Source organism: Trachypithecus francoisi, unplaced genomic scaffold, assembly GCF_009764315.1.
Source record: "Trachypithecus francoisi isolate TF-2019V2 unplaced genomic scaffold, Tfra_2.0 Lachesis_group18, whole genome shotgun sequence".
Lineage (NCBI taxonomy): Eukaryota > Metazoa > Chordata > Mammalia > Primates > Cercopithecidae > Trachypithecus > Trachypithecus francoisi.
The window spans coordinates 58743750-58887928 of record NW_022681463.1 but is presented as its reverse complement, the minus strand read 5'-3'; the positions used below and the strand labels follow the sequence as shown (position 1 = coordinate 58887928).

The 144179-nt window shown below is 35.3% G+C and overlaps 1 pseudogene across 1 annotated transcript; it reads left to right on the top strand.

Moving 5' to 3' along the window:
- The first annotated feature begins 34967 nt into the window (after positions 1-34967).
- Positions 34968-36245, top strand: LOC117063721 (annotated as a pseudogene). Its single transcript, XR_004429046.1, has one exon. The product of XR_004429046.1 is annotated as a 60S ribosomal protein L3-like (transcript).
- Positions 36246-144179: the final 107934 nt, after the last annotated feature.

Genomic DNA, 144179 nt, shown 5'->3' with positions numbered 1-144179 from the left:
ATTTTGTATCTACCTAATTAAAGGATCAACTAATCATAATAGAGATGGTTTTTTAAAATCTAATTAAGTTTGCCCAAAGCCTTCTAAGAGAATTTATGATCCACAAAATATTTGTCTAGTAGCAAGCAATTTGGCAGCATTTCTAACTGTTTTGCAAAGATATTTTTACCCAAATGACTAAGAAATGTTTTATTTGGTACACTGCCCCATCCCTGTGGCCAGGTATAATAATCTCTGAAAATTTCATGGTTTAATCCTGTGTTCCGTTACAAAAAATCTCATTTTATAACTTATAACTTTAATTGCCTCAGAGTAATAATATTGAGCACAATATATATAAGTATACTATTATATAATGTATATACATGTATTAGTATATAAGACTATACTTTTGAAATTTCTATGTGTGTGTTTGTGTTTGTGTGTGAAGTTACTACTTTCTTTTTCAATCCCCAAAGTAGCTCCTTGGCATAGGTAGGTAGGATGGTAGGGACTATTATAACTCTGTATTTATGTATGAAAATATTAAGATTTTGAGAAGTGTCTTGATTTGCCCTAGATCACAGAAAATGTAAAGGCCAAACCACTAAAAAATAAACAGAAATCCATGTAAGCTCAGAATGGCTAATAAAATTCAATATAGGCCATTCTTGGAGGTTAGTGATTCTGTAAAAGCCTTTAAATGAAGTCTCTGAAATCTTAAATTAAAAAACTCTAGGTACTAACAGGACAAATCAAGGCAACTTCTACTTTGCTCTTCAGAATACATTTTGAAGTATGTTTTTCTACATATAATTATTTTTAATGTGTGTGTGTTTTGAATTATACAAATCATGGGCTAATTGAGCTAACATTAAATTCTAATCTAGATATCTTAAGTATCTCTACCAATTTCTCACAGTTTAATGATAAATCTGTATATGGTACTCCTTTTGGGTCTACTGATACCATCGTTAGTTTCTTATACAAGTCAAGAACCACAAAACTAGGCAGGACAGAGTAGAGCAGCCTACCTTGTAAGAAGAGATATTGAGAATGTCCAATTGATAACTAAAATAAGTTACTTTTAAATCAATTTAATCTGATTTGATTGGATAAAATATATAAAATTTCTGCCAGGTGCCACGGGGAGTAAACAATAAATAAAATATAATTGTTTCCATAAGTAAACTGTAATGCATAAGAAAGATAGCAAACGTAAGGTGAAATGAGTTAAGTAGAATAACAGGGTTTAAGAAATTCATGGAAGTTCTATGAAATAAAAAAAATCATTTCTTATTAAGGAAGTAGTTAGAGTTTAGGGTGGAATTTGAATTGTGCTAAAGGTTGTATGTAAAATTTTCCAAGAAAAAATGGATGATAAGAAATATTATAAATTAAGGGACTTTGAGTCAATGATTATTTTGAAGACCTCTAAACATGTTTTTATAACTTAATTTTACAATATGTGGAAGTTTGGTGAAACTTAAGCCTAGAGAGTTAATTTGGGAAAGAGGAAAAAGCTTTGAATATGATGCTAAGGAATTAAGATGTTTCAGCCAAGATTAGGGATTGAGAAAGGGTTGAGATTTGCAATGCCAACTCTGATTGATTGATAGTCACTGCACAGACTGTGCTGTTGAGAGGTCTTCTGAGCACCAGTGTGAGCTTAGTAATATGTCTGATCAGCAATCTCTTCCGAAAGAGGGATGGAGAAAGAATTTGCACCATGTCTAATCAATTAGTGTATTCAAAAGCCTGAATTAGGCAGGGGACAAGCATGAAATTGTTTTGTTTTCTCCCCATCGTTGCCTTTAACCATTCTGTATCAGTTTTCCCTTCCCTGCTCTTACAGACATCTAAGTAAGACTTAGAGCTTTCCAGTAACTTTCCATTATAAGAACTTTGAGATTTTGTTCTCATTCTGATTTTAAAAAAGAGAAAAGGAAGTGCTTATACACTGCTGTTGGGAATGTAAATTAGTTCAGCCCTTGTGTAAAACAGTTTGGAGACGTCTCAAAGAATTTAAAAGAGAACTACCATTCAACTGGGCAATTCCATTACTGGGTATATGCCCAAAGGAATACAAATTTTTCTACTATAAAGACACATGCACACATTTGTTTATTGTAGCACTACTCGCAATAGTAAAAACATGGAAATCAACCTAGATGCCCATCAATGATGGCCTGGTTAAAGAAAATGTGGTACATATACACCATGGGCTACTACATAGCTTTAAGAAAAGCATGACATTCTATCCTTTACAGCAACGTGAATGGAGCTGGAAGCCAATATCCTAAGCAAATTAACCCAGGAAGAGATAAATAAATGCCACATGCTCTCACTCGTAAGTGGGAGCTAAACATTGAGCACACATGGACATAAAGAAGGGAACAACAGACACTAGGGCCTACTTGAGGATAGAGGGTAGGAAGAAAGTAAGAAAAAACTATCAGGTACTATGCTTATTACCTAGGTTACAAAATAATGTGCACATCAGACCCCCGCGACAAGAAATTTACTCATGTACCAAAGTGGCGCATGTACCCCCCGTACCTAAAATAAAAGTTGGAAAGAAAAAAAAAAGTCAGTTCCGGTCAAAAATCACTAACTTTTTATGCAGCTCAACCTACTTCCACACGTTTTCTCTTCTCTGATGGTCAGTTCCTTTGAATTGTCTTGCCAAGATTGTTTAAGCCTGCTAACTTTTCTGGCCCACAGTTTTTGTTCCACAGAGGACGGACTTGCCACAATGAATACTGCCTGATGTAGCCTGTCCCAGTGCTGACCCTCTCTCCCCACAAATCTACTTTCTCTTAGGAACTTCTTTGCCCCCTTGCTTAAATAAGGGTAAATCTAGTATGCTGTCTACTGTTTTTTTTTTTTGTTTGAATTACTTTATAAGAAGCCCTTAAACAGGGATTTGGGGGCAAATAGATCATGGAGGAGGAAGGTATGGCAATGGATTGTGACACAGTGCAGGCAAGCAGCTCACAGGGGTGGTTTATCAAGCCAGTCGCTACTGTGGGCAATGAGCCATAGTCCCTCACACAGGGGATACTCTAGGAGCTAGTGGAAACCCTTACCTCAGACCTAGATGATGCCAGGGACATATGTGAATGTAGAGAGCAATTCCTTTCCATTATTGTTGAGCACAGTTCATTGCGAGGGTGTGTTCATTCCTAGATCCTTGTGATTGGCTGGCTACACAAGTGACAAAGCAAGGTAAGAGTAAGAAAAAGGTCTCAGACAAAGGAATGCAGGTGCTAGAAATAACACATTTAGTTGGTGCCCTCTAAAGTAATAATGGGAAAGGCATATGGATGAGGCACCAGCAACATCCGCTATACTGCTTGACCTCAAAGTCTATGAGGGACTCCCTTGGAGGCCCCTTTCCTTGGCTTGAGGAGTATTGCTCGTTAGGAAAGAGGAGAAGGCCCATAGAAAACTCCCCTAAATCAAATAGCTCCCAAAAATGTGGTCACTTCCAACAATTCTTTTCTTTGAATGTCTAGTCTTTTGCTCACATTGACTGATGAGGTGACAGGCACAGGATACTTTTGGCCAAATGTCATAATGAATTGAAGACTTGATTTCTAATGTGGGAAGTCCTTAGTATCTATAAAAATATGCACTTATGCCACAGCTTTCTGTAGTCCTCAAACATATTTACACATTTTTCGCTTACAGTTTTATCAAAATATGGTTTTCATTCCTATTCACAGTCAAATAATTTAGGTTCAAAAAAGTATTTCTGTTTCCAATAACTTATCTGCAGGGTTTCAAAATGGTAGATAAAATGAAAAGTAGAAGAAATACAGATCCAAGAATAGGGAAGACAAATCTTTGAAAACCTTAATATAAAAAATTTATTTATTGCTTGATATTTAACCAAAAGTGACACCAGGAAAAAAAACAAGTGCTCCAATGAATTTGATCTTGTATGTTTTTCTTCTTGTTTTGCAATAATTGTAATGCTTACAGTAACTTAAGTATGGAATTTAAAAATTATCCAGAATTATTTTCAATTTAAAAATGGAAATGATATCCAGGAGCTTTAACAACTTCAGTGTTCCAGCTTACCTAGAGAAATTTTAGTTAAATGTTTTATTTAACTTCTGTCAGCTGGGTATTTTTAAATATAACTCATACTTTTGTCCAACTCCTCTTTATTCAGTTCCTGATGTTATGTCTTATATGATTATCTCCCACGCTAAATTTTAAATTTCATTAAGGGCAAGGATTGTCTTTTTAATGTTAGATTATCAGCTTCCCAACCAACACCCTCAAATTCCAGTACTCACAAAATGCTTTGCATAAAAGCTCTCTCTTTATACATTACACTCAGCAAAAAATAAAAAATAACATCTGAAATTTTGAAATACCATTTGTAAAGGGATCTGTCTTAACATCCTCATTCCCTTTTGCCCTTGAAACATTTGTGAAACATACAGTAAAACAAGCAACTAATCATTATTAAATTGAAGGCTATTCATTATAATCATTCCAATGTAGACATTATACACTATTTTATATGCATGCCCTTGTAAGTGGGCTTAATTTTATGCTCTTAAAATGATTAAAAGAAAAAATACTTTGGCATATAAAAGTTCAGCTCCTTTCCTATCAATAATATATTTAATTGTGCTGATCCTAAAGGGAGATGATGGTGGCCAAAAATAGATGCTCTTTCTGGCACCTGTAACCTGCATTTAGCCCAATCAGGCCTATAATCCTGAGGGATTCCTAAAAAAAGAGGGAGAGCTTTCATTTAGCCTGATATATTTAATTTTCATCAATTTTTAAATCAAATACTAGTAACGTTTTTCATCAAATATTAGTAATTCTATTAAGGTTTTAAAATGCTCTAGAGTGTTTGAAATGATGTCCTACTTCAGTACCTTGTCTTGTGTGTGTGTGTGGTTTTTTTTTTCTTTTTTTTTCTTCTAACTAATCATTTTACTTTTGAAAGAATAATTTAGGACTCCATAAAAAAAATATATTGCAAAGAACCATGAGTAGAAATCAAAAACTCATAGGATGATCGGCTAAAAGCAGGAACTAGGCTGCTTAAAAAGAAATAATAGTAATTAATAATATAATAATAATAATAGAGCTAACACCATTGAATGGTATTCTGTTCTGGGGATTTTTTAAGTGCACGACATACAGTCTCTCACTAAATCTTCCAAACAAATTGATAATGCAGATTCTATAATTCTTTTCATTTTACAGGGGTATTAAGAGTCTCTGCAGCTCAGTAACTTGGCTGATGTCCCTCAGCTGGTGAGCAATAGAGCTGAGATTTCAGCCTAGGTGATGTGATGGCAGAGACTCTCTTCTAAAACAGACTGCTAGGCCGGGCGCGGTGGCTCAAGCCTGTAATCCCAGCACTTTGGGAGGCCGAGACGGGTGGATCACGAGGTCAGGAGATCGAGACCATCCTGGCTAACACGGTGAAACCCCGTCTCTACTAAAAAATACAAAAAACTAGCCGGGCGACGTGGCGGCGCCTGTAGTCCCAGCTGCTCGGGAGGCTGAGGCAGGAGAATGGCGTGAACCCGGGAGGCGGAGCTTGCAGTGAGCTGAGATCCGCCACTGCACTCCAGCCTGGGCGACAGAGCGAGACTCCGCCTCAAAAAAAAAAAAAAAAAAAAAAAAAAAAAAAAAAAAAAAAAAAAAACAGACTGCTAAATTATTTCAAAGAAAGACAGACGTGTTACTATAAAACTCTATGCTTGGATTTCTATTAGAAAAAAGTAAATATTGCATGTGTTTATTTTTAACAAATACAGTTTGTTGTGTAACAAGTATATTTTAATCCCATGATTGAAAATTAGATTGCCTATAATATTTGTCTTACTCGTTACTGAATTAAAATGTTTCTTTTCTTACTGTTAATTCAGGGATATAATCCCTCCATCTCTATGCCAGATTTGGCTCTTGGATTAATTCTACCAGCCCAAGGACTTCTAGTTTTATAAGGCAATAGCACCCAGCCTTAGAAATAATTTCCTCATTGGTAGTTTGCTGTGGCTACTTGCTAAAGAGACAACTGAACATTTGGATATTGCAAAGTTTTGGACCCTATATTATATCTCCAAGTTTCAAAGGACAATAAAAACACGAGGTTGGCGTATTAAGCATCCTCACATGCCTTGTTCTAGGAAAGTCATCTTGGAACCTACTAAGCGAGTCTCTGTTTCCTTTTTCTGTCCTCCACCTTGTTCCCTCCTTCTTGTTCTCCCTCCCTATCTACAACTCTGTTTCATTTCTTCCTTTCTAGCATCTAGATATCTTTTCTATTTATTTTCCTTCAGTATTATGGTTCAACAACACTTACTACTTTAAGAGGTGGAAGAATGAAACATATTTCGTTCCATCCCTCAAAAAAGAGATAAGTATAAATTTTAATACATGTATTTCTGCCCTTGATTGCTATAGTTCCATGAAAATTAGTCCATGGAATAGGAAAAAAAAAAAAAAGCTCTCTAATCTCAAAATGTTTATGTTATTTTCCAAACCTATGTGATACAAAAGGTTTTACACGTATTTGTGTTATATGTTCAAAGGTTTAAATGGTATCTAAAAGAGTACATGCAGTTAGAGGTAAAATTTGTCTAATACTGTATGGATCTGCTGTAGTTATGATGCATAATACAACATAATGGATTTAAAAATAGCAATTTCTTACCTCTCTTGGTTTCTGTAAGTCAGCAGTTCAGACAAGGCAACCAGGGACCCCTTATCTCTCCTCCATGATGATTAGGAGTCAGATGTCTGATGTGAAGCCCTGTGTGGGGCTGCAATCATTTGAGGACTCACATTTCTGGTGGTGTATGCTGGCTTGGGACCTTGGTTCTTCTCCATGATCACAGGCCTTCCAAGAGGCCTCTCTCTGTAGTTTCTCATAGCTTCTTTTCAGCATGGTGGCTGAGTGCAAAGATGAACATCCAGATGGGAACAGGAGGAACCACATTACCATGTGAGCTCTGGCCTCAGAAAGCACACAGCATCCTGTCCACCACGTGCTTGTGGGTGAGGCAGCCACAAGTCTCATCCAAGTTCACAGAAAGGGCAAATGGATTCCTCCTCTGGATGGGAAGCGGTCAAGGTTCCAGAGGAGCATGGGAGACCAGAAATATTGATGTGCAATTTTGAAAAATGCAATGTGTCCAAGAATTTTTTTATGTTCTTCATGTGTACATAAACTATACAAGCAACATGTTAACATTGTTTATCTTTTGTAGGTGGAATTCATGCTTTGAAATATATTTTATTTTTATTTTAGTATATACATTCAAAGATAATGACCATGAATTGCCTTTTTAATAAAGAGAAAGAAAAAAGAAAACGGCAGATGCTTCCTTCTCCTCTTTAAGCTACAGGAAAAGAAAAACAAGCAAACAAAGCTCAAGACCAAGAGGGAAGCTCTTGCAACAATTGAATGTCACTCTCTAATTTTTTCCTGTAATATCTTTGTATTGTACTGCTGCTAAAAACAGCATAAGTTTCCTTGTAACCATTGACCCAAAAGTTTCCAAAGCATCTGAGGTATTATTTCACACCTATCTACCTCCACCTCCATCTTTAGGGAAGGGAAGGAAGGCAGGTTCCAAATGCAGAAGATTCAGGAACTAAGCACAATATGTAAGCTTGACCTTGATCATTTCTATTGAGGTATCTCAGAAAAAAATTTTTAAACATTATGGAGAACAAATATATGCAAAAATATCAAAGACAATTGTACTAACCTACTTTTTCATTACTCCGAGTCATCTAATATCACTTTAAGTTTTTTTTTAAATTTTTGTTTATTGCTTTCAAAAGTTTTTTATTTTTATTTTTATTTTTATTTTCTTTTTTATTATACTTTAAGTTCTAGGGTACATGTGCATAACGTGCAGGTTTGTTACATATGTATACTTACGCCATGTTGGTGTGCTGCACCCATCAACTCATCAGCACTCATCAATTCATCATTTATATCATGTATAACTCTCCAATGCAATCCCTCCCTCCTCCCCCTCCCCATGATAGGCCCCAGTGTGTGATGTTCCCCTTCCAGAGTCCAAGTGATCTCATTGTTCAGTTCCCACCTATGAGTGAGAACATGCGGTGTTTGGTTTTCTCTTCTTGTTATAGTTTGCTAAGAATGATGGTTTCCAGCTGCATCCATATCCCTACAAAGGACGCAAACTCATCCTTTTTTATGGCTGCATAGTATTCCATGGTGTATATGTGCCACATTTTCTTAATCCAGTCTGTCACAGATGGACATTTGGGTTGATTCCAAGTCTTTGCTATTGTGAATAGTGCCGCAATAAACATACGTGTGCACGTGTCTTTGTAGTAGAATAATTTATAATCCTTTGGGTATATACCCAGTAGTGGGATGGCTGGGTCATATGGTACATTTAGTTCTAGATCTTTGAGGAATTGCCATACTGTTTTCCATAATGGTTGAACTAGTTTACAATCCCACCAACAGTGTAAAAGTGTTCCTATTTCTCCACATCCTCTCCAACACCTGTTGTTTCCTGACTTCTTAATGATTGCCATTCTAACTGGTGTGAGATGGTATCTCATTGTGTTTTGATTTGCATTTCTCTGATGGCGAGTGATGATGAGCATTTTTTCATGTGTCTGTTGGCTGCATGAATGTCTTCTTTTGAGAAATGTCTGTTCATATTCTTTCCCCACTTTTTGATGGGGTTGTTTGTTTTTTTCTTGTATATTTGTTTGAGTTCTTTGTAGATTCTGGATATTAGCCCTTTGTCAGATGAGTAGGTTGCAAAACTTTTCTCCCATTCTGTAGGTTGCCTGTTCACTCTGATGGTAGTTTCTTTTGCTGTGCAGAAGCTCTTTAGTTTAATTAGATCCCATTTGTCAATTATGGCTTTTGCTGCCATTGCTTTTGGTGTTTTAGCCATGAAGTCCTTGCCCATGCCTATGTCCTGAATGGTACTACCTAGATTTTCTTCTAGGGTTTTTATGGTATTAGGTCTATCATTTAAGTCTCTAATCCATCTTGAATTAATCTTCGTATAAGGGGTAAGGAAAGGATCCAGTTTCAGCTTTCTACTTATGGCTAGCCAATTTTCCCAGCACCATTTATTAAACAGGGAATCCTTTCCCCATTTCTTGTTTCTCTCAGGTTTGTCAAAGATCAGATGGCTGTAGATGTGTGGGATTATTTCTGAGGACTCTGTTCTGTTCCATTGGTCTATATCTCTGTTTTGGTACCAGTACCATGCTGTTTTGGTTACTGTAGCCTTGTAGTATAGTTTGAAGTCAGGTAGCATGACGCCTCTAGCTTTGTCCTTTTGACTCAGGATTGTCTTGGCAATGCAGGCTCTTTTTTGGTTCCATATGAACTTTAAAGCAGTTTTTTCCAGTTCTGTGAAGAAACTCATTGGTAGCTTGATGGGGATGGCATTGAATCTATAAATAACCTTGGGCAGTATGGCCATTTTCACGATATTGATTCTTCCTATCCATGAGCATGGTATGTTCTTCCATTTGTTTGTGTCCTCTTTGATTTCACTGAGCAGTGGTTTGTAGTTCTCCTTGAAGAGGTCCTTGACATCCCTTGTAAGTTGGATTCCGAGGTATTTTATACTCTTTGAAGCAATTGTGAATGGAAGTTCATTCATGATTTGGCTCTCTGCTTGTCTGTTACTGGTGTATAAGAATGCTGGTGATTTTTGCACATTAATTTTGTATCCTGAGACTTTGCTGAAGTTGCTTATCAGCTTAAGGAGATTTTGGGCTGGGATGATGGGGTTTTCTAAATATACAATCATGTAATCTGCAAACAGGGACAATTTGACTTCTTCTTTTCCTAACTGGATACCCTTGATTTCTTTCTCTTGCCTGATTGCCCTAGCCAGAACTTCCAACACTATGTTGAATAGGAGTGGTGAGAGAGGGCATCCCTGTCTTGTGCCAGTTTTCAAAGGGAATTTTTCCAGTTTTTGCCCATTCAGTATGATATTGGCTGTGGGTTTGTCATAAATAGCTCTTATTATTTTGAGGTACGTTCCATCAATACCGAATTTATTGAGTGTTTTTAGCATGAAGGGCTGTTGAATTTTGTCAAAAGCCTTTTCTGCATCTATTGAGATAATCATGTGGTTCTTGTCTTTGGTTCTGTTTATATGCTGGATTACGTTTATTGATTTGCGAATGTTGAACCAGCCTTGCATCCCAGGGATGAAGCCCACTTGATCATGGTGGATAAGCTTTTTGATGTGCTGCTGAATCCAGTTTGCCAGTATTTTATTGAGGATTTTTGCATCGATGTTCATCAGGGATATTGGTCTAAAATTCTCTTTTTTTGTTGTGTCTCTGCCAGGCTTTGGTATCAGGATGATGTTGGCCCCATAAAATGAGTTAGGGAGGATTCCCTCTTTTTCTATTGATTGGAATAGTTTCAGAAGGCATGGTACCAGCTCCTCCTTGTACCTCTGGTAGAGTTCAGCTGTGAATCCATCTGGTCCTGGACTTTTTTTGGTGGGTAGGCTATTAATTGTTGCCTCAATTTCAGAGCCTGTTATTGGTCTATTCAGGGATTCAGCTTCTTCCTGGTTTAGTCTTGGGAGAGTGTAAGTGTCCAGGAAATTATCCATTTCTTCTAGATTTTCTAGTTGATTTGCGTAGAGCGTTTATAGTATTCTCTGATGGTAGTTTGTATTTCTGTGGGGTCGGTGGTGATATCCCCTTTATCATTTTTATTGCATCTATTTGATTCCTCTCTCTTTTCTTCTTTATTAGTCTTGCTAGCGGTCTGTCAATTTTGTTGATCTTTTCAAAAAACCAACTCCTGGATTCATTGATTTTTTGGAGGGTTTTTTGTGTCTCTATCTCCTTCAGTTCTGCTCTGATCTTCATTATTTCTTGCCTTCTGCTAGCTTTTGAATGTGTTTGCTCTTGCCTCTCTAGTTCTTTTAATTGTGATGTTAGTGTGTCAATTTTAGATCTTTCCAGCTTTCTCTTGTGGGCATTTAGTGCTATAAATTTCCCTCTACACACTGCTTTAAATGTGTCCCAGAGATTCTGGTATGTTGTCTCTTTGTTCTCATTGGTTTCAAAGAACATCTTTATTTCTGCTTTCATTTCGTTATGTACCCAGTAGTCATTCAGGAGCAGGTTGTTCAGTTTCCATGTAGTTGAGCAGTTTTGATTGAGTTTCTTAGTCCTGAGTTCTAGTTTGATTGCACTGTGGTCTGAGAGAGAGTTTGTTATAATTTCTGTTCTTGTACATTTGCTGAGGAGTGCTTTAATTCCAATTATGTGGTCCATTTTGGAATAAGTGCGATGTGGTGCTGAGAAGAATGTATATTCTGTTGATTTGGGGTGGAGAGTTCTATAGATGTCTATTAGGTCTGCTTGGTGCAGAGATGAGTTCAATTCCTGGATATCCTTGTTAACTTTCTGTATCATTGATCTGTCTAATGTTGACAGTGGAGTGTTGAAGTCTCCCATTATTACTGTATGGGAGTCTAAGTCTCTTTGTAAGTCTCTAAGGACTTGCTTTATGAATCTGGGTGCTCCTGTTTTGGGTGCATAGATATTTAGGATAGTTAGCTCTTCCTGTTGAACTGATCCCTTTACCATTGTGTAATGGCCTTCTTTGTCTCTTTTGATCTTTGATGGTTTAAAGTCTGTTTTATCAGAGACTAGGATTGGAACCCCTGCTTTTTTTTGTTCTCCATTTGCTTGGTAGATCTTCCTCCATCCCTTTATTTTGAGCCTAGGTATGTCTCTGCATGTGAGATGGGTCTCCTGAATACAGCAGACTGATGGGTCCTGACTCTTTATCCAGTTTGCCAGTCTGTGTCTTTTAATTGGACCATTTAGTCCATTTACATTTAAGGTTAATATTTTTATGTGTGAACTTGATCTGTCATTATGATATTAACTGGTTATTTTTCTCGTTAGTTGATGCAGTTTCTTCCTAGCCTCGATGATCTTTACATTTTGGCATGTTTTTGCAATGGCTGGTACCGGTTGTTCCTTTCCATGTTTAGGGCTTCCTTCAGGGTCTCTTGAAGGCAGGCCTGGTGGTGACAAAATCTCTAAGCATTTGCTTATCTGTAAAGGATTTTATTTCTCCTTCACTTATGAAACTTAGTTTGGCTGGATATGAAATTCTGGGTTGAAAATTCTTTTCTTTAAGAACGTTGAACATTGGCCCCCACTCTCTTCTGGCTTGTAGAGTTTCTGCCGAGAGGTCTGCTGTTAGTCTGATGGGCTTCCCTTTGTGGGTAACCCGACCTTTCTCTCTGGCTGCCCTTAAGATTTTTTCCTTCATTTCAACTTTGGTGAATCTGGCAATTATGTGTCTTGGAGTTGCTCTTCTGGAGGAGTATCTTTGTGGCGTTCTCTGTATTTCCTGAATTTGAATGTTGGCCTGCCCTACTAGGTTGGGGAAGTTCTCCTGGATGATATCCTGAAGAGTGTTTTCCAACTTCGTTTCATTTTCCCCCTCACTTTCAGGCACCCCAATCAGACGTAGTTTTGGTCTTTTTACATAATTCCATACTTCTGGCAGGCTTTGTTCATTTCTTTTTCTTCTTTTTTCTTTTGGTTTCTCTTCTCGCTTCATTTCATTCATTTGATCCTCAATCACTGATACTCTTTCTTCCAGTTGATCGAGTCGGTTACTGAAGCTTGTGCATTTGTCACGTATTTCTTGTGTCATGGTTTTCATCTCTGTCATTTCGTTTATGACCTTCTCTGCATTAATTAGTCTAGCTGTCAATTCTTCCACTCTTTTTTCAAGATTTTTAGTTTCTTTGCGCTGGGTACGTAATTCCTCCTTTAGCTCTGAGAAGTTTGATGGACTGAAGCTTTTTTCTCTCATATCGTCAAAGTCATTCTCTGACCAGCTTTGATCCGTTGCTGGCGATGGGCTGCGCTCCTTTGCAGGGGGAGATGCGCTCTTATTTTTTGAATTTCCAGCTTTTCTGCCCTGCTTCTTCCCCATCTTTGTGGTTTTATCTGTCTCTGGTCTTTTATGATGGTGACGTCCTCATGGGGTTTTGGTACAGTTGTCCTTCCTGTTTGATAGTTTTCCTTCTGACAGTCATGACCCTCAGCTATAGGTCTGTTGGAGATTGCTTGAGGTCCACTCCCGACCCTGTTTGCCTGGGTATCAGCAGCAGAGGTTGCAGAAGATAGAATATTGCTGAACAGCGAGTGTACCTGTCTGATTCTTCCTTTGGAAGTTTCCTCTCAGGGGTGTAACTCCACCCTGTGAGGCGTGGGGTGTCAGACTGCCCCTAGTGGGGGATGTCTCCCAGCTAGGCTACTCAGGGGTCAGGGAGCCACCTGAGCAGGCAGTCTGTCCCTTCTCAGATCTCAACCTCCGCGTTGGGAGATCCAGGGCTCTCCCCAAAGCTGTCAGACAGAGTCGTTCGCGTCTTCACCGGCCCTCGCTGCTTCCCCTGTTGGTCTTCAGCTGTGCGCTGTCCCCAGAGGTGGAGTCTACAGAGACAGGCAGGCTTCCTTGAGCTGCTGTGAGCTCCACCCAGTTCGAGCTTCCCAGCGGCTTTGTTTACCTACTTAAGCCTCAGCAATGGCGGGCGCCCCTCCCCCAGCCTCGCTGCTGCCTTGCAGATAGATCGCCACAGACTGCTGTGTTAGCAATGAGGGAGGCTCCGTGGGCATGGGACCCTCCCGGCCAGGTGTGGGATATATTTTCCTGGTGTGCCTGTTTGCTTAAAGCACAGTATTGGGTTGGTAGTTACCCGATTTTCCAGGTGTTGTGTGTCTCAGTTCCCCTGGCTAGGAAAAGGGATTCCCGTCCCCCTTGTACTTCCAGGTGAGGCGATGTCTCACCCTGCTTCAACTCTCGCTGGTCAGGCTGCAGCAGCTGACCAGCACCGATTGTCCGGCACTCCCTAGTGAGATGACCCCAGTACCTCAGTTGAAAATGCAGAAATCACCAGTCTTCTGTGTCGCTCGTGCTGGGAGTTGGAGACTGGAGCTGTTCCTATTCGGCCATCTTGCTCTGCCCCCACTTTACTACCTCAAAAGTTTTTGTGTCATTGACCAGTGATCACTCTCATGACTTATACAATATATATGTAACATATCTTCTAATTTGTTTGTAGCCTCAAATTGATAATCGTATTCTAAGAAGGATGCCAACTATTAGCATCTATATAGCACTTTTTTAACGTAGAAGATGATTTTATACATGTATACAATTTTTTCTTTCAGAAATTCCATCAAAAGAAAAGTAATGCAGGGTTAACCTTCCTTGTCTTCAGAAGAAGGAAAAGACCTTAAATTGCTTGCCCAGTAGTTATAGAAGATAAAACTTTTAAAACCAAGATATTCTACTTGTACTAAAGAAGAAAGGATTATTTTAGACCTAAAATGGCTTTGTTTTCCCCTTTGTTCAAGATGTAATGGCCAGGGGTAAAAACACAAAAGTCAATATGTTTACATATCCTAGATGCATAATCTCAAGAATGAACACTTTTAAGATGGTATCTCAATATCTTTTCTCATGTTATTCATGCCATTGCCATTAAAAAGTCTTATTTTTCCAGTCTCATACTTGACTGATTCAAAGAATCTTGGAATGTGGACACATATCATGTACCTATCCCCTCTCATACTCTTTGCACATTGAAGTAAAGCAAAACACTCTATATTAGTTCAGATGAATATTGCTAGTGGAAATTAACAGACTGCTTAAACTACTTCTTACCTTCAAAACTGCACTGGCTGAGAGAGTGGTACCCTTGGATCACTAATTAACCATAATCATTATTAGTGTGGCTATTGCTTTAACATTATTTCTAAGCTTACCAGTTATTTTCATGTTCTGTGCTCCCCTTTTCCTGCACCACTTGATTGGTTTTAAATTGCAACTGTCGACTGCAGCTTTCTATAGCACTTACTCATGACTGCTCCAGCTTTCAACTTTCTCTTTCCATTCATACAGCTAAACTGGAAGTGTGTAGTGCTTGATTTATATTTAGATGTATTTTTTAAATGAAGAGTTAAAAGTTAAAAGTCTGCACAGCTGCAGGAAACATTATTGAAAGTCCTTTAAAATCATTATGTAGACTCACTGAAATGGTCGCTACAAATGCACATGATAAAATCGGCCTTTTAGCTGTTAGCATTTCATTTCAGTTTGTACTATTTTCCCTTGCTATTGTCAGTATTTAATGGTAATCGTTTAGTATCATAAAGCTAGACATGTTTCTCTACATAAGAATAATAACGGCACGTATAGAAAAATAAGTGGACAAAGAAGAAAGTTTTAAAATGCAGCGGAGGATTGAGGTTAAGGAGTGCAACAAAATTAGTTTGTAGCAATATTGGAACAAACTGGCTCAAACAGTAAGTACATTTACTGTTTTAAGAAAGTGAAAGTCCAAACGGAGTGTGGGATTCAGGGTGGATCATTTAGTGTCTCATGTTTGACATCATGGATCTAGACTCGTCCTTTGTCTCCCAGTTCTGTCACCTTCAGCATCAGTTCTGTTCAGGGCTGGTTATCTTAGTGGGAGTAAAAAGGTGGTAGGAATCTGCAAAGCTGCTTGGCTGCTTGTTGCCTTTCTCATATTCAGCAAGAGAGGGAGGAAGTAAGGTGTGGAGATGGAGAAAGGCTGAGAAAGAGAAGAGTTGCAGAAAAGAGAAGAGAGAAGAGAGAGGCAGGTGGACAGAAGGGAAAGAGAAGGAAGGGGAGACACAGGGAGAGGGAGAGCATGACAACAAGAGAGGCGCTCTCAAAAATCACTTTGGGCCAATAACTTTCAGGTAGTAGATCAGGAATCCTGTACTGATTAGCTCAATCAGATATTCTAACCAGTAACTGGTAAGAATGATGGCCAACCATAATTGGAACGGACCATCAGAAAACAGCCTTTCCCGCTGCAAATTAACTCAGCTTCTCCTGAGGCTCTTGGAGTTCATGAGACCTCAGTGGATTCCTGGACAAGTTTAGGGCCCTTTTAGAAAGAACGAGGGTGAAATAGATATTGCATGAGAACCAAAAGCATCTGCTATGTGTAAGCAGGTTTAGAAATCATGGAGTAAGTTAGCCATGAACAGAAGAACTTGACCTTTTTTCCAATGTTCAGTTCATACTTATGAATATCTCATTGAAAATAATTCAAATAAATTATAGATTATAAAACAAGGTACAGTAAAGTGAGTATATTTTAAACCATTCTTACTTCTTTTTCTCTCATTTGAGACCCTTGGGGGAACTGTTGCAATTTACTACTTTTATTGAAAGAGAATATCAGAAGATTTCTTTTTCCACCAGGAAGAACTGCAACTACTACATTATTATTTTCCCATTCTACTCTATGAAATATAATTCCCATATTGTCATAAAATAAAAATATCAATTCATGTAACCTATACTTGGTAAATGCCTGCTATGGACAGGGTATACTAAGTAGGTGTCTTGCAAACTATAAAAATGAGACTGAAAGGGGTTTTTTTCCCCTCACAAAATACATGCCATTAGAGAAGAACAGATAGTGGGAAATGGGAAATGTCTTTTTCCCAGGAAGATTATCAGTTATGTGAATATTCCAAAGCAAATCTCAATTTCCAGTTCTTATAGAAATTATTACTAGCTCTTTTTATTTTATCATTATTTATGTCATTATCAGCAACTCTGCTCACTCTTATGCTAGTTTTATCTGCTTTGGAGTCAAAATAGAAGGACTTTTAAAACAAAGCATTTAATCACTTCTTTGCCTCTGGGGATGTTATGAGCTAAGATATTAAGCTAAGATGGTGCCTATGTGCTCAGCCTCAGAAATAGTTGTCACCTCTACTCTGTCTGTAACCTCTGAAATAAACAATAGTCTGTTAATGCGGTAAAGTGATCCAATCACTATTTTAAGACTTGGTCAGTGATTTTGTTTGTTTGTTTAAAATTCTAATGTTGTATATTTCAAAATAGATAGAACAGTGAATTTTTAAAAAAATTTACAACAGTCCTAAGTTGTGGAAAGTTTAGAATAAACTTACTCAAAATTTTGACTGGAGTTACTCATGAATTATAGCACTAAATACTGGTTTGAACTAGTGTAAACAATTATGGTACATACAGAATGAAATTCTCAGAGGGAAAGTAAATAACAGCAAGGTAGTTAGTAAAAGTAGGCACTTTTTCAGCTACTGCAAATTGAGATCATTGTGAATATGTTTTTATAATTCATTTTGAGTGTGTTTGATTATTTGAAGTACTATAACATTACAAAACAGACAAAAAAGATTTATTCTTCAATCCCAATTCTACCACTTACTACCTATATTACATTTATAATTGTATTTTTTATCTGTGTCTGAATTTTATTCTCATCTGTAAAATGAGAGGGTTCAACCATTCAATTCCTAATATCTTCCTTTCATGTCTAAATTTTACAGTGAAATATTAGAACATTATCAAATATAAATGTAGATCACAAAATATGTGTGAAAATTATGTTCACATTATTTTTATTTATCTGCATAGGAATTTTCATATATTAATATGGGTAATTGAGACTTGGCTGCTTTCAATTTGGCAATAATAATGTATTTACATAGGAGGAAATTAAGTGGTTTTCAGCTTTTTCAATGTGTCAGTTCCTGGGAATGTTGCCTGCACTGTCATTTAATTTCCAAGTAACCCTTCAAGGTAGATATTGCAATCTCATAAGGAAAGATGAATAATAAAGCACAGAGTTAAAATTGTTAAAATTATTTGTCCAAGGTCATGCAACTAGTAAATTGTGGATGTGGGATATGAAGCCAGGTCTGTCTATGCTTGTTTCCGGACATTCAAATGATCTGCATAATTTATTTAAAAGGCCCTGTTGATCATACAGCATTTTTAATGGAAGTTAAAAAGTATATATTCCTTTTTTAAGAATTGTATATTTATATATCATACAAAAATGATACCTGATAAAAGTTGAACAATTTTAGATTGCCCAAAGAATTTAAGAAGGATAGATTTGGACAGTGTAGAATAATCAGTATTCTACTTCCTTTGTAGAAAGGAAGACATTTCTCTACTCTAAGGCTCCAGAGAATGCTTTGAAGTGTGCTACTAGGTATAATGGGGAAAATCTGGCCATAGCTTCCATTTATATAAAGAGAGTTTTTATTTTAAAAGCACTTTCACATGCATTATGTAAATATTCAGTAATGAATATTTAATCCAAAGGAATCTGAGCCTCATCTATATTTTTATGGGGCATAATTTAAGCAACTTTTAGTCTCCCAATATCTCTGCCCTCTGAAGAACCCCACTTATAATAGCCCGTTAAAAACCAGATTTAATAAATGCCCAATATCAATTCACCTTGCATAGAAATAAAACACTTCATTCCAAAAAACAACTTATTACAAATAGTTTTCATAGAGTCAGTGGGCAGCACGGTAGTGCAATGGAAACAATGCACTGCAGGACACAGAGCAACCTAGTCTGTGGGGCTAAAATTGCTCAAGATTAAAATTAAAACAATAAACTTCAGCTTAGATGTGTCTTCATTACTAAAGCATTGGGTCATTTACTTTAACAATGCCAACTTGCTTTCACTCTCACATTCCGTTTAATTAGTAAAGGAAGTAATATGCAAGAGCACACCTCATGGTGTCCCATTACCTTGAAGAGATGTTTTTCCTGTTCCTAAAAATAACATGTCCAACTTGTAAACTCTCTGTAGAATGAAAAGGTGTCTCAATGGAAAGACAACATACAAAGACCAAATTAAAATGGCTACCAACTTCTTAAAAAAATGTGCTTAGAATGAGAATAAAACACGTATGGCCTACATTTTATATGTAACCTTGTGTAAAAAAATGCATAGTCTCAAGTAGTTATATAAAAGTCATGTTGTCCAGAAATAGTGACCAGATGGTGAAGGAAATCTGAAGAACAATACTCAGTAATTACTTCTAAATAAAAAAAGAAATCATCCAAGCTTTATTACATGTCGTTCAAATTTTCATATAATAATGTTGAAATTGTACCCTTATAAAAGGTATCTTTAGAGTTGTAGCATTTCTATCCTGTGATTTTTCCTTGAAACTAACGGAAACAGTACATATTCAGTCTGGTAAACTGTCAGATTAGTTAATGACAGTGGATGGAACAATTTAGCATATACTTCACTTCCAAATATTTTGAAATAGTAGTGGAAAGAGAATCTGACATGTATTAGATGTGTTTACCAAACCCCTGGCGTGACCTGGCAGATTGGAAGTCATTATACAACATTTTAAAAATAAATAATCTTAAGGGTAGTACACAATTTATTTCTGTTAACACAATGGAGAGTTTAAACAGCAGATTGTATAAGCAGGACTCATTAAGTGCAATCATAAAGTTTACTTGTCTTCCTTGTTTATTCAGGGGTATACTTTCTCCCTGGCCCGGGATATTAACACAGATAGGCCCATATATATTCTATTCACACATAGGTAAAAGAGTGTTCTGTGATCACATTAAGTCAGCAAACAAGCTCTGCTACATAGAAATTGGAATGTCCTATCCAGTTTAGTTTTATTTCCCCCCACTCCCTCAGCTAGAGTCTGCTTTGTGCAGGAAACCTAAGGCAGGGATGGGGCTTGGTTGACATCTTTCTCTACTGCTTCTCCCTCAAGCTGTTACCTCCATTTCTTCCTGGCCCCTTTGTGTTTGGAGTGAAGAGCAGGGAAGAGAAGTAAAGGGAACAGGAAAGCATTGGGTCTGGGGCCTCACAGGTGTTTAAAGCTGATCTGCCATTTGCTTTCAGTCTCTTGATGCATTTGATGCACACACTCTTCCAGTACAATTCATACCTTTTCTGTTGCTCCTGTGGGGCCAGAAATTTCTGTAGCCTTTCTTTGTACAGTCGCAAGGTGAAGCTCATTCAGACTTTTTGGTGCTTTTGACACAAACGTGGCCAGTGGAAACATGCACTCATTTTTTGCTTTTGCTAACTCTGATAGTACAGGTGGCTTGCAGAGCAGCCACCTTTCCTCAGCACATCCTTAGCAGCATTCCAGTATCTGTGCCACACTTCCAGTTTCTCCAGTTTGATTTAGACCACTATTCATTGCATCATCACTCATGTCAAAGAGCAGGAGACACATATTAAGGTCCCCAAGTATTTTCTTGAAGCCCTACTCTTAGCCTGAAAAGACAAGTGACATAAATCTCATCCCCTTCCCACTTAGGTTGAAGTTGGAGGTAGCTGGGAGAATAAACATCACACTGTATCTTTAAGAAATTTTCTGTCTCCAAATATGCCCCAATCTCCACACTCTGGGTCATTTTTTTATACCTTGGATTTGAGTGAAAGTTTTAACAGTCACCTTATTAGTTTCAAGCCTCCAACTTTTAAATTTTTATAGGGTACACTCCTCTGAAATTAACTTCTATTGTCCTCATGTCTGAGCCAAAAGTGAGAGAGGAAGAATACCATTATAACATCCTATTACAGGTGTTCCAGTACTGTTCTCCTTGAAGCTGTCTGCACAACACTATTATGCAGAAATTGCTTGAAAAAAATGATAATACAGACTCTGATTTGTCCCACAGAGTATTAGGAAGAGAATATTTAGAAACTAATTACACATTGGCATTTTAAAAATCATCTCAATATTTAGTTTTTGGTAGATAAAGCATAAGTACTGGCCACAATTGCAGTCATTGCTTTAACCTCTGCATTGATGATATCCAGCTAGATTCTTCCTCTCAGTGATACAAAAATCCCAACTAACTGCATACATTTTAATTTGTGCTAAATTTTGCAAGAAAAACTTAACTTGTTTTACATGTTTTTCTACATAATACTAAATTGGAAAATTGAAAGAAGAAATTAAAAATATGTCATTGCAGAAATATCTGCATTTATAGCTAATTTCCAATTTGTGTTCAGATGCTTCACACTGAATCAATACATTAGCATTTTTCTCCCCTCAAGGATAGCAAAGAGACAAAACGACAAAATTCAAGGGAGTACTTTAGTATTTTACATCATGAGAAAATCATTATGTGTAAATATCCCTATATAACCAGTTGGATTTTCATCATGAACCTTTGGTCAAGATTTTATATTGATTATTCACTGCTCTATTAACAATCTGCTCAGAGATTGGAAGAGATTGTTCATTAAATGCTCTATAGGAAGTTGTATTGTTGAAGAAATACTTGAAAATTGCCAATAGTGCAGTCTCAAGGAGAAAGTAGAGGTGAAAATATCTGAAAAACACTGTAGAGACATGAGAGAAGAGTCAATAAAATACTTACTAGGCTTACAACGAAAACGGAAAGAAATACAAAGAAGGCAAAATCTGTAACATACTTGTGTTTTCTTCTGTACAATAAATAAATAAAATGTCATCAATGGCTATAAAATTTATAAATGTGGCCAGGCACGGTGACTCACGCCTGGAATCTCAGCACTTTGGGAGGCCGAGGCTGGCAGATCATGAGGTCAGGAGATCGAGACCATCCTGGCTAAAAACATGAAACCCTGTCTCTACTAAAAATACAAAAATTAGTTGGGCATGGTGGCAAGTGCCTGTAGTCCCAGCTACTGGAGAGGCTGAGGCAGGAGAATGGTGCAAATCCAGGAAGTGGAGCTTACAGTGAGCCAAGATTGCGCCACCGTACTCCAGCCTGGGTGACAGAATGAGACTCTGTCTCAAAAAAAAAAAAAAAAGTTATAAATCTGATACAGATTTCTTATACAATTAGACCTAAGGCATTTGTGTCTTGATATAGTCCAATCATATCCTAAAATTTTCAGAAAAAGACAAATAAGTATAAGGCCAATATTAAATTATTTTTCAGGCTAAGTTTCAAAAGGCAAAAGTGTATCACTCAGTTCTCCAATTTCTAATTCCTGGGCAAATCTGTAGGATTATGTTCCTGGGGAAAGCTCAGAAGTTCTAGATTATTAGAATCATTACTTCCTGAAAGGAAAAGGAAGTATTGCCTATACTGCCTGCTTTAGTCCCTAAAACAATTCTCCTTTCCATAATTACAAGGTCAGCTACCCTTTTCTCACTCCTGAATTGCAATCTCTCTACTCAGGTCAGCCTGGCAGCAGCAGAAGCTATTATTAACTGAATGGTTATATATACTAGATAGTATATAAACTGTTTAATGTACATTTTCTAACTAAAATCTACTTTACACTTTTAGGAGTAGGTTCTGTAATTCCCATTAATATGTAGGGAAAATCAAGAATGAGGGATTAAATTTCTTTCTCAAATTATTTTAGCTCATAAGCAAAGGAGTCAACAGACAAATCAAGGGTGCATTTGCTCATACACTTTTTTGTGCTATGTGATGCTGCCTGCCTAAATGGCTTTATATAAATGTGATGCTGTATAGAAGATGCTAAACATGCTACCAGCCACATAGGTCAGAAACAGAACCTCTTCTGACTCTTGGAACTAGATTTCCTTTCTTGTTTTATGGTCAGGTGACAAAAGGTTCCCGGCCTATAATCCTGCTATATTATCTTTCCCAAATAGCTTTTTGTATGTAATTTTTGCCACCTAATAAATAAGTCCATATACAAATATACCTACACACACAGACACACACACAGACACATATTGTAACTGACCATTTACTCTTGGTAAGCACTAAAATAAGCATATAAATATGAGTAACACAGAATTCCTGTCTCTAAGAGCCTATGGTTTAGCTTGAAGACAAGATGGATTGCAATACATCTGGGCAAGTGCAGTGACAAAGAGATGAAAAAACAATATTTGGGTGTACAAGGATAGAATGATTTCCTCCTCTGTCTGTAGAAATTAGAGAATGAAGAGGTGTTTCAGCACAGCAGATATTTCCTCCATGGTGTTACTTACATCACAATCAATCACATTTATTATTCCATTTTTATTACTTGCTTATCCAAGTAATCCATTCATTTAAACAGCTATGCCAGTAAGCATTCTTGCCATCTTGCAAGCATCTAATAAATAAGCCTTGAATGACTAAGCAAAAGCCTATGGCTTGGCTTTGTTTGAGAAGGGAAAGCCTACAATGATCTAGTTACTAACCTTAAGAAACTTAAGAGCAAAATATAAGCAAACAAATAAAAACAATGAAATGCAGAAAGTGATAAATGTCCTAAGTACTGTAATAAGTGGCATAAGAAATAGAAGTGAGTGGCCCGTTTTAAGTCACAATAGTTTTCATTGAACTGCAAGGCTGTAAAGTGAGCAACTCCCTCTTTTACTGTCTTGATTCTCCTGTTGCATAATCAATGATATAGCACGCTTATTGTTATTCAGATCGGTACCAAAAATTAATGTTTGGAATTAGAGTCATTTCTCAAATGAGATTGAAAGAGGTTTGTAACTGCCATTACCTCATCAGCATTTAGCGTCTCTTCTGAACGACAGGAGAGTATGGAAGAAAGGAATCAGATTTAGGAAAAGTGGAGATAAAAGAAAGGCCAAAGAAAAGGAATTTTTTTCATTATACTATGGACTTTAATGGATCTCTGTTGTCAGTCTAATTTGTAAAGATCAATGGCTTCTGTTGAACTGCAGTCTAGGCTTCCCTATCTCCTTTTAATTCATCTACTCAGCACATGCTTTCCCTTTTGAAAGATAAGAGCATGAGGGAGTTTTTAGATATTTTTACTAGTCTTTTTTTTTTTTCCTTTGAGCTATTAAATAACCTAAAATGCATATGATAATGAAAGCTTCCTATCAAGGAATAGAATTTGAAAGCCATCAGTTGAAATACTGTCAAAACACAAGCAGACTACTGTTTATCAGAGTACCTTTAAGTTGTGTTTACAAGTTGCCAAACATGTGAAGGAAAAATGAGAAGTGGAGCCAAATTTTCAGAAATCTCTTAATAGCTAGCTGTAAAAACTATATCCCAACTGACTCAATTTTCACAATTTATCCAGATGGATTTTGTGTTTTAAAAAAAGCTAGCTGGGTGTGGTGACTCACACCTGTAATCCCACCACTTTGGGAGGCTGAGGTGGGCGGATCACGAGGTCAGGAGTTCAAGACCAGCCTGGCCAACATGTTGCAACCCCGTCTCTACTAAAAATATAAAAATTAGCTGAGCATGGTGGTGGGTGCCTGTAAACCCAGCTACTTGGGAGGCTAAGGCAGTAAAATCACTTGAACCTGGGAGGCAGAGGTTGCAGTGAGCCGAGATCACGCCATTGCACTCCAGCCTGGGTAACAAAAGCAAAACTCTGTCTCACCAAAAAATAAAAAGCCTTAAAATTCTTTGTACAAACAAATTTTTGGTACTTAATAGGATGCATTAATCATAATACATGGCATAGATGGTATGTCTCTTCTTTTAATAGCTCATACCTATTTATATATTGTTTCTCTATTTCCATAAAAAGCACCTCATTCTCAAAAAGAGTGTGATATTACAAATCAGTGCTATTTTATTGAAAACTTTTAGAATACAGAATGTGTTCTAATATTTGGTCACAGATACTTACTTTACACAATATTGAGAATCACAGCTTATAGTATTAACATTGAAATCCTAAACAACCTTCAAACATGGAAAGAAGAATCAATTGCCTTTTGCATAATGTACTATGAAGGTTGAGGAAGTTGGCTAATACATTTTAAAAGAGTTTTCAATAATACATTTTGAAATCAAAGGGTTTCCTGTTTGTCTCGGTTAAACTGAAATCTAATTGACCACAATATTCCATTTCTCAAATATCTTAGTTAACTGAGATTTGCTATGCAATCTGCTTTCACAGAATTTTGGTGTCTAAAGAAAAAAATAGCATAGGAGGATAAAAAAGCACGTGACATGAGTCAGGTAGACCTGGATTTGAATGTTATCTTTGTAATGGTCTAGCCCACTGACACAGTATAGCAGAAAAGGATCTGAAAGAAATATGCTGAAATGTTTTACTTTCCTATAATGTTGCTTTGTAGCTGAAAGAACCCAACAGAGTTCAACATCTAGGGCAATAAACCCAAAGGTTTCATTAGGAGCCACATTTACACTTTTTCTTTTTTTTGCAAAAACGGATTGAACCCACATCCCCTGGGCAAAGAGCAAAGGTCTCCAAGACAACAAACCCAAATCAAAGCCACAATAGGACACAGGTTCATTTCCCATTCTACCCTTCATCAGTTCACTTTCTGCTTTAAAAATCAACCAAGAATGAGACATATATAGATAATAAAAAGAATGAGAAAAGGATCTTAAGCACAAAACCTTTGAAAATAGTAAAAATTGAAAACTGTAACAAATTATTTGAAAGTACAAGATAACTTATAATGGGAGTGTTCAAAGAAATAGTGCTCCTTAGTCTAAAAACAATTACAGAAAATATGACCTTTTAAAGTAAGCTCATAGCTCAGAGACAAGAAAATGAAGTTTAAGGAAGTAATTATAAGACAAAAGGAGATGAAATCAATCTACGACTACTGAAACCAAAACAGAAAGACGAAACTAAAGATTTTATAGAAATGAAAGCATCATTCAATGACACAAAAGTACAGGAAATGACAACACCAACAAGGAAAGGTGAATCAACATGAGGAGATTATAGCCATGAAGGAACATCATGGTTGTCAGGCAAGTTAGAAGAGAGGATGGAAAAACAGGGATCAAGAAAGTAAAATAGGGGTCAACGATCCTGACAGGAACTTATAACAAAATTAAAGTAAATTCAGTGTATAAAGTATTCATCTTACCTGAAATTTGAAAAAGAGAAAGCTTAAATTTTCTAATTAAAAAGGGAAATAATTCCCAGAGTGGAAATCTTATAATGAAATAATTAAGATTATTCAGGTGAAGCTATTGAATTTCAAGAGTACAGAAGGTAAAAAAAGTTAAATTCAGGTAGCAATGGGTTGAAATTAAGAATCACATTATGTTCTCTCATAGAAATAATCAGTAGCAGAATGTACTGGAGATATATCTCAGTAGTTTGTAGATTAAAAAAATGAGTTCTTTTGTGCTCAGAAACAAAGGAAAAGAAAGGAAATTTTCTCAATATGCATAAATTGGAATGGGTGCCATTAGACAGGATGATCTGCTTTTTAAAGTTTCTTAGGGCTTAATTAGAAAGCTATTAACTCCAGATTATGACATCATATAAGAAGTGGGAAAACCTTGTCTACTGAAGATAGAATTTGGGATGAATGGAAGGATACAGGTTAAGGCAAAAGCTAACCAGTCAACTTTAATTTTGGCAAACATTTTAGAAGCTTGTGAACACATGGACATTAGATCAAAGAAAAGAAATCTTCACGAGATTGGCAGAAAGTTGCTATATGATATAGGTGGACTTTTTAATGGGTCAGTTGAGCCAAGAAACTGCGTTTCCTGGCTATAACTTTCTTCAGCTGAACCTCTTTTAATTTAAATACTCAGAAGAAAAAATATGAAAGTACTTATTGTCTTATTAGAGTTCTAAATAAAATATTTTTATACGTAAGTTACTGGTTTTCACCCCTGCTCTCTTGAGAGAGAAAACCATGATAAAATCATGATGGATTTTTTTGTTCTATACAATAAAGTTTACTGAAACATTAAAAAAAATACCAGAAATAATAAACATAAGAAATAAAAATCCATGAGGGCTGGAGAAGGGTAGGAATGTTGAAGGAAGAAAACTTTGAGAAGTGAAATGGGGGAATAGCTAAAAAAGTTCAGCACCTAAAAAGATTATTTAAATAAAATAATCCAGGAATGCAGAAGCTGTGTTTAAATGACTCATAAAATGACCCAAGGGAAATGCCCCCGTCTGACAGCTTTGAAGAGAGCAGTGGATCTCCCATAACGGGGGCTGAGATCTGAGAACAGACAGACTGCCTGCTCAAGTGGGTCCCTGACCCCTGAGTAGCCTAACTGGGAGACATCCCCCATTAGGTGCAGACAGACACCTCACACCTCACACAGCGGGGTACACCCCTGAGATGAAGCTTCCAGAACAAGAATCAGACAGCAACACTTGATGCTCAGCAATATTCTATCTTCTGCAGTTTCTGCTGCTGATACCCAGGCAAACAGGGTCTGGAGTGGACCTCAAGTAAACTCCAACAGACCTACAGCTGAGGGTCCTGATTGTTAGAAGGAAAACTAACAAACAGAAAGGACACCCACACCAAAACCCCATCAGTACATCACCATCATCAAAGACCAAAGGCAGATAAAACCACAAAGATGGCGAAAAAGCAGTGCAGGAAAGCTGGAAATTCAAAAAATAAGAGCGCATCTCCCCCTCCAAAGGAACGCAGCTCATCGCCAGCAACAGAACAAAGCTGGATTGAGAATGACTTTGACAAGTTGAGAGGAGAAGGCTTCAGTCGATCAAACTTCTCAGAGCTAAAGGAATAACTATGTAACCAGAGCAAAGAAACTTAAAACCTTGAAAAAACATTTGATGACTGGCTAACTAGAATAACCAATGTAGAGAAGTCCTTAAAAGAACTGAAAGAGATGAAAACCATAACATGAGAACTACGTGACAAATACACAAGCTTCAGTAACAGACTCGATCATCTGGAAGAAAGAGTATCAGTGATTGAAGATCAAATGAATGAAATGAAGCAAGAAGAGAAGCGTACAGAAAAAAGGAGTAAAAAGAAATGAACAAAGCCTCCAAGAAATATGGGATTATGTGAAAAGACCAAATCTACGTCTGATTGGTGTACCTGAAAGTGATGGGGAAAATGGAACCAAGTTGTAAGACACTCTTCAGGATATCATCCAGAAGAACTTCCCCAACCTAGCAAGGAAGGCCAACATTCAAATTCAGGAAATACAGAGAACGCCACAAAGATACTCCTCGAGAAGAGCAACTCCGAGACACATAATTGTCAGATCACCAAAGTTGAAATGAAGGAAAAAATGTTAAGGGCAGCCACAGAGAAAGGTTGGGTTACACAAAAAGGGAAGCCCATCAGACTAACAGCAGATCTCTTGGCAGAAACTCTCCAAGCCAGAAGAGAGTGGGAGCCAATATTCTTAAAGAAAAGCACTTTCAATCCAGAATTTCATATCTAGCCAAACTAAATTTCATAAGTGAAGGAGAAATAAAATCCTTAACAGACAAGCAAAGGCTTAGAGATTTTGCAACCACCAGGCCTGCCCTACAAGAGATACTGAAGGAAGCACTAAACATGGAAAGGAACAACAGGTACCAGCCATTGCAAAAACATGTCAAAATGTAAAGACCATCGAGGCTAGGAAGAAACTGCATCAACTAGTGAGCAAAATAACCAGTTGATATCATAATGACAGGATCAAGTTCACACATAACAATATCAACCTTAAATGTAAATGGACTAAATGGTCCAATTAAAAGACACAGACTGGCAAATTGGATAAAGAGTCAAGACCCATCAGTTTGCTGTATTCAGGAGACCCATCTCACATGCAGAGACATACCTAGGCTCAAAATAAAGGGATGGAGGAAGATCTACCAAGCAAATGGAAAACAAAAAAAAAGCAGGGGTTGCAATCCCAGTCTCCAATAAAACAGACTTTAAACCATCAAAGATCAAAAGAGACAAAGGAAGCCATTACATAATGGTAAAAGGATCAATTCACCAGGAAGAGCTAACTATCCTAAATATATATGCACCCAATACAGGAGCACCCAGATTCATAAAGCAAGTCCTTAGAGACTTACAAAGAGACTTAGACTCCCATACAATAATAATGGGAGACTTTAACACCCCATTGTCAACATTAGACAGATCAACGAGACAGAAAGTCAACAAGGATATCCAGGAATTGAACTCAACTATACACCAAGCAGACCTAATAGACATCTACAAAACTCTCCACCTCAAATCAACAGAATATACATTCTTCTCAGTGCACCACAGTGCACTTATTTCAAAATTGATAACATAGTTGGAAGTAAAGCACTCCTCAGCAAATGTAAAAGAACAGAAATTATAACAAACTGTCTCTCAGACCACAGTGCAATCAAACTAGAACTCCGGACCGAGAAACTCAATCAAAAACGCTCAACTACATGGAAACTGAAAAATCTGCTCCTGAATGACTACTGGGTACATAAGGAAATGAAGGCAGAAATAAAGATATTCTTTGAAACCAATGAGAACAAACATACAACATACCAGAATCTCTGGGACACATTTAAAGCAGTGTGTAGAGGGAAATTTATAGCACTAAATGCCCACAAGAGAAAGCTGGAAAGATCTAAAATTGACACACTAACATCACAATTAAAAGAACTAGAGAGGCAAGAGCAAACACATTCAAAAGCTAGCAGAAGGCAAGAAATAACTAAGATCAGAGCAGAACTGAAGGAGATCGTGACACAAAAAACCCTCCAAAAAACCGATGAATCCAGGAGCTGGTTTTTTGAAAAGATCAACAAAATTGATAAACTGCTAGCAAGACTAATAAAGAAGAAAAGAGAGAAGAATCAAATAAACGCAATGAAATATGATAAAGGGATATCACCACCGACCCCACAGAAATACAAACTACCGTTAGAGAATACTATAAACACCTCTACGCAAATAAACTAGAAAAACTTAGAAGAAATGGATAATTTCCTGGACACTTACACTCTCCAAAGACTAAAAGAGGAAGAAGTTGAATCCCTGAATAGACCCATAGTAAGATCTGAAATTGAGGCAATAATTAATAGCCTACCTACCAAAAAAAGTCCAGGACCAGATGGATTCACAGCCGAATTCTACCAGAGGTACAAGGAGGAGCTGGTACCATTCCTTCTGAAACTATTCCAATCAATAGAAAAAGAGGGAATCCTCCCTAACTCATTTTACGAGGCCAACATCATCCTGATACCAAAGCCTGACAGAGATACAACACAAAAAGAGAATTCTAGACCAATATCCCTGATGAACATCGAGGCAAAAATCCTCAGTAAAATACTGGCAAACCAAATCCAGCAGCACATCAAAAAACTCACCCACCATGATCAAGTGGGCTTCATCCCAGGGATACAAGGCTGGTTCAACATATGCAAATCAATAAACATAATCCAGCATATAAACAGAACCAAAGACAAAAACCACATGATTATCTCAATAGATGCAGAAAAGGCCTTTGACAAAATTCAACAGCCCTTCATGCTAAAAACTCTCAATAAATTAGGTATTGATGGAATGCATCTCAAAATAATAAGAGCTATTTATGACAAACCCACAGTCAATATCATCCTGAATGGGCAAAACTGGAAGCATTCTCTTTGAAAACTGGCACAAGACAGGGATGCCCTCTCTCACCACTCCTATTCAACATAGTGTTGGAAGTTCTGGCTAGGACAATCAGGCAAGAGAAATAAATAAAAGGTATTCAGTTAGGAAAAGAAGTCAAATTGTCCCTGTTTGCAGATGACATGATTGTATATTTAGAAAACCCCATTGTCTCAGCCCAAAATCTCCTTAAGCTGATAAGCAACTTCAGCAAAGTCTCAGGATACAAAATCAATGTGCAAAACTCACAAGCATTCTTATACACCAGTAACAGACAAGCAGAGAGCCAAATCATGAATGAACTCCCATTCACAATAGCTTCAAAGAGAATAAAAAACCTAGGAATCCAACTTACAAGGGATGTGAAGGACCTCTTCAAGGAGAACTACAAACCACTGCTCAGTGAAATAAGAGGACACAAACAAATGGAAGAACATACCATGCTCATGGATAGGAAGAATCAATATTGTGAAAATGGCCATACTGCCCAAGGTAATTTATATATTCAATGCCATTCCCATTAAGCTATTAATGACTTTCTTCACAGAATTGGAAAAAACTGCTTTAAAGTTTATATGGAACCAAAAAAGAGCCCGCATTGCCAAGACAATCCTAAGCCAAAAGAAAAAGCTGGAGGCATCACGCTACCTGACTTCAATCTATACTACAAGGCTACAGTAAGCAAAACAGCATGGTACTGGTACCAAAACAGAGATATAGACCAACGGAACAGAACAGAGTCCTCAGAAAAAATACCACACATCCATAGCCATCTGATCTTTGACAAATCTGAGAAAAACAAGAAATGGGGAAAGGATTCCCTATTTAATAAATGGTGCTGGGAAAATTGGCTAGCCATAAGTAGAAAGCTGAAACTGAATCCTTTCCTTACTCCTTATACGAAAATTAATTCAAGATAGATTAGATACTTAAATGTTAGACCTAAAACCATAAGAACTCTAGAAGAAAACCTAGGTAATACCATTCAGGACATAGGCATGGACAAGGACTTCATGTCTAAAACACCAAAAGCAACGGCAACAAAAGCCAAAATTTAAGAATGGGATCTAATTAAACTAAAGAGCTTCTGCACAGAAAAAGAAACCACCACCAGAGTGAACAGGCAACCTACAGAATGGGAATAAATTTTTGCAATCTACTCATCTGACAAAGGGCTAATATCTAGAACCTATAAAGAACTCAATCAAATTTACAAGAAAAAAACAAACAACCCCATCAAAAAGTGGGCAAAGGATATGAACAGACACTTCTCAAAGAAGACATTCATACAGCCAACAGACATGAAAAAATGCTCATCATCACTCGCCATCAGAGAAATGCAAATCAAAACCACAAAGAGATACCATCTCACACCAGTTAGAATGGCAATCATTAAAAAATCAGGAAACAACAGTTGCTGGAGAGGATGTGGAGAAATAGGAACACTTTTACACTGTTGGTGGGACTGTAAACTAGTTCAACCATTGTGGAAAACAGTGTGGCGATACCTCAAGGATCTAGAACTAGAAATACCATTTGACCCAGCCATCCCATTACTGGGGATATACCCAAAGGATTATAAGTCATGCTGCTATAAAGACAACCTGCACACGTATGTTTACTGCGGCACTATTCACAATAGCAAAGACTTGGAATCAACCCAAATGTCCATCAGTGACAGACTGGATTCAGAAAATATGGTACATACACGGAATACTCTGCAGCCATAAAAAAGGACGAGTTCATGTCCTTTGCAGGGACATGGATGCAGCTGGAAACCATCATTCTCAGCAAACTATCGCAAGAATAGAAAACCAAATACTGCATGTTCTCACTGATAGGTGGGAATTGAACAATGAGATCACTTGGACACAGGAAGGGGAACATCACACACCAGGTCCTATTGTGGGGAGGGGGTAAGGGAGAGGGATAGCATTAGGAGATTTACCTAATATAAATGACGAGTTAATGGGTGCAGCACACCAACATGGTACATGTATACATATGTAACAAACCTGAACGTTGTGCACATGTACCCTAGAACTTACAGTATAATTAAAAAAAAAAAAATGACCCACAAAAGCAATTCAATTATCAAGTGGAGCTTACCATGATCGGAAGTATGTTTAATAGAATAGAATGTAAATTAACAAAAGAAGAGCAAAGTGATAAAATGTGACTGTAAGAATTTTTCTAGTTTCTAAAGCCAGAAATCAGTAATTACAAGATGAAATACGCAGTTAAAAGATACATGATAATATTGGCACCACTTTCAGTAGTTTTGTTAATTTCAGAGGCACATAATATTGAGTGTGTGCATGGATGGGTAAACATTTAAGTTCAACAATGCCTTTCCTTATACCTCACTGGTGGTAGTTGAGTTTTATTGAAATTAGTGCTTTTTATAAAATGGTATATAAAATATAGTCCAAAATTTATATTATCACAGCAATCTCTTTTTCTATATGCATATGTTTATGAGAAATATTAGAAATTATGCTTAGCAGATGTTTGCCTAGGAGGTCAGATATTTTATGATAGTGTTTCTATTCTTTGTATTTTTCTGAGTTCTTATAATGATCACATATCATTGAAAGAAAGTGTTAGTCTTCAAAAACATCAGCGTATTTCTTTCATCTCTAATATTCTAATATTCTATTGTTTTGTATTATCTTAAAAGAACTTTCCAAAAATTCTTAATTATCATTTGCTTAGAAATGATTTATGTCAAATGTATATTTAAATTTTGATTATATATTTGAATATATTTGATTTATATTCAAATTTAAAATTATTTATATCCACATATTCACAGAAGTTGTTAGGACCAGACTTTTCAGAGGCTGTTCTGGAAGAAAGATAGTAATAATTAAACTAAACAGTAGGCTAATTTTTTCTGTTTTAACTCAAACTTTTCTACAGATATTGAAACTAAAAGAATATTAAACACACATCACTACTTCACACACCTGAGTCCCTAAAATCTCTTCCTAGGCACATTCTCCAATCCATCACCACCTCTACCTGCTACATCAAGCAAGAACTATACAACGTTATTTCTCTTCATCTCTTAAGATCTCTATTTTCCAGACGACCAAGGTTGCATCATGCTGGTATATAACCAAAATCAATATGGGCTCTGCACATTCCACCTTAGACATTTTTTGCTCCATGAGTCTGAGTTGTTCTGGTGACTGAAAGCCTTAGGTTATTTTAAACTAGAAGGGATTAATGGTGCTCTACACTCCCATGTAAGTAATTACCAGTGGACAAATACTGGTCAGACTGTTGGCATGGGAGTCAGCACTCTTCCTCCCTGTTTCTGTTTCCTTCCACGTAGGGACACATCCATTAGTGTAACATTCTCTGTCCCTCTTCATCCATCCAATAACTCCTCCCTGAAAAGCAGAATGACATGTGATTAGTAAGTTTGGAAGAAAAAACTGGTCACGTAGAAAACCAAGCCTTTTGTTTTCTTGTTCTTCTTGAGACAGGCTATCTGAAGGGAAGCCTTCTGTGCTTGTCCAGAGTAGCTTCTGGCTATGAAAGGAAGAAATGAAGATTTCCCAGTCATTCCATTACTGCTGGCTGAATAAGACTGTCTAACTCTGTGGTTCAATAGTAGGAAGCCAAGAGAAGCTACTTTACAAACAAATGATTACAAGCTAATGATTTGTATGTACTACAATTATCACTTTCTTAATCAAGATGATATTTTATCATTTGCCTGATGCTATGTATCTCTCAATTGATTTAGAAACTTTGAAGAGATATAGCATTGCACTTCTTACTAGAGTCCATCAAAGAGTGTTGTAAGTAGTAGGACGACATCATAAAATAGTAAAATTTCCAACCCTTAGGGTGTGAGATTCTATGGAAGAGTGGTTTCAAATTTTTAATTTGCCTCTTAAATCTCTTTAAATGTAGTGTTTTGCATGCTGTAAACGTTAATTCAGATATGTATTTAGTTGATAAATGTTATATTAAGGGCAAAGGGAAAATTATTATTGCTATCATTACATTATATTGAACTTCAGAAAAAAAGCTTTCTTTTTAAAACACAGTTCTTAAAAATACACTGTTCTTTCTTTCAATTCAAAGATTCACATTCTTTCTTAAGTTGAAATTTCTGACATCATGAGAGTACATCATAATTTGTTAGCATTATTCTTTGTTTCTTAGTAATATTAAAATAATATTCTTATAGCCAACACAATCTTAGATTTGGTTAAATATGATATAATAACTTAAGAAATCTGTTTTAGACCAGTTTGAATAAAAGCCAACTTTTAAAATCTTTTTTTCTTAGTATCTATACATGTATAGAAATAAGCCATTTGAAATGTGTTGCTTAAATAAAATCAAAAGAAACTGCTAAAAGATTTTATTTCTCTTTTTTCTGAGATTTTATGTCGAAGAAATAGTCACATCGCTAGGAGTTGAAGACTTCTGAAAATAGGTATGGAAATAAGACTTTGGGATGTCCTGAAACTTCATTTGACCTGGGCTAGTCAGAAGTTGGAGATGCCTAGAAATGCCATGTGGTAAAAGACATCACTGTGCTTTCACAGCAATGTGCAGTTACTGGCCTGCTACCTGACAAACCCAGAAGACAATGGATGTGATGGTGTCAGGGCGAGTCCGGTCTATTTTTACAGCAGACTCCTGCTTTATGCCTGGCAGTACTACACAAAAGTCCACCAGACAGCTTACAAAAATTCCAATCTTCACAAGAGAGCTGGGAATGGCCACAGAGGATTAAGAATATCTTTCTTGCTCTACCAGCGGGATTTGATGGTGTGATGTCTCACAGAAAGTTCTCCGCTCCCAGACATGGGTCCCTCAGCTTCCTGCCTCGGAAGCGCAGCAGCAGGCATTGCAGGAAGGTTAAGAGCTTCCCTAAGGATGACCCGTCTTAGCCGGTCCACCTCACAGCCTTCCTGGGATACAAGGCTGGCATGACCCACATCGTGTGGGAAGTCGATAGGCCAGGATCTAAGGTAAACAAGAAGGAGGTGGTGGAGGCTGTAACCATTGTGGAGACGCCATCCATGGTGGTTGTGGGCTTTGTGGGCTATGCGGAAACCCCTCCAGGCCTCCGGACCTTCAAGACTCTCTTCGCTGAGCACATCAGTGATGAATGCAAGAGGCGTTTCTATAAGAACTGGCATAAATCTAAGAAGAAGGCCTTTACCAAGTACTGCAAGAAATGGCAGGATGAGGATGGCAAGAAGCAGCTGGAGAAAGACTTCAGAAGCATGAAGACTTACTGCCAAGTCATCCGTGTCATTGCCCACACCCAGATGCGCCTGCTTCCTCTGCACCAGAAGAAGGCCCACCTGATGGAGATCCAGGTGAACGGAGGCACCGTGGCCGAGAAGCTGGACTGGGCCTGCGAGAGGCTCGAGCAGCAGGTACCTGTAAACCAAGTGTTTGGGCAGGATGAGATGATCGACGTCATCAGGGTGACCAAGGGCAAAGGCTACAAAGGGGTCACCCGTCGTTGGCACACCAAGAAGCTGCCCCGCAAGACCCACCGAGGCCTGCGCAAGGTGGCCTGTATTGGGGCATGGCATCCTGCTCGTGTGGCCTTCTCTGTGGCACGTGCTGGGCAGAAAGGCTACCATCACCACACTGAGATCAATAAGAAGATCTATAAGATTGGCCAGGGCTACCTTATCAAGGACGGCAAGCTGATCAAGAACAATGCCTCCACTGACTAGGACCTGTCTGACAAGAGCATCAACCCGCTGGGTGGCTTTGTCCACCATGTTGAAGTGACCAATGACTTTGTCATGCTGAAAGACTGTGTGGTGGGAACCAAGAAGCGGGTGCTCACCCTCCGCAAGTCCTTGCTAGTGCAGAGGAAGCGGCGGGCTCTGGAGAAGATTGACCTTAAGTTCATTGACACCACCTCCAAGTTTGGCCATGGCGGCTTCCAGACCATGGAAGAGAAGAAAGCATTCATGGGGCCACTCAAGAAAGACCGAATTGCAAAGGAAGAAGGAGCTTAATGCCAGGAGCAGATTTTGCAGCTGGTGGGGTCTCAATAAGTTATTTTCCACTGAAAAAAAAAATATATATATATCTTTCTTCCCTTTAGCAGACTAAAAATGAAAAGTATGACGGTCCACAAGTGGCTCTCACCCTAGACTACTATTGGAAGTAAAGTGCATTTGTTAGGACTTGACACAATGAAAGGATGCTTGCTCCTGCAATAGGGAGAATACTGCGGGCCTCCTTATCTGTGCAACTGTCTTCATATAGTTGAGGTCTTATATGCTTTATGTATATTAAAGATGTTCATCTCCTTTGCTTTTATCTATTAAGACCTTTCCACCACTCACAGTAACTGACATTACACTAAGTTCTGTATTTTAGTTAAAAATAAGGTAGTTACTTCCTTAGGAATGATTTTTGTAGATGCATGTAAGGAAGAATATAAATCCTGAAAAATAGTTTACTGTGCTTTTCTCCTTAAAAAGGGAGCTTCCTTCTCCTCTGTATTAAATTGACAATAAAATGGAGAATAACTGGAGAGTAGCTAACTTTAGCAAATTTGTAATGACATTACTTTGCATCACATGCGTAAATTGAGATGTAATTCCCTTCAGAATCATTAATAGACTAGATAAAATAATAAATCATGTGTTGTGAAACTCAGTTTTACTGCAGTTCAATAGTGAGCTAAAGTCACAACCTTGCACACCCACAGCAACTGTATTAACTATAGCAATGCAAAGTCTGAGATATATAATAGTCACTAGGAGTGAATTTGTCTCCTATTTTAAAATTATTTTATTATTTTCATATGTGGATAAATTAACTTCTTAAAATATTCAACTGTGAAAACAAAATAAATACATATTTTAAATACAATAATAGATCTATAAAGTATTTTATAGATGGATCTATAAAGTATTTTAAAATATATATTTATTTTTGTTTTTAGATTAGGTAGCCATTTACATGCCTTTTATGTTAAAATACTTAAGGTCATTTAGCCTAAGAAAAAAATAAATGATTGCGGGTTGTACTATGTTAGAAGTAGACGGTCACTTATTTTCAAGCATTAAGTGACATTAAAAATTAGAGTCAATATAACTATAATATCGTCCAAAACATTAACACTTTTCATTAGAACAAAATGTGCTATTTATTCTCAGTTATTCAGCAAAATGTGGTTCTTCATTTGTGGATACATTAACTTCTTAAAATATCCAACTGTGAAAATAATGAAGGCCAATCCATTTCCTTAATGGATGAAACCTGGCCCTGTTGCTGAGTGATAGCCACTTTTAAAAGAGACAAAAGTCTCCTTGGCAGTGGCCATCACACAGAGTGTTATTTACACCATGTGAAAGCCATCGCGATACAAGATGGTTAGGTTTTTTTGTAAGAAATTGATTTCACCATAAAAATATCAGCTGTAAAAAAAAAAAGGAAAATCTCTTTCTGTGAAATGCGACATGAAATTTTCTCTCGCTACTGTTTTGCCTCTTCTCCCCTTTAACGACGGTAAATTTTACTTAAGTAAATAATTTATTTATATTTTAATAAATTTTATTTAAATACAATGAGATAGTAAGTACATATAACAAATTGAATACTCTTACTTTTCAACTCTGAAGTTTTCCTTTGTTATCATCAATATACTATTTTTATCTAAGAGAAAAGTACGTAAATGACATTTAGTGATTTTTTTTAAAACTTCCTGGCAAAGCAGTACAGCTTCTTCACACTCAATGTGGTTGGGAATTTATTATCTTTTGCTCCTCTAATCTCATCCTAGGAAACATATTGTAGAGCATATATCTAGTACTATGTAAAAATAAAGTCATAGGAAGTACCTATGTAAAATTTTCCTCTTTCTCACTCATGATTTTGAAATCAATACTAGTATTCAAATAGTTTTTCATCATAATCAAATACAATAAACTATATATTATTAATATTCAAACCTTCCATATACACTCAGCAATCCTAAAACTGTAACCATTGCAGTGCATTAGCTTCCATTCTGGAATTTCTCATCTTCCTGTTTTACTTTGTCATTTAAATGATCTCAGGTAAGAAAAGCTATTTTTAATAAATGGAAAAGAAATGAAATTCTAGGTTAAGTGATATTCACAGGCGACAGTTTCTTGGAGTTTGAAATTTTACCCCTTAAGATTAGATCATGTTCAAGCAACAGTGAAGGCTGATGATATATTGTAATTTATAATTTTGTTAAGCACACATTTGAATTGCTTGCAGTTAGGTAGGTATCCAAAAGTGAGTCATTTAGCAAGTATGTCAGATTCACTTAAGGTTCAGCATCAACTTCTCTACATAGTTTTCATATTTTTCTTTTCTTATAATATAGTGGTGATAGGAATCAATGCTATTTGTTCTCTTAGTTACCCTGCGATCCCTGGATACTCTAGAAATGACAGGGATAACCTGACACGCAGAATCCTAGGAACATTTTTTGACCTCTTGTCATCATGGGTATAGGGAATGCAAAGGACATAAAGTTTTCATATTAGAAAATTATTTTTATATTCTCTGGTCTGCAAAATGATAGCCATCAAATTAATAGTTATTAATAGATGTTTAGTGTTCCAAGCAATTTCTTTCTCAGTCTCTTCTTAACACACTATTCAATACATCTAACCCTATTAATGTTCTAGTGCACCTGAGTATTTCTGGCATCTTTCTATCAAAGTGAGGTAATCGTATTTAAAAATGTGTAAAAGGTAAAGTTTGCATATCTATTTTGTTACCTACTACCATGATCTACAGAAAAAAAAGAAACCTATAAATACATTTCAAAAATACTTCAGCCATTGTCTAAGCCAATTTCTTATTGAGAGATAAAACTTTAGTGAAGCATAAAATGGCAGTGAATTTATGGTATAAGAATATGTTCAAGGAAAAACTATCCTATCTTTTCTTAATTCCCTGCCAGGTCATAGATTTTCTGAAGTCAAGATATGTTATTATATTTTAGAATATCCACGATACCTCTGACACCAAAGCGTTGTTAGTGTAGTGGACTCTTGGTGGTTTTTATTCCCTGTCTTTCTACTCCTCCCCACTTCTTCAAAGGCATGTATAAACAAATAATCTTCAGTACAGTATTCTATCTATAAAGGCAATTTATATAGCAATTGACACATCTGCTAGCAATATAGGAGTGTTTTTGTTGTACCACACCCTCTTCAATACTAAGAATTGTCAGGATTTTTCTTTTTTATTTCTCAAATTTTAGTTATTCCAGTGGGTTAGGTTTAATATTATTCTGAATTTCAAAGGTTTATTGACCATTTGGACATTCCCCCATATAAATTGATTTTTAAGTATTTTTGGTATATTTAATTGGACTGTATCTTTTCCCACTGATGTTCAGAATTATTTATATATTCTTAATAGAAGTGTTTTATTGAATATATATATTACAGATCTACTCTGCCACTCTGGCTTTCCTTTTCACTCTTCCAGGAGAATCTATGAACCAAAGTTTTATTTATTTTTTTTTTTAATTTTTTTTTTGAGACAGAGTCTTGCTCTGTCGCCCAGGCTGGAGTGCAGTGGCCGGATCTCAGCTCACTGCAAGCTCCGCCTCCCGGGTTCACGCCATTCTCCTGCCTCAGGCTCCCGAGTAGCTGGGACTACAGGCGCCCGCCACCTCGCCCGGCTAATTTTTTGTATTTTTTAGTAAAGACGGGGTTTCACCGTATTAGCCAGGATGGTCTCGATCTCCTGACCTCGTGATCCGCCCGTCTTGGCCTCCCAAAGTGCTGGGATTACAGGCTTGAGCCACCGCGCCTGGCCCAAAGTTTTATTTCTAATACATTCTAATGTATGTCTTTTATTTAGTGCTTTTGGTCATAATTAATAAATCTTTAATATCTCAAGGTAACAAAGATACATTCTATGTGCTGCAGAAGCTTTACTGTTTTAACTTTCTAGTTCTGGTTTACAATCCATCTGTAATAGGCATAATTGCAGAGTAAATGTTTATTTTTTCCAATTTTCTTGTTTTTTCTTTTATTCCCATAGAAATTTCCAATTACTTATCACAACAGCATTCATTAAATGGTGCTTTATCCACTATACATACAGTTGTGTCATCCTAGTCACAATTCAGATGACAGTACATGACTGAGAATTTCTGTACAAATGATTCTCTTCCATTGGTCTATTCGTCTAATCTTCTGCCAACAACACACTATTTTAGTAATCTTCACACACCATAGTATGTGTTAACATTTTAAAATGTTTTTTATTGTCCTTGATTCCAACAACCTCACACTTAATCTAGTGGTTTTTCTGTAGACTGTGTCTATACTTTGTTAAAATCACATTATTTGTGAACAATAACAATTGTCTTTCTGCATTGTCAATTTTCTCTATTTATTTTATTTACCTTATTTTACTGGCTAATAGTAGAATGTTTAAAGGTGGAAATAGACTACAACTCTAATCCATTGCTGATATCTAGGAAAATATCTGCAAATATTTCAACATTAACTATGAAGTTGGCTTCAGGCATATTATGATACCATTTGTTAGGATGAGAAAATTTTCTTCAGTTATTAGTTTGGTTAGAGTTTTTGTATTTTTTATTTAAAATGGGCTGAATTTTGTCCAATGCCTTTTCAAAATCTATTGAAATTTTTGTATATATTTTTTCTTTAATTCCTCAAATATTTGAAATAACTCACCAATTTGTAGAGTTTTTTATTTACATAAATATTTTAATGCATTTAAATAATACATGTCTATTAATTTCCTATTGAAATTGATGTTTGCTTTTGAAGATTTATGACATGTAAAAAATTTTATATTTGTTAGAAAATGCTTTTATAATATCTTAAAATATTTGAATGTTGTAAGATCTGCAGTGGTCTTCCTTTTTTTCTTATTTCTGGTAATTTATTACCTTCAATCTTGTAGAATTTTGCTAGCAGTTTATCACTTTTATACATCTTTTTAAAAGAATTTGCCTTCTAACATTTTTTCTAGTGTCTAAAATCTATTTTTTATTATTTCATATATTCTTTCCTATTTTTCATGATTTTTGTAATGTAATGGATTCTTACATTGGATATTACTTTTATAATTGTTTTTCTTTTCTAACATATACATTTAAAGCTATACTATTTCTTTAAGTATAAATTTGTTTTTATTTCACAAGTTTTGAATATCAAAACTTGATATTCTTTATTAATCAGTTCAAAACATTTTTCTAATTTTTACTGTGATTTTTATTTTCTTTGACAGATATGTTACAAAGAAATGTATTGTTGCGAAACATTTGGGACTATTCTATTTAAATTCTGTCATATGTTTTTTAATGTAATTTCTGTGAAGTTTGAAAATTTACATTGGAAGCCTTCTTACTATTAAACTGAAGCCAGGCACGGTGGCTCACTACTGTAATCCGAGCACTTTGGAAGACAGAAGCGGGTGGATCCACGAGGTCTGCAGTTCGAGACCAGTCTGGCCAACATGGTGACACCTACGTCTCTACTAAAAATACAAAAATTAGCCAGGCGTGGTGGTGTACGTCTGTAGTCGCAGCTACTCAGGTGGCTGAGACCGAAGAATCGCTTGAACCCGGGAGGCGGAGGTTGCAGGGAGAGGAGATCGCGCCACTGCACTCCACCCTGGGCAACAAAGTGAGACTCCGTCTCAAACAAACAAAAAGTGTTAAAGAGAGACTCTGTCTCAAAAAAAAAAAGTGTTTGAGACTTGCTTCATGAGCCAGCATCTGGTCAATTTTAATAAATGTTTTTTGTGCACTTGAAAAGAATGTTTATTTTGCAATTGTGTGCAGTGTTCCATATAAGTCAATTAGATCAAGTGTATTCATGGTATCATGCAAAACTTGTAATTCTTAATGTTTTTTTATCTGTTTGTTCTATTAGCTGTAATAGTAAACTGTTACAATTTTTCTTTGTGATTATAAGTCTGTCAATGTTTCATTCTATTTTATTTGCTTTATGTATTTTAATATATTATTAGAAACATATTTGGCATTTGTATATCTTCCTGATTTTAGTAACTCTTGGCATTCATTTTGGATTTATCAGTTATATCAGTCTCTTTAAAGAATCTCCTTTTTTTTTTCTATTATTTTTGAACTGGATGTTTAAATATATATCCATTTTGTATGACACTCAACTAAAAAGCTTCTACATAGCAAAAACCACCACAAATAAAAGAGACAAGTTATGGAATGAGACAATATATTTGTAAACCATATATCTAATAAGGGATTAATATCCAAATATATAAGAAACTCAAACAACTCAATAGTAAGAAAACAATAATCCAAATAACAGTTGAGCAAAGGACTTGAATAGACATTTCTCAACGTAAGACATACAAATGAACAAGTTTATGAAAAAAAAAAGTTCAACATACTAGCAATCAGGGAAATGCAAATTGAAACCACAATGAAATATCACCTCTCACCTGTTAGAATGATCATTAACAAAAAGGGAAATGATAAGAGTTTGTCAGGATGTGGAGAAAAGGGAACCGTTGTACTCTGCTGTTGGGCATGTAAATTAGTATGGCCATTACGGAAAACAGTATGGAGATACCTCAAAGCATTAAAAATAGAATTATCATATGATCCACCAATCTCACTACTTGGTATATATGCAAAAGAAATAAAATCAGTACGTGGAAGAGATATCTGCACCCTCACAAACTCACAGGAACAGAGAATACAATGATGTTTGCCAGAGGCTAGGGTTGGGACATGTGGGGAGATATTTGTCAACGAACACAAAATTTCAGTTAAGAGGAATGAGTTCAAGAGATCTGTCATACTTCATGGTGACTACAGTTAAAAACAATACATTATATATTTGCAAACTGCTAATAGAGTAGATTTTAAGTGTTCTTACCACACATAAAAATGCTAAGTATGTAAAGTAATGCATATATTAGGTAACTTGATTTAGCCATTTCACAGTGTATATGTCCATCAAAACATCATGTTGTGAACCATAAATATATGTACAATTGTTACTTGTTAATTAAAATTTTAAAAAATAAATATTTACCTATTGTTGTTTCTCATTTTAATATTGAGATCTCCAAGATGTTTATATATTCTAAAAATAAGCCCTTTGTTAGGTGTGTAATATATATTTTTTCAACAATTACTTTATATTACTGTGCTTCAGTACTAATGGAAAGGCAAAACCAAAACGTTCTGCTTTATTTCAGAAAATGTTTCCAGTCAATTCCAATGATATGCTGACAAATAACTAAGAACGCCGACATATTTGGGTCCAAACTGAAAGAAAGAATGGGTTCTGCTGCTGCAGTTCATCTCCAGCAATAACACAGAACGATGGCGAGTACAAGCACGGCCAACTCTGGAAGAGAACTAGTGCTGATCGGATGATCGGCTCTCTTTTCTGAAGCTAGAATATCAGGTGAAATAACTGGCTTTAAAAAATGTTTATATATACTTATATAAACATATATATATACACACAGAGAAGCAATATAACATAGGGTACATATTATATAATTATATATATAATTTTTCACTGTTCTATGAATTACTTTTCATTACTTTTAATATGTTGAGTATTTTTTCTTATTGATATATTTGTTTTGTGTAAGAAGTCTTTATATATTTGTTTGAGTGTGTCTTTCTATATACAGTCATTAGTATATACAATTATTTACATATGTGTATATTCTTTTTTTTTTTTTTTTTTAAGATAGAGTCCCCCTCTATTGCCCAGGCTGGAGTGTAGTGGTGCAATCTGGGCTCACTGCAACCTCTGCCTCCCAGGTTCAAGTGAGTCTCCTGCCTCAGCCTTCTGAGTAGCTGAGATTACAGGCACCTGCCATCAGGTCAGCTAATTTTTGTATTTTTAGTAGAGACAGCGTTTCACCATGTTGGCCAGGCTGGTCTGGAACCCCTGACCTCAGTGATCACACTTGCCTTGGCCTCCCAAAGCGCTGGGATTGCAGGCATAAGTCACTGCACCCAGCCTATACGTATATATTCTATTCTATATAAGGGAGTGTCTATTTCTGGACAAATTTTTCTGTTCCTTATGCCAACTTTTGATGATTTTGATTATTGTAACTATACAGTAAATCTTAACTATGCAGTGCAATGTTCTCTAATTTGCTTTTTAAAAATAATTTTGTTTACTTTAAATTATTCTATTTTTTATGTAGTTTTGACTAACAGTGTGTCAAATAGTATGAAGAAGCCTCCTGAAATTTGATTGATCCTATAACAATACTGAGATTTTCAATCCAGGAACATAGTTTTTCTATTTATTTAGATCCTTTAAAAGTTCTCTCAACATTATTGTATAGTTTAGGTGTATGGGTTTGTATAAACTACATTGCCTATCCTTTAGTATTTTATATTTTGCTGTATTTAAAAATTTTATTTTCCAAATTTTCTTGCTAATATATAATAAATGCCATTGATTTTATGTATATCTTGCGTTAAAATGTTTTTAAAGTTGTTCCTTATTAGTTCTATTTCTTCTTCTTCTTCTTAGTAGTAGTAGTAGTAATAGTAGTAGATGCTGGGTCTCCCACGCTGGGTTGCAGTGGTACAATCACAGCTCAGTGCAGCCTTGACCTGACCTCTTGAGTTCATGATTCTCCCATCTACTTCCTCCTGAATAGCTGGGACTACAGGCGCCCACCACATTTGGCTGATTTTTTAATTTTTTGTAGAGACGAGGTCTCACTGTGTCACGCAGGCTGGTCTCAAACTCTCGGGTTCAAGCAATATTCCTATCTCAGCCTACTAAAGTGTTGAGATTACAGGCATGAGCCACCGCCTCTGGACTTCTTCTTATAATTTTTTAAGATTTTGTGAATACACTATACTGTCATCCTCAAATAAAGAAAATGTTAATTCTTACTTTCAAATCTCTAAGCTTTGTTGTTATTATTGTCTTATTGCACTGTTCAGGAATTACAGCATGTTGCTGAACAGAAGCAGTGAAAATAAACACATTCGTTATAGTCTTTTTTAAAAAGTAAACATTCAGTATTGCAAATTAAGAATTACCTTAGTAAAGGTGTTTTTATAGTTGTTCTTCATTAGGTTGAGGAAGATCCTATGTATTCCTACTTTGTTAAGACTATTTTGTTAATGGCTTTTGTACTCTGTCAATGATTTTTCTACATCTCCTGAGATTATCACATACATTTTTTCCTATATTCTGATAATCTTGTGAATTACATTGATCAGTCTTCAAATAATTAAATATAAGGCACAAATCCCTGTAGATGTTAATACACTATCGTTTTGTATGTTGCTAAGATGAATATGATTTGCTAATTTAAGAATTTTTACACCCATGTTCATGATGGATGTTATTCTGTAATTTTTACTTCTTTTTCAGTTTTATTTCCTTTTTCCTGTTATTTCTTTGTTAGGTTTCAGAATGGAGAAAATCGTGACTCTCTAAAATGAGTGGGGATGTATTCATTCATTTCATGTTTTTGGAGGAGTTTGTGTTAAATTAGGATTATTTCTACTTACGTTTTTAATGGAATTCACCAATGAAGTCTCTGCTTCTGGAATTGTGCTTGAGGGGAATTTATCAATTATGAAGTCATTTTTTTGTCTCTGTGTTGTAGATTTGGTATTATTGGATTTCCAAAAAATCACATTTTCTCTAAGTTGTCAAATATATTGATTTCAACTATTTTCTGCTTTATTTACCTATCCTACATATGTCTGCAATTATTTTTCTTATTCTCTTTTTTCTACTTATTTTGGCTTTAATTTCCGCTGTTTTTAAGCCTGTGCTGTGGGGTTTTCTGATTTTTGAACTTTATTCTTTTTCTGTTGTAAGCATCTCAAGCTCTATATTTATATCCTAGATCTGCCTGGCTGCTTCCTACAAATTTCAGTGTCTAGCACTTTAATTATCATTTTGTGTAAAATATTTTATAATTTATCTAGTAATTTCTTCTTGGATCTACAGGTTATTTAAAAACATAGTGTTTGATTTATATTTTGTATGGTCTTAAATTCAGGTTTGATTAGTAAATAGTTCATGTACATTTGAAAACAATTGTACATTTCACACTTGGAAATAGTATTCCATAAATATCAATGAGATCAAATAAATTGGCAGTCTTGTCTAAGTGTCTTATGTCATTATTGATTTTCTGATTTTTTTCTCTTTCAATTACTCCAAGAGAAGTGTTGAAGTCTCTAACTGTATTTGTGGTCTCTTTCTCATCTTTGCTTTCACATTTTGCTTCATGTGTTTCAAAGCTGTGTTGTTATTTGCAGGCACATATAGAACTGTGTGTTTGGGAAATTCTGCCATTTGGAACCATGTGGACGAACCTGAAGGCATTAGGCTAAGTGAAATAAACCAGGGACATAAAGACAAATACCACACAACCTTGCACATATGTGAACTCTAAAATAATCAAACTCACATAAGCAGAGGGTAGAATGATGGTCTCCAAAGGCTGGAGGAAGCAGAAAATGGGGATCTGTTGGTCAAAGGGTACAAAGTTTCAGTTACGCAAGATGGTTAAGTTCTAGAGATCTAATGTACAGCATGTGACTATAGTTAACAATACAGAATTTGTACACTTGAAATTTGCTAAAAGGGTAGATCTCAGGTGTTCTCACCACACACAGAGAATGGTAACTACCTGACGTGATGCATGTTTTAATTACCTTGATTGTGGTGATCATATTGCAAGATATATTTATATCAAAACATCAAGCTGTACACATTAAATATGTACATTTTTTGCCAATCCCACCCCACTCAGCTGAAAACAAACAAAAGAACCACGTGTCTTTATGAGAAAACAACTGTCAACTGTGCTACTATTATGCAGTTTCCCCAAGTATTTATTTTATTTCATTTTATTTTACTTTATTTTATTTTATTTTTGAGACAGGATCTCACTGTGTCATCCAGGCTGGAGTGCAGTGGCGTGATTTCAGGTCACTGCAACCTCTGCCTCCAGGATTCAAGTGATTCTTCTGAGTAGCTGGGACTACATGCCTGAGCCACCATGCTCGGATAATTTTTGTATTTTTAGTAGAGACAGGGTTTCACTGTGTTGGCCAGGCTGGTCTTGAGCTCTGGACCTCAAATGATACCCTGCCTTGGACTCCCAAAGTACTGGGATTACAGGTATGAGTCACTGCAGCCAGCCTGATTTTTGTTTTTAATCAAGAGTGTGTTGCCTGATGTTAATATAGCTGCACCACTTTTCTTTGTATTGGCATTTTATACTTTTCCTTATATATTTACTCCGTACCTCTCTCTTTTTATTTAATGTTAATTTATTGAAAAAAGCATATAGCTGATTTTTAAAAAATGTACTCTGACAATTTCAGCATTCAATTGATGTATTTAATTCACTTATTTTAAATGGAAAAGTTAACAAAGAAGGTTACTTTCCTGTTGACAATCTGGATATTTATTTTCTATTTGTTTCAACTATTTTTGGTTTCTTCTTATGTTCTGCTTTGCATTTGGATTTAAGAATGGTAATATTCTACTTCATCTCATCTGTAAATCACTATTTTTGCTTTACTTTTAGTTGTTTATACTGTTTTCTAAATTATGCATTTCTGATACATTCAAATCTATCTTCAAAAGGCGTTCTACATTTTGTGTAAGAATCTCAAACAATGTACACTCATTTTCACATCCATTTTTTGTGCTATTACTTTAGATTTTCAGAATTACCTATACTGTAACCTCTATAAAACATCGCTATTATTTTCATTTTAGACATTCTATTATTCTATTATTAAAAATCCATACACTTGCCATCTCTACACTTTTTATCCATTGTATAGTCTGAGTCTATGTTTTGGGTGTATGTGTGTTTGTATGTGTGTGTTTGTGTGTGTGAATCTCCTTTACATTTCTTGTGAAAGTTTTCTTGCGGTGAACTTTTAAAATTTCTGTCTATGTGAAGATATCAATGACTTGCCTTCATTTTCCAAGCTTTTTAATGTAAATTAATGTTTCTCTTGATATGATATTTTTCTTGATATAAAATTACAGGTTGATTTTTTTTCTTTCATCTTATCAAGGTGTCATTGCATTGTTTTGTGACACATATTATTTCCTTTTTTTTTTCCGTTGGCAAATACAATTGTATGCATTCACCATGTACACCATTTTGTTCTGAAGTGTATATGCATTGTGGAATGACATCAACTATCTAATGAACACATGCATTGTTCACATAGTTATCATTTTTATGGTGAGTATTAGCTCTCCTAGCATTTTTCAGGAACACAATATATTGTTCACTATAGTCACCATGATTTACAATAGATCTCTTGAACATATTTTTCCTATCTAATGGAAATTATATATCCTTGCCAACATCTCCCATATGCTACCCCTCACCACAACCCCACCACTACCATTTTACTCTCTTCTACAAGATCACAGAAACACAAATACCACAAGATCGCACTCATACACAGTATCTAAAAAACTGGCACACATTCTTTCTGAAAGGTGTCAATACTGATATTTACATTTGTTCTCCTGTATGCAATGCATCTTTTTCTTTTTCTAGGTACTTTTAATATTTCTCATTACTTTTGGTTTGCAGAAATGTCTTTATATGGTATCTTTGGCATGATTTCCTTTGTATTTAACTTCCTGAAATATCATTAAACCTTTTAGATCTATAGTAGTAAGTTGCATCAAATCTGAAATATCTTATTTATCATTTCTTAACATATTTTTCACACACATACCCATCCATTTTGGGTTCTACAGACCACTGAGTCTCCACTTGTTTTCAGCCTTCTTTATTCTTGCGCCTTAGTTTAAAGAGTGTCTATGGTATGGTTTTAAGTTCACTGATCTTTTATCTGCAGTGGTCATTTTGCATATAATCCTATTATTATCAAATGCTTTACTTTTTTATCTCTATATATTTTTTTGTATTTCCAGTTTTAATTGTTTCCATGTTCTTTCTAAGATTTTTAATATATTCATAATACCTGTTTCAATATGCTTGTCTGCTGATTTCATCATTTCTATCATTTCTGGACATGCTTTTGTTCACTGATATGTCTCCTGGTTGCAGATTATATTTTTTGACTTCTTTACATGTCTGTTAACAGTTGTTTGGGACTGAACATTGTGGCTTGTGCTTTTGATTCTTTGTCATCTCTGGAAGACAGTTAATTATCTTGTGGATTCTCCTGATTCTTTTGAGGCTTGTTTTATAACCTTTGTTAGACTGGCTCTGGAGTGGCCTCTTATCTACCTAGAGGTTAGCCCTGCTCATAAGTTGTAGTCTTTCTGAAGTCTCTATTGAATGCTTGAGGTATTTGACAAAGTCTCTCCTCTCTGACTAGTCAGGACTCACATGTTTCTCTGTCTGGTAATTATTCATTTGATAGATTATCTGTTGTTTTGTTACTTGCCAGTTGTTCTTTGGCTGGCCTCAAGGGGTCTTAATCTATATAAATCAGATTTGTATGCATTCACCATGCAAAATTTCAAGGAGATGTATGCATGCTTCTAGAGTTCTTTCTCTGCATAGTTCCATCATTTTGGGTACTCAGCCCCCAAAATTCCAGACACCTCAGTTTGCCACATCCAGTCTTGCATCTCAGTTAAACCACTTGGCTATATTTGAGTTCATATTTTCGAAGCTGTGTTATAGAAACTGCCTGCGGGGAGAAAGGATTAGGATCTCTAGGGCATATGGCATTAATCTGCCTTCTCTCAGGGATTATAGTTTTATATTGCCTTTTTCTACTGTTGGATACAGTGATTTCATACAGATTTTCCAATTTTCTAGCTGTGTTTGCCTGTAAGACTAACCGGGTAGAGTTACACTATATGGCAGAAGGAGAAATTCATTGATTATATTGTATTATGATACTTTCCCCATTAGTAGACTATTTTACACTGTTTATCATTGTGTCAGTTACATTAAAGATGAAGACTTGTATTCCTGAGTTTTTGAGTCAGTTATCAGTCCTACCATTTCTCATGTAATGAAAATAGCTTAGAACACTGCCTCCATTTGATGTTTACCCACATTTTGTGTTTTGATTATGATGTATTTTGTTTTTGCACATAATATAAATCCCACTACATACAACTATTGTTTTATACAGGTGATCATTTTTTACATTTGAAAAGATGTTAATTCTTTGATGCGCTCTTCTTTGTTATTTCTTTCTTATTGTGCTTCCATCTTATAACTAAAGCAATATTTTAAGATGACTCTTAGTGAAAATTTGATAAGTTTTCTCAGGGTTTCTTTTCTTCTGAAGTTATTTTTATTTCTTTTCATACATGTTTTGGAGGCATATTTCAGCTGGCTATTGATTTCTGGCTATTGGCAATGTTATGTAGGTTCCCTACTAATGTCATTCAGTTTTCTTTTGTTTAATAATATTTCTGTGGAAAAGTCAGATGCCAATCTTAAAGGTACTGTGTCTTTTTTTCATTTTTCTTCCGGCTGCTTTCAAGATTTTCCTTCTATCTTTGGTTTTCTTTTATTTAAAGATTTTTAGATTTGCTAAGCATCTTCATCTGTGAATTGATGTCTTTCCATCAATTTGAAAAGTTATTACCTAATATCTCCCGAAATTTTTCCTCATTTCTCTCTCTTTTTCCTTCAACACTTTCATTACACTAACCATAATACCCCATCATCATGCTCTCAGTTCATCTCAATGAATATGCTATATATTAGCTACTGCTCTATCTACCAGTTCAATAATCATTTCCTCTCTAACATATGCTTTCTTCCTAAAAAAAAATTATAACTAAAATTTCCTATATTATAATTGAAATCAGGAAGTAAAATGTTTTAAATTCACTTTACTTGTTGATTTTAGTTATAATATATTTTCAATTTTAGAATTTCCTTCTAATGATTTTCCATAAATTTCAAGTATTTGGTAAATTTTTTTGATAAAATTCTCCCCCACTTTACTTATTTTTCTATACTTATTAAGAACGGTTTTCAAAATATATATCTGATATCTTCAATATCACAAGCATCTCAGTTTCAGTCTTTAAAATCTTTTTTCTCCTAGGTTTTTATCATTTATTCCTGTTTCTTGTTATGCCTATTTATATTTAATTGATATTCAGACATTATTTATTAAAATCTATTTTGAGGTACTTTGATATCACTTTGCTTCATAGAGGACGTGATTTCTAAGAGGTAGTAGAGAAGTGTCATGTTACCTTAATAAAAATAGGTAAGAAGATTATTTAAGACTAGGTTTGAATTTTTGTGAATACTCTTGTATTACTTTTTCCTCTTTCTAGGTGTAGCATTTTAGGAGTCTCAACTTCAATTCCAAAATTTAACTCTCCATTTCTGTGACAGGTAAGTGCTCTATTGATCTCTTTCTTGTCTCTTAGTTTCTGGTTTCTTTCTGGTTACTTTCTCATCCTCTAATACTATTTGTCATAGGACTCGACAATACATTCCGAAGATCAGCAATGGATAATGTCAAACTCATTTCAACATGCTCCCTTTCACACTGAGATTTCATCCTTATTTTTCTAATCTCTGTCTATTTTTGTTGTTTTCCAATGCTGTTTAAATAACTTTATAAAAGACTTGTTTAAGGTTGTTTTTAGTTAGGATGATTATTCTGACGAAATGCTCTATCATATTCAGAAACGGAAGTGAGATGTTTACTTTTTAGCTGTATTAACAAGTTATATATCCTCCAAATGCAAATCCATTATCATCATCTTTAATGTATACCTCATTTAAGAGATGAATTATTTAAATGTTGGTCTCTAAATTGATGAATCTAAAATTTAATCTATACTGCGTTGGAGACAGGAGGAGTATGACCCACAAATTAGTTTGTTGAAGGATGATGTTATTAGAAAACACCAAAACTGTGGTCATAAAATTACTTTCTTCTCTTAGATGATTATTGCTTCTAAATCTTAAATAGGTCCAGTTCTAAAGCTGGGTTTTTAACAATAAATGGTACAATGATTCCATTTTAATCTTTAAAGTTATACATGTATTGTAATATAAAGACTTCATCTGTAAGGGAGTGCATCTACATAATTTATTAGGAAAAGAGAAAAACATATTTAGGTTTGGTACTTTTCTTTCAAAAAAACTATTATAAGTTTGAGTAGAAAAACATTTAAAAATTGCTATAAGATAAAACAATTACAAAATGTTGTGAACTTGAGATCTAGTCTACAGGAGATAAATTCTATTAGATTTTGGCATCCTGGAAAAAAAGCCAAAAGCTCTAGGCTTACACAGGATGCTAAATTAAAACAGCGATATACCATCTAAATCACAATTACTATCATTATTCTATACTGACAACAAATAACCACATATATCTTTTATCCTTGATTAGTTTCATCTCATATTTAGACTATATAAATAAGATTCTGTATCCTTTCAAAAACCTTCAAGTCTATAAAAGAACATTTTAATTAGGTAGTTTTATTGATCAATTGGAGAAACATTTTAGGCACTAAGTAAGATGCTGAATTTATTTTCTGAACTGGTGCATCCTCTCAATTTGTATTTACTTGAATTGTCAGGACTATTGAGAAAATGAAGGTTTGCTACAGGGCTACTATTAATTCGGTCTGATTACCATTGAATCTTATAATCAGCTTCATATTTTAGCATGAATAACATGCAGTTTTGCAGCTTGGGGAAAAAAAAAACATTTGGTTTTTACATCTTTATCAACATCAACCCAAAGCTACAAGTTACTTATTAAACAGCCCAATTTGGTTTATATTCAGCTCATAAAATATAAGTTTCTCATCTCTCTAAGATGATTGACTTTTAGGGGAAAACACTATAATGCTGATATTGTATAATTCATTAATTAAAAATAAGCAGCTATATTCACTACAGATTCTGCAACTGTAGTTTGCCAAAAACTTTTGCAATTTCCATTTCATAATAATAAACTCCACCTGTACTCATATTAGGAAGGCAATATTTATGGATTCTCTCTATGGCAGATAACAGATTTAATATTTCCATATATCTTTAGGAAGAAGCTAGAGAGCCTGGTTTTCCATACATGGCAATCATCTTTTTTTAACTGGCAGCATTTGTGACAGAATAAACTCCATTAACTTGTTCTATTAGTGCTCTGTGCAGTCAGCAAGATCAATGCTGCATAGAATGATGAAATGACTAACAGACTTCCTCAGAGCCCTGCCGAGTGCTTTCTGCCACCCAGAATATATAATTACTGCTCACATGAACAGGTAGAATTTGCTATTTTATTGCTCAGGCAATTCCTGGAAATTCAAGGATGTTCTTAACGGAGGAATAAAAATAAAATCTTTTCTCTGTATACATACAGAGTCATTTATATTATGTTGTATTTTATTATGAATCTTTTATATTAAAATAAAACTGTAGGGTACAATCTAATCCTTTTCCCCTTTATTGGTTAATATGATGACCAAACAACTTGGCACACTTAAAGAGCTTCAGATATAAAAGATATTCTGACCAGATGCCTCCCCAATGCCCATTAGTTACTTGTAGACAGTAGAACACAAGGTGAGCAAAACAAAAGCGTAGATGGGAGCTAATGAAGCCGGCAGACAATGAGAATACTTTACAGAATGTAAGTAAACAAGAGACAGATATCACACCATTAAAAATAATCCAAGTGGCATGTTTTGAAACAGGTATCTTGCTCTGCAGATGGCATAGCTGCTAGCACTTATCTGAAGAGGGGTATTCTCTTTTAGAATAACTTGTGCAACAAGGAACATTAGCCACTTCAGAAATATAAATGCTTTTTTTCCCCCTCTGCCTCCATTTTCTGCTTCCTGCCTTCTCTCCTCCAAAATCCTCCCCTGCCTTGCCCATTTGAGATGAAAGCTAGCTTCAGAGTTGACTAGCTGCCTGGGCCTGCCAATATAAACCTTGAGTACATTACATTTCAGTCTAACAAAATATAGGAAGCATGAAGCTAAGCAATCACAAAGGAAATGATTGAAAGGAAGAGTCAGAATAGATGTAGAATGAGGAGAAGCATGAAAAAAATCAACATTAAAATCAAATCCAAGTCACTTTTTGCTAGCAAGAATGAGTTTATGATTTGCAGATTGAATATAACAAAGAAGAAAAGTATTTTTCATAACAATGATTTATATATTCAGCCTTTTGTTAGAAAATGATTCATTTTGTATTACAGCCGTATCTCTTCTTGCCCTTATATTTAAAGTTCTTTCTGCATTTCCATTATAAGCCCCTAGATTGAGTGTTTCATAACTTGGCCACAAAAATTCACTGCAGACAGAAATTTTAAATTCAAGATATTATTTTTATGGTGGATTTTCCAGACTATTAACATTATTCATTTGTCTATTTTTGAGTTAACAGAACTACATAACTTGTTTAAATGTTCTAGTTATAGAGAATTATTAATGCTTTCCTACTTGAGTCTTTTTCCTGAAATAAAATTTAAAAATTAAATGATGTAATATTTTCTCCTGAATTGGTAATTTCATGTTCATAACATCCATATTATCAGTAAGTGATAGAAGTTACCTTTGGCTCCACACAGCCACTGAATCTTAGAGTGGTAAAGAACTTAAAAGTCATTTAATTTAGTAAGAATATAATAATTACTCCAGGCAGTGAGTAAAGTATATGAGTTTACGTTGCAACATAGTTACAGAAATCAACTTACGTTTTGTTCAGTGAAGTCAAGGTTTTTGTCCATGCACAATAGATGAAGGCCATCATTTCCCCAAGGTAAGTTCAAATGTCATAGTGTGTCTAATCTGATTTTCATTTGACTTCAGAGGAATGCCAAAAGAGAGAGCATGTTGTATTTACATATCACTATATTTTATACCAAGCTCTCTGTCATCCTCTGTATTTTTTTTTTCTTATATGGCTCTTAGAAATTTCTTCAAGAAATTTGATACAAACTGTGATCTAAAATATAGCATATTTCATTAATTTTATATTTCAAGATAGAACATTAAGCAAAGTGTCAAAGATTGTTTATTTCTATAACTGGAATAAAAGAATGGATAGTCTTTGGTCACATATAGGACAAATTATTCTAGACCCTGGAAATATAAACATGAATAAAACATGATCTTATCCTTTAAGTAATTCATACTCCAACAGAGGAAAAATACAAATATTGATCATACAGATAGAATGTGACATACTTCATAACAGATATATGTAGTTGGTGCTGTAAGAACACAGAATAGGGTGTTTTATCTATTGTGGGCATCCTAAGATCATCTCCCCAAGAAGTATGTTTTTCTCTAAATATTTGGGATAAAAAAGTGTTAATATGGCAAAACTTTTTTTAAGTGAACCAAGGGCATTTCCAACACACACAAAAAGAGCATATAGAGATACTTACTGGAGGTATAAGATACTGAATATTAAAAACCACAATAAGTAAAAGACTGAAGAAGAATAAAGAAAATGGCAAGGACTCAAGTAAGATAAAATTATAGAGATAAAATAGCTGTGTGGGGTAATTCAGGGCTTTTCGACCATGCTTAAAATTTGACACTTAGACAAAAAGTGATGTATAACTGATGTATAACTGTTGAAACTTTTAGACAGCACAACTGTCGTGAACAAATACGTCTTGACTAAGATACTCTGGTGCCAAAGCTATCTCAGTTAAGAGACAACGGAAATAGCTCTTAGTCTAGGATGTTTTCACTAAGTGTAGAGAAAAGGAATACACAAGTCATAATTAGAAATAAAAGCGAATAAGGGTTGATAAATAGAATGGAGGGGTCACCAAATGAGATTGACATAGGATATTTTCATGCCTCTTTGCCAGAGAGAGTCCTCTGTAGCTGGCAACGCCCATACCCAGGCGCCATTCAGGCCCAGGCTTGCAGTAGAAGGCTCCCTCTCCACTGAGAGCTGTTCCATCACTTAATAAAAACTTTCCTCTGCCCTTTTTACCCTTTGATTATCAGAATAACCTCATTCTTCTTGGATGCAGGACAAGAACTTGGGAACCACTAAATGTAGTTACAAAAAAGGCTGTAACACTGTGGCCCTCCACCCTCCACCAGCACTAGGCAGCCCCCCACCCCCCAACGTGACAGGAAGCAGTGGCAGGGCTGAGCCAGCCCCAGAGCCACAGGTTGGAGTGTGGCAGCAGGAACTAATAAGCTGTAACACAGGCAGGCTGGGGCACACCTGACCCAGCTGCAGGCTGAGCCTGGATCCCATGGCAAACATGAGATCCAGGTTACAGCACAAGCCAAGAGCAGGCCCAGTGGGCTGAGAGGACAGGACACCTTCTACTACCCAAAGGTGGGTAGTCCCCACCACTTGAAGGAAGGTAGTCCCCCAGTGTGGATGAGTCCAGGGCTTTTATGGGCTCAAAATGGAGGCGTGTGTGCTGATTGGTTTGGGAGTATGCAAAAAAGGTTAAATCAAAGACTCCACTCAAAGGTAGATACTACAGTGCAAAGAAACCAATTAGGAAAGGGTAGGTAAATGTAAAATAGGTGAAGGATGAGGATCAATCAGAGGAAAACACACCAAATGGGAAAAGAGGTTCTCAATCCAGTCCATGGATATATCTGAGACTTGTAGCATGGCTTTTGAGCTTTAAACTGTCTTTGGTCTGAAGGTGAGGTTTCACTAGGGACCCTCCCCTGTGTGCTTAGGGATTTGTCTGCCTCCTGCCACTATCAAGATCAAGAAGATGACGAAATATAATGTGTTTATTTGAAGACATTTGGAATTTGAGATGATCTGAAGATACCTAAGGGTAGACAATTATCACATTTTCAATATAGGAATATCATGTAAATTGGAGCTATAAAATTATTAAAAGAGAATTGGTGTGTAGAAAGTACCAGCAACTTGAAGAATGTCATATTTTAAGTTGTGCATTGAGAAATAGGAGTTTATTTAAAGACACTGAGAAGGCAAAATCAGAAATGGAACAATGCAAGTTTTTGGTTGTATAAACTTAAAGAGTAGAATGTTATAAGATGAGGTTAATATATAAAATGCAAAAGACATAGATGAGAAAATAAATGCTGCAAAGTCTAGTTGATTTGTTGATGAAGAGGTCAAGAGTGAAGCTGATTTGCTGGAGTTGTTAAAGGTAGAAACGCAACTACAGTAGGTTGAAGATTGATTTGGAAGTGAGAAAATGGAGCTTGAAGTGCCACAAATACAGGACCAGGTCTATCTTGTTTCTCCTAGTATCCCCAGGCATTGTACAGAACCTGACATAAAGAAGGTTTTCAATAACTATGTGTTGACAGATAGACAGAGATTGACTGATCCATCACAATTCTTAACAGAAATGGAACTGAAAAGAAAAGAAATTGAGCTATAGCCAGAGGGGAATGTAATATTCAGAAATTTTATTTTCTTATATTTCTGTAAAGAAATTGAAAAGCAGTTTCCAGTATTAAAAATAAAGACTAAAATATATAAGACATTGGTAGAGAGCTACATTATAAAACAAGGTGTAAGAGATGAGAGCCTATAGGATTGAAAGTAAAGGTGTGGCAGTCTTATTTACTTAGCCTGGAGGGAAGAAATTATGGCTGGGAGTGATACAGATAAGGGAATAGGCAGGATGTTTCTCAGTATATAATACAGATATTATATTTCTTAATATAGAAAGCAAAACAAGTTTCTGAGTGTAAAAATACGAGGTTGGCTAAGACTAAGAGAATAGTTGTAAGAAAGAATTATAGATAACAGGCAAAAAAATGATATGCAGCACTGAAGTTCAATCTAAGGTTAGAAATATCAATTTAGAATATCACCCACTCACAAAGCTGAGCAATTTCAAAGATTAGATATACCAGAGGGGAGGACTGATTATAGATAATTCTAGGTTTAGGTATTTTGGGTAAAAGAGGAATGAAAACTAATGTGCAAAGTAATGAAGCAGTTCTGATGATCTTCGTCTATGATGCTCAAGTAGGGGAATAAAGCCAGGAGAAGAAGACCTTTGGCCTTGTGGGAAGGGAATTATCAACAAACTGGAGATTTTGAGGAGGTTAAAGAACAACTGTTAATGAACTGAAGGTATGAGATGGAAGGGATAAGCAATTACATCAGGAAGTGATATTTGCATTTTATCTGTCTGAGGTGGAGAAACATGTTAACCCACAGGCTGTGGCTATGAAGAGTCAGTGGCTAAAATACACTTGAGTGAAAATTACTGGAACTGGGTGGCTCAAGCTGCTTTTTAAGACAAGATATTAGAGACAGGTTCTCCACATAGTTATTACATGACCCCAAATGGTGTCACAGCTAGAAATAAAAAAGAAGATAATAAGTTATGTGCCAAGTGTTTATGGTTCACCAGAGCAATCATTGATAGTGATAAAGCCACTTATATAGGTGATTAAGCAAATGTGTACTCATTGGAGCTCACAGACTACTAGGAGCTCATGGTTTATCAGATCTCATAAATGGAAATGGTTGTCCCTATAAATGAATTAATACACATCGACTCTACCATAATTTTTATCCATAATTTATAATGATTGTTTACTGAGAATCTGCTAATGACAGCCATTGGTATATGAAGTGGGAACAAATTTTATTTCTTTTCCCTTAAGGGCATAATAATTTATTTGTAAGTAAAGTGGAAGAATAATATGACATGTTACATAAATGGTAAAGACAATATGTGCTTCAGGAGTGGAAACAGAAACCAGGCCATGTTATTTTATTTTCCTGTAAATCTGAAGGAGTTTGCCCTCAATGATCACCACTGTTACTGTTTTTTATAAGTAAGTGGAGTGAAAGACTCCTTTCATGTCCTCAGACATGGTAGAGGGCATTTATAGAAAACAGAGCAGCATCTGAGTTTTCTCATTCCCTGTTGGATCTGCCTAAGGGAATAAAGATAATTATGATGATGAGCTGTATCATTATTGTTTTAATTTATTGAGTGCTAATGATGCACTCAGCACAGTAGTAAGTAACTAAAAGGAAATGGTCCCCACCAGCCTCAGGACAGAGGCAGAATACAATAACAAATAGCAATATAGGAGGGGAGGGAAAATTCAACATTCAGTGACATTTTAGGAACACAAAATTTGGAATAGATTGCTTAAGCTGAGACCTAACAAATAAATAGGAGATAAACAAGAAAAAAAATGTGGTGAAGGCAGGGCTCTGTGACTGGTGGAAGGATAAATAGCACTTCATTGGTGGTTACATAATGTAAGACCAAATCAATCAGATATTCATGGACATTCATAACTTCAAATATGTAGCCCATCATCAGATTGTATCTCACATCATACATGCCTGATTTTGATTTAAAATATATGATTGCTACTATGAAAATAAACCACTCTGCATATTAAATGACCCCGAAGTTCTCAGTGAGACAACAGGAAAAGTTAGACAATAAATTAGTAACTGCTATTAGATGACCCAGAAGTCCTCTGTGAGACAATAGGAAAAGTTAGACAATAAATTAATAACTACAAGGGAAGTGGGAAGTATGGGTGCTATAGGAACAAGAGGACTTAACCAACTCTGGAGGGGTCACAGATATGTGTAATTGTATGGTTCTACCATGTAGATTGGAATACAGGGGAAATTGGTCCAGGGAGACAGTAAGATAGAGAAGGACAAAGCGAGTGAGAGAGAGGGTAGCAGAGAAGTGGGACCCAAGAGTGGAAACTGCTTGAGATATGAAGGATTTTTAGGCTTTGTCTCTATTTTTTTCCTGAATCTCATATACACTTCTACCTTTGTTTCCATTACCCAGCCCAATATACTTAACAATACATCTTTGTCATTTGTAATGGTTTTTTTAGTTACAAACAATTCTAATCCTTAGTGATGCCAATATTTAATGACACCAGAAGACAAAGTCTAACATATTCATAATATTTAAGAAAGGCAAAGGACAGTGAAAATGATTCAATGGGAAAAGGTATGGAGCTATTATGTGATGCAGTCTGGAAAAATTAGAGTTGATATGGAATGTGATATATTTATTTATTTAACAGATTTAGGGATAAAAGTACAATTGTGTTACATGGATATATTACATAGTGGTGAAGTCTGGCCTTTTAGTGTGCTCATCACCCAAATAATGTTCATGGTACCCAATAGGTAGTATTTCATCCCTCACCAACCTCCCACCCTTCTATCATTTGGAGTCTCCAGTGTCTGTTAGTCTACTCTGTATGTCCATGTGTACCCATTGTTTAGTTCCCACTTATATGTGAGACTTCATGGTTTTGGGGCTTCTGTTTCTGAGTTATTTCCCTTAGCATAATGGTCTTCAGTTCCATCCATGTTCCTGCAAAATACATGATTTTATTCTTTTCTCTGGCAGAGTAGTATTCCATGATGTGTCTGTATATGTGTATACACTATTTTTAATCCAGTCATCCACTGATGGATGTGTAGACTGACTACCTACTTTGCTATTGTGAATAGTGTTGCTATAAACATACCAAGGGAGTTGTCATTTTTATATAATTATTTCTTTTCCTTTCAGTAGAGACCCAGTAGTGGGACTGCTGGATCGAAGAGTAGCTCTAGTTTAGTTATTCGAGAAATCTTTATAGCGTTTTCCACAGAAGCTGTACCAATTTACATTCCTACCAACAGTGTATAAGCATTTTCTTTTCCTACAATACTTGCCAACATCTGTTGCTTTTTGACTTTTTAGTAATACCCATTCTGACTGGTGTAAGATGGTATCTCATTGTGGTTTTAATTTGCGTTTCTCTGATAATTAGTGATGTTGAGCACTTCATCATATGTTTGTTGGCCTCTTGTGTATCTTCTTTTAAATAATGTCTTTTCATATCCTTTGCCCATTTTAATAGGGTTATTGCTTTTTTTTCCTGCTGATTAATTCGAGTTCCTTGTAGATTATGGGCCTTTTGTTGGATGAGTAACTTGTAAATATTTTTTCTCATTCTGTAGGTTGTTGGTTTAATATGTTAACTATTTGCTTTGCCGTACAAAAGCATTTTAGTTTAAGTTCTATTTGTCTATTTTTGTTTTTATTGCATTTCCTTTTGAAAACTCAGTCATAAATTATTTGCTGAGGCCAATGTCCAGGAGAGTTATTTCTAGATATTCTTCTAGATTTTTTGTAATTTCAGATCTTATGTTTAGGTCTTTAATCTATCTTGACTTAATTGTTACATATGGCAAGAAGTATAGGTCCACTTTCATTCTTTTGCTTACAGCTCTTTCATTTTTCCAGCACCATTTATTGAAAATGGTGTCCTTTACCCAGTGTATATTTCTGCTGACTTTGTCAAAGATTAATTGGTTGTAGGTATGTAGCTTTATTTCAGGCGTCACTATTCTGTTCCACTGATCTATGTGTCTATTTTTTTTACCAGTACCATACTGTTTTGGTTACTATAGCCTTGCAGCATAGTTTTCAGTCAGATAGGGTGACACCTTCAGCTTGTTTTTGCTTAGGATTGCTTTGGCTCCTCAGGCACTTTTTTGATTCTATATAAATTTTAAAATTGTTTCTTCTAATTCTGTAAACAATGACAGTGGTAATTTAATGGGAATTGCATTAAATCTGCAGGTTACTTTGGGAAGTATGGTTATTTTAATGATATTGGTTGTCCTAATACATGAGCATGGAATGTGTTTTCATTTGAAGTGTCCTCTACATTTTTTCATCAGCTTTTTGTAGTTATTTCTGTAGAGATTTTTCGTCTGCTTAATTAAATGGATTTCTAGGTAGCTTTTTCTTTGTAGCTATTATAAATGGGATTAAGTTAATAATTTTGTCTCAGTTTGATAATTATTGGTGTATAAGCATGCTACTGATTTTTCTACATTGATTTGGTATCTAGAACTACCCTAAAGTCATTTACAAAATCTGGGACTTTTTTGGAAGAGTCTTTAGGGTTTTCTAGTTATAAGATCATATCTCCAGTGAGTAGAGATAATTTGCCTTCATATTTTCCAATTTGGATGCTTTTTGTTTCTTTCTCTTGCCTAATTGCTCTAGGTAGGTCTTCCAATACTATGTTGAATAGGAGTGGTGAGAGTAAGTATCCTTGTTTTGTTCCAATGCTTAGAAGAAATATTTTCAGTCTTCCTTATTCAGTGTGATGTTGGCTGTGGGGTTTTCATATATGGCTTTTATTATTTTGAGGTATGTCCCTTTTATGCCCAGTTTGTTGAGAGTTTTTGTAATGGAGGAACGCTGGATTTTGCTGAATACTTTTTCCACACCTATTGAAATAATTATATTTTTTTTGTAATTCTATTTATGTAGTGAATCACATTTATCAGTTTGGTTACATTGAACCATCTTTGCATCCATGGAATAAAGTCCACTTGATCATGGTATATTACCTTTTTAGTGTGTTATTGGATTGAGTTTGTTAGTACTTTGTTAAGATTTTGCATCTATTTTCATCAGGGAAACTGGCCTGTAGTTTTTTGTTGTTGTTGTTATGGCCTTCCCAGGCTTTGGTATTAAGGTGATGCTGGCTGCGTATCTGTGCACTGTTCTCCACATTCTAGATTCCTTGTAATATGGAAATTGTGGTTTCTTGTGTTAGATTTGAAGACTGAATATTATCAAACATTGACGGCTTTTCAAGAAACGTTATAAAAATGTATTTGTACAATTTAAAACTCAGTAGTTCTATCAATTAAAATATCACAGTATTTTAGGGGCTCTGCTTCTTTTCAGGAATTGCTAGAAAAAAACACACTGAAATGTAAACATAGTAACTTATAGAATTATTTTGGCAAAACATAAACTTCATATACTTCAATGTACTAGGCATCTTAAAACAGATAAAGTTATACCTGATGAAGGCGGCCTTCCTATTCTCCTGTGCTTGACTAGACTTTAGACAGGTTTCCTCCTTCTGAATCTCTGCCTGATCCTGATCTTCCTTTTCCCTCTTTCTGTTTATTTATTTTCGGGTGGGGGTGGGGGTGGGACAGGTCTCACTCTGTCACACAGACTGGAGTGCAGTGGAGTGATCACAGCTCACTGCAGTCCTGACCTTCCCAGGCTCAGGTGATCCTCCAATCCCAGGCTTCCAAGTAGCTGGAACTACAGGACTACAGCTGCCTCAGCCTCCCAAGTAGTTGTGACTACAGGTGTGTGCCACCATGCCTGGCTAATTTTTTTCCTTTTTTCCTTTTCTTTCTTTCTTTCTTTTTTTTTTTTTTTTTTGTATTTTGTGGAGACAAGGTTTCACCATGTTTGTCAGACTGGCCTTAAACTTGTTGGCTCAACCGATCCACCTACATCTGCCTGCCAAAGTGCTAGGATTACAGGCATGAGCCACTGTGCCAGGTTTTTGATCATCCTTTTCTCAGAGCATTTACTTTCTTTGCTCTTTGGAAATGTAAATTTTTAAAACACTTCTTAACAAGTTTACCATAGAAGAATATCTTTTTGGTGTTTCTGAGAGTAATCCCTTTGAAATGTAATCATCAAAGAAGTGGAGTTTCTATTTCTCAGATTCTGAAGGAGGGTAGGACTAAGTTGTAAAACTACCTCCTGTAAAGAAGATATGAAAAAGTCGACTTTTCCCTTGGGTACAGCTGATTAGCAGACGCAGATGGCCTATAATTCTCCTCACCACTGCCCCAGCTCTTAAAACTCTTCAGCCTTTTCTTTAAGCAGAGTTGAGATAAGGCTGAGTTCTGGCTTCTATACTTTACTGTAATAGCCTTTGATAAAGTACTCCTTCCCTGCTTAATTAAAATTGGTGTAATTTTTACTTTTGGCATTCATAAGTAAATTCTGATTTTGCTAAAAGTCCATGGAATGAATTTGACATGTACTGGCAATAGCAAAGTCATTGCCCTGAAAAAAAAAAAAAAAAACTCTAAATAGTTTATACATCTAAATGTGAAATGCAAATGATAAAACTTCTAGAAGAAAACATAGGAGAAAATCTTCCCAAACTTTTATTTTGCAATAATTGTTTTAGATAAAATACTGAAAGAAAGTAGCATATGTAAGAAAATAAATCTATAGGTAGGTTTTTATGACACCATAAAAGAATATTTTTTTTCAGCTAAAATATAATTTTTAAAATGTGAATGTAAGACTTTTTAAGATATATCTTAAAACTAATTGGCTTTTTAGTCCCAAAGACTGGGCAGAGAAGGCAAATTCTGACACTAAAATTGTGGAAAAAATGAATAAAGGTTTCCATTATAACTTATTTAATTCACCATATCTAGTTTATGGAGTTTTGTTATTTAATGTCTATCGCTCCCACCATAACGAATTCAAAAATTTGCTAACATTTTGCTATGCAATATCATCATCTGTTAAAATTCAAGAAACTGACCTAAATGCTTCCATGACAGAATTTGATGAATAATATCATTACTATGATCTGAATGTTTGTGTCCCCTCAAAATTCATATGTTGAAATTCTAACCCCTAAGTTGATGCTATTAGGAGATGGAGCCTTTTTGGATATGACTGGACCATGAAGATGGAGCCCTCAGGGATGGAAGTAATACCCCTTTAAAATCAGATCTGAGAGAGTATATTTGCTTCTTTCCAGTATGTGAAGACACAATGAGAAGGTACCATCCGTGAACCAGGAGACAAACCCTCACCAGATACCAAATATGCCAGGGGCTTGATTTCGGACTTTTCAGTCTCCAGAACATTGAGGAATAAATTTCTATTTTTCATCAGCCTCCCAGCCTCTGGTATTTTATTATGGCAGTCCAAAAAGACTCAGACACATGCACACTATGTTAATATTTTTAAAGGCATCTCACATTTTAAAACATCACATCCCACATTCTATTTAGTTAAAGCCTTCCTTCCAATATGATAAAAGTCAATGATCCTTACTCTTGAGGAGAAAAGTGCAAAGTCAAGTCATTGTCACATAGAAGAGATTATAGTAATAAACTGTAATGAAGAATAGAATGTTTACCCCCGACCTAGGACTTCTTTTTCTAAATCCTTTGACTTGAGGAAACATACCCAATGATAGCCAAAAATTTGAATGTCTCAAGAGTTGAGATCTCAGGTCACTGCTGTGATTCAGGGAGAGTACAATTACATGTTCTCAATCACATTCAGATGCGAGATCTTGATTATGTCCTCTATTATTGAAGGTGTAGGGAACAGTGCACCTAGATAAGAACAAAGATAATCTCGGAGATTTTAAAAAAATCAGTAGCAAAGAAATAGCAAGATCGTTATTAAAAGAATATTGTATTTGTCTTTATTTGTCACACTTCCCAGCATTTTCTTTATTAGACTGAGGTATCCACAATGGGTTTAGGAGAATTGATTGTTATAATTTCAGGAGAAAGACAGGCAGCGTCTAGCTTATTGGACCTTTGTAAAGCACCATTGGGAATCAAAAAGAAAATCTCTGAAGGGAGCTAGAATTAAGAATGATGTCATAAGAAGAGCTTAGAAGATAATTCAGAGAAAGCCAGGCTATCCTGCCACTGGCTGGATATGAGAGGAAGAAAGAGGATTCTCCTCAGAGGAGGTCAGGGCCTGAGAGGGAAGCACCAGTCCTAGGGGCATCAGAGAGCCTGAGAAGAGAACAGTTGGCAGCAAAGTACCTTCTAATTCTTCTTTGCTTAATGCCAAGGAGACTGAGTGTCGCAGCCGGTATCTCCACTCCACCATTTGACATTTTAGTAAACATATCATATAGCCTATACTGGCTGAACAGTCATATTATTCTTATCACTTTTAGGAAACAGCTTTCCATCTGTAGCTATCTGAAGTGCTTTTTAGTTGTTGTTGGTGGTGATGTTGTTGTTGTTCTAAATAAGATACCCTGTTCCTGCCTCAAAAATGCTGTCTCAACCTACATCATTTTATGTGGAGTGGACTGTGCTGACTTGCCAGTCATATATAAGCCTATATATGTAGCCTTAAACTCAGCGTAATAACTGTAATCACATGATTTTCTGGCAAATATTTTTCATTGAAAGCAAGGTTACTTGAACTGAACTTAGTTTAATTGATTTATTCAATGGAGAAACTAAATATAGTACTTGAAAGGTTCAAATTAGTCTAAAACTAGTAAAGGAGCTAAGGGATGGAATAATGCCTCAATCAAGGCCTGCCTGTCAAAGCATTCCCAGTGAAGAATTCTTTCAAATAAACTATTTCTGGCTCCCAGGACTACAGAACCTCTAAATGACAATTTCTCATTACATCACTAGTGCCAAGATATTTATGTTGTATTCTGTAAGCACCATAATACTAAAGAGAATAACCAATAATATTCATGGAATGAAAAATAAAATTAATGATTTTGGCAATTATAAAAAGAACACTGAGTTATTAAAATTAGTCTGATCTTTAAGAAATTTCAGCCCAGCAGTACTAATGTTATTAAAAATAGCAAGATCATAACAAGTAGTCATTTGAATTTGCATATGTGAATGAGAATGTTCTTAATTACAAATTACATCCTCTAAATTATTTAGAAGCTGTAAATCAGTACAACAAAGAAAAACATGCTTAAAGAGTAAAGTGTTTAGGGGATTTTCAAATGCAGATGATGGTAGCAACAACAGTAAAACAAGGGTTTTGCTCTTTCTCAAATAAAATATTTTATTTAAATAGAATGTTATGAAAGAAATGATACAAATTTCTAAAATTCAGCGACACCTCCCTTAATCTAGAGTGCTGTTTCCTGGAAGATATGATTATCTACAACATCATCCTAAAACAAAAGTAAGTGAAACTGATTCCAGGCTCCCAAAAAGGTAGACATAAAGTTCTGCTACTAAGTCATTTATTTAACAATGATTTATCAAATATTTATTACCTAGTAGCCTCTATGTAAAATGTCAGGAAATACGGATTAATAGATCTTAAACAATATCCTCTTTTGAAAAGATGAAGCAGACATACTTTTTATATATTTTTTTCACTAAGTACAACAAAAAAAACATCCTACGTTATATACAAAACAACCGTAAGACTACCCTGAATGGTGAAGAGAATAAGTCAGACCTGCTAAGAACTCAGGACTAGAGGAACAACGGTGGTAAATTCCCTGAGTTTTATTTTTGTCTCATATATCCTAAACTAGGTACTATAGAAGCTGGCAACTTGGAAATGACAAGTGTAGATCAAGAAAAGTCAGCTCTTTGTGAACAAAAGACAAACAAGGAGGTAGCCTAGCAAGACTTGAAAACTTTTCACTTACTAACCCTCTATCCAGTAAACTACCATAGACAAATTTGCAGCCCCAACTCAGCAAAAGCAAGTGATGAGGCTAGACTTCTACCTTTTCCAGGCTATACCAAGGTGACCAACTCACCCAAAAAGATGGTGTCAGAGAAACTGAATGTAGATAGCCTTGTACTCTCAGTGTCAGTGAAGTCCTGTGGAGACTAATGACAAGGTGCCCCTCTCCCTGCCATTTAGGGTACTATCAGCAAATGGCTAACAAGTACCCTAAATTCCCACTTCAGTCAAGAAGTAAAGATTAGCCCTAGTTCCTGAGTGTCAAAAGAGACCAAATGGAGAACCTGGACTTCCAGCCAACCTGGCTGTAACAAGGTAGCATTCCTCCCTCCAAAGCAGGGCCAGAGGAAGTCAACTAAAATTCAAGACTCAAATGAGATCCAGAGTATGAAAACATAATTCCAAAAATGTCCAGGTGTTATGACCTAAGTGTTTATATCCCCCAAAATTTATATGCTAGAACTTAATTCTCAGTGTGATAGTGTTAGAAGATGGGGCTTTTAGGAGGTGATTGGATCATGATGCTAGTTCTCTTTTAAAATAGACTCCAGAGGGCCAGCTATCCCCTTCCACCCTGTGAAGACACTGCTAGAAAATATGATCTATGAAGAGGGCCTTCATCAGACACCAATCTGCTTATGACTTGAAAATGAACTTCCCAGCTTCCAGAACTATAAGAAATAAATTTTTGTTGTTTTTAAGTTACCCAGTCTAAGATAGTTTTTGTTAAGGCAGCCCAAATGGACTAAGACACCAAACTTCAATTTAATATCACCCATTATAGTATGAACCAGGAAGATCTCAAACTGAATTAAAAAAAAACACAACGGAAACTAACACTGAGATGATACAGATAATAGAATTTACGTGACAAAAATTAAAACATTCATAAAAAAATGCTTCAGTGAATGCTTCAGTGGGTATTAAGAACCTGATGGAAACAAATGAAACAAAAAAACAGAAGGCCTCAAGAAATAAATGAGGGATATAGGGATGAATCAAATGGCCATTTTAGAACTGAAAACTAGAGTAAACTTATATATATATATATATGTATATTATATATACACACATGTATATGTATACATACACGTGTGTGTGTGCGTGTGTGTGTGTATGTAAACCTTAATGGATGGGTTCAACAGCAGGATGGAGAGAACAAGAGTACATAGGAAAACATCAGTCAAACTTGAGTGGCACAATAGGAATTACCTAATCTGAACAACAAAGAAATAATAAACTGAGACAAAAATGAACAGAGCCTCAAGGACATGTTAGAGTATAAGAAAAGATTTAGCATTTGTGTCATCAGAGTCCTAGAGAAGAGAAGTAGAGAAGGGGAGACAAAGGTGAAAAGTATTCAAGTAAATAATAGCTGAAAATGTCCCAAATTTGGGCAAAACCCATAATTCTAAACAACTTGCTGTTTCCCTGAAAGGTTACATATCCTACTGTAAAATAGGGATCTAAGGGTATAATGGAGGGAATAGATATTCATAAATTCTGTATTATGTTATAGGTATTTTTTAAAGACTTGAAAAAGTGAATAGAGAGGAGACTAATTCAGGAAGAGAGGAAAAAATGTTACAGGGATGAAGCAATGTGAATCTGATCTTAAAGAACAAGACAACAAGAAATCAACCATATCCGAACGCTAGCAGTTAATCAAATCCATAGAAGAAACTGAAACTTGTTTCTTTAACAGAAAGTACTGAACTTCAGTAAAACAGCAGGATACATGACCTTGACCTTCAGGCAAAACGTTAAACAAAATCTAATCATTGTTTATTCACTAAATTCTACCTGATACCAAAGCAAGACAAAGACATTACAATAAAGGAAAACTATAGACCACTATCTTATGAATATAGATAAAAATATCCTCAACAAAATACTAACAAATGAAATCCAATAATATGTGAAAAGGATTATAAAATGTGACTAAGTGAGAATATTCCAAAAATGTAAAAATTGTTCTATGGTGGTACATGGTAGCATGCCACATTAATAGAATAAAGCACGAAAACCACATAATCATTTTAATATAAGCAGACAAAAAATTTTTGACAAAAATCCAATACTTTAAAACCCTCGGCAAGCTGGAAAGAGAAAGAAATATCCTCTACCTGATAAAGTATATCTACAAAAACTCCACAGCTAAATTATTTAATGGAGAAAGAATGGATAATTTCCTCCTAAGATGAAGAACAAGGATGCCTGCTGTAGTCACTTCTAGAAGAGAGTACTTAAGGTTCTAGCCACAACAATTAGACAACAACAACAACAAAAAAGTTATCCAAATTGGAAAAAAAGAAATAAAAGTATTTCTATTTGTCCATAACATAATCTTTTATGTAGAAAATCCAAATGATCCACTCAAATTTTTTTTGGAACTAATACATGTGTTTGGCCATGAGGAAGACATATGATCATAAATAATTCACTGTATTTCTATATATTATAATGAATAATCCAAAAATGAAATGAAGAAACAATCCTATTTACAGTAACAACAAAGAAATAAAATATCTAAGATACACCTAACAAAGTAAGTGTAAGATATCCACACCTAAAACTATAAAACAAAGTTGAATGAAATTAAACAATATTTAAATAAATGCAAATATGTCCCATTTTAATGGATTTAATGACATCACATTGTTAAAATGGCAACACTCTTCAAATTGATACACAGATTGAACACAACTAAATTTTTAGGGATTTTAATTCACTATTAAAATTCCAGCTATATTTTTTGCAGAAATCGACATGCTGATTCTAAAATTAATGTGGAATTGGAGTAACTCAGAAAAGCTAAAACACTCTTGAGAATAAGAGCAATGTTGGAAGACTCATACTTTCTAATTTCAAAACCTACTACAAATTTAATTAGTCAAGACTGTGTGATATTTGCATAAGGATTGACATATAAATCAATAAACTAGAATTAAAGATTCAAAAATAAATCCTCATATTTATGGCCAACTAATATTTTGACAAGGTATCAGTACAATTCAACTGGAGAAAAACAGTCTTTCTACAAATGGCTCTAGAACAACTGGATATCCACATGCAAAATAATGAAATTAAACCCAGAATTCACACCATAAAAATTAACTCAATATGTTTAGTTGACATAATGTTACACATAAATGTAAGCACTAAACCCATTAAATTCCTGAAAGAATACATAAAAGCAAATATTTGTGGGCGGGAGTTTGTTTTCTTAGTTACAACAAAAAATAGCACAAACTGTCAAACAAAAATTAATACGTTGGATTTAATCAAAGTTAAAAACATTTGTGTGTCAAAAGACACCACGAAGTTCAAGAATAAACCTATAGAATAGAAGAAAATCTTTACAAATATATAGCTGATGAGAAGCTTGAACGCAGAATATTATATAAAGAACTTCTACAATGCACAATCCAATGAGAGAATGGGCAAAAATGTTAAGAAGCTACTTCTCTAAAGAAGAACAAATGGTCAACAAATACATGGAGAGATGCTTATCATCATTAGTCGGTAGGAAAATGAAAATTAAAATCACCAGTGAGACACCACTTCACAATTACTAGGATGACAAATGTTATAAAGATAAAAATATTGTGCTGATGTCAATGTGAATAAATTGGAACTCTCATACAATGTTGGTGGGGATGTAAAATGGCACAGTCATTTTTTAAAGCAGTGTGGCACTGCCTCAACATTTTAAACATAGAATTACCATATAAGCCACCAATTCTAATCCTAGGTATATTTCTAAAAGAATTGAAAGCAAATGTTCACACAAAAATTTGGGCACGCACAAATTTTCATAGCAGTATTATTCATAGTAGCCAAAGTATGAAACAATCTAAATGTCCTTCAACTGGTGAATATATGCAGTAGAGCCATACAATAATATGGAATATTATTTAGCAATAATATATTACTATAACCTTCAGCAAGAAAAAAGCACTGATAATAATTACTAGAGCATAAATAAACCTTGGAAATATTATGCTAACTAAAAGAAGCCAGCCAAAAATTTCTACATGTTGTATGATTACATGAAATATGCATAACAGCAAATCCACAGAGCCATCCTGGTTAATAATAACACATAAAACATATTATTGTATTAATAGCACATCTACTTCATGTGGATGCTGCGCTACAAAATACAATCTCAATGCAAGCTGTTTATGCAAAAGAAGAATAGCAATGATTTATAAAAATGCAATGCCAATTAACTGAGTAACTGGAAAATTACTTCAGAGACCTATTTTGTCAATTATGCAATTTTCCATAGTCCAAACACATAATAGAAGTTCAGTAGGGATAGCCTGAGATATATGAAATCAATACTCTGGATTAACGCTTCTATAATTAGAATGCAAGAGAAAATGCAATATATATATATATAAATTTTAAAATACTGTATGCTATTTTAGTCTGTTTTATCTATGTACTTCCTCTCATCATCCAGAGAAACATTTCACACTGTGTTGCTTAAGTATGACAACGGTATTTGTCAATGTTGTTTGCCATACCTGTTCTAATGGCTATTCGGTTTTTAAGTAGGAGGGCAGTGAGGAGAAGGCTACGACTGATTAAACTAGTTCAATGTTTTGATATAATCAAATCTAGAATTTTTAGTGGTGATAAGTAGGATTTCCTAATTTTAATAGCTACAAAGTTATAAAGTCCAAATTGATGGGGAAATAGTATAGAAATGGCCACCTGGTCACAGAAAGGCAGAGACTGCTTGCTAAACTTGATGTTATGCTACTTGAAGTACATTGACAAAGACGGTGCTCTTTCTCCATACAAGATCTATTACTGTGACACCATCATTTGTCCCCAAATATACATTCTCAAGTTAGTTTTCAAATTGTTTTCCTCAAACTCTTTGGCTGGAAATGACAAATTCCTTGTCTTTTCTTTTTTAACATCCCTTCCAATACCTTTATGTATTAAAATCCTAACCTGTACAAATAAAATATTTACATTTGTAACTTATTTTGCCATATATTAATTCAAAGTAATGGAAGTAGAGTATGTGTTTCAGTGGTAACTTCAATTATTTTACATTTACCAGAGGGAATTATGGGATCATTTGGGTACTTTTATTGTTGACTTGGTCAAATTTGATGCTGTGCTTGTTACTATGAAATAACTAGATGAAAAATATATTTAGCCAGGTTTTCCCTTATTTCTGGGACCAGAAGTATCACTCACACTCAGTGTGCTGTGATGTATAATAGTGTTTTAAAGTTTTGCTCTTTCATTCACTGGACTCTTACGCTCTTTTATATCACCATATTTATCCTTCATCATTCATTTTATGACACAATTTATTCTTCTTTCTTGGTTTTATTCTTTCTCATCTCTAATGATATTATAGCAATATCTTAGGATTTAAAATATCTCCCTTGCATGTCAAAGCATTCCCTTAATTTTGCTTCCTTCATCAAGCTTTGTAAACTGACCGGCTTGGTTCCAAGTAACAGCTTTCAGTGAAGAAGATTGTGGCTCTATGTCTATCTTGAACATCTTTAAAGAAATCAGCAATTATGAAACAAAAGCAGAATGGTTTTGATGATTATGATAATTGTCCTTATTTTCATTTAAAAGTATTATTTTTTAAAATCAAAAACACCCCTCTAGAGATATCTAATTGGCATAATACTGTATGTGCATTCCTTAGACACCTTGACAAGTGTGTTATATAAGTACAGAAAAAAGAAGAGAGAATAATTTTCTCCAAAGACAAGTGTGATGTGATATTGTAGGTTATCTGTGCACTAAAGAGCAATTTTTAGAATTTTCATTGAAAGGAAATGTCATAACCTATAGCCCATTCTTATCTGCTCTAATAAAAAAGGCAGTGAATGGCACATCTCTTTGATATCTCTTATAAATTTTAAACATAGCAAAATCACATACTATTATTCCTATAAAAATTCCATGAGGTATAAAAGCCAGAAATATCAATTCAGGCAACCATACAGTCAGTACATTCTTGGGACATTAAAATTTTATTTTACAAGATTTTTTAAAAATAAAATTTTCTTGTGAATATCTTTTCTATGCTTACTTATTGTCCGGTTTTGTTTGTTTTGACAATTACCTCATAAGTAGCTTGCTTGCCATGGTGCTATACAAATACAAAGTAGCATTACCATTATTATTGTGATGATTACTATTATTTTAGATTGACATTTATACTTTTCAAGCTCAGAAAACATACATCTATCTATAAGTGTTTATATAATGCTTCTGACGTGGTATCTAGACACTTGAGCAGGATATCATTTTAATAAAACATTATACAATAAGGAAGAATAGGCTTCTAAATCTCAGCATGACATGATATTAAAGGTTATCTATGAGCTCAGGAATGAGTTTTAGAGGTTTCCTTGAATAGGAATGTCATAACCTATAGATCAAAGAGGAGAAAGTGAGGGCTAAGAAAGGGTAAATAGGATGTAAATTAGTATTAAAAATTGTAATTGTGCTTTGTAAAGATTTAGTGCCAAGTTTCAACATAAAATTCAATTAGCATTTTGGATTAAATATCCAATTGAATGTGATTTATTTAAAACTAAGCACTCTGCTGCTTCAATCTGTACAGAATTACAATGCAAATAATAAATAAAAGACATGGTTATACTTTTAGTTCAGTGCTGACATCCTACTATATGCAATGGATATTTTGCAGAAAATTATATATTACACTTAGCAAACCAAGTTTTACTTTCAGCAGATTAAAAAGTTTAAAGCTTCAAAAAAGGCTTTGGTAAATATTTTATGAAAATTATTTATTTTGAAAATAAAAATATTCTCATTTTTATTTTTATGTTTGCTCTCTTAAATAGTTCACAAAAACTTTAATATTATGAAAGATAATTAATTATTACTCTAAAGATAGGCAATAAAATATTTATCCTTTCAACAAATATTCATGGCTCAGTGACAATCTATGTCTTGGTAAGTACGCAGTGTTATCAGACAAAATAATAAATGATGACTAATACTCTCCTAAGGAACTTCGAAGTTCAGAAAAAAAGGGAAATAATCGTATCACATGTATTTGAACCACATTGTACTATTAATTGTTTTTCATGATTTTCACTGGTAAGAAAAAGCAAGAGAGTCATGACATTTTAAACTTTCTGTTTTATATTGAAAGTACCCTAAGCCTGACTCAAATCGCTTCAATTTGGCAAAATGAAATCTTCCTACTTGCTTTAGCAACCTCGACTAAACCTGGTCCCAGAGATTTCATTTTGATTTGACATCTGGAATTAATATGTCAGATTTTGTGGTTGTCACTTGGGTGACAACTCAAGAATAGATGTTAAGAAGATTAAGTTTAGGGCTCATAGTGGTAGAATGAAGGTTGAGATTGGCTTAAGAATCTGATTACTGTATATCGATTCTATCTTGTCCATGAAGTTTATTTTACATGACCAACACATACCACAGACCTATCTTTTCTCCAATTTCCTGTAGTCTGTAACTATTCATTTCACCTCTTTTTGTGTTTTCTTTCTTATCAATTAGTTCATGAGTGCCTTAAAGGCAAAAATCATTTCCTCTGAGTCTCTCATATTTACCATAACATCAGGTAGCCCTGTATCTTATGTAAAAACCCAAGGATTCATGATTTTGTGTCTTAATGGAAATTGCATTAAGTGAAAAGTAATTGAAAATTCTTCAGAGTTTTGCATACTTTTGGAATTATGAAAGGTGTGACCTGTTGATGGAGAGACACATAGAAGAGATGCCTATTAGCCATTTTCTTTGCCCCTGAGAGCACAATCAATGCCTTGTACATAGTAATATATGTTAAATTCCTTATTCTGATAAGAATATATATATATATATATATAACCTGACTTTATTGCAAAATCTATCTCTGCCATATAAACGGGTGTATAGGAACTCACCATACATAGAATTTTGCTTAATTTACAAGGCAGAGCATAGGGAGAGAAAGAGGGTTGGTGGGAAGAAATTGTACTAAGCTTCTTTTAGTCTCCAGACATCAAAGGTTTTCACATTTCCTCCAAGGTCATTTTACTTCGGTGAATTGTGGCTTACACATTATTCTTCCTATCTTCTTCCCAGGGTGTTGTAAGAATTAATGAGATACTCAGCCCAGTTCACATATTTCTCCACACCTCTGTGGATCTCCTCCACACCCCAAAGAGTACTTCATAGGCATCCTTTACTGGAATTTCAGTATGCTCAATTAAGGAAAATTTAATTAAAAATTTATTTCAAAAATAACATCAAACTCCCCAATGCTCTCAAACTTACACGCGCTCCTCTCTGTAAAACACATATTAATTAGGAGTCCCAGCAACATTTGGTGTTCCTTGGGTGTCTTGAACTATTTAACCAAGCACTTCTCCCTCTAATTTAAAAAAAAAAAAAAACACACACACACAAATGTAACTAGGGGAAATGCTCTACAAAATTAATATGCATCTTGCACCCTACTCATTGCTTCTGTACATGGAGTTCTCATTGCAATTAGTTGGAACTCTGAACACTGATGAAATGAGGCGGTGCAGAGGGGAATGCCAATCTGGCCCTTCACCTCTACTTTTCTGATTAATTTAAACTTAAGTCATCAGGATTCAACTTTCAAGGATCAGTTGACTTTTCAAGATAACTCTTTCTGTGTTTTATAGCTATTCAAAGTCCCAGCCCACCCCCAATACATTATCGAATACTTAAAAAAAGGAAAAAATATATATATTTAAAAAGGAAATAAGAGAGACAGGGGAGGGAGAGCAAGAAATCAAAGCAAAGCAACAAAGTTTTAATTTGTGCCCTAAAGTGTTGAATTAATTTGCCAACTCCTGAATCAAATGGTTTGTGTTTTGCAGTAGAGATTGTACTGTCTCTGTTGTTTAAAAAAAAAAAAAAAATTCTTTGTTCTATTATCAAAATTGACTCCATTACAATCATACTATGTGGCTTTGGGCAAATCACTTAACTTCTGTGCTCCTCAGATTTCTCATCTTTATAGAGAGGGAACTAGATAATCCCTGGGGCCTCTTCAAGCCCTAATTTCTATGTGCTTGTGTTACACACCCATTGTCCACACCACAAACTGGCCCTGCGTCACAGAAATCATATTTTACACCTTCACATTTTCTGCTAAATAAGTCTCGATGGCAGGGCTTGTGACATGCTCTCTTTTTATATCCACAGTTCCTGGCACCAGGCTTAGGCCTTGAATATGTCTGCTAAACTATCACAGTTGAAACAGCAAAAATAAATAAATAACATTGAACTGAAGATACTATATAAATGTCATTTTTCCCCAAAGCAAACATTTATATAGCTGATATTTTTAGCTTTAAAAATTTTACATTTTAAGGAAGGCAAAACATTTTTAAAACCGAGAAACACAAGGCATATTAGTGAATCAGGCAAGTTTTATTAAAAGTTCAAATCAAGAGAAATAAAATAAACTGTATCACAAAGTTTGTGAGAAGAGAGGGAAATTTTATAAAAGAAAACTGGTCCACAATGGCTTCTGTCCCCAACTGCAGACTACATATATAGTTTGTGTTTAATGGTCCACGAGTGGCAAATTATCATTTTTCATTTGTTTTTATTTCTTCTTGGTAATTGGAAAGATAATATAACTGCATCAGAAATAACATTGATGACTTCTAACAATAAGGATCTAACAGAAAGCAACTATTTGAGACTTAATATCATGTGTGTTTCTAAAAATGAGTTAATTACTAAATAAAGCTTCGTGATGAAATATCAAATTTAGTTGTTTTTGCAAGATATTATCTCCTGCCCTGTAAGGCACATTAATTTTGGCTGCCACATTATTCTGCCCCTCCAGCTTCTTTCGCTTAATTTTATACATGGCAATTAGTGCAAAGTAACTCACCTAAAACATAAATCTGTTTCACATTATATTCCTAACTCTCCAATACCTACATAGTTTTCCAACCCTTTATTCTCTGGTTAGTCTATTTCCTATATTCAAAAAAGCTTCATTTATTTTCCTGTTTCCATCTTATTTATGTTCACCTCCTTCCGCCAACTAAATCAATTTATTCTCTATCTTCCTGTTTCTATCTGGCATCCAATACTCACAGATTTGATCTTAATAAAAAATAGAGAATCAGCTTTGCAAGTCTGGTTAAAGAGTCATTCTCAATCTGCTATTGGCTCCTATTACATGCCATTTGGAAAGAAGTTATATCTTAAAAAGATCATTTAAAGTACAGGCTAAATCCTATTACTATATGAAGCCAGGTAACCACATTTATATACTGGATCATATCACATCAATTTAGCCTCTCACAAATCGCTTTTTCTGAATTGAGTTCCAATGTCTGCCTTTTTACTTTCATTTAAGGATGTTAGAAGAAAAGGATGTTGACAACTACAACAGTTAAAATCCACTAAATACATTCCCTTCTGGGAGACAGAAAAAAAGGGAAAATAATTGCTTACCTTCAAGAATTGGTATTTTCTTTTTTCTTTATTCTTTTTTTCTCTTTGACAGCTAAAAAACTCAATATCAAATTGTATATTTAAGTTCTCACAACTGGTATCAAAACAAGATAACTGATGTAAGTCTAAAAGCAGCCTGCAGGTTCAAATGTTTCCAATTTCTATTATTGACCTTTGTTGTTGTGACTTCTAGATTCATACATGTGTGTTGGTGTGCTGCATCCAAAGTCTCAAGAAATATACAATATAGTTGTTTTACAGAGATGTCTCCTGCTATGTGAGAGATTCTTCTCAAACAAAATAATTAACCAGCACTGACTAGATATAAAACATACCTGCATTAACATGCATGACATGTGATCCCACTGTACATTATAAAACTGACTGTTTTGAAGATATGCAAGCAATTGTTTTACATGCAACTCATAAATTTAGAATTATATTCCATCATAATAAAATATTCAATTGAGTTTTTAATGGTGAATTAATAGGTTTTATTTAAAATAAATCACAGAAAAACCCAATATGTAGAATTTCTCAATTGAATTTCAAAATTATGCTATTATTGTGAATAAATTTAACCATATTAAATTGCAGTGGAAATGTATTCCAATAAGGAACTTTATGAGGAGGTTATACAGCAACTTGAGATTCCCTTTGACAAATATCTTTTTGTTGTTGTTGTTGAGACGGAGTCTCGCTCTGTCGCCCAGGCTGGAGTGCAGTGGCCAGATCTCAGCTCACTGCAAGCTCCGCCTCCCGGGTTTACGCCATTCTCCTGCCTCAGCCTCCCGAGTAGCTGGGGCTACAGGCGCCCGCCACCTCGCCCGGCTAGTTTTTTTTTTTTTAGTAGAGACGGGGGTTTCACCGTGTTAGCCAGGATGGTCTCGATCTCCTGACCTCGTGATCCGCCCGTCTCGGCCTCCCAAAGTGCTGGGATTACAGGCTTGAGCCACCGCGCCCGGCCGACAAATATCTTTATCAGCATTCCAGATGATGATTGCAGTGAGATTAATGTGGACTTTAGTTTTCTACTTTTATGAAGTCAATATGCTTGTGTTTTAGGCAACTTTCTTTTAAATAGTTCAAGTCATGTTGATTGAATGCCTTCAACATTAGTGAAAAAATAGCTTTCATAAAATAGAAGAGAAACCTGTAGATATTCTTTTTTATAATTTTAAATCGCTATGAGTAATGTAAGAGAAAATAATTGACCCTGGGAACTGTTACTATTTCACTGTTGTTATTAATATTACTGCAACCAGGAACTTATGGATTATACACAACTTCTTTCTTTAACAGCATTAGATTTTATTGCCAGAAAATGAATGGCCAGGGGACTCTCAGTTTTCTCTGTTACAATGATTCATACATCAATCTCATCTTGATTTCTTTAACCTTATTTAACAAATCTTGATAAAAGTGCAGGCAAAAGGTGAACAGCCAATTACCAGCCTGTTTGTTTCACAAATAAAGAGTAGCCTTGTGGGAAAAGTAAACGAGGATGAGAAGTTAATACAATAGTTGTGGCCATTACATTGGCTTAACAGTTTATATAGTGAGCCTACTTCCTGTTATGGCCAATGTCAGAAGATTGGCATAGTTCTCATTTACATGCAAGTCACGTGCTGCAAGACACTAAATGTTCAAAAATAAGTTAATTTCGAATATTCTGGAATGTCATAAAATAATGTATAGAAAAATACTTAAAAGGCCATGGAAACTGAATTTCTCTGCTTCCTCCAGCTCAGGAGCTAGAGTATCTAATAACAAACGAGTACTAGAGACAATCATAAATTTGCAGTGATTTTATTTAAATAAAGTATCTTCACACGTCAGTTGTTTATTATTTGTAATATAGTCCCTGTGATACATCTCACAAGCATTTGTGACACAGTGAGACTGCTGCTCTGGAGACAATTTAGAGTGAATGACTACCATTCTCTTGAAGGGCTTTCACAACTTTCAACGGTGCAAATAGTTTATTAAGCATCTCTTACCCTGTATCTTTACCAGCAAAGTATCTGTTACTCCCCAAGACCCCTAGATGCAAGAAAGCATTCTATTAGGATATGGATATCTGGCTGAGTGTTCCCCCTCGAATGCTCTCTCTTATCCAGGGATCAAGCATAGTACGAAATAAAAAGTATATTCATTTTTTAAATATTGTAGTGGGGAATATAAATAGGAAATGATCCAATTTACTATACTTGTATCCATCAGTTGTAATTTTAGCATAGTTTTTTCAGAATACAATGAGTAATTTCTAGTTACCTCTGAATCAGATTCTGGTCTCAGAATTATACAGTATGACTCCTGGCAAATACTGATTTTTCTTATGTTTTGAGGCAAGTGGCAAATACACAGATTTGAATTTAACCCAAGCCAGGTTATAGAAATAGAATGCTAGCTCTTATTAACTCTTATAAACTTGAAAAACAAAAAACAGCTTTATGCTTCATAAAGTCAATCTGTTGAATTCACTGTCAGGGCAGGTCACTGAGCCCAATATCATGGCTGTATAGTTTTATGGCTCTTAATATTTGCTGTATGCAAACCATGGATAATGACATAGGAAACCAAACTTATGCTTCAATGCATATATACCTATTCTTTGTGGTTCATGAAGAATAAAATAATACATTGAAAGCCACAACTGGCTGCCAAAAGAAGGAATTAAAAAATAATTTTCAGGGATCTAATTTTAGTTGATTTTCTAAGAAAGATAACGTATCATAATTTATATTTCTGTATTATAATGCCTCTCTTTATTTTTAAAAACAAATGTTAATATATGCTAGTTAAGGAATGGATTGATCTGTGAAAAAATTTATACAAAAAGGGAAGTTTCATTTTGACATCTTTAGCCATTTTTTGCTGCTTCTTTCTTTACCTAGGAAGGTTCTCTGCAGGGTGGAAAACATCAACTAAAGTTTTAAAAGAAAATCATGTTAGATATAATTACTTGAGGCATTTAAAATTTTTATTATGGGGTAAACCCAATTTATAATAAAATCAAGATTACAAATATCTTTAGGAATTCTTGAGACTTTGTAGGGAATGGTTATTTAAATAGGGACTGTGTAAAGACCTTTTAGTATGTTTCGGGGACCACTCTATTTGGAATATATTTTCCTTAGATAGATAATAGTTTACTAAACACTTCAGAGATGGAATAAAATTTAATCAAAACATTATTTTGCATGAATAGTGAAAAGTCTCTTCCTTTATGTCAGAACTAGTAAGTGATAAAGCCAGTTCTAGGAATCAGCTCATAAGATAGCTAAAAGGAAAGTTTGAAAAACAAAATTCCTCTTCAAAATAAAACATTATTTTCCTTATTTGTGTGTCATAGCTAGAATTAACTGTGAATATACTTTCTACATTCTTTGTAAGCTTAGACAAATGTAGATTAAAGAAAAAGCAAACCTAGATTAGAAAACCCATTGACATAGACACATTGTTCATCCTCTTGACACTTAAGTTTGGAAATTATAAGAAGTTTTAAAAAAGTCTGTGGAGTGTGCTCATTTATAACAGAAAGAATATTTTAATGCTTTAAAAATTGACGAGCATTTTTGATTTGTCAAATTGAGCTTATTAATTGCCTTCTTGAGATAATTAAAGCATTTGGTACTCAAAATAATTGGAATCATTGAAAAATAAAGATTTAAACCTGACAGTTTCAATCTGACTGGTAAAATTCATTTCAATAAGTAAAATTATTCACTTAAAGTCTGTAATGATACTTTCTAGTTGCATAGTATGTTTCCTACTTAAATAAATGAGCTACCTTATTAAATATTAGTCCTTTGGTTTTGGTTTAGCAACAACAAAGACTGACAATGTCCTCCCTGGATTAAAAGCTTAAGGAATAAGTTAACTACAGAAGCTAAGAAAAAATATATTGTTTTATGGCCATCTGTAGGTATGTTTTGCTTTGGTGATCAGGTAGGGAGAAAGAAAAATGGACTTAATGTACACGATAAATAATGGTTATATTTCTTTCAGAATTATTCCTGGATGCTATTAATATCATACAATCATTTCTCAAAACATTTTCTTTAAAATACCATCCACTAGGTATCTGCAATATTACCTAAAGGAAAAAAATGAGAAATTTAAGTGTTAAATATTGGTGCAATTCTAAGTGTACTAGACTTTTGAACATTTATGAAATACACATTTTTAATTGTGTGTATTCAATAAACTTTTTAAAAAGAAATGTTTTATATGTAATACCTGACACCAGATAGTATTAGCCATTTAGTGGTATATCCTGTTTTACTTTATATTAGAATTAATTGAAAGCTTCTGGTTAAGCCAATTACTTCATTTTCTGAAATAACCTGCAGTTTGTTTCATTGAAAGTCACAGTTAAATTTGTTCTCAGGCCATTTTGTGACCAGTTGTATAGATTAACCATCATATTCCGTTTTTGAAATCGAGATAAAGTGATACTGTTTGTGGAGGTGATGTTCTGATGATAAAACAAAACAAGGCAAAATTATTGTTTTAAATACTAGGCTCTTCAGACCTGGTTTTTAGCTTCAACTACACATATTGCCAAATTTATGACATGACCAAATCAATTATCATCTTTTATTTTTCTCCTACAGAAACTAAGGAAAATTATATTTGCCTACATGTATTGCATCTTGTGGAGATCGGGCTACATTAATACCCATAAAAGTGCTTTAAGAATTTAGAATAGAAATTTTATTTGTTATTTTTCAATTGCAGGAGAAAGACATGCATGAATTTTAATATAAGAACAGAGGAACATGTGTATAATAAATGCCTCTTTATACAGTAGAATCTACAAAATGAAAAACAGAAAACTGTGTAGCACACTACTGAAAAAGAGTGCCTTTATCATTGCATTTATTTTTTAACGTTTTCCACGTATTCCTTTATCTCCTGTTATTCAGGTTCTGTACAGAAAGGTGCTTTGAATCATTTCCCTGTGATTTTTCAAAGGCAGTATGGAGAAAGTTCCTTTGCGTCTTTCTTTTATTTATTTATTTATTTTGGTGGTTTTCAAAGACAATCCTTGGTTAAAAATAAATATATATGCTTCTCAGAATAAGGGATTAAAATATAAAAAATAAATAAAGTAAATATATAAATATGAAAAGTGCTTTGATCCTCCCTCTCTAGTTTCTTCATTTTCTATTCCTTTCTTTGACTTGCTTGTTTTCCCCCTAGATCTCTATCATGAAATGATCTGAAGCAAGATAAGTAAATGGTGCTTAGATCCCCAAAGACACATGTTCTTAGAGTTTCTGACCAAGCTTACTACCTAGAATGTGTATACAGAATTTTTCCATTCAAAAAGAAAGATTCAGCCAAAGAAAGTTTAAATTTGGCACTTCATTTATAGTGCATGTACCCTTTATCTAATATGATCATGCACTCTCATTTCTTTTGAGCTTGATTTAAGAGAATAAGTTATAGATTCAGTTTTTTTCATTGTGTTGGATTTATTTTAATAAGACTATTTTGTTTTAATTATTTTTACTATAGATGGTTTATTTTATAATTTATTTTAAAATACATGAAAGCAAAGTGAAATATTTTAGTACATTATAATTATTTACAATGTCAATTTCGTGTCCCCTGGGAATTTAGAACCCAGTGTGTTAGCATGATTGATTTCTTAACCTTCTTTTTTAGTACTCTTGGGCAAATCAGGTAACTATTTCATAAATCTACATTTCATAGGTAAAGATTAATTATGCTTATATCCCTCAGCTCCAAATAAATGATACTAACTAAATTTTTGGTTTCTCTTTTTAATAGCTTTATTAAAATATAATTTCCATACCACAAAATTTACTCATTTTAGGTGTACAATGTAATGACTTTTATATATTTACAGAGTTGTGCAATCTCCAACATAATACAATTTTAGAACATTTCCATGACCTTAAAAAAGTTCCTCACGCCCATTTGCAGTTACCCAGAGCACAGGTCTACTTTCTGTGTTTATATGTTTGCCTTTTGTGGACATTTAAAATAAATGGAAACATATAATATATTGTTTCTTACCCCTGGCTTCTTTCACGTGGCAAAATATTTGTATAGCTATTGTGTGTGTATCAATATTTCATATTTTTTATTGCTGAATAATATACTACTTTATGCATATATATCATTTTTTTAATCTATTGATGAAAATATGGGTTGTTTACACTTTTGTCTATGTGTTGTAAATAATGCTGCTATAAATATATATTTTTGTGTGTGTGGACAAATGTATTCGTTTTTGCTAGGTAGATACCTAGAAATGGAATTTTTGGATTTCCTAACTGTATTTAACTTAAAAAAAATTGTCAGCATGATGCATACAGCTTTACAACATGGTACTGGTACCAAAACAGATATATAAAGCAATGGAACAGAACAGTGGCCTCAGAAATAATGCCAAACATCTACAACTATCTGATCTTTGACAAACCTGACACAAGCAAGCAATGGGGAAAGAATTCCCTACTTAATAAATGGTGTTGGGAAAACTGGCTAGCCATATGCAGAAAACTGAAACTCGACCCCTTCCTTACACCTTATACAAACACTAACTCAACATGGCATAAGACCTAAAACCATAAAAACAATAGAAGAAAACCTAGGCAATACCATTCAGGACATAGGCATAGGCAAAGACTTAATGACTAAAACACCAAAAGCAATAGCAACAAAAGCAAAAATTGACAAATGGGATCTAATTAACCTAAAGAGCTTCTGCACAGCAAAGAAACTACCATCAGAGTGAACAGGCAACCTACAGAATGGACGAACATTTTTGCAATCTGTCCATCTGACAAGGGGTTAATATCCAGAATCCACAAAGAACTTAAACAAATTTACAAGAAAAAAAAAAAAAAACCATCAAAAAGTGGGTGAAGGATATGAACAGACACTTCTCAAAAGAAGACATTTATGCAGCCAACAAACATATGAAAAAAAGCTCATCATCACTGATCATTAGAGAAATGCAAATCAAAACCACAATGAGATACCATCTCATGCCAGGTAGAATGGCGATCATTAACAATCAGGAAACAACAGATGCTGAAGAGGATGTGGAGAAATAGAAATGCTTTTACACTGTTGGTGGGAGTGTAAATTAGTTCAACCATTGTGGAAGACAGTGTGGTGATTCCTCAAGGATCTAGGACCAGAAATACCATTTGACCCAGCAATCCCATTACCGGTTATACACCCAAAGGATTATAAATCATTCTACTATAAAGACAAATACACACAAATGTTTATTGCAGCACTATTCACAATAGCAAAGACTTGGAACCAACCCAAATGCCCATTAATGATAGACTGAATAAAGAAAATGTGGCACATATACACAATGGAATATATGCATCCATAAAAAAGGATGAGTTCATGTCCTTTCCAGGGACATGGATGAAGCTGGAAACCATCATTCTCAGCAAACCAGCACAGAAACAGAAAACCAAACAGTGCATGTTCTCACTCGTAAGTGATATTTGAACAATGAGAACACATGAACACAGGAAGGGGAACATATCACATACTGGGTCCTGTCTGGCGATGGGTCTAGGGCAGGGACAGCATTAGGAGAAATATCTAATATAGATGATGGGTTGTGGGTGTAGCAAACTGCCATGGCATGTGTATACCTATGTAACAAACCTGCATGTTCTGCACATGTATCCCAGAACTTAAAGTATAATAATAAAAAAAAAAAGTTGTCATATTTTTTTCTAGTAATTGAATCATTTTGAGTTTCCAACTTGTCTACATTATCACCAACATTTGTTATTGTCTATTTTTTTTACTATGGCTGTTCTTGTAGCTGTGAAGTTGTAGCTCATTGTGCTTTAAATTTGAATTTCTCTCAAATCTAATAGTGTCAACAATCATACCATGAGTTTATTGGCAATTCATATATCTTCTTTGTTGAATTTTTTGGTGAAATAAGTTGTCTTTTTAGTATCAAGTAATAAGATATATTTTTATACTCTAGATACAAAATTTATATTTATTTTTATTTCCTTTTATCACATATTATTTATATAAATTCTCTCCTAATCTGTGACTTGTGTTTTCATTTTAATGGTGTCCTTTGAAGAACAAAAGTTTTTAATGTCTGTCATTTTATTATTTGTTTTTATATATTTGACATAAAACAATGAAGAAATTTATAAAACGAAGTGAGGAATATTTAGCATATATTCATCAAATATAAACAGTCGACTAAATTAGGTTTTCACATAGTCAAATAAAAAAGAAAATAAACAGGCCAATCAATCAATGACTACAATGCATGAGCTAGCATTTAGAATAAATCACATTGCAAATGGTGAGTCAACATATAAATATATACTAAAAATTAATATTCAAATAAATTTAAATTTTAAAGTAATATTTTATTTTGCTTTTTAAATCAGCAAAATTGAAAAAAATAGTAAGAATGACTCTTAAAGTGGTGAAGAAAGAGTCTGTTGATAGCACCTATTTTCTCTGTTCTAGACCAACTTGACACAATTTGTAGGGCCACATATAGAGAACAACCATACTCCCTTTATTAATGATTAAATATTGGCTGGTTAACATACCTTATTGTGAGAACCAAAATGAGTTTTCTCATTCCATATTCAACTACATTCCTAGGATAGCCCATGGGAGGCTAGATTTGAGTTTGTAGAGCCCCAACATATTAGTTCTCATTGGCCCAGGTGGAGAGGAGGAAATATAAACCAGGCAGCGTTTAATCAGGTAAGAGAATCACACGAGAACCAGGTAAGATATTTATTATAGTAATTACACATTACACAACCATGAGAATTACTGAGGAAACGAATATTTAAAGAGAGAGTTGGAAAATCAATGATGTTACCAACCTGTCAATCTGATATTTAGCCAACAATGTGGGACCATTAAGGGATGGAGGTGAAAAAAATGTATGGGGAGCTGTTTCTTCTGTAGTTCTGCAGCTAAGTGTGTGTTGAAGAAGTGATGACTCTTGATCAGCAAGGCCAACAGTTTGGAAAATGAGCTGGACACAAAGTGAAGGAAAGTGAGAGCGGCTAGACCTGGCCAACAACTGTGTGATTTCTTTCATTGCCTCTAATTGTATGATCCTCAAAAAGTAAGGATTTCTGTTTCAACTTTTCATATCTCACACAATTCTAACTTGGAATCACATAGTCAACAAGATTTGAGGGACTATAATTCTAGTCTAACCAATTGACAGTGTAAGTTTTCAAATGAGAATAAATTTCCCAAATTAGTATTTCCTTCTTCACAAAAATGGATCAATGACTGCTGGCACCAAACTATTAACTTGTTCTTCTGTGGACTGAAGTAAGGTATTGGGCCAGAAAGCCAGAATAGTTATAGAAAAAAATTTAATAGACATCAGGAATGGGCAAAAGAGGCTTCCCCAAGAGATACTTGGCTATTTCTGATGTTGATGATAAAGGGCATTCACATATAACATTGGGGGAAACAAATATTAGTACATTTAGGAAGGTAGGTGAAAAATATGTAATAAAGTGTTTAAAATATGAATGCTCTTTAATATACTATTACCATTTGTAACTGTGTATCCTACAGAACTAACTAGGAAAATGTGAAAAGATATTATCTGTGGCCTTGTTTATGACAGGAAAACCTTAAAAGCAACTTCAAGGTCCTTCAATATGGGATTGCTTTAAAAAATTACGGTACAAATGTGTTTGTTATTAAAAGTTATTAAGTCTAAAATATGTAATTATGTCTATACTAGGATAATATAGTATTGTGATTGTTACTGAAACACCCATGGTTCTGTCTCGGTCCTGTTGGTTGTCCCACAGAAAGCCAATCATGGAGAGAATGAGTATTGCCAGAGAAGGCTTTATACAGGTGATCCAGTTGAGAAGATGGGAGATAAGTCTCAAATCAGATCCCAACTGACCAAAATTAGGGGTTTATATATCTGGGAAGAAATATAACTGCATGTGGGAAAGCAGGAATTAGGGAGGGGTAAGGAAGATAAATTGGTCAAAGGTGGTCAGTTAGGCAATCATGACTAGTGAGGGGCATGGTGTCTCATTGTCCAGATATGATGAGCTAGCAAGTTTCAGCTCCTTGATGCTATCTGGGAGAACTGAAGACAAATGTACAATTTCTCAAGTTTTAAGACTGGGAGGGTCAATTTCCACGTGTATTCAAAAGAAAAAAAAAAAAACTGTAAACCGCTCTATGGGACAACTGGGCCAGTTTCATGATGACAATGTATAGTATATGAACATGTTAGGGTTATGTATGAGTGAAAGAAATTCAGCTAATATTTATTTTTCTATACTTTAAATGCTATCTGAATTTTTATGATGGATATTCATTACACTTAAAAATACAGCTTTTTGGCCGGGCGCGGTGGCTCAAGCCTGTAATCCCAGCACTTTGGGAGGCCGAGACGGGTGGATCACGAGGTCAGGAGATCGAGACCATCCTGGCTAACACAGTGAAACCCCGTCTCTACTAAAAATACAAAAAAACTAGCCGGGCGAGGTGGCGGGCACCTGTAGTCCCAGGAGAATGGCGTGAACCTGGGAGGCGGAGCTTGCAGTGAGCTGAGATCCGGCCACTGCACTCCAGTCCGGGCGACAGAGCGAGACTCCGCCTCAAAAAAAAAAAAAAAAAAAAAATACAGCTTTTTAAAAATATTTTGGGAGTAAACAACTATGTGAAAATCGACTATGCAAGTAAATATTCTGAACAAGTATCAACCCTATCAATAAAATATTCTGAATATAAAGTTGAAAAATATAAACACATTTAAATCTACTGAAGTTTTAATAAAATCGGGAATAGTATCTTACCTTTAAACAGGAATAAACATGAAATGGTTTCAGTATAATGCTCCTAAAACAGTTTACTGTGCTTAATGGGAGCATCAGAAGCATTTTCATGTCCTTTTCATGCAAGATGATAAGAAGATGGAGCTTATTGTTGCTATTCTATTCTTCATTCTTTTCTTGGCTTTGCTTCTTAGGACAGAGCACCCTTTCATCTTGCTACAAATATGACTCTGCATAAATCTCCTAGGATGGGTCTCTATGCAGGAAATAATATGGTGAAAAAAAGTCTCCCTCTTTTTTATACAGTTTTCCCTCTATGAGCCTATGGTCAGACCCACAGTTTTATTATGAATCCCAGTTGCCAACCAACTTTCTTTTCTTTCTTTCTTTTTTTTTTTTTTTTTTTGAGACGGAGTCTCGCTCTGTCGCCCAGGCTGGAGTGCAGTGGCCAGATCTCAGCTCACTGTAAGCTCCACCTCCCGGGTTTAGGCCATTCTCCTGCCTCAGCCTCCCGAGTAGCTGGGACTACAGGCGCCCGCCACCTCGCCTGGCTAGGTTTTTTTGGTATTTTTTAGTAGTTTCACCGGGTTAGCCAGGATGGTCTCGATCTCCTGACCTCGTGATCCGCCCGTCTCAGCCTCCCAAAGTGCTGGGATTACAGGCTTAAGCCACCGCACCCGGCCTCTTTTCTTTTGTAAATTATAATCCCTGGCTTCTTGTTTTGTTAGGAGCATAGATATTTAAACTATAAGAGCTTCCTCATATAAGTATCCCTGCAATACACCCTTGTTTTCTTTTTCAGTTCTTTTTAGGTGCATAAAAGTACTTTTACAATGAAGCTAAAAGTCAGAACTGTGGACAAACATTTCCTTTGAATGGACTGAAGGTAAGACTATCTTATTTACATTATTTAAAAACCATAAAAATACAATAACATTACCTAGTAAGAGAGAAAGATGCGAGTATGGAATTAAAATTTCTATAAACCTTCACATAAGTGAGTGAACAAAGCACATTTTGTAGTGATCCACAAAGTGAGGCCCACTCTAACAACAGCAGTATCGCTTAAGTTTACAAGCAGATTCTGAAGCCAGGTTTCCTCAGCGGCAACACTCGCATCTGTTGTAAATTCTTAGGTAAGCTTAAGAACCTCTCTGTCCCTTGATTTCTCATTTATAAAACAGGAATAATAATAATGGCTACCACATAGAATAGCTATAAGAATTCAATGAGTTATTATATGAGAAATATTTGGAAAAACGCTTGTTACTGCTACTAAATGGTGTGCATTATTTGTTAATTTTAATCTTTTTTATTACCATTTTCTTATTGACACATAATAATTGTACTACTTTAATACCTTTATAAAGCAAAAACAAGAATCATTAGAGAAGGTCAATGTCATTCTTCTAATGTTACAGAGCTTAATGATTTGATGTTCTGTGTATATAAAGCTCAATTTCATAATAACAACAATACCTCAAAGCAAGTGTGAGGGCTTACTAGGAGATAGGCTTTGTACTCAAACATTGTATATGCATTATCTCATTTTCCCACATAAAATTTTTGAGGAAGATTAAATTTATATATGAGGAAACTGAGGCTGAGAAAGACTGCCTGACATCAGTTAATGAATGGCAAAGCCGGTCTGCTTGATGCAAGAAGTCTTTGCTGCCAAACAATATACTGTGACCTTCCAGAACTAAAGTTGAAGATAAGAGACAACATTCCCTTTTATGTGATTTCTCTAAACCTTTGCTTATATATTGCTTTTAAACTTTTTTTAAAAAATCCAATTATCAATATCTCCTCTTATCAAATACATTATATATGAGCTATTTATAACCCACTGGCTTATTTTATAAATACATTTCCTGAATTTACTCTAGGTAGCCATTATATTTCAGTGAGTTAAAATAAATCAAAGACTTTTAAGTTGTGTATAGAGTCAATTTTGTATAAACTTTGGTGGTAACGAGTAAGAACTAAAATATCCATACTTTGCATGGCAGGGAGATGAGCCAAGTTTTATTCCCCAACATTATTGTGAGGTCATATATTATCACTTTCCCAATAGGCTCCAGACATTATTTTCTCTCTTAAGGATTTGCAATTTTAAATAAGTACATATTTATTTGTAGCCCAGAGTTAATGATGCTGTCTTAAATCTTTATATATTTTTCCTTTTGAATCTCTGTGAATTACAGTAATCCAAATTTTATGTTATACATCTATATTTATGAAATAAATTTTGTTATATATTTTATTTTTTAAAAAAACATAATATAAATAGGATTTGGTATCAACTGGGGATGTCAGAACATATCCCCTGCTAACGAGGAGGAACTAACATTAAGGGCACATTCTAAGATATTGGGAGTTCGAAATTCAACATTTCTTTTTGAGGAATACAATTCAATTCATGAGAGTAGGAAAGAGCCACTGTGACATAGGGCCTGACCTAGAGCTGGCATTTGTAGCAGTATAACATTGGACAAAGCAAGTGCCCTTTCTAGGTGTTCATTCTCTTCACAAAATGACCATTTGGCTGGAATATTTTAAGGTTATTTCTATCTCTGACCTATTTGTTGCTTGTGTATCTTCAGTTCATTATATGTCTCTCCATCCCATCCTGCCTCAATTTAAAAGGCTTTCGAGGATTGAAATATAGTTTGACAATTATGTTTGAATTTTCTTTGCTTTTCATTTGTTTTGTCCTTTTGAGATACTATAATGGAATACTGTAGAAGTGGTTTATAAACAACAAATATTTATTTCTCATAGTGCTGAAGACTGGAAAGTCTGAGATCAAAGAGCAGGCAGATTTGATGTCTGCTGAGGGCCCCTTTCTGGTTCATAGTGTTACCAAAACACCAGGGACTCTTGTCTAGATCCTCCCCACACTGCAAGCCAATGACTGAAATGATGAGTATTACTAAAGAAGAAGGCTGTAATCGGGTGCTGCAGTCTAGGAGACAGAAGCTCAGTCTCAAATTCATCTCCCTGACCAACTAAAACTAAGGGTTTACATACCAGGGAAGAAATATAACTGTGTAAGAAAACAGGAACTTGGGAGGGGCAAGGAAGCAATCATGATAAATGAGGTGTCCAGCATCTATTTTTCTGGATGTGGTGATCTGACGAGTTTCAGTTATTTGATATTTTCTTTTTTTGAAAGACCTGAGGTTGTCTCCTGATGAAGGAACTCAGATAAAACAAATATAAATTTCAGTCTTTAATATCAGAATTTCTATGTTTATAAAAAAAAAAAAAATCTACAGAACAATTGGGTTGGTTTCAATAGACACCATTCTTCTAGTTGTGTCCTCACATGGCAGAAGGAGGAAGGGAGTTCCCTAAGGTCCCTTTTATAAGAATGTAAGAGCTTCATCTTCATGACTTAATAAGCTCCCAAAGATCTCACATCCTAATCCCCTTACCTTTGGGATTAGGTTTCAAAATATCAACTCTTAGAGACACAAATATTAAGTCTACAGCATTATTATTTTCTATATTGTTGTTTTTAATGTCAACATTATGCTAAATTAAAAGCACATAAATAAAAACAATTTTATTGATATTATAAATTCAGAGCTGGGCCACATTTCAACAAATAAACTGATTATTTTGGCCAACCTCTGTCTTTATATATATGTTATCCTTATCCTCATTTTAGATTAGGTTACTAAACAATTACTTCAATTAATTTTATTCAGTTACACAGCTGTGAATGTGTTATGGCCTGAATATTTGTGTCTTCCTCAAATTTATATATTGAAATTCAAATCACCAAGGCAATAGTACCAGGAGGTAAGACCTTTGGGTGGTGAAGTTATGAGGGTGGAAACCTAGTTAATGAAATCAGTTTCCGTATAAAGGTCCCACCCTCTCCAGAAGACTACTATGATCCTCCTAACATCTGAGAAAAACGTAAGAAGGTGTCATCTATGAAACAGAAAATATGTCCTCAAGAGACACCAAATCTCTTCGCTGCTTATCTTAGACTTCTCAGCCTCCAGAACTGTGAGAGATAAATTTCTGTTGTTTTTAGGTCACTTAGTCTATGGTATCTTGTTATAGCACCTCAGACAGACTAGTACCATATTAAAGATTTTGTGCCAATTTAATAAAAGTCACCAATATTTTATTGGCTTTGATATCTTTAGCTAAATTTTATTATCAATTTCTTATATATTTGAAATTGACAAAAAAGTCAATAGGACAATGCAATTTTACTCCAGATAAACACCTAAAGATGCACAGCGAAAATGTAGATTTCTCTCTGGAGTCTGGGAATCGTGTTAGTCTGTCATTTTTTTAATACACCTACTTATTAGTGATACTTGGCACTCTCTCTATGCTCAATCACATTTTGTATCTGAAATTTAAGCTAACATTCTGAGTTTTAGTTTCAGTTATATTCACCATTTCAGGAAGTTCCTTGCTAGATATTTCTTACTTGTTTGATGTAGCTTGATCCTTCTGTCGACCTTGTTTTAGAAGTAGTTGCTTAAAAGCAGTGAGTTCTTACTCCATTTATCACTAAAAAGTTTTTCTTTGACAAAACTGAGCTAAATTCTCCCCTCTGGGACTACATTCTTTGTGTTAAGTAAGGCAAGCCCCCAAGCAAAGTTGTGTTCATTCTCCAGCGTGGACTACAAGAGAAACACACTGCCTTTTCCTTTTTACAGAGTGGCAAAGAGCCATTTTTAGGCCCTCACCAGCTCCCTGCACACTCCTTTCAGCCTTGCCCCAGGCCACAGGGTTGCATCTGCCTTCTCTCCTCTATAAAGCTCCTTCCTCTATAAAACTCTCCTCCATAAGCCTACTGGGCCTGTGAGCTTTGAGCTCAACATCTGGTTAAAGCCTAGGATACTGTCTCCCTATGTTGACATTTCTTTCTGGCTCCCAATACAAATATTTGGATCATTTTTAGTGTAATTGTTTTTCTCCTTAACCTATTGTGGCACTAGCAAAGTGTTAAAAAATTACACACCACACACACACACACACACGAGTGCACAGAAAAGCTAAAAGACAAATTGCTACCATATTCATTGGTTGGAAATATCTGATCTACTTACTGCTAAATTCTGCAATGTGGGGTATAATTTTCCTTTTATATGATTCTTCCCCTATATTACAACATGCTGGGAAGAAAAAAAAAAAACTGTTTGAAATTTCAATTAAGGTAGACGTGATGGATAAGTTTTAATGGGCTCTCATACTGACATAGTTACTAACATAGGAGAAAACCAATTCAAACACATTCAAGATACAGAGATAAACAAGCAGAGAGTGGGATTATTTTTCAGATTAAGGGCTATTACTTCTACATTAAAAAAAGATTGATCTATTAAGCATTTTAGTACTTGCTGTTTGAAACAGCATCCCCCCATCCTAACCTTCCCCTTCTCTCGAGAATTCTACATTTTTGTTGAGGGAATGAAAATACATTGAGACATACTTTCCATATTCAAATAATCACTAGGCATCATCAAGTTGATAAACCAAGTATGAAAGACAAAGCATCATGAAGTTGATACACCAAGTATGAAAGGCAAAGTAAATCAGTGTTTTCTTTCCTTCCTTCCTCCCTCCCTCCTTCCCTCCTTTCCTTCCTCCCTCCCTCCCTCCCTCCCTTCCTTCCTACTTTGTGCTTTTATTAGATATACTTCAAGTTGTGTAATATTATTTCCAAACTATTTACATAATTTTACACAAGTTACCTGGGCAACTCTGGAAAGATCATTTATAATTTTTAGTCAGTTTCCTTATTTATAAAAATAAAGCTAAATAGAATGGATAATATCAAATGAATCTTACAGCTATTAAATAGTATTTGTTATGTTTAGAATACTTGAGAATGAAGAATTTTAGTTACTCGTTTTTACTTGCAGAAAACTTCCTTCATGGTAAAACTGAGCCAAGCAGAAGCCAAGCCACAAATGTTTCAAGTTTTAGAGTAACTATCCCAAGACATTTGTCTTTCTCACCCAGGATCAGCTACTGCACATAATCCTTGTACCTAAATTACTCACTCAGAATTTTGTCTATTTCCAAACCCTACCCACAATGCAAGATCTACTTCTTGATTTTGAAAACGGTCTTGTTCTACCAGTCATCATTGTGGAACTTTGTACAAGCTACTAAGCCTTTTTGAACCCCAGCTTCCATGATAAGGTGGAAATTATAGATTGGATATAGAGGGATACAGGAATGGAAAAAGGAAGATATATAAATAAAAATTTAAAATAATATGAATTAGGAAATGTACAAAAATGTATAATGTGGTATATTAATAGTTCTCTTTTTTGTGGCTATAAATCCAAATTAAAAAATTAGTTATGATTTTGGTGAAATAAATTACTGTTTCAGCCGGGCGCGGTGGCTCAAGCCTGTAATCCCAGCACTTTGGGAGGCCGAGACGGGCGGATCACGAGGTCAGGAGATCGAGACCATCCTGGCTAACACGGTGAAACCCCGTCTCTACTAAAAAATACAAAAAACTAGCCGGACGAGGTGGCGGGCGCCTGTAGTCCCAGCTACTCTACTCGGGAGGCTGAGGCAGGAGAATGGCGTAAACCCGGGAGGCGGAGCTTGCAGTGAGCTGAGATCCGGCCACTGCACTCCAGCCCCGGCGACAGAGCAAGACTCCGTCTCAAAAAAAAAAAAAAAAAAAAAAAATTACTGTTTCAAAGAAACAGTCTGCAATTCTTAAGGAACAGTAAAGTAGCAATAGCTTCAAAATTGCAATAATGTGAAAGATGTGCTATTTAAGTAATAATAACTAAATTTAAAAATAATATTTTGTGTAATCCCACTCATATGTGTGTATAGATATAGACATATATAGACATGGATACACAGATTTGTGTATAAAAATACTCTAAGTGAATATACCACAAAAACTTAATGCCAGTTATATATGGTGCTATATCCACTTATTTTAGTTCCTTTAACATTTTATTTATTTCTAAATAAACTATACTAATCTCATAATAAAACGAAATTCACATGTAGAACAGAAAACAATGCCTGAGAAACCAAATGTAACAAAATACACTCTTGAAAATGACAACCAAAGAACAGTTCTAAGGAATTAATCCAATAAAAAATAAAGCCAACCTAGAACACCAAAATATTTTAAAGAGAATTTTTAAATTATTATTTACATATTTGATAATCACTCCCTTTCCTTTTAGCTTTACAGCTGAGGAAAGGGAAAAATGATTCAGTTATGGGTGATTCATATTTCATAGAAATTCATTCTTTAAGGAATCGAGCCTTAGCAGTTATTAATTATTAGAAGATTTATAGTACATTTAAGAATGATGCATAGCCATGGCTGCTGGCAAAGAATGGATCCTATCCAAATAGCATGGAAATAAGTGTTGCATTTATACATAAGGAAAGAGGATTTAATTTCATCATTATTATTGCCATTTTTAACAGCAATACAGTGCTGCAGCAGCCATCATAATTATGTCATAGGCTGGGAGTTTGCGGGAGGGCAAGAACATTTTTATAGATTAATAATCTCTTGAGGTTGTGGAGTACCAAATGTGTTTCTTCTCTGTTGGGGAGAGCAGGAGGAGAGGGAGCTGCCTCTGATTAAATCTGAGGAGCCTGGGTTTCTGTATGAAGATCTTAACAAGGAAATGAGATTGAGCCGCTTTAAACTCATCCAGTTCAACTACAGTAAATATTGCTTGGCGGCGGTGAAATCTTAATTAGTATTTCCCTTCTGTTAAACAATTCTAGTGGTTAAGAGACACTGAAATCGTGATGTTTACTTCCCCTCAAATGTCCTGTTTTAACTCTTTTTTATATTTTCAGAGAAAGAAGTCTATCTACACCTATTTTAAAAATATGTTATTTGCCATTACCTTATATTCAGCTGCTTATTTTTCACTTCCTATTTAAAGTCTCTATTGTTAAATACAGTACAAAAATGTATTTCTCTCAAGTCAGGTCAATCACTTCAATTTTTATTACAATAAAGATGTTTCCACAAAAACGCTAGCTGAAAAGTGAATTATGTCAGCACTGAGTCTATTTTTAGAGACATAAATAATTTCAAATGTGACTTTTGAAGATGTATCTAGAATAATGTCATGACCTTTATACTTAATTACGATGCAACATAATTTAAAATCATGGACATATAAGTACCAGGTCTTCTGAAACTGAGACTTATTCTTTCTAGGTTTATTCCTAAATTTCTAACAGAATTTGGATTCACTCTAAAGTCATCTTCATGCATATGTTTAATGTTTATTTAGAAAATATTAATATGTTGAGAGATGTACTAAAGACATTTTGATGTGAATTTTACTCTCAGGAAACATACAAACTATTTAAAGGAGATGCATTATGCATAGGAGAAACGAATAAATATCTGCCTTTCAAAAGATCAACTGATACAGATTGTGAAACTAAGAGCCCCGACAAGACAAAGTTCAAAAAAAACTTATTAAACTAACTAATTTTTGGAAGTGGCTTAATGTTTTATTTTGTTTTTCTCCTTTCTGTTAATAGATCAGGGCCACATTCTCTTTGAGCACCTTGATCCCAATCAGTATCTTTTCGTGGGTGAAAAGCGGCGGTAAGGGATATGAAGGAAACTGCTCGAAACCAAGGCCATCTTCAGTACGACAGGACGTATAGTTACCTTACTTAAGCTGGAATATCAGAACACTGTAGTCATTACCACATTTTTAGTTTATTTTTCAGTAGATAATATTAGTAACTGTTTGCTCTTTTCTGCCTATCATTATTTCTGCAAACATCGACAACAGAAATACTTCATTTCTTAAATATAATCTTGGCAGGCAAAAGAACTGAGCCAAGGGTGTGTGGTTAAGATAGTTGGACAGTCTTTGCATTATAAATCATGAAACAATTGGAGTGTAGACACCAGTGGTTAGTTTAGATCAGGGTGGTTTCTTCTCCTGTTAACCTAACGTCTCAGCTCTCTTGTCATTCTTAGAGGACGCTCAATGGAAGTTGTGGAAATAGCCAAGCAAATAAAACCAAAACAGTTGTTTTCATCTTTTGTTAATGTTAGCTCCATCTTCTTCAGTTGGGAGCTTGAAGACAATAATCCCAAAATACGTAGTTTGATACAGTTTCCATCACTGTTCATATGTTCTTTCTCCTCTAGTACCAATTTTGTCCTATGGAACTACTTGGCCACCGATGAGTCTTGCTCTTCATTGAGAAAGAGGGTCTCTAAATTCCCACCCAGAGTGCACTCATATTTTGTAAGTCATATGGCTGCAGGAAATATATATTCTTAGCTTATGAAATCATTTAATGGCAAAAATTAATAGTTGCAAAACAACAAAATTCATGGAGTATGTAATACTTTTGAAGTCTCTCCTAATATATTATCAGTTTTGATTCTAAATAACTCAAAAAGTAAATCAGGCAGTCTTTTTGTGTATGAGAAATATCATTAAAAGAAGGTCATTGACTTTACCAAAGACATAAATTCATAGACTCTTAGATTTAGGCAGTCTCTTTTACGTACAGTGACCACATTTTCATTGTATCTTATAGAAACTTTTGAAAATAAAAGGACCCTATTAATAATTTTTCTAAAGCAACAGGCAAAACTAGAACTTTCTTTGAAAATCAAGATATATAGTCACCTTTTAAAAATCATCTAGTCAATGGTATTCTTCCAGACTCATCCATGATAATTATTTAGTTTTGGTTTAGATAATTCCAATGATAGGAGAAAACATATTTTGCACAAGTTATTCCTTTAATGGATTTTTTTGCTTCTTAAATATTTTTATTTATATTTATCCAGAATTTTCACCTTTTTATTTTTCACCCCCGATCTCAATTTCAGCCCCTGAAACAAGCTCCCACATAAGAACCTTTTAAGTATATAAATAGAATACTCACACCTCTCCCACCTTATTATTTGTAGTTCTCATTTCCATCACCTCCACATTTTTCTCGTTGTCCTTTATGCATAAGCATAGATTTCAGACACCTTAACAGTACTGAGACCCTCCCTTAAATGTATTTCAGTGTTGTTGGTTTTTCCCCCCAATGGATCTTTTACAAATGTATCATTTAGGAAGACTACAATAAAACCAACCAGTGGAACCATAACCAATTGCATTTGAGTATTGGTAGTTTTAGGACTGTTTACAGTTTAATGTTAGCTGATAATGACTGGCATCCTACTCTCATGACAAAGGCTGGTTATTTTGTGGGAGTCATTGTGGATTGCAGAGATCCACCCTTGGTGATAACCACACTGCCTGTTTCTCTGACAGGAATAGTGCTCTCCTCCTGCCTCTTGCCTCTCACCCTCCTCTTGACCCTGTGACAAATCCTCTTAATTCTACAATCATCTGTCCTGTTTAGTGAAAAGCAAAGTCTCCTTAGAATGAGCTACTCAGCTTCTGTAGTCTCACTAGAGCTCAGACATCTTTGCCTTGGCAACTGGGGAAATTTCTAGCACCTCCCTTAGAGGATTCCTTTCTTGGTTGCTCCAGCCAGAGGCCTGCCTTCAGACTTCTGGCAGGGGAAGGAAAGCAGGCATCAGTCTGTATGTTCATATGTGCATCAACCTCTATTAAGCCCACATCATTTTGTTCTAAGGTTGTCTAGAGCAATACCTCACAACTGTTGCAATGCCACAGCTTAGTAAATATCCTGATAAGCAGAGAGATGTTAGGCTCACCCTCTTGCAGGAAATCACCATTTCTACTCCAAAAATTCACTTGAAAGACTCTCTTATTTTTCTAGTCTTATGCAACCTGTAAAGTAGGGTGCTTGACCAGTGTTGCTACCTTTTAGTATATGCTGCATGGCTTTATTCTAACACACTTCTTTGGAATAGGTAGGCATTTAATACCTATTCTCTGCAGTTTTTGACTTTCACTGGAATTAAAAAAAAAATACATTTTTATACACTACCTTCTACTTAATAGTACATGGAAAAAGACTAAAAACCATTAACCTTAATCTATGTACAAATCATGGGAAAAAATAGAGTTGCAGTAAGAGATGCTGAAACAGTCCTTTGTACCTCAGTTCCCCACTGTTATGCAAAATATTTAACAGCATGAAAACAACTTAATAGTCATAGAGTCACTGGTTCCATCATTTCAACTCCTGAGTGCATCCATCCTAAATGTGTTTATATAATCCTTATTTCTATAGGATTTTCAGTATGAAAGAAAAATCAAAATGCATGACTAGTACAATGCTGTCAATATTTATGACACCATGTAAATCTAATCCACGTTGTTGAGGAAAAATATCAGCTTCTTTATAGTCGAATAGCTCTTAAATAATAAAGTTTACTTTGGATAATTAATCATAAGAATCCTGCTTATACATCTCAACCCTAATCTTATAAATCATATCACATCTTCTTTTCATTTAGTAAGAATCTAGATGATTTGTGTAACTTTTGTTGATTTATGGTTTTAAAGTAGAGCTCTCGAAGGGCTCAGTTAACATGGAAATCAATAATTGCTGAAGCTAAAAGGGCATTGTATAGGTGAACTTCCTTCTCTCCCTACAATGCTCTGCAGTACACAATTTCCTGTTTCTCCAGATATGTTATTTGAGCATTACCATGGAATTAGTAACCAAAAGTTCCTCATCTTAAAATCTAATTGGGCTTTAATTCTTATGATTAGTATTGTTAATCTGATTATTAACAAATATTTATCTCCTGAATCTTAGCCTTAAGAAATTAAAAAAAAAAAAAAATTTAGAATTGTCAGGGGAAATTAAAATTTATGGATTCTCTTGATCTATATTAATACTACTCAGTTCCCAAGTGCCCCAGATGAGTTACTATACTTCAGATGATGCTCATTTAAACAAAATGTTTACAGTGTATTAACTCATATTCTCCCTTGTTCCATTAAATATTTGAGATGGTTTACAAAAACATACGTAACTCAGCAACATAGCATTCAGAGTTGAGTAAGTAAAAGACAAACAATGAGTAAATTTTGCTGAGGTAATGAATTAATGGAAAGAGAATTAAGAATATAAAGTATCTTTTTACAAAGAATCTACAGTGTTACAGTAGGTCTATATCTGCCTTTTTTGAAAGAATTTTATCCATACCAGAAAAGGATATTTATGTCACAAATATTCTTCAATAAGAAAAAGTTATTATACTTCTCAAAGTAAGTCACTTAAGTTTCCAAAAGTCTCTAAGTGCTGAAAACACTAAATACATGTTTTATAATATAATTTTTACTGTAAGTAAATGTTTTTTTTTGTTTGTTTGTTTTTTTGAGACGGAGTCTCGCTCTGTCACCCAGGCTGGAGTGCAGTGGCGCGATCTCAGCTCATTGCAAGCTCTGCCTCCCGGGTTCACGCCGTTCTCCTGCCTCAGCCTCCGGAGTAGCTGGGACTAGAGGCGCCCACCACCGCGCCCGGCTTTTTTTTTTTTTTTTTTTGTATTTTTTAGCAGAGACGAGGTTTCACCGTGGTCTCCATCTCTTGACCTAGTGATCCGCCCGCCTCGGCCTCACAAAGTGCTGGCATTACAGGAGTGAACCACCGCGCCAGGCCTCTGTAAGCAAATTTTTTAAAAGGCATAATATGAGGTAATTGCAATACGCAATATATCTGTGCTTTCCTTTTTATTTTCCTTAATAAAAATAGACAATTGACTGTGATTATAATCCCTAAGATAATCCTCATAAACTTTCAAAGTTTGCAATCACCTCTTCCTTGACACTTCAAAAAATATCTTTGTGTCTTTGAATTTTGTATATATTCCATTTTAATGTAACTGGAGATTTTGAGCTTCTTCACAATTCCTTCTAAGTTTTCAATAAGCATACTAAATTGTGCATCCAAGATCTGAATCCTGGAATACTTCTTAGGAGCTGATGACTGATAGGCTTATTACTGAATTTTTCCCGGGGATATTGAATCATTCCTGATTGTTGTTCTTTCCCCAGAGAATCTTTTTCTAGGGTGAGTAAACAGCCAATCTGTGCTTAATTCCACAATTTAGAGACTCATAGTCCAGATTTTTCTTAAATTGCCCATAAGTGCCTTCATGTGTAAAGATGCTTTTCTAATGTGAAAGAAGTGTGAAAAGAAGGACAAAAGACATGTGGATCCCTCTATTTTGCATAGACATTAAGAGATTTCTTTGAAAGAAGCCACTCATTTAAGATCTGGAACGTCTCACAATTCTTTTTTATTTTGCTGTTATTATTATTATTATACCCTAAGTTCTAGGGTACATGTGCACAACATGCAGGTTTGTTACATATGTATACATATGCCATCCTTGCCCTAAACAGCTACTCGGCATCTTGCATCTGGGTTACCTTATTTTTAATGTTGCTGAACAAAAATTTTATTTGCCTTAGGTGATAGCTGTAAGATCTGCATTAATATGTAACAATAATTACGAACACCTATAAGCTTCACCCACTGCACTGGAAACACTAGAAGGCCATGGACTGTACATGATCTTTTCATTATTACATGCCAGCACATAGCATTCATTCATTCACTTAATACAAATTTATTAAGTATCTACTATGTGCCAGGCTCTGTTCTAGGGTTAGCAAAGAACAAAATAATGAGTGCTCTCAAAGAACTTACATTCCATTGGCTGGCTCATGGAACTACTCAGTGAGCTTTAGATTGCTTCATTAAATGAGTGAATAAATAAAATAATTTGTGTCTCTAGAAATAATTTGTATGTTTATAAAATGATTCAAAAATAGGCTGGGCACAGTGGCTCATGCTTGCAATCCTAGCACTTTGTGAGGCCAAGGTGGGCAGATCACCTGAAGTCAGGAGTTTGAGACCGGCCTGGCCAACGTGGTGAAACCCCGTATCTATTAAAAATACAAAAAACTAGCCAGGAGAGGTGGCGGGTGCCTATAATTCCAGCTACTCAGTAGGCTGAGGCAGAAGAATCCTTTGAACCCGGGCGGCAGAGGTTGCAGTGAGCCAAGATCGCGCCTTTGCACTCCAGCCGGGGTGACAGAGCTAGACTCTGCTACACAAAAAATAAAATTAAATTAAATTAAATTAAAAAATAATTCAAAAACAGCTATGCAGTTTTTATCCTCTGAAGACAAATCACTAACTAGTGGTATAAGTGAGCATTTTATGTAATGTATTTTTTATTTATTTTTTTATTAGTGTGTTTTCTTTCTTAGTTTTCTCTATGCATCCATTAGGAGATGTCATTATTTATGATGATTTATTATTTTTGCTGGAGGATGGTTACACTGAAAGGTAATCATTATCACCCCCAAATATAAAAAGTGACACAATAAAAATATAAAGACTGGCCGGGCGCGGTGGCTCAAGCCTGTAATCCCAGCACTTTGGGAGGCCGAGACGGGTGGATCACGAGGTCAGGAGATCGAGACCATCCTGGCTAACACGGTGAAACCCCGTCTCTACTAAAAAATACAAAAAACTAGCCGGGCGAGATGGCGGGCGCCTGTAGTCCCAGCTACTCGGTAGGCTGAGGTAGGAGAATGGCATAAACCCGGGAGGCGGAGCTTGCAGTGAGCCGAGATTGCGCCACTGCACTCCAGCCCGGGCGACACAGCGAGACTCCGTCTCAAAAAAAAAAAAAAATATATATATATATATGTATATATATATATATATAAAGACTTCATGCTTATATTACTGCTATAGAAAATACACTGATGATATCAATAATGTTTTGATTACATATATCTTAAAATATATAGAGAGATGAAAGACTTATAAAGGGAAATAATCTGTCAACATATAAATTTAATGTACATCATTTAATATTTTGATCTGATTTAAATAAACAAATGGAACTGCTAATCCCTCCCTCCAAAAAACAACTACAGTTTAAATTTTCCCAACTTTCATTTGCTCCATAAATTCCAATCACATGCAAAAGTGCTCATGTAATTATATTTCACTAAACTGACATTGGTTTGTGTTTGGTTTTACATTTACTTTCACCCATTCATTTGTTCTTCTATTTTTCACCATATACTTATCTGCTTCCAACTACTGTATTTCACACTAATCTGTCCCCACGTTGTTTACAAACATGAATGAGAAGTCCTTGTAAATCATTTCTATTTATATATCCATTAAAGTAATAATTATTGCTATAATTGGATCAGATGCAATTTTCATTGTAATGAACATTTTAAACTCAATATAAATTATTCACTTTTAGGATTTACTTAGTATTTGCTTATATTTTAGTATTTAGTATTCAATTTTAGTGCTTAAGATTTATGTTTATATTATTTTAATGGAAAAAGCCACTATTACTTTTACACCAAGCTAATATTACAAATGATTTACTATTTATGTAAAATATTTATATTGAACATATAGTATTATCAGTAGGATTATGAATGAAAGAATAATTTAGAATAATTTAGAATAATTAATAAAGGCCATCACTGAGTCTGGGTCTTTTTTTCTTTCAGATGATATCACCTTTTTTTTTCTTTTTTTTGAGACAAGACTTCACTCTGTCACCCAGACTGTAGTACAGTTACAGCATCATAGCTCAGTGTATCCCAGAACTCCTGAGCTCAAGTGATCCTCCCACCTCAGATTCCCAAGTGCTGGGACTACAGGTGTGCATCATAATACCCGGCTATTTGTTTTTTTAAATTTTCTTGTAAAGATGCGGTCTTGCTTCGTTGCTCAGGCAGGTCTCAAATTCCTGGCCTAAAGTTATCCTTCTGACTCAGCCTTTCAAAGTACTGGGATTATGAACGTGGGCCATTGCACCTGGCCTATCCCTCTTATTAACATAACTATGTATCCTCTTGTTTTTGTGTTACACAACATTTAGTAACCTAATGGGTATATTTTGGTGTCATTTCTAAACAGCTATTTACTAGGGTGCAAATTAGGATTTTTCAAACATTATGAATATTGCTAATTTTCTTATCATTTTCCCTTAACGATTTAAATTCCAGATTACCCATGTGCTCTGTAGAGTTTCAGTGATCCCATGTCACAAATCTAATCACCTGAGTTATATTTCAGTAGATCTAATGTGTTGGTCAGATTTATAGCCTATGCTATGTATAGCATGACAGGTAATTTAAGATACAGTTACAGGCCTTTACTGAAGAACAGACTTTTGGAGTAATAGAAAAGTTAGCGTGCCATCATCCAGTGTGCATGTTCTCTTGAGTGCTCTCATATTCAACATATGAACTGTCAGAGAAATCATTTACCATGGATGTCTCTGATGGATGAGTTACTCATTCTGCCTAATGAACCTCTCAGCATTTCCGCTCAACAGTAACTAAGCATATTCTTTACAGTTTTCAATGTTCAAATACCCAGTATATTGCTAAGTCCTTAGGGGAACTCAACAGTTCCTTGATTATTATTAGATTATGATCCAAATAGATTAGGAAAGAAAAAGATAGACAGAAACATTATCAATGATAAAATTTGACATATTTAGGCACACCAATATTAACTTTAAAGAGGGCTGGCATATTATCTATTAAACCTGTGACTACAATAAAAAACTGTTGCTCAAAATTGATCAATTAGTTAATAGACATTTTTGTTTGTTTGTTTTTTGAGATGGAGTCTTGTTCAGTCACCCAGGCTGGAGTGCAGTGGCGCGATCTTGGCTAACTGCAAGCTCCCCCTCCCGGGTTCACGTCATTCTCCTGCCTCAGCCTCCTGACTAGCTGGGACTACAGGCGCCCACCACCACGCCCGGATATTTTTGGATTTTTAGTAGAGAAGGGGTTTCATCATGTTAGCAAGGATGGTCTTGATCTCCTGACCTCGTGATCCACCCACCTCGGCCTCCCAATATTATACTTATATAATACATATGCTACATGGATAAATCTCTTTCATAAAAGCCTTCTTCAAGGTGTTTATATGTACTCCAAGATATATTTTACATCTATATATTTATATATATATTTACATTGATATATAAGTATAGAGAAATATATAAATGTATATGTAGTCATATAACTATATTTATAGACATATTTGATATATTTTATATATTAGTCTCAATACTATTATTATAATTACAGCAGTGCATTGAGTCTTTACAATGTTTAATATGTATCATATATTGGAACATTTTTCACTAAAGATGCTCCTTACTTTCAAATTAAAAAAAAATAAATAAAGATCAAAATTAGCAAAATAGATGATATAAAATCGCCTTGTTTCTATGAAAATTGTTAAACCATGTTTTATTTGACATTTGGAATGATTTTGTAATCCACGTGTTTATTTAGCATCCGTTATCATAACTTCTTAAGAAATTCAACAATTCTTTTATGCCCAATATAGATCATAAAGGGAAAAGGGCAAATATCTCTTCATTTCTTTCTTTGCAACTGATATTTGATGATAGATTAGTGGCCACACCTACTCACAGCTTATTTTTAAGTGATGTAGAACTGATTATGCTGTTAAATATATGAGTAACATGCCATTTTTATTATTAAATGTCATATTTAAGTAGGAAAAAATATGAAATTTTAAACATCTGAAGATTTATTTAAATTATCCATATTTACTGAGACTTTTTCTTCCCTGTGTATTCACAGTAACACACAGAACTCTAGCTCATTCAACTCTATGGATTAGCTTTATACATTTTGCACACGTGAATCTGGACTTAATTTCTCTGGAATCAGAATTAATCTATGGTGAAATATGGAGTATTGAAATGCAAACAAAATCAACATTGCCAAGAAACATCCCCAACAATCTGCTATTTACATAAGTTAACCCATATTGTGGACTATTGTGTCTTGGCAGTAGACAAGTTGGCTACCTAATCTGTGTAGTCATTGAATTTTTTGATATCTGGAAAGTTTCTATTCCTTAAAATATTATGTAGTTTTAAATATAATTTTTTTCTGGGTAGTGACTAAATGTATATGCTGAAATGAGATCAATGTATATTTTACAAATAACTAAAGTGTGTGTGTTTGAAGCAAATTATAAGTGATGCAAGAAAATAAGAATTTGATATTAATTTCTAGTTTTTCTATACCAGTCTAAGAAATTGATGAAAGCCCTTAGGTGGTACAGGAAAGTGTTTCCACTCTGGATTATGTCTTTTCCTACATATTCCCATGTTCTTTTTCATCTACACTCTCAGCAAAGAGTCTTCGTTTCTTATGAAGACCTATTGCTACATGCAAATTTTTCCTCGTTTTAACTGATGAAGTAATTGAAGTGTGCTTCATGTACTATACCAGTATAGCTTACCCACTGCATGACGCCTTCCTGTGCCAACATCCTGGGTTACTTGGTATGTTGTTTTCCTATGGTTTCCCTAGCCAAAGATCACAAACTGGGAGGCTTGGAAACAGAAATTTATTATCTCACAGTTCTGCAGGACAGAAGCCAACCATTAAGGTGTCAGCAGGCGTGTGCTTCTTCTTGACTATGGATAGAATCCTTACTTATTTCCTTGTAGCTTCTGGTGATGGTCATCAGTTTTTGGTGTTCCTTGGCTATATCACTCTTATTTCTACCTCTGTTACCACATTGGCTATCTTCTCTCTGTATGTCTGTGTCTCTTCTCTTTTTCTTTTATTTTTTATTTTTTGTAGAGAAGGGAGTCTTGTTATGTTGCCTAGGCTTGTCTTTATCTCCAGGCCTCAGGTGATCCTCCTGCATGACCCTCTCAAAGCACTGGGATTATAGACATGAGTCTCTTCTCTTTTTCTTAAAGGGATATTCAATTATACTGAATTAGAGCCCACCCTAACTGATTATAATTTCATCTTAACTTGATTACATCTGTAAAGACTCTCTTTGCAAATAAGCTGATATTTACAGGTCCTGGGGGTTAGGACTTCGATGTATCTTTTAGCGGGATACAGTTCAGTTTTAACACTCAGTAATCAAAGGAATGGCTCCTCTTGTGTTAGGTCTTACAGTTCTGACTCTAGAGTGCTCTGTGTCTTCTTTTGCCTTCCATTTCTTTGAGTTATTTCCTGATTTGAGAACAATCTGAAGATGCTGCCTCCCATCCTTGCTATACTATTATGCTTCCTGGGAGATTAAGAGTCTGCCAAATTTAGGGATGCCATTCCTCACTGGGTCAAATAATAGTTTGATTTTTCCTTTTTTAAATTTACATTAAGGTAGAAGATCTGAAGACTTAAAGGCAGAATATAGTCAAAGGAATTTGCCTCTTTTCTCCCATTAAAGGAAAAATCTAAGCAATAGGCACCATTACCACTTGCTCTGCTTTCAGGTTTTTGTCTTAATGTCAGAAATTTCAGTGACTCAAAAGACCTTGGGGATAGGAGTTGATATTGTAAAGAAACGGGATATTTGGGGAAGAAAAAAAAAATGTCATCAACCAAGTCCCAATAAGGAATCTGCACTTACCATTCTAGCAAAAAGAAATTTATATTTTGACCCTTTATTATATTCTTAGGGCAGGATTGTCAGCCCTTTTATTTTTTGCCCTGAGGCAGGATGGTAGGTCCCTGGTGAAATTTAATTATAAACCCTGCCTTATCTTTATGAAAACCAATCACAACCTTGCCCTTGTTGAAATGAGTTACTCTATAATGGATTTAGGAAGAAATACATATATTTAAAAAAAAAAAACTACACAAAGTGCCTCAAGCAGGGAATGTTCATGTTATTCACTCTCCTTTATGCTGATATATAGATCGGCATACTCGTATATATAGGTTAATATGTATACATTACTTATGAAAAGGAATGATAAACCCTTTTTTTTTTTTTTTTTTTTTTGCTGGCATTTCTACATGACTGAGAGTGTGGTTTCTAGCATATTTTCACTGATATTTTTTCCAAACACTATGCAACATATCACTACCTGTAGGAGTAAGGACTCTTTCTTTCTTTCCCTCCCTCCCTCCCTTCCTTCCATCTTTCTTTCTTTTTTTGAGATGGAGTTTCGCTCCTGTCACCCAGGCTGGAGTGCAATAGCACGATCTCAGCCCACTGCAACCTCCGCCTCCTGGGTTCAAGCAATTCTGCTGCCTCAGCCTCCCGAGTAGCTAGAATTACTGGCACCTGTCACCATGCCCAGTTAATTTTTGTATTTTTAGTAGAGACGGGGTTTCACCATGTTGGCCAGGCTGGTCTCGAACTCCTGACCTCAGGTGATCCACCTGCCTCGGCCTCCCAAAGTGCTGGGATTACAGGTGTGAATAACCACACGCGGCCTGAGTAGGGGCTATTTCTATGTATATGTTTTAATACAGACAAATAAGATCTACAACTTATAATATAATGAGACACACTATTATAACAGCCTATAGATGAAGATTTTCATATTTGGAGTTGACAAGTTTCATAATGAAAATTAAATTGGTTTGGATGTAACATGGTGAGAATTGTATGGCTTCACAGTGGGACAGTCTGGGTTACAATTCTGGTTTTATTCCTTACTAGCACAGAGATCTGGGGAAGGTCGGCTGAAAAAAACATAAAAAATCATCTGTCACATACATAGTACTCATTTAGGTTGTCCAGTAATAAACCTTGAAGCCAATTGCTATCAAATGAATGTGTGACCCTCCACCACCCCCACCAAATTTATATGTTAAAAGTTAAATCCCATTGTGTTAGTATCTGGAGATGCGGCCTTTGACAGGTGATTAGGTAATGATAGTAGAGACCTTATTAGCTAATCTTTGATGGGATTAGTGACCTTATACAAGAGAACCCAGAAAACTCACTTGTCCCTTGTGCCAAGTGAGCATACACCAAAAAGGTGCCCTCTGTGAACCAAGAAACAGGCCCTTACCAAACACCAAATCTGCTAGCACCTTAATTTTGGCGTTCTTAGATTCCAGACCTGTGAGAAATAAGTGATTTTTAAGAACCACAGTCTATGGTAATTCTGTTACAGCAGTCAAAAGGGAGACACTCATCTTTTGACAGTTGAATTTAACATCCTATATAAACATGCAATTTCTGCTGTGAATTAATATTCTTGAGAAGAATATGCAAGAAAAAAAAGTTTTAGCAAAACTCTAAAGATGAAGTAAAAATAGAGCCTAGAATTTGTAATCTGAAAAGCTACTTGCCATTCTGACTACTTTTCTGCCTCTAGAAAACAGTGGATAAATCCTTCATCTTCTCCACATCCTACAGGTTGAAGATCAAATTGGTATAAACTAGCTACAAATTAATTTTAAAAATATTTCAAGGGAAGCATTTCATTTTTGAAATATGAAAGTTTTAATATTTTATATTTTATGTGCTAAAACCAGAAAATTGGAAGTTTCATCTTTCTTTCAATAAAAATGAGGTAATATAATATGAACTCAACATTTTATTAAACTATTTTTACATAAAATGTAAGATTTTGATATCCCAAATTATACCAACTTTGAATAAACTGTTTTGAAAAATGAAGTGCAATGAACATATATGAAGTACAGAAATTATATGTGCTGTATAAATTTTTACAAAATAAACACAACAGTACCATCATGCATTAAACAGATTAGAAACATCTCTGTGTACATTACCAGTAACTATTCCTCTTTCAAAAGTTAATCCTTATTCTGACTTCTTTCACCATCGATTAAGTTTGCCAATTTATCAAAGGCATATAAATAGAATTATATTACATAATAGGTATCATTTTGCTTCCATCTTCTTTTGAGCAACGTTATGTTTTTGAGATACAACCACATAATTCTCTGTAGTAGTATCCCATTTTCTTCATTGCTAATTAGTTTTCCATGACATGATTACACCAGTATTTATCTAATGTATTTTTTAGGGATATTTAGGTTATTTCCAATTGGGAAAAATTATGAATAAATAATTTGCCAATGATTGTTTTATTTATGTATATTGTAGAATATTTATTGGCATTTTGTTGAATATATGGCAATATTACTGTTTATGATTTTAAATATTAGCACTATTTTGGAAATTAAAACTGTCCCATGATGACCATTTGTGAATGCATATTTATATATGCTTATGTGGAGAATATACTTATCATTATGAACAATTTCTATGTTTTTTTAATTTAATTTATTTTTTTTTAAGATGGACTCTCACACTGTTGCCAAGTCTGGAGTGCACTGGAGGGATCAAGGCTCACTGCAACCTCCACCTCCCAGGTTCAAGCGATTCTCTTGCCTCAGCCTCCCAAATAGCTGGGATTACAGGTGTGTGCCACCACACTCAGCTAATTTTATTTATTTATTTATTTATTAGAGATGCGGTTTCACCATGTTGGCCAGGCTGGTCTCGAACTCCTGACCTCAGCTTCCATGTCCCAAAGTGCTGGGATTACAGGTGTAAGCCACTATGTCCAGCCATCTATGTTTAACTTTATTAGGCACTGTCAAATAATTTTCCAAAATGGTCATTCTAATTCACATCTGTCAAGAGGTTTTGAGAGTTTCAGTTTTGCCACAACCTCACCATTGTACTTAGTATCATCAGTCTTGCATTTTAGACATGTTGGTGGCTATAACAGTGATCTCTAGTTGCAGTTTTAAGTTGCATCTCCCTATGATTAAGGGGTTGAGAACACTTTCATATGTTTCTTTGCCATTTGGACATCCCCTCTTATTAACAGATGTCTTTAAGTAGATTTTTAAAACTTTTTAATATTTGTATTTACTCATAGTATTCTGTAAGTAAATATAAATTTTCTGGAGCAAGACCACATTATTATTATGTACAGGAATAACTGCATTACTACTCCATGTTCTATTCTTTCCCCCATGTGGGGCAATGCTTACGAGCCAGATAAGTAGACCTGCTTGGCCAATAAAAGAAATTTTCTAATGTTACAGTGGAGAACACTGAAATTAGGAACCTAGGAGTTTATATGTATGCTGTCCAGATGCCACCAACCCCCGGACACTACTCTGAGAAATGAGAGGAATCTAATTTTTCTAATGTGAACAAAGTCTCTTTCAGAAAAGAAGAGGACTGTAGGAGGGATTTTATCTTTTGGAATGTAAGTAAATGTTTATTTATATGGGGTGGGAGGAGAGATAAGGCAAGTATTGTTTCCATGGCTCCAGGTTTTCTCTTACCTTGAAATGTAAATACATGCCTCCAGGCAGTTTAATCTCTCTAGTGTTCTCACTGTCCATTCTGTCATCTTTTGACTTTCAAGCTCTGCTCATTAGAGTAAGTTGCTGTTTTCTTTGCTCAGAAAGTCCTTACTTTCTAAAACATGAAAATAGGTATATTGCTTCTCAGCTGCTTTTTGTCCAATTTTCTACTAAATTATCTGTTTTATTTATATAGGGTTGTAGAAATACTTTATATATTCAGGTTGTATGTTTTGTAGCTTCTCGTTCTATGCTGGATTTCTGTATTTTTTACTCATTTTATTTCCATGGTTTAATATCAATATTTTATGCTATCTTCCAGTTTAATAAACCTCTCAACTTCTGTATCTAATCTGTTATTAAACCCATTTACTGTAACTTTTTTTATTTTTTGAAATGCGTTTTTGCTGTATTGCCCAGGCTGGTTTGAACTTCTGGGCTCAAGTAATCCTCCCACCTCAACCTCCCAAGCAGCTGGGACTATAGGCCCATGTCACCATGCCAAGCTTACTGCAATCTTAATTACATTTTTTATATTATTTAGAATTTCTATTCTATTGTATTTCTGTATGCCTGATCTGTGGCAAATTTCTGTATTTTTTCACCTTTTGAAAAAACATATTTATTAATCACAGTAAATTCAGGGACAGTGTCTGATACATCTGATAGATGAATCACCTATGTGCTTTTTTCCTCTTGGTATTATTTCCTGATATTTTTTGATTGAATGTTATAAATTTTAATGGAAATTGTAGATGTTCCATATGATGGTAAATTCTCCATAGAGGACTTAATTTTGCTTTTGATGAAGAATTTGATTAAAGGTAAATCACCTTACACCCTAATCTACTCTCAGATGAAGAGGACTGGATTTTGGAATTTTTTCTGGTTCCTTTAAATCTTACTCTTAGGGTTTAGTATTTCAGTGTTTTCTTCTGAAATCCTGGATATAAGAATCCATCCTTCCTGAAGAGCCCTGATATCCAGTTTTTGTTTTCCTAGAATTTTTGGCCTCAGGAAACTTTGGGCTCTCAATGTGTAGGTATTATGCCATTTATAAATCACCAAATAATTTACAGAGGGAGGTGACACTAAATGTCAGCTTTACCTTAGTGCATTTAATCATTTCTTCAATACCATGGTGCTCTAAATTCTGACTGCCTTAGTAGTTCGCTGATACGGAAAAAAGAAAAAAAAAGTTTTTGTTTTGTTTCTTTCAGCTGTGTTTTGCAAAATTGTTTCAGTATTTTGTTTTTCCAGTTATTATTCACAAGAGGGCTTATTTTCTAAGTTGTCATTACAGCCAGAAATTGAAGCCTTACTAAAGCTACAATAATTCCTACGTTTCTACATATCAGTTAGCCTTGATCAAAAATTTTACTTTTTTCATAGAATATTTTTGCTGTATCATATTGTCATGTTTTATCATTTCATGTTCTTAGAACTGCTACACACTCATACTAGTTTGTAATTAAATTGTTTTCTGAATAACTCAGTTTACATCTGTATCACTAGACTGTAAACTCAAAGAATGGAATGGCTGTGCCAATTTGCTTACCATGCTATTTCTGATGCCTATCATACAGCCGACACTCAATGAATACTTTAAAATTCTGTCTAAACAAATAAGTACATGGGAAATATTTAAGAAAAAAACATATAAAATTTGGCTAGCTCTCAATTAAGTGTTATATTGGTCTAAATTCAATAGATTCATATAGGTTAGTCAAACAAATTTTATAGGAAAAGTTTCTCTAGAAATTAAAATTAAAATATGACTAAAATTTTACATGAGCTATTTTCTTTATAGCATCATTATTAAAAATTCAATCACATACTGTAGATGCAGTACTTTTAAAAAGAGTTTTAAACAAAAAAACAGTGTCAACTATTTTATAAAAATATTTGAAAGCTCTGGTGTGAAAAACAAACTTAAATGTAGATAATACATTAACATGATTATATGTAAATGCTTATATCAGAGACAAATGAGATAAAGTTTATTAAAGTCTTAAAAATACAGTTAAATAAAATTTGTTTTAAAAGGCATGTTTAATAGCAGGAAATTTTATCTATAGTCTATTAATAAATGAACATAATATAAAAGTTGTTATCCTAAATTCTCTGTTCCATAAACAACATAAATTCTCTGGTAACATTCTCATCTTTGACATATGGCCTAAAAATTTCAACAGATTACCACATAAACTATTTTTTGTTTGTTTGTTTGTTTCTAACAAGTGTTCTTTTGAATCTTAATTTTGGACAATCAGTCCCTGAAATCTGCTAACCCAACATGTTGTCTACTATTATGAAACTATATTATTCAAGGAGAAAAAAAATCTATGAACATACCTACTTAAATTTTCTACTTATGGATTTTTTTTGTAAGGAAATTTTAAGTCAGAAGTAGATAAATGACAAATCAGTGCCAGAGTCACATAGTTTCTATTGGCAACAAGATAGAAATCTAACATTTCTATTTCAAATGACATATTATAAAATACAGAGATACATTTTGGAGTCAGGATTTAGTAGTTGTTAGAATAACATCTCCATATGGCCAAGGACAAATACAATTTTATCATCAATAAGATACTAGATAAAGGCAACTAGAAAAAAAAGCTTGATTACCTACAAAGGTAATCCCATCAGGCTAACAGTGGACTTCTCAGCAGAAACCATAAAAGCCAGAAGAGAATGGGGGCCTAAAAAAGTAAAGAAATTCTATGTGTCTGTTGGCTGTATGAATGTCTTCTTTTGAGAAATGTCTGTTCATATCCTTTGCCCACTTTTTGATGGGGTTGTTTGTTTTTTTCTTGTATATTTGTTTGAGTTCTTTGTAGATTCTGGATATTAGCCCTTTGTTGGATGAGTAGATTGCAAAAATTTTCTCCCCATCTCACACCAGTTAGAATGGCAATCATTAAAAAGTCAGGAAACAACAGGTGTTGGAGAGGATGTGGAGAAATAGGAACCCTTTTACACTGTTGGTGGGATTGTAAACTAGTTCAACCATTATGGAAAAGAGTATGGCAATTCCTCAAGGATCTAGAACTAGATGTACCATATGACCCAGCCATCCCACTACTGGGTATATACCCAAAGGATTATAAATCATGCTGCTATAAAGACACATGCACACGTATGTTTATTGAGGCACTATTCACAATAGCAAAGACTTGGAATCAACCCAAATGTCCATCAGTGACAGACTGGATTAAGATAATGTGGCACATATATACCATGGAATACTATGCAGCCATAAAAAAGGATGAGTTTGCGTCCTTTGTAGGGACATGGATGCAGCTGGAAACCATCATTCTTAGCAAACTATCACAAGAAGAGAAAACCAAACACCGCATGTTCTCACTCATAGGTGGGAACTGAACAATGAGATCACCTGGACTCGGGAAGGGGAACATCACACACCGGGGCCTATCATGGGGAGGGGGGAGGGGGGAGGGATTGCACTGGGAGTTATACCTGATGTAAATGATGAATTGATGGGTGCTGACGAGTTGATGGGTGCAGCACACCAACATGGCACAAGTATACATATGTAACAAACCTGCACGTTATGCACATGTACCCTAGAACTTAAAGTATAAAAAAAAAAAAAAAGTTTAGACAAATAAAAAAAAAAAAAAAAAGAAATTCTAATCAAGAATTTCACACCCTGCCAAACTAAGCTTCATAAGTGAAGGAGAAATAAAGTATTTCTCAGACAAGCAATCACTAAGGGAATTCACTGCCACTAGACCAGCCTTACAAGTACTCTTTAAGGGAGTTCTAAACGTGGAGATGAGCAAAATCTGCTCCCATAAAACCATACCTAAGTACATAGCCCACAGACACTTTAAAGCAACTGCACAATAGAAACTACAAGCTAACAACTTCATGATAGAATCAAAACCTCCGGTATCAATGTTAATCTTGAATTTAAATGGTTGTAATGCCCTACTTCAAGGGGAGGAGGGGCAAGTTGGATTAAAAAAAAAAAGACTCATCTATCTACTATTTCAAAAGACTCACCTCACATGTAAGAACACCCTAGACTCAAGGCAAGGGATTGGAGAAACATCTATTGCACAAGCTGAAAACAAAAAAAAAGAGCAAGAGTCTTTATTTGTATATCAGATAAAATAGACTTTAAACCAACAACAGTAAAGAAAAGGACAAAGAAGGGCACTAAAAAAAATGATACAGGGTTCAATCCAACATATGACTTAACTATCTTATATACATACCCAGCATTGGAACACACAGATTCACAAAACAGGTACTTCTAGACCTACAAAAAGTCTTAAACAGCAACACAATAATAGTAGGGTACTTCCACATGCCACTGACAGTGTTAGAGAGACCAAGGCAGAAAACTAACAAAGCAATTCTGGGCTTACATTTGACTTCTGACCAACTGAACCTAACAGACATTTATAGAACACTCCACCCATCAACCATAGAACATCAATTCTTCTCAACTGCACACAGATCATAATCTAAGACTGACTACTTGCTCAGTCATAAAACATGTCTCAATAAATTCAGAAAAGTCAAAATTATACAAACCATACTTTTGGACCACAGTGGAGTAAGAACACAAATCAATACCAAGAAGATCACCTAAAACCACAACATTACATGAAAATTAAACAATTTGTTCCTGAAAGACATTTGGGTAAACAACAAAATAAAGACAGGATTTAAAAATTATCTTAAATAAATGAAAACAGAGACACACATACCAAAATTTCTGGGTTACAGCTAAAGCAGTGTTTACAGTGCTGAACACCTATACCAAAAAGTTACACACTCTCGAATTAACAATCTAACACGACACCTATAGGAACTAGAAGCACAAGATCAAACTAACCCCAAAGCTAGCAGGAGAAAAGAAATAAATAAAATCAGAGAAGAATTGAATGAAATTGAGATCCAAAAATCCATACAAAGGATCAACAAAATGAAAAGATGGTTCTTTGAAAAAAATCAACAAGATTGATAGATCACTAGCTAGAGTAACAAAAAAAAAGAGAGAAGCTCCAAATAAATGCAGTCAGAAACGACAAAGGTGACATTAGAACTGATCTCACATAAACACAAAAGCTCCTCAGAGACAATTATGAACACCCCTATGCATACAAACTTGAAAATCTAGAGGAAATAGATAAATTCCTGGAAACACACAACCTCCTAAGACTAAGTCAGGAAGAAATCAAAACCCTGAACAGATGAATATTGAACTCTGAAACTGAATCAGTAATAAAAAACTTACTAACCAAAAAGAGATTTGGAGCAGATGGATTCACAGCCGAATTCTATGAGATGTACAAAGAAAAGCTGGTATAAATCCTACTAAACCTATTCCAAAAATAGGGGAGGAGTGACTCCTGCCTACATAATTCTACAAAGCCAGCATCGCTCTGATACCAAAACCTGGCAAAGACACAACAACAACAACAATAAAACTGGCAGTCAATTTCCCTGATGAGCAAAAATGCAAAAATGCTTAACAAAATGCTAGCAAACCAAATCCAGTAGCATATCAACAGTTAATTCACCATGATGAAGGAAACTCACCATGATCAAGTAGGCTTTATTCTTGGGATGCAGGACTAGTTCAACATACAGAAATCAATAAATGTGATTTGTCACATAAACAGAATTAAACATAAAAACATAGGATCACCTCATTAGATGAAGAAAAAGTTTTTGATAAAATCCAGCATCCTTTTGTGATTAAAAACCCTGAGAAAACTATACACTAAAGCAACATACCTCAAAATATTAAGAGACATCTATGACAAACCCACAGCCAACATTAGAACATACAGACAAAAGCTGGAAGCATTTCCATTAAGAATGTGAAAAAGACAAAGATGTCCACTCTCACCACTCCTATTCAGCATAGTACTGGAAGTCCTATCCAGAGCAATTAGGCAAAAGAAAGCAATGAGATGTATCCAAATAGTAATTGAAGAAGCCAAATTATCTCCCTTCATTGATGTTATGATTCTGTACCTAAAAACCCTGAGGACTCCAGCAAAAGGCAGCTAGGGTGACAAATGACTTTAGCAAAGTTTCAGGATATAAAACTAATGCACAAAAATCAGTAGCATTTCTATACACCAATGACATTCAAGCTGAGAGACAAATCAAGGATGTAATCCCATTTACAGTAGCCACAACATTTATAAAATGCCTTGTAATACAGCTAACAAAGAGGTAAAATACCTCTACAAGGAGAACCATAAAACACTGCTCAAAGAAATCACAGATAATAGAAACAAATGGAAAAACATCACATGCTTATTGACTAGAAGAATCAGTATCATTAAAATGGCCATACTGCCCAAAGCAGTCATCAGATTCAATGCAATTCCTATGTAATTATCAACTTCATTTTTCACATAATTAGGAAAAAAAGATTATAAAATTCATATGTAACCAAAAAAGAGCTCAAATAGCCAAAGTAATCTTTAGCAAAAAGAACAAAGCTGGAGGCATCACACTACCAGACTTCAAAATATACTATAAGGCTACAGTAACCAAAAAAGCATGGTACTGGTACAAAAACAGATAGGTAGACGAGTGCAACAGAATGTAGAGAACCCAGAAATAAAGCTGCACATCTACAACCATCTGATCTTCAACAAAGTCAACAATAACAAGCAATGGGGAAAGCAATTCTTATTCAAAAAATGATGTTGAGATGAATGGCTAGCCATATGCAGAAGAATAAAACAGGACCTATATATAAAAATTAACTCAAGATGGATTAAAGACTTAAAGGTATGACCTAAAATTATAATAATCCTAGAAGAAACCTAGGAAACACCATTCTGGATATTGGCCTTTGCAAATAATTTATGACTAAGTCCTCGAAAGCAGTTGCAACAAAATAAAAATTCACAAGTGGGACCTAATTAAACTAAAGAGCTTTTGCACAGCAAAAGTAAATAGAAAACCTGCAGAATGGGAGAAGATATTTGTAAACTATGCCTTCAACAAATGTCTAATATTCAGAATCTATGAGAAACTGAAACAATTCAACAAGCAAAAAAGTAATACTAATAACCTCATTAAAAATGGGCAAAAGCCATGTACAGACACTTCTCAAATGAAGACATAGCTATAGCCCATAAATATGTAAAAAAATACTCGATATCACTAATCATTAGAGAAATGCAAACCAAAACCACAATGAGAAACCATCTCACAGCAGTCAGAATTCCTATTATTAAAAATGTCAAAAAATAACAGATGCTTGTGAGGCTATGGAGAAAAGCAAACACTCATACATGGTTGGTGGGAATGTAATTTAGTTCAGCCACTGTAGAAAGCAGTTTAGAGATTTATCAAAGAACTTAAAATAGGACTACCATTTGACACAACAATCCCATTACTGGGTAGATACTCAATAATAATAATAATAATAATAATAAATTGTTCTACAAAAAAGACACATACACCCATATACCCATTATAGCACTATTCACAATAACAAAGACATGGAATCAACCTAATTGCTAACTGACAGTTGACTGGATAAGGAAAATATGATACACATATACCATGAAATACTACTCAGCCATAGGAAAGAACAAAATGATGTCCTTTGCAGCAACATGGATTCAGCTGGAGGCCATTATCTCAAGCAAATTAATGCAGGAACAGAAAACCAAATATCACATGTTCTCACTTGTAAGTGGTAGCTAAACATTGAATACACATGGACATAAAGATTGGAACAACAGATAATGGGAACTGCTAAAGGGGGCATCATGGTGAGGGGGGCAGGGTGAAAAATTACCTATCGGGTACAATGCTCACTACCTTGGTGATGGGATCATTTGTACACCAAAACTCAGCGACACATAATTTACCTGTAACAAACCTGCACATGTGTCACCTGAATCTAACATAAAGTTGGAAAAATAAGATATTAGAAGTAATATCAAGCTTTGTTTTATAAAGGGATGTGATTGTTTAATCTGTTTACTGAGTTTAGTGTAATATATATAATATATATATATATATATATATTTTTTGAGATGGAGTCTCACTCTGTTGCCCAGGCTGGAGTGCAGTGGCTGGATCTCAGCTCATTGCAAGCTCTGCCTCCCGGGTTTACGCCATTCTCTTGCCTCAGCCTCCTGAGTAGCTGGGACTACAGGTGCCTGCCACCACGCCCGGCTAGTTTTTTGTATTTTTTAGTAGAGACGGGGTTTCACCGGGTTAGCCAGGATGGTCTCGATCTCCCGACCTCGTGATCCGCCCGTCTCGGTCTCCCAAAGTGCTGGGATTACAGGCTTGAGCCACCGCGCCCGGCCTAGTGTAAAATATATTATTGCTCATATTTAAACTTTCTTAATAAGTGAATTATATTGATGTAAAGAACAATGTATTTAAAGCAAGACGATTCTAAGTTTGAATTCCAGCTTTACAATCTATCATTTGCTTCACCTTACAGTTTTGTTTCCATATCTGTAATATGATGCTGAAATTACTTAGCATTCATTCAGACATAAAATGACTAAGGTAAAACATCCACAAAGTGCCTAGCAGGATTCTTGGCTCATATTAAACATCTCCAATATGCCAAGAATTTTTCTTCTCCCCTTGTGTAAATGTTGTTAAATTATTTTATATCTATTGTATAATTTTTATTCATTTAAATATTCATCTTGTAATCACTATATTTTGTTTATAAGTTGAAATGTTTTCTACAGATTCTGGCATAAATTATTTTCCTTTTTCAGAACAACTCTTTAAAAAGATAATTGTATTAAAAAGTTGGAATGTAAATAAAATATTTCATTGAGAAAAAAGTTGTAATAACCTTTTTGACCATGGACTAAATTGTAACCATATGCTATTACCAGAACTAAGAGGTCTGAACCTCTTGAAGTCGCAGGGAAAAATGATGAAGATGGAGCTTTGCCTGATTTTCAGAGTTTCAGGGAGCTCTACAATCAGGTAATTTACACTGTCTTAAACACAAAAGAACAGAAAATATAATTCATGAAATGCATCTCCAAAACTTTATAATGCCAATTCCAGAATCTATTCCTTTGATGACACCAATTGTTATTAATGTTAGCCTGTCAAGAACTGAATGGAATCTACAAAATGAAGGTTTAAGTTTAATATTTTCAGTTCAAATAACATATTCTAAAGTACAGAGATCCATTCTGGAGTTGAAATTCAGAAGCAGCTATTTTTACTCAACTCACCTTCCCAGGTCACTCAAAATGGTGCAAGAGATTGGTTTGCCACTCTCAGGCTACCCAGGTGAAGATCCTCTTGTTGATGCCAGAAAGATTCCCCCTACTGACACCCATGTTCCTACATCTTAGATTGGCCATCCTCAAGCTTGTCTTCTCAGGTCCTGGGTAGGGACGGGTAGCACTATTATGAGGGCTGAAGTTAGAGAATGGGAGGAATGAGAAAGTACTGCCTTGGCATCAGATACGCACTTGGTAGAAAACATAATTCACGTACTCAAAGAGCCATTCTGTTTTTCACTTTCACTACAGTATTTAACAAGTGAGATATTCAACACTTTATTATAAAATGGGATTTATGCTGGATAATTTTGCCCAATAGTAAGCTAATGTAAGTGTTCTGAGCATGTTTAAGACAGACTAGGCTGCTATGATGTTCGATAGAAGTGTTAAATGCATTTTCTACATCATATTTTCAAACTACGATGGGTTTATTGAGACGTAACCCCATCATAAGTAGAGAGGCATCTGTATATTTTGGAAATTAAGCCCTTATCTGACACATAGTTAGCAAATATTTTCCCGTTCCACAGGCTGCCTTTCCACTCTCTTGTTGTTTTCTATGCTGTGCAGAGAAAAAAAAAAGAAAGAAAGAAAAGAAAAGAAAGAGAAGAAATCAAAGACTCTGAATGTGTAACTGATTTGCCCAAGACCACAGAATTAGAAAAAGGCAGAATCAGAACTTAAACTTAATTATTCTAAATCATCCACACTTGTTTGTGCAAAATAAATCCTAAGACATTGTTAAAACTTCTCTAGAAACGCCACACGAAATGTTAACTACGTTAGAGAACTTTGAAATATAGGCAAAACATACCAGTAGAAAATCCTGGTAATGAAGCCAAGAAGGAAACAGCAATATGTGACAGGTCCTGAGGGCAACATCTGTTTTGGTTTTATAAAGTACATTTTCTATGTGAAATTACTCTGAAAGAGGCTACTGGCATCTTTTATTCAAGCCAATACCACACACAATACATTGTTTATGTCTACCATCTAAGAGGAAAAGGACCACCAAACAATTATACGTTCATTGAATCTGTCTCTTAACTAGCAGGGCCAATTTGTGGGTTGATCCAAGAATTTCAGCTGTCACAGTGACCTGCAGATTCATAGATATTTGATGGAATCCTTTATCTTAACAGATTGGATTAATAATGTCCAGTGCTTTTTTCATTCCTTACCACCACTGTTTGAATGTTTATGTCTCCCTACAATTCATATGTTGAAACCTAATCCCCAGCCCAATAGTATAAGAGGTAGGGCCTCCCTCCCTCCCTTTCTCTTTCTTTCTTCCTTCCTCTCTTCCTCTTTCTTCCTTTCTTTCCTTCCTTTCCCTTCCCTTCCCTTCCTTTTTCTTTCTTTCTTTCTTTCTCTTTAACAGAGTCTCACTCGGTCACCCAGGCTGGAGTGCAGTGGCACGTTCTTGGCTCACTGCAATCTTTCTGCCTTCTGGGTTCAAGCAATTCTCTGCCTCAGCCTCCTGAGTAGCTGGGATTATAGGTGTCGGCCACCATGCCTGGCAAACTTTTACATTTTTTAGTACAGACAGGGTTTCACCATTTTGGCTAGGCTGGTCTCAAACTCCTGACTTCTGGTGATCCACCTGTCTAGGCCTCCCAAAGTGCTAGGATTACAGGTGTGAGCCACCATGCCCGGCCAAGGTGGGGGCCTTTGGGAGGGGATTAGATCTTGAGGTCTCTGACCTCATTACTGCTACTAGTGCCCTTATAAAGAGTCCAAGGCAGGGCACGGTGGCTCATGCCTGTAATCACAGCAATTTGGGGTGGGTCACCTGAGGTCGAGAGTTCGAGACCAGTCTGACCAAAATGGAGAAACCCTATCTCTACTAAAAATACAAAATTAGCTGGGTGTGGTGGCACATGTCTATAATCCCAGCTACCCCGGAGGCTGAGACAGGACAATCACTTGAACTCAGGAGACAGACGTTGCAGTGAGCCGAGATTGTGCCATTGCACTCCAGCCTGGGCAACAACAGTGAAACTCCGGCTCAAAAAATAAAGAGTCCAGGGGGAGTTTCTTTGCCCCTTCTGCCATATGAGGAGATGGTGAGAAGGTGCCATCTATGAACCAGGAAACAGACCTCACTAGAACTGAATCCTGCTGACACTCTGATCTTAAACTTCCAGCCTCTGGAACTGTGAGAGGTAAATTTCTGATATTTAAAAACTAACCAGTTTGGTGTATTTTGTTATAGCAGCCAAAATGTACTGAACCACTAACATATAAGATTAAGCTCCATTGCTTGGTAATTGAGTTTAAAAACAAACCAAGTTTTTATAGAACAGTTCTGGTGACAGCATTGTGTGGTTCATCAGAATGGTGGGAGAATAAGTGAGTTATATTTTCTTACTTCATTCAAAGTAAGAGATACAAAACAATAAGAAAATACAGAACAGGTTAATTAATACGGTTATTCATCAGGTATATTGGAATTTTTACTGTATTAATAAGAATAAACATACTCTCATATTTGAAGTGACCAATGATATATCCTTACTGGTGCAATTATGAGGAGGTATTCCATTCTGCATTCTGATTTTATAACAGTAGGAAGCTCTTAGTTGAATCAATCCCAGTAGCTATTTGGAATGACAACAATCCTTTTAAAAACAACCTGTTATCCTTCTCAAAAGATAACACGATTATGTAGTTTTGTTGTGCAGAGCTAGTTCTTTTCTGTCTTAGAAAACGTGAATGTTCTAATTACCCACTCATCTTGGTTCAAAGACTATGATAATTCTTTAAATTGGATCCTCTGCTGCAGAATACAGAGGTTGGGAAATTATTTTCTGATTGAAAAATGTGAAAAGTCAATTTACTGACTTTATACACTTTCTTTGATGTCTAAATATTTACAGTAATGTTCAATGATTCTACAAAAAGTACTTAATATTAACAGTGCTTAATGGTTATACAGAAGTGTAGTCATTATAAATTGTTTAGAAATTGAAGGTATTTTTTACCACATCATTCTTAGATAAGTCAGTATTCAGGCCACATTTTTATGCATGCTAGAAAAATAAACCAAATGAAGGAAACCTGTCGGAGTAGCTTACCATGGTCTATCTTCAAAATAGGTATGAATTGCTGCTGCTATATCAAGAATATGCAATCTATCCAGATCTTTAAAACTGCTACAGTTAGCAATACTAGCTGACTTTAGAGTATGGTGATTTTTTCTCTCCATTATGAATATAACACAGATAAGCTTTCCAAGATGATATTCTGGAGGTCAGGAGACACCTAAAATATGTCATCATTCTCTGGTGTCTTGAACAAAATCTTATCCAAGGTGAAGCCCCAGCAAATGTAAGTTTAATGAATGAATAAATGTTATTAATGCCAGTTTTACATGGAGTAGCCAAATAAAATCAGTTCCAAAAGCTCTAATTTAATGGGACAAGTCCATTCTGTCTATACAAATCTGATCTAAGGGGAATCAGATCTTTTAGGTTTGACTGACATCATTGGCTCCTCTGTAAGTCAGTAAATATTTGTGCTGATATGGCACTTTTACTTTGAGATAACTGAGCAGATTATAGGAAAGGTATCCCTTCTAATTTAATACCAGTAGCATTTAACAATGTGCAGCAACAGCTAACACCAAGGGGCCAATGGGTCAGGAACTTTCCCAAATACTTTTTGCCTATGATTATAATTACATGACCATAGGCTACAGTAACCAGTTAAAGGGCAAAATAAAAAAAAAGAAAAGAAAAAAAAGAAAAAAGAAAACTGAATATAATTAGATGAAATGGAAGGAAGGAAAGAAAGAAAAAGAAAAATCTATAAAGAAAGGGACAAACTTAATAAGATTATTATATTTTTAGGAGCTTTTTTGTGGCATCCTGTCCACAGGTTAATTAGGATACTTCTCAGATGTGTTCATCAGAGCTCCAGAATTCAGAGAAGAAACATCATAAGGAAGAGTATCAGATGGGTGGATTTATGCCTCCTTCTCCCACTAACTCTTTCAAATAGCATAGTTCTCCCTTCATTTACAGTTTCATGATATTTCTACAAAATATTTCACATGAAGGAAGAGGTCCACCTTTTAAAAGTGTGTTATTGTTACTTGTTTAAATAAGCACCTTGTCTAAGAGAAGAAATAATAGGTAGTGTGTGAGAAGGTAAAGGTTTAGGCAATTATCTTCATTCTACATTTGACATGTCTATGTTTCAGTCTGCAATATACCCCCATTAGCTATAGAAAACAGATCTTCAGACATGGATCTTTCATGGCTCCCATTTATCTGCAAAATCCTTTCCTACTATGTCCTTTTCAACTTAGACTCTTCCTAAAGTAGAAACTCCATTTTAATTCTGACATGGCCTATACTTCTTGCCTTCCATTACCTTGCTCATCTGGTCCCTTTCCTACTTAAACTACTCTCACTGAGATTTTTAACTTCTCTTCATATCCTTCTTTGAAATTCTTCCTTGAATGGAAATATATTTCAATGTCCTTCTTCCAACTCCTCTCTGGATGGGAACTTTTCTTTCTCTGTATTACATGTTACAAATGTGTAACATTTATTATATATTTGCTTTCAGTTTTTGTGTAGATAAATTAGAAAATCAGCAGCACAGTACACTGGTGAAGACAAAATGCTCTGGGATCAGAAGGCTTCTGCTCAAATTTCAGTTTTCCCATTTAATATATCCATATGAACCTGAGCTAATTACTCAAGTATTTGATGCCTGTTTTCTTATATGTAAAATGAGAAAAATAAATTGTTCCTCGATCACATTTTGTGAAATTTAAATTATAAAAGCAAAAGGCTTATAATAGTACTTTGTATATAGTAAGTGTTCCATGAAACTACTTATTGATATCAGTATTATTTGACACTTTCAGTATTACTTGGTAGTTATATGAATATGCATTATTATCCCCAAAAGACTGCAAGTCCTTCTCACAGGATTCATGTTTTCTTCTGTTCTTTATATAATACAGAATATATCAAGATGATTAGTATGCAATAGGTAAACATTAATTTTTAATTGAATTGAAATAAATTAATGTCTGCTGTACTGTAGAGTTCCTCAATAACATGATCTTGCATCTTTTTTCTCTCTTTTCTGAGTTCCCTGATATAGTTCCAACTTCGGTGATTACATTTGGTTTATAACATGCCTGGTGTGCTTTAATTGGAAATGCTGTTTTCTTCTCTCCCATAAGGGTAGAAAAAATAAGAGGCATACCATGATTCCATCCATAAGTGGCTGCATTCCAGTGTGACAGAGAGGAGACTAGCTCTACCCCTGCCTACCAGAGTTCTGGGGAGGCAGTATACACATCCTGTAAATGAAAACTCTTTCTGAGGTGCCTTCATATCCTCTCTTGATCAAATAGGCACAATGGTTAATATCCATTGGAAGTTTACTATACTAATACCTCTGTGATAAATTTCTCTGATATATTTTGGATTTATCTCTTCAACAGTGCTAAGAGAAAGTTAGTATGATCATTCCTCCCCAGCCCCCCCTTTTTTTTGCAGATAAGCCAATGAGCTGAGAGTTTATATGATGTGCTCAAAGTTACACAGCTAATAAAATGGCAGCATATGAATTTGAAGGCTATTTTATCTGATTTCAGAGACAGTATCTCTTTGCTAGAGGGATTCTTTATATACCGATATCAAGTCTTTCTTTAACCCATTTATATCTGAGGTTGCAATATTTTGAATTTTTGCAATCATACGTTGGCGATGACCTTGAGCAGTAGAATATAAATAACTCCCACATGCTTAGCGTTCAAAAAATGGAACGGCAGGCATAAATACGTAAACCATCAGTATCCATCTTTATTAATAAGATTATTTTCAGTGGCTTATCTCTTACACCCTTTACAGAGAACAAATTTTAGCAAAAATAAGACCACTGAGGCATTTAACCCTATCATGAGTGGATGGACAAGTCCATAAAGTATTATGTCTGTTAATAACAGACTATCCACTGACAGTTGTGTTCTCTAGGATTTTCTCTTCTTTGCCTTTCCTCCTAGAGGTTGCAGTGAGCTGAGATCGTGCTATTGCACTCCAGCCTGGGTGACAGAAGGAAGGAAGGGAGGGAGGGAGGCAGGGAGGGAGGAAGGGAGGAGAAAAAGTAAGCCCTGAAAGAGCGCATATGAAATATTACATTGCTACAATCAAAGCTAGATAGAGTTCTCTTGACTGGGCAAAGAATAAGGACGAGAATAAGGAAGACTAAAGGGAAGGCATGTAAATGCCTGAGTCTCCATAAAGAGTTACTGTGCCTTGTTTATGCTCTATCAAGATAGAGTTTTAAAATGGTGGGTACTAGAAAGTTCAGGCAGCTTGGCAAACACATGTCAGAGAGGACCTGCATAACTTAGCCTCAGAGAAGCACAGTGGAAGCTGAAAATCCCCCGTCGTTTTTACACAGTCAGGATGATAAAATTCGGAAGAGATGTTTGCCTACTACATCTGGACAAAAGCCTTTAAACAGTCTTCAGGCTTTATGTGCTTCAGAGTGTCATAGGGCACAACAGACTATGTTGCCTGTTTCTGAGAGAATACACACATGTTATAGATAACTGTAAGACAAGAGGAGGACTTTTATCCACAGCACAGTTACTTAGCACACACCTCCAGGGAATGAAATCCAAAGTCCAGCGAGGAACAAGAAAGACAGAAAAGTACAAAGACCAATTGTCTTCAATTCCTAGAAACTGACACTGTATAATTAACTAAGGTACCCTGACATAACTCAGCATAGGGGATAGAAGAAGGGCCTGAACGTTAAGTGTTCAGGTTCTCCCATCCTGAGGAAAGGGGGGCTCATAACAGAAATTTAATTTCAGATGCAGAAAATACAGTTATATTCTGTGCACAATTCTTATGATCTGAGATCCATAGCCATTTATAATTATTTCACATTTTAACTTTACTATTTCAATTTAAACCAGTATTTTTAGATCTTAGATTTTAATTTATTCCATTTGAATAAATTAATTTTAAAAAACACTATAAAATGTGCGCATAATCAGCATTAAATGCTGCTTCTAAACTCTGTGTCTATCTTTTTTATAGTGCTCTTAGCAATGGTATATCACCATGGATATTTCCATTGGGAATAACATACCTTTCTTCATTACCTACTCTTGGCAAGAAATTATTACATGATTAAAATATACAATACTTTATACACACATCAATATAAATGAAAACATTTTAACCCTTTTCCACATCTTCTTTAGAAAATTTTCCAAAGGGTGATGTATCACTAATGTTCAGAAAACTTGTTTTAAAATATTATTTTCCCTTTTCACTCTTTCAATTCTCTTACCAGTTTTGTTGATGTTTCAAAGTCTCTTCTTCTTCCAAATCAATCTACTAAAAAGTGACTCCCCATGTTGTTCAGGGTAGCTTCTGATTCCTGCTCCCCTACCCACTTCAACTTCAGAATATACCTCTTGGGCTTTCAGCTCATGATGCTCTTTCTTTGTTTCGCTTATCTCTTATTACATAATACCCACTCCAACATTTAGTATCTTAAAACAACAAACATTTATCTGCACCCAGTTCTCTAATTTGAGCGGCATTTGGAAGAGAGAGTCTTCCTGTGCTCCACGTGATGTCATCAATAGAAACTCAAATGGAGCTGTAAGACCCACTTCTAAAATGGCCCCACTCAAGTGTTTGGTGAATTGTGCTGGCTGATGGATAGGAGCTCTGCTAGGGCTGTACAGTCAGAAGCCTTAATTTTTCTCTACCTAACCTCTCCATGGGGCTAAATTCTAATAATGGCAGTCTCAGGATACTTAGATTTCTTATATGGAGAATGGCTTCCCCAAAAGGAAAAAAGTTGCTAGGCTTTCTTACATCTTAGGCTGAAAACTTGAGAGCATTACTTTCAACACAACTTACTGATTGCAAATTCGAAGGGAGTGACTTCACAAGACCATGTACAGCAGATGCTATGGTTCCTTAGGGGACATCAATGAAAGAGTTTCTCATGCTCTTTTATCATGTCAATCCCCAGCAGTCATATATTTTAAAAATGTATCCATTTTTAAATTTTTCACAATGAAGACCAAGAATGGAGAATGATAGACATTAATCAAATAATAAAACAGCGATTGTAAAATTAGGAGAAGAGGGCAAGGAAATAGTGTTCCAAGAAAAGATAATAGCATAAGCAAAGTTTCTTTGGTTACATGCAGACATGCTGTATTAGTCCATTCTCCCATTGCTATAAAGAGCTACCTGAGACTGGGTAATTTATAAAGAAAATAGGTTTAATTGACTTACAGTTCTGCAGGCTGTACAGGAAGAGTGGCAGGAAAGGCTTCAGGGAACTTACAATCATGGCAAAAGGTGAAGCGGAAATTAACAATCATGGCTGGAGAAGGAGGAAGAGGGTGAAGGGGGAGGTGCCACACACTTTTAAACAACAAGATCTCATGAGAACTCATTCACTATCATGAGAACACCTGGAAGGAAATCTGCCCTATGATCCAATCACCTCCAACCAGATCCCGTCTCCAACACTGGGGATCATATTTCAAATTGAGATTTGGGTGAGGAAACAAATCTAAACCATATCACATGCTAAATATGAAGAAGGCCAGTATGGCTGAAGTACAGAGACTGAAGCCATTAGATATGGCAATGCTAGATAGAGAGGTAGGTCTTACAGAGCCTTTGGGCAACAATAAGGGAGTTTTTCTTTTATTTCAAGAGCAATAAAAACTTATTTAAAAGTTCTAAGACAGAAAGATAACATGGAAAGTTGCATTAAAAAAATTACATTGACTGATGTGCAGAGACCAGCTGGAGTGGAGGTGGAGATAGTGTCTATCAGTAGAACAGTTCAGAGTTGGATAGTATAGCTGATAAAAATGATGCTGGGTTATACTAGATGGATATGAGGGATCAAATGAAGAAATACATAGAAGTATAACAGGGAAGAGATGGTGGATTGCATATATTAAGGGTGAGGTGTGAGAATAGTGTGTTGAGAATGACTAGACAAGTGGGTGGTGCCATTTCCTGCAATAGAGAACTCTGGAAGAGATGGTTTGAGTTCTCTTTGAGATTTTTAATAGGAGATATCAAGATAGTAGTTGGATGCATAGGACTGAAGCTGATAGAAAATATGAGCCATCTGTGTGTAGGGATGATAGAAATCATGGCATGAATACAATTTCTTGAAGGAAATGCTAAAGCACAATAAGAAGAGTTTCTCCATCTATAAAATTGGAACAAATATCACTTATTTCATAACGTTTATTTAGCATTTAACCTCGTGCCTCACACATATTAAACAATAAATATTAGTTCTTCTTATTAATGCTATTGCTTGTATTACATTGGTTTGTTGTTTCTAAGGGCTTAGACCAATATTTACATTAACAGAACATAATAAAAGTTAAGCTAGAAAGTCAAATGGTGAGGATATTGTTTGCTGGAGATGCAGGAATGGGAGAGAGGGGTTCTGAAGTCAGCCACATCCATTATAAAAATGCAGCAGAAGAATCAAATGCTTCCTTTTAAATAATATGTTCATTCAAGCATAGGAAATGCTTGAAGTATGAATAAAGTGGAACAATATTATGCTTCAGAGAGCCTGTCAAAGTAGACCATTGTGGTGAAGCTCTGTTTCACCACAGAGACAGGAGGCATATAAGAATGATACAATTGACTTAGGGGCTTCAGGAAAAAAGGGTGGCAGATGGGTGAGTGATAAAAGACTACACATTTGGTACAGTGTACACTGCTTGGGTGGTGGATGCACCAAAATATCAGAAGTCACCACAACAGAACTTATTCATGTAACCAAATACCACCTGTTTTCCCAAGCTTATTGAAATAAAAAACGAAATTAAAAAAAAAGATACACAGTGAAAACTGGCTAATGCACACCTGCACAGTACAAATCCAACCTTTCAGTGACATGGTCTGGTACCAGATGACCTTTCAGCATCTTCAATGAGTAGTGAGAAGACTGTTTCGACTACAATGTCAGCAGCCCATATATGCCTTGCTCTCCCTTTGCAACGTTTGCTGGTATTTTTGGCCATTTGCCTTAGTCATAATTACCTTGGTTTACCTTTCTGGTCTTCTCCAGTGACACTAAGTGACAGCATGAAGGAACAGCAACAGCAGAGGGACAGATTTTTATCATGGGCTCTGTGCCTGACATTTATTTATAAATTAAATATATATTCATTCATCAAACATTTATCAAGAGGCTGCTGTGCTTGACACTTTTCCAGATTCCAGTAATCCAGAAAACTGGCTCTCAGAAGCTTATGTTCTAATGATAAGAGGCAGAAGTATGAAGATTTTAAAAGGGAAGAGAATAAATGAGAGGAAAAAATAATTTTCCTTAATTATTAGTGTCAACATATACTACAATTAGTAGATATAGTGAAAAAATCACTGGGATGGTGGAAATGAAAGTTAGATACCTTGTATTGAACGATGTAAAGGCGCCACACGACGTCTGAGGCCTAGCATTTCAGGAAGAATGAACATTAAATTCAAAAGTTATAAAGGCATAATTAATAGTGGGGCATTAGAAGAACAGAAGAGTGGTCAGTGTTGTTGATTCATGGGGCATCAGCAGAGAGTGGTAAGGGAGTAAGTGAAAGAGGCATGCAAGGGTCATAGTGTATAGTCTTGTGCCCTTGCTAAGGGCTTTGAATTTTCTTATATGTGTAATGGAAAGTCATGGAATAGTTTTTAGCAGAAGAAATGCATGATCTGTATTTTATATTTTGTAACTATCACTCCAGGTGCGTTTTGTTGAGCAGACAAGAGGGACCTAAGGGAAGCAATTTAGTATGCTTCTTGAGGAGAAAAATAATGGTTGTTTAGACCACAGAAGTAAAACTGAAGACAGAGACAACTGAACATTAGATGCAAGACATATCTCTGTTAGAATGAGTAAGACCAGAATTTATGGACAATTTTGGAGTGGAAGATTTGCAAAAAGTGAAGTTTATGATAACAAGCAATGTCAGTGCACAGGGACTGGCTGGAAACAAGAAGTATGAGATAACATATGCACCCTTAGCATTTAAAGAATCTTATATAGTTTCAGAATGTTTAAAAATGGTTATGATGGAGTTCCCAAGAAAAAAGATTTTTAGGCATTTCTTCTATGTGACTGTAGAACTTGGTAGTCTAATTGTAGGTCTGCCTTTACTGAAAGTCAGAGTTTTTTTCTTTTTATCTTAAATCTGTTTTAATGTAGTAGAGGGATGCACGTAAAAAAAAAAAAAAAAAGGTTTACATGTCACTCCTGCTAGAACTGGTGATATTCATTGGCCAAAAATATATAAATCTTTTTCATCTTGGAATATCTGATACAGTAAAAGGGCCACTACTGATTACCTAAGGGACAATTCTTGCTTTTGTGCTTATTTTCCTTGATGGAAATGAAAAGAAATCCAGACTGAAAGTCAACTGACACATTTTACTTGGGCTGAGGATATGGCATGGGAGAAATTTTTCATTAACAAGCTATGTGATAAGCTGCCCTGAGTATGTCTCATTTTCCAATTTATAGAGTCATGACGTTCCTTCCTCCTCCATGATTCAAAGATAATCATGCATATCATGTATAAGCCATTTAAGGGAAAAGCACATTTGAAATACAATCCCTAATATTCTGATCTTTAAATGTGAAATTGAACCACTAAGTGATTTAGAGACTTGCCCTAAGTATCCTACGTGCTTAGAATAAACTGATTTTATATATTGAATTCTTAACTGAAAATCCCTCATTCATGCCAGCAGTCAAACTGCTTTTTCAAAATGCTTGTTTTAATAACCAAATCTTAACACTCTATCTTTAAATATCAATGAGTGGAGGTGCAGGTACATTTCATATCTCAGAGTGAATGTGATCATTCTTAAAGACTGGAACATTTGGGAAATATAAAGTAGTTAATAAAAATTAGACTAAAATGTACATGGTTTTCAAAAGATTCATCTTCTCAGATCCTTTAAGCATGTATAAAATTGACTGTGAATAATTCTTCATTACTAGATTTACAAACTTTTGTTTAATTTCCAAATAGCCCGCAGATAAAATATCACAAGACAGTAAAATGGTTAAGAATACATAAGAATTGCTTAAGTACAATGACTGATCTTTCTTATTAGCGCATAAGTCATTAAAATGGCATGCAACTATCATACACATATACATGAGTTCAAACCTCTAGGACTGGTATTTGGTATCATTCGATTCTCATATTATTATGAGGAGTATATTAAATGATGAGTTTTAATACGTGGTGCACTTTGAATTGGTTGTCATGCTTCCCCATAGTGATGTATTTGGTTATACTGTGGTGGTTGTTTACATGAATGTTATTGATGTTTAAATCAATTTGGCTCACAGACTCTTTTAATATCTCCTGCTGAAGAAGAGGTAATAATACTGGACAATACTGTCATCTGTCATACAATACTTCAGAATGTTCCCATTAAGAGAGAACCACTCAGCAGTTTTTTCCAAGTGTTACCTATCAGCTACAAATACCTCCTTATTTTCAGTTTTGCTCTGTGTCAACATAAATTAACAGCAATTTTACAAGTTAATTTCTTTTACTATCCAATGCTTTCTCTGAGAGCGTGTAATGAATTCATGAACAGGAGTGACACATCACTTATATCTGTAACAGCACTTTTACTTAAAGTATTTGTTTTGTCAGTTAGCAAGACATAAAATGATCTAACAAAAACCCAAGTAAAATCATATAGGATACCTGCCCCCATGCATCAGTACCATGTAGAATATTGAGTTACAAGGACATGTAAATTGACGTAGTAGATAGAGTGCAAGGCTGAGGAGAGAGTCCTTTACCATATAAAGATCCTGGTAGATATCATGTCTAACTCCTCTTAGCTACAGTAGGACCATGAACGCACAATGAAAACTTCTCAATTTTCAATCTTTGTCCTTAAACTGGGGATGACAGACATAACTATTTCAGAAGATATACTACAGATAATATCCTTAATACATGCCTGGCAAATATTAAGCACCTGATAAATTTTAGATACTGTTATTAATGTTTCTATTGTAATTTTTAATATTAGAAGTTATAGAAAATCAGTAACATTTATATTTGTGGTAAGGTTTTTTGGTGGGGAAGACAGGCTGGATTGCAGTGGTAGGATCACTGCTCACAGCCGCACTGATGTCTCCAGCTCAGATGATCCTCCCACTTCAGCCTCCGGAGTAGCTAGGACTACAGGTTTGTGTCATCATGCCCTGCTAATTTTTCTATTTTTTTTGTAAATATGGGGTTTCACCATGTTGCTCCCACTTGTCCTGAACTCCTGGCTCCAGTGATGGGCTGATCTTGGCGGACTGCCTGGGATTACAGGCGCCTGGCCTATTTGTGATAGTTTTAAGCATATCAGCTAATTTTTTGACACTTCCCCTATCAAAAGGTAGAATTTAATCCTCCTCTCATTCAATATGGGCTGCCTTAATAATTTCCTTTCTAACAAATAAAGTGTTGCAGCTGTCAACATTTTAGCTGTCGATGTGTCAATGTGCCTTCATTGCCCATAGAATTCCCTTGTCTTTCTCTCTAGTGGAACACATACATTTGGCACTCTGCACAGCTATGTAGCTACTTTGCTGTAGAAACTACACAGAGCCAGAGAGATGACCAAGAAGTACAGCTGTTCCATATTCCAACTGTTTGATGACTGCATTATACAGCAGTACCCACTCCCAGCTACTTGATGATGCCAGCCTAAGTAATGTCTGACTGTCACTATATTAGAGATCCTGAGCACAATGCTATTGTTTCAATCCACTATTTGGGAACAGCTTTTAAGGCAGCAGTTGATTATCAGAATGCTATTACTAGTTTGTTTCATTCTGTTTTTCTGCCTTTTACATCTCTTCCTCTCAACATCTCAGTAGTTAATCTTTCTTTTCATGAACAGAATAAGAATATTTACATTTAAACCATGATATTGAATGACTTAGAGGTCTGTATTTAAGAGGTATGGAGAGTAAAGTATGGAAGACTATTGTCCAGGCCACAGGTGTGCATAAAGTTAGGCTGTCTTTTATGCAAGAGAACACAGTCACATATCACATACAGAGGCATTAGACAGCCGCACTATGCTATGTTTCTTAGACTGCAGAGCGAGTAAAAGCGGATGGTTTTAGGAACATTGGCAACACAGTTGCCATCTTCATAGACGTCACACAGCAGTTACGAAGCACACTGTCCTCAAAGTGCTCCACAAATGCACAGGTGGATATCCCAGATGTCACAAGGTTACATAATGGAAAGAACCTTCCAAAGATTATCCACTCTGAGAGACTGAATTAAATCATCTACGTCACATAATCTTAGAATATTAGACTTGACATGGACACTTTAGACTCCATTACAAAATTTCCCAAAGGCAAAACTGGGACGAAAATAACCTGAACAAGCAAGCCCAGTCACCCCTCAAACCATTATCAATTTATTCTGAATTTCATTGCTAGTATTTAGTTAATTTATTAATTAAATGATGTAGCACATTGATGAATTTGTTCTATTTGTTTCACAGAACAATTATTAAACATTTCACTGAGACTACATTAAAAGGTGATACTTATTCTGCAGTTTTGCTTCAGGAAATTTCATGTGAAAGAACTTTTCATAGCTTTTCTCACTTCATAATCTAAATTAAACACTTCTCTGTCTCCAAATTGAGTCCAATTACGGAGTCATTATAAGCTTGCAACATTGTTAGTTTGTGGCAGAAATTTAAGCTTGCTGTAGATCCATTTTCAAGGTCCTGCACTCTTCCCTAATAAGACTACATAATTTTATATATACAGAAAAGGTGAGACCCTCTCAAACTCAGGAGAAAGGTCAGTCTCCCATAGTAAACTTGGAGTTAATCTGCATTAAAGAGACATTAGGTTGTAAGAGTAAACGTTTATATTGATTTTTTATTTTTATTTATTTATTTATTTATTTATTTATTTTTACCTAATTTCTCAGTATTGCTGCAACTTTCATCAACCAGTCGTCATCATTGAAACTGTGAGCATTGCCCTCTGTTCCCATTTCATCAATCTGTTTCTCTGGTATGACTCTAATGTATTAGACTTCCGCGGTTCAACTGTTTGTGGATGCGAAGAGAAAAAGCAGATTTTTCTCTGCTCCCAGTGTTCTCTGAAATATGTGACAAGCCCTGCAGGAAAAAACATTTTGGACGCCCAACTCTCATTATCACATTAATTGCCTCTGTCATGACAGTTTGGGCCTGAGCAAATGGCTGGGAACCTGCTGTGCTCCTCAAGAGAGCAACACAGGCCAAGGGAAAGTGGGTCTGAAGTTCCCCAAGCAGTCAGCTAAAAGGTGCTGTTATCAGAGCATAGTCTGGATTTGTCTTTACGTCTTGAGTCACTGTTAAATTGGTAGGGGAGGGCTCTCAAAAATCTTTGTTCCTGAAAACTTATGAGAGATATTCATGTAAACAAAGTAAAAATAGAGTTAAATTCTATTTTATCAGCAGGGCATTTTCACCATAAGTGATTGTCCAATTGACTGTCAAAGCAACAAAAGGTGAAGGGGGTGAGTGTATAGTCTAAAGATAAAAGCTCCAAATGGGCTTTCTGTGTCCCTTCATCTCCAAGCTGAATGAACAGGATGTAATCAGAGCAGCGCATGAGAGGGCAATTTGAACAGAATGGATACTAAGTAACATTTGAAGTCAAAGCAAAATTCAAAAGAAAATTCTTTTAATACGCCCAGTATGCCCTCCTTCCAATATAATTAACCTCAAAATAGTCTTTTTAATTAACATAATTAGAAGTTTAATTAATGAAGGTCAGGTTAAAGATGAAAAGTATCATATAATTAAAATAATTATTTTTCTTAAACCTCCAAAGGAAAACAAAGCATAGTTTTTCTCTCATAGTCAACTTCAGTAATATTTCCTATATAAAAGTAGTTATAAGATTTAATAGAGACATTGGTAAAGAAGTGGAGTGAATAGAGTCTATGAAAACTCTTACTGTACACAACGAGAAGATTTTTTTTATCTCTCTTCGGTCACAAAGGAGTTCAATAATTTAGGTTTTAATGATAGTACTATTGTCATGCACAGGACATGTCAAAGTAAATTGGTACAATCTTGTCATAAAGTGATTTAAAAATAAAGTTTCTAAAAATTCAAAATACAGAACAAAAACTATGCACATACATGCATCACACCCTTACTCACAATATGAAAATTCTGGTAAAAAATATTGCACATTATTTGAATAAAGACTATGCTACTGTAATAATAATGCCCTAAATACAGCTTGGATAAGAGAGAAGTGTATTCATATCTTACACAAGAGTCTGGTTAATAACTCAGACAATGGTGTTCATAAGAACAGAAAGTACTGTTCTTAATAGACAGTTATGTTCCGTAAGACTCAGAAACCTAGTTTTAATTTTCTTCCTCTGCTGCCTCCATGTGTAATTTCTCTCTCCAGATAGTCAAAGCTGGGTCACTACCACCTCTGGCATTCAGCCTGAGGAAAGAGGAAGGAGCATGAGCAAAGACTGCTTTTTAAAGACGCAGGTTTTGGCTGGGCGAGGCGGCTCATGCCTGTAATCCCAGTACTTTGGAAGGCCAAGTGGGGTGGATCACCTGAGGTCAGGAGCTAGAGACCAGCCTGGCCAACATAGCGAAAACCTGTCTCTACTAAAAACACAAAAATTAGCTGGGCGTGGTGGCACGTGCCTGTAGTCCCAGGTACTCGGGAGGCTAAGGCACGAGACTTGTTTGAACCCGGGAGGCAGAGGTTGCAGTGAGCCGAGAACATGCCACTGCACTTCAGCACGGGTGACAGAGCAGGACTCCATCTCGAAAAAAGAAAAAGAAAAAAAAAAAGATGCAGATTTGAAGGTGCATACATCATTGTATTCTTGGCAAAATTTAGTCCCCTAGAGATTGGCAGCTATAAGGGAATCGTATAAGCTGTAAGAAACATCTGGGAAATGTAGTCTTCTGAGTGAGTAGCCATAGACTCATGTAAAACCTGGTTGTGCCTTGACTCCCATACTAAAAGCAAGAAAGAGGGCAAATATACTGACAATAGGCATCAATGTCATCGAGTCTAACAACAGAGAGGTATAGAGGCATGTCGATATATTTTGAAGTATCTTTCTTGATGGAATAGTGTAACATCATTGATACGGTGTGGCTCTGTTTCCTCACCCAAATCTCACCTCAAATTGTAATCCTCAAAATCCCCACATGTCAAGGGCGTGATCAGGTGGAGGTAATTGGATCATGGGGGCAGTTTCCCCCATGCTGTTCTCTCATGATAGTGAGGGAGTTCTCATAAGATCTGATGGTATTCTAAGTGTGTGGTAGTTCCTCCTGCATTCACTTCTTCCTGCCGCCTTGTGAAGAAGGTGCCTTGCTTCCCCTGTGCCTTCCACGAAGACGATAACTTTCCTGAGGCCTCCCTAGCCATGCTTAACTATAAGTCAATTAAATCCCTTTCCTTTATAAATTACCCAGTCTTGGGCAGTTCTTTACAGCAGTATGAAGATGGACTAATACAATCAATCAATGAGTGATTTTACCAAAAATCTGCAGCACAAAAAACATGTCATTCTTCTAATACACACACACGTATCTATATGACCATGCACATATATCTATATGAACACACATGCATATGAATAGCTCTCTGTGATGATTAATCTTACGTGTCAACTTGGCTAGGCCATTGTACCCAGATAGTTTGGCAAACACTACTCTGATGTTGCTGTGGAAGTTTTCTTTTTAGAAATTAAAATTTAAATCATTAGACTGACTAAAGATAATTATCCTCAACAAAATAGGTGGGTCTCATTCAATCTCTTGAAAGCCTTAAAACAAACTAATGTCTTCCTACCTAGAGGGAATTCTGCCTCAGACTGCTCTCTGACTCAAGCTACTATACCTGTCTTTTCCTGGTTTTCCAACCTGCCTGCCTACCCTGCAGACTTTGGACTTGCCAGTCTCAAAAACTATACGGGCCAATTTCTTAAAATAAATTCTACCTCTATCTGTTTCTCAATGTGTGTGTGTGTGTGTGTGTGTGTGTGTGTACACATACTCTACTATTTCTGTTCCTCTGGAAAACCCTAATACACTATACACACATATAAATTATATATTAAATATTATAAACTAAGAAATTTTAAAGAAAGCACAGTCCTGATTTTAGAATATTGAAGTTGATATAGATTAATCAGATGTCTTTGTAGATTATGTTGTTAACATTTTATATATTTGGGCTTAATAGGTCTCGATTTATTTTGAATTTAGAGATTTACTAAAGCCTCATTAAAAAAAATTGTTCCTCTGTCTCCTGCATTTTTTGTGTAACCAAATTACAGCCAGGCTATGTGATATATAGATTTTTTCATAATTGTTATCTTCATTGTATATCATAAATTACAGTTATTTGTTTGTTTTATTGTTTTTAGCTGAAAACATGTACTTGGAATAATTTTACTCAATCTTGTGTTTTTAAAATTTAAATGACATTGTTTTGAGTGAATCATTTTTATTCTTTTATAGGTTTAGATTTTGCTTTGTAATAAAATCTGAAAATCAGTATAATTCCTCTGCCGTCTGTTTTCTCCCTCTCTGTTTGCCATTTTTTCTAATATTTACAAAATATCAATTATTGTTTTAGAGATTATATAATGACTTCATAAAATACCTTTAGTTCTGTGTTTGCATATAGAGTACGTGTTTTCTACTATGAAAAAGTAACAAAATTATTTCCTTTTTCTCCCATATCCCATACCTGTCTTCTACTGACAGAATTAGTCTATGGTATACTCTTTCTTACTGTTTAATCTTGTACAGGTAAATATATTTATACTTCTATCAATTCATTTGTCAGGTTTATGTTATAATGTTTGATTCCATGGGGCAATATGTAAGTTTTCAAGTTTTCCTCTCATCCCTTTCTAGTACTTTTTAGTTCTTTAATTAGGTTTAGACCATATTTTGCCACTCTGGTCTACGTTTTTCTTTAGAACTTAGTTTTATAGTTGAATGTATTTGATGCTTGTTATTGAGGCTTTGGCTAAATTTTCAACCACCAACTCTTGGCAGGCTGTATTCATTCTCTATTAGATTCCTCAAGAGATTCTTGGGGAAAACTATTTGTCTGTAGCTTTTATAACTGAAAGACCTTGGCTGGATATAAAATCTTTGGCTCAACTTTTATCTTCTTAAGAACATTTTAAGCCCAGTGTCTTCTGGAGTTGAATAATGGAGTAGAGTAGCCTGAGGAAATGTTCATTTTATTTTATGTTTTCCCTTAGAAGTAACTTGTTTTTTTCGCTTTGCTGCCAAACTTTTTTTTTTTTAATTTCGATAACTTTACTAGGTTATATCTCAATATTGACCATTATATTTCATTTTTTCTGGCACACTACACAACTTTCAACATGTAGATTCAAGGCCGCTTGTTATATTTTAAAATATTTATTCTGTTCCACTGCTGTGCAACATTCTCCTTTGGATATCTTCTAAATCTATCATTTTCACGCTACCACTTTCTCAACTCCTTGATTATCTATGTGTGTGTGGTGGTGGGGTATTTTCATATAATTCTTCATTTATATCCTTCATATTTCTTACTGTTTCCACATGGTATCTTCTCTTGTGCTTCACTCAATTTCATCTTAAATTCTAAAATTGTTTTTCTTCATTTTTTTCCTGAATTTTGCTAATTCACCACTTTGCCGGTTCACATATTCTTCCCTTATTCTCAGCCCTATTCCCTCAATTCTTATGTTTTTGTCTGTGTTTTCTTACATGCAAAGTTTGTTAAAATATTGTTTTAATCTTCAACAACGTATTTACTGTTAAGTAAATATGTTTAATGACCCTTCACCACAATGTTGTTAATAGTATTGTTGTGCCAGATCCCTTTTAATGACTTACCACTCAGAGTCGGGCTTTTCAGAACCAGGTGCACGAGTTGGTCTATCTTTATTTTTATTTTAGGGTGGTGGCATACGATGGCATCCAAGATTGCCCTCCAGGCTTCCTAACTCAAGGACTATCTCTTCTCTTGCCTGGATGACCAAATATTCTATTAAAATATAATGCCTTTATGGGTTTTCTTTTTGTCTTTCTGAAGACAATTAGGTTCAGGATGGCTTCTGTTCCTACCTTTTGCCACCATGATTACTAACACCATTGACTACTATAGCCAATTTTTGTTTAGCTCCAAGATAAGTAAATAATGTGTGCTTAAGACATGTAATCTTGCTACAGCCCCTGAGATCTCCTACCTAAGTCCCACCCTCACCCAACTTCCTTCACTGGGACCCTACCAAAAACATAATTTATATGTCTTCATGCTCTGTCGTTCCTGGTTGAGGACTTTGCCTAATCCACTGTTACAACTCAGTTCTCCAGCATGTGCAATTCGGGATGGATAACTGATCTTTGAGAAGACATTCTTGTAGGCTCTTTCTGGGATCTGCTGCTGGTTGGTCCCTCAGTGAGCTACTGTAATAATGCCTACCGTTTCCTGTGTGATGTGCTCTGCACCAAAGCTTCCTGTATGACATTGATCACTAACATGTTGTTTATCTTACGTTGGCCCTGTTGAACTTGCTGTGTCTTATTGCTTCAATAAAAGGGTAGTTTGCTTTTTTCTCCCTTTATGCAGAAGGCTTTTCAGGTGGTGAACAAGAGAGATTCATATCTAAGATGCTATCCCATTTATATTTGCACCATTTCAATTTCAATAAGAAAATCAAGTTCACAGGGAGTAAATTACATGCTAGTATTCCCCTGGCAAGTATGAACAGAGGAGGTACTAGAATTCAGGTTCTTCAATTGCAGTCTAACCCTCCTTTGCCATACATACTTCCTTTATCCCCTCTGGTACCTGTACACAACTAGGGATCATTTATGTTTTGCTATTTATACTTAATCTGATAGTAATAAAATTTTTACTGACATTACACAAATATTAATTTCTTATAACTATAAAATTACTTAAATTTAATTGTTTCTTTGTTATATCTTGTGATGGTGGTCAGAGCTAGTACACATGAGGGAAGCCATACTGTTTATTGTTTGTACATTGTGCTTGCTCTGCTGTAGCAATTATTAACTATTTGAATATCATGTCTGGTATACTTTACACCAATGGACAACTAATGCAATCTGAGTTCAGTTAGGGGTTAGCAATACAAATGCTTTGTATCAGGTCAGGATTATGTGTATATGCATATTTTTACATTTAATTGGTGTGTATGTATAAGTCCTATCTATTTGAACTGCTTTAAAGGCATACCTGAGACTGGGTAATTTACAAAGAAAAGAGGTTTAAGAAGCATGGAACCAGCATCTGCTTCTGGTCAGAGCTTTAGGGAGTTTCCACTCATGGTTGAAGGCAAGGGGAACAGGCATGAGAGGAAGGAAGGAAGAGAGAAGGGGTAAGGAGTGCCATGTTCTTTTGAACAATCAGCTCTCTTGTGAAATAACAGATTGAGAACTCATTACTACAGAGAAGGCACCAAGCCATTCGTGAGGGATCCACCCGCATGACCTGAAGAAGTTCCATTAGACCTCTCCTCCAACATTGGGTATCAAATTTCAATTTGAGATTTGAAGGGGGATATGTATCCAAACTATATCAGCATATTTCTATAATTTTATGTAACTAATATCATTTAAATTTGCTTCTTCAGTTGAGAAAGAAGAAAAGAAAGAGATCAGTGAGATGGAACCACTGAGGTGACCAGCAAATTAGGGAAGCCCTTAAGTCACATAAATTATCATTTTTATTTCCTACTTTCAAACAAACTCAGAGTTATGGAAAATGAAGGGAAACAAAAAGTTAGAGCATACAGGCAAATTCCCCATCAGATGATTTTATCTGGAACTACAAGGAGCTTTTACAGATGAAGAAAATATCACAATCATTTTATAATCAGCATTCTAAACACACATTTGCCCTAAATATTGTAGAAGACATCTCATAGCCATTTTTAACTTCAGCAGTTCGTCTTCTCTGGATAATTCAGCAGTCTCAACAAATGAATGCTCAGAGAAATAATTTCCAAACCTCTAAGACCATAAAGTGAAAGAGATACAAATGATCATGTGGTTGAATCCACTTACCCTGTGGTTTTTCTGCAATAGTTTAGCCTACTAGATTTTTCATTGTTTAAGCCACCTCAGTCTGAGACTGCAACAATTCTCATTCGCCACCCAATATTTATCAGTGAGTAGCAATCTACGTGTTCAGCTTCAAAAAAATTCAGTGTTCTAATGACTGTGTGGCAGAAGGTGCATGATAAGATTACTGAGGAGTTCACCCCTCGTTCTGTTTTTCTCCTGGGGTTTTCTTTCCCAATAATAAGGTCTGAACAAGCTATGTGCCACCTGAGACAGACAATTTGTCTTTGGTCTATGTTTTGCGCACTTTTTTATTTTTTTTATTTATTTTTATTTATTTTTATTTTTATTTTTTTGAGACGGAGTTTCGCTCTGTCGCCCAGGCTGGAGTGCAGTGGCCGGATCTCAGCTCACTGCAAGCTCCGCCTTCCGGGTTTACACCATTCTCCTGCCTCAGCCTCCCGAGTAGCTGGGACTACAGGCGCCCGCCACCTCGCCCGGCTAGTTTTCTGTATTTTTTAGTAGAGACGGGGTTTCACCGTGTTAGCCAGGATGGTCTGGATCTCCTGACCTCGTGATCCGCCCGTCTCGGCCTCCCAAAGTGCTGGGATTACAGGCTTGAGCCACCGTTGCGCACTTTTTTAATTGGTTTAATTGAAGAGTACTTTTTTTTTTTTTTTTTGAAACAGGGTCTCATTCTATCACCCAGACTGGTGTGCAATAGGGCAATCTCGGCTCACTGCAACCTACAGCTCTCAGGTTCAAGCGATCTCCTGCCTCAGCCTCCCAAGTAGCTGGGATTACAGGTGCAGGTCACTACCGCCTGGCTAATTGTTTTTGTATTTTTAGTAGAGACGGGGTTTCACCATGTTGGCCAGGCTGGTCTTGAACTCCTGACCTCAAATGAT